We start from the raw sequence: 144,179 nt of genomic DNA, 5'->3' as shown, positions 1-144,179 counted from the left end.
AGATACAATTGGCAATCCTAATGTGAAAAAAAATATAATTCTTATTTTTATATTGGCATTCCTATGCCTGCTTACATTCTAATGTAATTGTGTGTATAAGTATGTATGTATTTCATTTGATGGGCATTAAGTGTTTAATTTGTTGTTCGTATTTTTTCTCTATAGGATTTTTTTTTTTCAATTTCTTAAATTATCTTCTAGGATATATCAATTTTACTCACGATAAACAATTTTATTTACTGACTTCTCTATTTTTTATTTTATATTTTTCTTCTTGTTTCTGGTTTTGTTGTGTTACATTATTAATCCCTAAAAGCCACTTAGTTGATTCCTAATAAATCCATATGGATCATTTTGATTGTTAAGAACACGCACATATCAGAAAAACATAAAGAAATAAAAAATATGTTGGTTAATATAAATTATATGGAAGATAATGTGAGAAGGAGATGATGGTATATTTATGTACTAAAGTAAAAGTCCGGACAGGTCCAGGGTTTATTAAGAAATTTTTTTTTTATTATTTGTTCCTATTTACTATATATTCATGGTAGCGGTACCATGAGTGTGTGTACTCAAATTTTATATAAATTCATTATTTCTAGATATTTTATGTTTTGTAGGAAAATTCGGTTCAATCTTGATTAACGCAGTTATCAAATATTAAGCTTTTGATATCCCCATAATTATATTGTTATATTAAGTATTTATTTTTAAATTTTTGTAGACATAACAGCTCTAAAAATACCTAATAATTTAATTAAAATTGGAATAATGTTTGAAGAAAATTTATATTATTAATTTAATGAAATTATTAACGATGGCATTAAAATATATGAGATGAAATTTATGTAGCTAAAATTTTTAAGAATTCAAGATGTAGTAATTTCATATTGTCTTATATTTTGACGATTAAAATCCATTATATATTGGATTATTACAAAATTTTAAGGAGAATTCTCACAATTTCTCGTCTCTATGCAAGAATTCTAAAGACACGTGGCATGTTTCTGGTCGATAATAATTTAAAATTTAATTATATTTTATTCTATTCTAGCAATGAATTCTCATACTTAAAATTAGCTAAAATTCATATTAATCTTGGAATTATGCAAAAATTCCATATTAGTGATTATATTAAAGAACATCTCTTAAATTGACTCAAACCATTCAACATTTCATATTGTCAGAATTCAAAATATTTTATAAAAGAGCCGAATATGTGCTATCATTTTAGAATTTATACCACAACTATTTGAAAATTTTTAAAGAATATCTAAGACAATTACCACAATTTTTTTTAAAACTTGATATTTTTTTTTTGTTAAAACTTTTAAATCGCCACGAGCTAAGAATTTTGAAAATCTTTTATTAAACTTTAGTTTTTATAAATTAAATAATATGTTTTTAGATTAAGTTAGTAAAATATTTTGAGTTTTTTTAGGAAAAAAAAAACTTTAAACTTTAACAATAACAATAGCAATGTATTGGGTTTCGGAATATAGAAAAATTCAAAATGATGGTTACACAAAACATGCAAAATAATACAAAACTAAGTACATAAATAATATGAAAAGGAAATGTGTCAGATATGTAAGGGTTTCTTGTTTACATTTAAGTTTACAATGCGTTGAAATTTTTGAATAGTTGAATGTATTCTTTAGTACACAAGAATAACAATAGAAAAAATTTTTCATTGTGTTAAAAATTTATGAATTCTTGTACATTTCCTTAACTTTTAACTTTCTTCAACAAATAACATACTTGTTCTTTTTATGTTTGACATATTTAACAGATCTTAGCAGAATTTGTATAACATAATTTTGAAAAAAAAGAACTCTAAAAATGTGATTATTTGCCCCGTATGCTCAATTTTTTGATAAAATTGCCGTTTTGCTTCTTTAACAATAATTAATCATACAAAACTGCGTAAGATTTCCGAGAAGGCAAAGTATTTCACTCAATTAGTGATACTAGTCATACCTGGGAAGCATTATAAGCTTAGATGGGGGAGCAAATGCTGATATAGAAGACAAGCTCAGAAAAGCTAGGGCGACATTCGCTAGACTATGGAATACCGGAAATCCACAAAACTTTCAAGGAATATCAAGCTGAGGGTCTTCGACGCCTGCGTCAAGTCAGTAATGTTGTACGGCAGTGAAACCTGGTTAATGAACAAGAAAGATATTAATAAAATGCAGGTCTTCACAAATAAATGCCGCCGCATCATATTCCGAATATTCTGGCCCAGCAGAATAAGAAACAGTGACCTATGGGACCTATGCAAACAGGACCCGATAGAAAACCAAATAAGAAAGAAAAAATATAGATGGGTAGGTCACATACTTAGGACGCCAGAACAATCCATAGCAAAGCAGGCTTTGGAATGGAATCCCCAGGGTAGGAGAAACATCGGCAGGCCTAGAAATACATGGCGAAGAACAATAGAAAAAGAAATAACAGCTGCAGGCAAGACTTGGGCGCAAATAAGATCTATCACCCAATATAGAGAGAGATGGAGAGGTTTAATCGAAGCCCTATACTCCTCAATAGGAGTTTGAAAGGAAAAAAAAAAAGAAGTGATACTAGTATTTTCCACCATAATATACTGAATTTCAATTTGAAGCAAATTGAGTTACCAAATATTGCAGGGGTTTGCTTGGCATTTTGTTTTTGAAGTGAAAAATTTTTCTAAATTTAATTTCTTTGAATGAATAATATTAATTAGCAAATTACACATATATTTTATATGAAAAGCTGGAAAATTAAATGAGCGTTTTTCAAAAGAAATACCACTAAGAACCTATTCAATACTTGCATACAAATTGAATCTTTGCACACAACACTTGGTAAGAAATCAAGTGAATTGTGATAATTTTTTAGAAATTCTAATATTTTATCATTTTTCCACTTGGCAAAATTTTCGATTAATTGCATAAAAATTTGCAAATTTTTGCAAGGATTCATTACAAGAGATAGATTTTTGATGCCAGCTAAAGATAAAAATTGCTTGAGTAAATTATAAAAATTTTGAAAATTTCTAAATTTATGTGATTCTTTACACTTGTTAGTATAAAATTAAGAATATTTTGTATGAAAAAATAATTTTATTTTACTCTAGGAGTGTGAAATTTTTGATATTATGCAGTCAAAAATATTTAATATGAATGCTTTAACTGAGTTTTATTAATTGCAAACTGAGGTGTGAAACTTTATTCTAGAGTTTATTGAATATGCCATAACAAATTCATTTTCAAAATGAAGCTTAAGAAAATGAATTCCGAGTTTATTGAATTTTAGAATATATTATCCAAAATTTTGATATTGAAGAGTTTTTAGAAATAAAATTGTGCTGAAATTAGATTCTTGTTTAAAATCTTTGTAGTTAATTTAGTATTAGTAGTTGATAGAATTAAAATGGTCGAACTTGAGCTCAAAAGAGCTCTTACTCGTCACTTGAAATCCTTAAATTTTGAAAGAAAAAATTACAAAGTATCACGTTATTAAATGTCTATTAAAGCCTGCAATGATATGAAAAACTATTTTAATTGCAGAGGTAACAGCTGTAGTTGTTTCATGCATGTACTATGCATCATCATTTTGCTAGTAGCAACTGTATTACAAAAAATTGATTTTTTTCAAAGCGTATATCAATAAAATCTCCTTTAAAATCCCTATTCTCTGCACTTAAATTGAAGTACAAGAAGTTCTTTAATTATATTCTATACAAGTTATCCAACGTAATAACATTACAGTGATTTTAACTTGATAATAAACGTTAATTCAATAATCCTATTTAGAATTAGATGTCTACAATATAATTTCCAATTCAAAATGATCCATTTCACTTTTTTTTTTACACACTTAATATTAAGATAACAATTTGTGAAACATTAAAACCAAGTTTTTTTCATATCCATTTTATTATCTTTATCCTTTTTCTGCAATATTAGCAAAATTTCTGATTTTCTTCTTCTTCTGTATTTTTTTAAATCCTATTTGGATTATAGGAATGAGAATAAAATTTTTTACGAGTAAAGAAATAAGAAAACTAAGTTAATAGAAGAGAATTGAATGTTTTCGGAACGGAGCGGAAGAAATAGTATAAAAATACACTAGTAAGCTATTTGAGTTAAAGAATATTAAAAAACAAAAATATTCGCATTAAAGAAATTAAATGGGAGACATGTGGCCAAAATAAATGAGAGACCATTAAAGTAATTTCTATATTAATAAAATCGATTATCGTTTTTCTTGCTTAAATGTTGACGATGCAGTGATTTAAAAATATTAAATGAAATTATATTTATTGGTAAAGTACTTTCAATTACAGACTTTAAGGGCATTATTAGCAAAATTTCCGCATAAATTTCATTAACATAGGAGCAAAAGGAAATATAACGCATATCTTGAACTAGGAGGTTTGATTAGTCAGATTCTGCCTTTAAAGCTATATAATACAGCTGATGTTGGTTAGGAGAAATGAAACGGCGAAAATGGCATTTAAACATTATTAGGAATATAGCTTCGCTAATACCGTGTCTCGATAGAACTCTGTCTGTTTTGGAAAGCAAATGCAAAAAGTTTACATGTAAAAATATAAACACAAACGCAGTCCGGAGAGCAATACAATTTTTAGGTTTTTGGATTTAATTTAGGGATGCCACCAATAAGAAAGGAATGGTTAACAGGAAGGTCATTTTAAATTAGTATGTATAGAAAGAGAGCAAATTATCGAAATGTTCAATGTGGCTAATTCCTTTGTTTCTTAATAACAGTGTTAGTGTTTCCTTCCAAAATATTTTAATATTTAATTTATTCAAATCTCACATGAATCCTTTTCACCTACAACACTGTGTCGAAATAAGCACCTGCAATAAATTCGGGTAATTTGAAAGTTTTGACGGATGGCAAATCTGAAACCGTAAATATGTTTCTCTCTGGCATTTTCGTTCTCTTATGGATTTAAACACCATAGTCTTCCATAATAGAAGACGTACGAAAGTACGTCTCTTATTTCTATAACCTTTGATTTGTATTTTTATTTCCTGATAAAGTAACCTAAAAACTGTATAAAATTCTGAACCAAATCAACACTTATCATTGCACAGAATATTTTGAGGTTACCGGTCTGATATTTTTGACCATAGATGACTAAATTTTTGATTATTTCACATAATCAAGCGTCTTGGGAAACAAAAAATCTTACGTATATATTTCAATAATTTAATTGGTGAGTGTAATGCTCTTCCGATGTTATGTTGTAAATATTAAAAATCTATATTAACTAAAATGATATCCTTTACATTATGCGAGTTGAATTTTCCAAAAAAGGAAGTAAATCTAAAAAAATGAAAAATAAGTGAAATTGAATACATTTTTTTTTTAAAATCATTCTCTACATTTTTTTTTACTAAATAAAATCAAAAAGTGGAAAATTTTGAGGAAATTAAATCGACTGAACACACAGTTTTCTTTTTTTTTCATGTAAACATCCACATACACATTGTTATAGCACTCAATATATGAAAATATTTTATAAAAATACAAAAAAAGACAAAACTATTTCTCGAAAAAATTCACCATTTGGAGCAACAAAACATAAATATGTGGTGTAATAATAGAAAACAAAAAAAAAAAACAACAATTTTGCAAGCTTTGAGCCTCTTTGATGTTTTCCTTTATGTGTTCATACACTACTCTAGAAATTTTGTTTGTGTAGACTCAGAAAATAAAAAATGCAAAAACAAAAGAAAAGAAATGAAAAATGCATTCATGTGAAAGAAAAATTTATCGTTGCAACAAAGCACTTTTTCGAAAATAATATTCAAGTGAGAGAATTTTACAATTATTATTATTATTACACTTTTTATATTGACTCCATTAAAAATTTTAAGGAGGGTATTGTTTTCATAATAAATTTCGTAGAATTAATCCAATCCAAAAGGTACAAGCAATTTTCGATATGTTCAAATTGTACTAAGCATTTTTTCTCAGAAATTTCCTTATGCAGAAACTTTTAAGCAAATATATCGCATTTCAAAAACTTTTCTGGGATTTCCATTAGAAATCTTTTCCTTTGTATGTTCGATCCAAAAATCCATCATCAGTTTGGTATAAAAACTTTCCAAGATATTCCACGATGCACGAAAAATTTTGTAATGGAATCCAATTGGGAAATGAATAATTCACTTGAAAAATAGTCGTCCTTCAATAAGTTTTTTATATAAAATATTGGAGTATAATTAGAACGGTGTGAAAAAAAGAGAAAACCTAAGTTTTTGGATCAGTAAATTTGTTGCGATAAAGGTTTGAATGAAATTCATCAGAAGTCAATGGTGTATTTTAAGTCAATTTATTTTTTTATAATAGATAGCTTGGGTAGGGGCTGATTACATGAGTTTTAATGGATATAGTTCAGTAGTTTTAGAAAAAATGTCGATTACCTCTGAACAAACGTTTGACAAATACAAATTATTTCAGTGGCATTCTCTCGAATACATTCATATTCAATTTAAACAATACAATACAATTTCAATAGGAATAGAAATTTCATATACAATTTCAATAGGAATTAAAGTAAAATTGTGCCTAATCTCATATGTACATATATGCAATTAATATTCTAAAAATTAAATTTATTAATCGAAAATTAACTAAGAAAAGATTACAATTTGTATGAGAGTTGTCTGTTGTCTTTAGCAATAAACTAAAGTTAACACTTCACAGCTAATTTTGTATACGTAAATAAATTTTCTTTCAATAAAAATCTTAATTACATACAGTGATTTAGTGCATTGCCTTAGTTGAATGTAATATCAGTGTATGAGCTAAAAGTTTTCATTCAAATTTTCAAAAATGTTCAATTAAATTTTAAACAAAAACATTTTTATAGCATCTAGTGATAATTGTATTGAAAAATTTTCGGTATTATTGCAAACGAATAATTTCCTAGATTTTATATAAAAATTAAAACAAATGTGAAAGAGAATTTTATTACTTCTATTGCTATGTTTGTCAGCAAAATCCTGGTTAATTTCATTTACGCCTTTAAAATAGAATGTAAAATAATTATTTAAAAAAAAATTGCATATTTTTAGGGGTCTTCGGTATAATATTATAAAATTGTTTTGGAGTTTTTTGGAGAAATTTCATACATTATTGATCATGACTGAAGTACGGTGAAGCTTATACTGCCAATTGTATTAATTTCCAAAATATACTTATTTTTGAGTAGATATGAGCTGCAAATGTATGAAAGATTAAAAAATGAAATAATTTACCTACAAACATTTTGAGATTATTAAAATCAAAATCCAAGTAACTTTATCATGATGAAATTTATAATATTTATTTCTGGTCTAAGTTCAGAATCGGGTGCTACAACATTGTGCTGTAGTAGTTTTGTTTATATATCGTATGCTTTTAATAGGGGAACACTATAAATAATATGAGTTTTGTTTTAGAAAATAGTTCTCTAATTTATGCTCCGAATACAATGCTGAAGCGTTTTGCTTTGTTATTAATTGGACGCTCAATTTTTAAATTATTAAAAAATTTAAGAGAAGCCTTCCTAGATCTAAGACGATAAAGAACTAAAAATTAATTTACGTAATTATTTTAAATTTTTTTGAATTTGAAAAATGGCACAGACAAGAATGGGTTAAAAACATTGAAGAAATTTTGTTTAACACTTTAATTTTGTAAAAAAAAAAACAAGTTTGATTTAACAATTTCAAGTGGTGATTTTATTTTACGATATTGCTATCCTACCTTAAATTTAAATGTAAAATATTTTTTCATGTATCGCATACTGTTACGGGAGAATCCTAAAAGTTATATGAATATTTATTATGATTTTCAAAGCATTTTCGGTATACTTTGTACGTGCTGACCATCACGAAATGCTATAAATTTGGTTCTTCATTCCACGATACCTTCACGATGGAACACACAACTATATTTTACATAAACAACTATAAAATTTGCTATCATTTGAAGGATGCATTTGAAGTGTTAGTGAAATTATTCAGTTATATATAAATGCTTTAAGAATAATTTGAGCCTTTGATTATTTTTTTGATTTACATTAAAATTCAAGATAAACGTGTCTACTTTATACACGTATGCATAATATACACAATCACTCATTCTAACCATATGATATGGTAAATTTGTTGTGACAACATACAAATTTTAGTTTATGGTTATTATATGAGAGAAAATAAAGAGCAGAAACGATTAAATCAAATAAATTCTATACTAAAAATTGAATATTTAATTTTTTGGTGAAAATTTTTATTATTCTTATATTTTTCTGCAAGAAGGATTTATGCAAAATCAAAAAATGACAAAAATCATTTTTGTTTCAAGTAAATTTTGGAATACCATACAGAAAAAGTTTTATTAATTTTGTGCATAATTATTATATACAAAGTGTTTATATACAAACATATGTACATTTATATTTGATAATCTACATGAGTCTTAGTAGTCATTGAATTAAATTAGAATTTCAGAAAGTTAATTAATTTTTAATTAAGTCGAATAATATTCAACATTTTTAATGAGTTTATTATAAAGCAAGTAAAAATACTTGTTTGATACAAAAGGAAAGTTTTTTTTTGTTTGTTTTTTAATGCTTAAAGAGTTTAGAACAGAATTTATTAGGAATAATTTGAAAAGTTGGAAAAATTTTTTGTGATTTGAATTTAGAATTTTATTTTCTCTATAATATTGAATAAATTTTTCTTATGAAATTTTAGAAATCAATTTAAAACTATTATGTATGCATTTTTTTTTTCTGAATAAATGAAAAATAGGTTAAAATTACCGTTTGGATGAAAAAATGTGGTAGTAAATTAAAAATCATAAATTAAATTTTTGTGTTTGCGATTGTGTTTATTAATTATCTCAAATCGTATTAATCGTTTATATGATTAAATTCAGGAGTTTTTCAAAGAATTATTTGAAAATTTTGCACATTTAATTATAATTTTCTCATTAAAAGTGGTTGTTATAAGCTTTATGTAGCTTATGGTTGTAATAAATAGCATTTAAAGTTAAATTTTGAGAATTTATAATTTGAAAATGATTAGACAGATACGGCCTGCAAATTTATTATAGTATAAAAGAGAAACACCGTCCAAGTCCATTGGAAATAATAGAAAAATTACCGAATCGTATGACCTTAAGGTTATTTAACAATTATCTATTCTAATGACAAGACAATTTATCATATCGTACTTAACGCCTTCATCGTCAAACAAATATCATTGAACAAAAAAAGCTGCTGATCATGATACGATAACAATATTTAATATAAGCGTATAATGGGAAATTAGCCTAAAAAATTTTTTTTAAAAAAATAAATTGTAATGATGCCCAGCAAAAATTTAGCACCAGCAAGTGCCCTGGAATCAGTAATAAAACTTTATTTGTGAATAATATTGTAGTATAGGAATTTGCGATTTAAAATCCAATGAAAGCGTTATGTATGGGGTGGCTTTATAATAGAGTAAAAGTCTGTCTTCAAACCTCAGTGCAAGCTCTAAATAAATCTTTTTAAAATAAAATTCAATTAAAATAGCGATAGGGTATATTTTTAAATTGAATTAAAGTTTGCGGTAAATAATATATTTATTGGTATTATACAAAAAAAGACACCTGGTGGCGAAAGCTTCCATAATTCAAATGTCACTGTTTTCAGTTTTAAATATTTTCGAATAAGGTTAATATTTTTTTTAAATTTTTAGACAATGCTTGAAATCTAGATTCCGATATTAACAATAGTATATGCGTTGCTCCAAATTGTTAAAGCTAACAGACGCCTATATATTCCTTGTCTTATGCACCTTTTGTTAAACATTAAATTGCTTTTTTTTTAGTGTAATACATATTGTAATAATTAGCCCGCATGTAACTTATATTGTATATTTAAATTAAATATTTAAAAAATGAAAACGTAATCTAGAGAATCACCATTATTATGTGAAACACTAATTGAAATACAAGACACTAAATTCTATATACTGCACCAATAACCCCTATAAAAACATTTATATAAAAAAATTTTTAAATGTAAATATTTTACATCTTAAGTTCATTGTTCTTTTTGTTTTTTTCTTTCTTAAATTCATTTAAAAACAAAATGCGCTTCAATAAGGCAAAATACACAGAAATGTAACCCTTTTTTCTCTCTAAACAAATTTTTCTTTATTATTTCATTGTTAACATTATAAAATTTTAACATAATGTAAATAAATTCTATACACACTGAAAACAAGTGGGTCTGAATACAAAAGCATTATAGAATCCCTCATAGATTTCTTCCTTTGTAATACGGGCTGTACCACACTAAAAACCTATACCTATATAAATTTTTTTTACAAAACTTTTTCCAACACACATAAATTTTAGCGATGAGCGAAAAAAAAAAACAAAGATGTCACGAATTTCTTATTACTGTCATCTTCATACCATATGTGTTTTATATTACCTACTACAACTTCTCTCTCTTTCTTTCCCTCTCTCTCTTTCTGCATTTTTTCATTTATTATAATTTTAAATACGCGATAAAAGTGAGTTAACTTTCTTCGTTATTGTTTTAAGTACCAACATATTTTCCACTTCAAACAACTTCAAAAAAAAAAAAAATGGGAAAAATGAAAAATGAGAAGAAACGGAGCGAAAAAAAAATGCATATTAAAAACTTTATGTTCAAAACAGTGTTTCCCCTTAAAAAAAAAAATAAGTTGATTTCGCTTGTAAACCTACATAAATATTATTCTGCCTTTATTTCTCGACAATATTTTATGATTAAGAGTGCATATTATGAAGATGACTGCACATCTATGACTCGAGAAACAGAAAATTAAAATTTTCTAATTTAATTTTACTATAATTTTTTCTCAGTATGTTTACATAGAAATACTCAGGATAAAACTTTACTGTACTGCATTCGCTTTGTTTGTTCTTGGTTTAGATTTTGATTGTTATTGAAGGGATTGATTGGCTCGGATCAGGTTAAAATAGAAAAATTAATATGGTAAATCAAATGATGAGGGTTAAAATATGAAAATTATTTACGTCTTAATTTTTTTTTGTGATTGTAGGAAAATATTCGCCTCTTACAACCCTCGAAATTTTTAGCGCCCTGTAATGACCGTTAAATAAAATTGATGGCAAAAAGAAATGCATTAAATCCCAAAAATTACGTTAGCACTTTAAATTGAAAAATTTGTAATTTTTTTTTTTAGAAATAATTGAAGTAAAGTGGGGAATTTGAAAATTATTGTACGAAAATATTTTCTCATTTTTCTACAGCAATTTCGAAGGCTTCCGCTCAAATACAGCAAAATAATAAAATTTTTTAAAAAAATTTTAATTTTAATTGTGAATATCCTATAGTTGCTTATGAATGAATCTTTTCTACATCTTTTCATAACAATATTTTTCTACCTTTCTGCTCCCATTATTGTTAATTTTTTTGTTTCTTTCTTTCCTGCTTGTGTAAATCTTCAAACAGATTTCACTTTTCAATTTAATTTTCATTTTATATAAATTTTTCTTTTCCACATACAAACGTACATACGTTCATGCATTGTACAATCACATACAGGATAATATGACATTAATGACTTTTTGCTGTCATCATAACCATTAAAAAGGCACATTGTTGAAGAACAAAAATAAAATCGAATAAAAGTTTATCTTATTAGAGTGCTCTTAAAGGGCTTAGACGATTTTTTTTTTCTATTTGTTTTTTTTATTTTTGAAAAAAAAAGAAATAAATTTTATTATTGTTTTAAGTTTTTAGTTTATAAAAATTTATTTGAAAAACTTTACACTAAAAAAAAATTACATTGGTGAAATTCTTACGAATTTGAATGCATCAATAAATTGAAAGAAATATCAAAAATTACTTTAATTACTTTTAATTTCTAATAATGAGATTTCAATTATTTCAAATGTGGCTGATAAATTGTTTTGGAATTAATTGAAATTATTCTTGTATTACTGAAATTATTTTGAAAATTACCCTTTATACTACTTAAAAAAAAGCAGATGGGTTGCGAATTTAAAAGAACGAGTCAATGCAGAAAAATTGAAAAATTTTGCTCCTGAGAATGAAGAATGACTTCTGCTCTTTAGGTAGAACAAATGAGCTACAGATGTGTGAAAAATTAGCCGTGGGTTAGCGTACAAGACAACGTTTGCGTTCCACACCAAAAAAATCTATATTTTTTACGCTCGATCTCATAGATCGTTATAAAAACACATAGCTACGATAACACTTTATTATATTAAGAAAATCTCGAGTTTTTTAGGGAGTTTTGCCCAAAGATTCTGTGGTGTATAACATTATTGTTATGACAATAATTAGAGTTACCGTTATTAGTATATTTTAACCACAACTCAATTAGAATTTTGAGAATTCAATAAACGTAACTTTATTTCTCTCTATGGTGTACCTTAAAAATTTGTTCTGAAATCATGCAAATTCCAGTTTATTGCATTCAAAATTTGTAATTTCTGAGTAAATTAAATGTTCAATCTGGTGCTGCACTAAGAAAGCATTACCTTAATTTTACTTAATAAACAAGAATTATTTATATAGATTTTTTACGCTTAAACTTTATAATCAAAAAATTACCAACACTTTTGACTAACAAGCGAAACCAATGAATATAATTAAGAAAATTCTAATATTTTTCAAGAAATTATCTAAGGAAATCTTATTTTTTTTTTCCATTCCACATATAACTAACAAATTTTTCCCATAAATAACATTGTAAAACTTAATTTAAACAAATTTAAATTTAGTAACATATCTAACCGCATCATATAACCTCACATTAACCTTAAATTGTCCCATATATGCTATACAACGAAAAAAAAAAGAAAAACACAAACTAAAAATCCTTAAAAAAATAAAAACCCTCGATATAAAAATGAAAAGAACAGAAAATGAAACAAAAAACACACAACCGAATATCCTTACCGCAGGCTATAACACAAAAAAAAAGGATCTTAACAATAATAATAATATCTTTATACTGTGGGAAAAAAAAAGAAGAAGGAAGAACAAGGAATATTTTCTTTCTTTTATAATAACCAAGTATAGTTGATGATTTCGTTATTCCTTTCTATTACACAAAAATATGTAGAATATTTTTTAACAAAAAAACGGAAAAAAAAATATGAAAATAATGTCATGTTATCATGTGAACGTTTTTGTGTGCGTTTGTACTCATATTTTGTATCTTGTCGCTTGCGTTTTTCATCAAAATTTCTTCATATTACATACAGATCCGGAATTAAGTTTTTAAAAATATAGTATAAAAAATTACCCGAAAAAAAACAACAAAACAAAAAAAAAAGGTTAAACCGCTTGAGTTTGAAAATCTTAAGATCCTTTTCTATGCGGTTAAGAAAATTTAATTCCCTTAAGCAGAACCATAGCTTTCATAATATAGAACACGAAAATTCCTAAATTCTTATACATTTTGTTATTATAATAACAATAAATGAATCCTTGTTTTTCCTCTATCTTTTTCACTATATTATTACATTATAAGGATAACTTTAAGGCAAATACTATCTCTTATATGTTACGTATATGTGCTCGTTATTTGTGATTGGGGAGCAACACAAAATAGGCAAAAAAAAGCCAAAGAGTTTAGCGAAAATATAAAACAAAAATCAGAAAAAAATTTTAAATTTTTTTGTAAAGGATATTCATTATACGCTCTAAGGATTCAATTTATATAAAATTTTTGTATTATTTTATATATGCACACTACCATATTATTTAGTTTTAATACGGGAATTTCACGGTTTTTTTTTTCGTTTTAGATAAAATTCCTAATGAATTTGAAAAAAAAAAAACAAAAAACCTTATTAAGATCGTCATTAAATATTCAAAAAATTTATAATAGAAAAAATTATTGAAGTGAAAATTAAATTTTATTCATTTCTCTTGTTCTTTTCTTTTTTTGTTTTTCTCCAGGAATAAATAACAATTTCCAGGAATAAATAACAATTAAAATAAATTCAAAGAGTCCTTTAAGCAATTCATTTTAATGACCTTGAATAATTAATAAAAAATTAATTTTTCAATTATTATTTTAATTCTTATTAGCTATTTTTAATAATTGTTTTGTTTGTTTAAGAAAAATATTATTGAAACCGGATTTTCGATTAAAAATTTCTAATTATTTTAACGGAAAACATAAGAGGAAAAGAGCTCAGATCAAACTAATTGTTTGTAGAGTAGGGTTTTTTTTTATAACAAGTGAAACGTCTACTTAAAATATTCCTATTAGTAGTAATAGCTATGCAATAAATCAAAATTACATGGAAATCAAAAAAAATTGCATACCGCAAGGATGAAAGAAATAATAGAAAATTAAGAAAAAGGTTAATTTCAATGGCCATTTTGTGATTGTAATGCCCACTTATGTTGTTTCTAAGTTCAGAGGAGGCAGAAAGAAATAATCTACGTCTTCAAAATTTCAAAAATATTTGTAGTTCCCATACAATGAATTATCAAAATATTTGATATTTTTAAGACTATAAAAGTGGTACTCTTACGGGTTTTTACTAGATGAGAAACAATAAAATTATTTAATAATTTTGTATTAAAAATACTACAAGTCTTGTTAAATTAAATGAGGTTTATAGGCGCTTTTAATAACTGGTCGGTCTCAATGGTAAATGAAGCAGTTGAATCAACGAATTCGAATATGAATTCACGACATTGCAAATGTTAGTGATGAAAATTGAAAAATAATAAAAAATTAAGAAATAAAATTAAAAGAGTGATTTTGGATGCTCAGTTTATTAAGTTCCAAACCAAAATCTAACATGAGACTCTTCTTGGCGAGACTATAATCCCTAAATATTTATAAAACCAACAGAATTGAATTAAATTCTAATGCGAGTAGTAGATTTTCTGAACTGTATAAGCAAGATTCACTTTCATTTACACATATTTTGCTGGAAATCAATTAACTTTGTACTTATGTGCTTTAATAATTTAATAAAATTCCGTTCATAACAGCATAATAAATAGGTACTTCCAACAAACATTGTTACCTCTTATATATGTAAATCAGGTTGTATTTTCTAGAGTACAAAGGATTTCCCTCTAAAAACTAAAAATAACCTTAATTTTTTTCCTTATTTCGAAACCAAAAATATTTCATCATTTTCTTTGTTTTTTCCGCAATTTTTTTTTTTTTTTATAAAATTTTTGTATTTGTTCCAAATACTTTTACATTTAATTTAAAGGCAAAAAAAAAAAAATATCATTGTTTTGTGAGCCTGAATCGCATGTGTATGTAGATATGAACATTATGTAAGCATTGTTGTGCATGGTAAAAATGATTACCAAAAGTATTTTAAGTTCTGTTCTTTGTAATGGCTTTTACATTATCACCATTTATGTATAAGGTTCCTTAAGTTAGAAAATGTGTACGCAAAAAAAATTAAAAGAGCAAAAATTTTCTATAGGAAAACCACAAAAAAACTATGAAAAAAGAAAAATTCGGACATTGTTCTTTTTTTAGTAAAAAACATAAAGTTTAAAAATAGTTTTTAGAAGGTTTGAAATATTTTTTTATTAAATATAAATCACACACATTCACACATAATTCTATACATACATATTGTTTATTATATTTTAGAATAGTTGTAAGTTACAAGGATAACATAAAATTGAATGTATGAAAATATTTTGTTGTTTATTTGAAAGAAAATGTGTATACTCCGTTTTTTCTACATATTTCTATGTTAAATGCAGTCGTTCAACCTATGATTTGTAAATAATAGCACATTTCGTTTTAAGAACTTAAATCTATAGCTCGTACTTACCTAGACCTCATTTGAGATGTATGGAATGAAAGCGATTCATTGAAATAATAACCAGAATAACCATAATATAATATTGCATAAATATAGGAGAAATTTTGAAACAAAATCTGCAATGATTTTTGAGCATTTCCTACAAAGCTTGAATTTTAATTAATTTAGTTAAGTTCAATAGATCTCGAAAATAGAATGTCACATGATGGGTATAATACTTCGGAAGAGGTAGTAGTTGCTGAGTATAGTTATTGAGAAATTTTGTTCCTTAGATCACATAACTGTTGAAATTTGAGTTATATTTGAATAGTTGTGTTTGATGAAGATCGCTGCGAAAATTAGCAACAAATTGGTTTAAAGTAATAGTTAATTTTGAAAATTAATTCAATGGTCCGATATTTCCCGATTATCGAGAGTTCATAATGTGGAAAAATTCTATTCTAGAAAAATATTGCCTAAATATTTTCGAAAAAATTTTTTATAATGTAACATTTTTTCATGTTCTATACACTATGGTGGGTTTAATTAATCTTTTAAAAAATTTATGCATAGAAATCCTTGTAAAGTTTGAATATATTTTGAGTAAATTTATTGACTTCTTGTATTTTTATTAAAATTAAAGGATATTTTGTTGCATTAAGTACAGAAAGAGTTCTATAGAGGCTCTTTAGGCTAAATTAAAAAATATTTATAAACTATTAATAATATTTTTAGTTGATAAAAAATATTTTACTATAAAAGAAGGCATTATCCTTGATAATCCTTTAAGGCGTAAATTCTTTATGTAGAATAGCCATGAGTGAGTTTCTTTTTGTATAAATTCATTTGTTTTATCAAAAATTTTTAAAATATTTTTAAAATTCGCATATTTTATTTTCTATATAGAATTTCGTAAGTTTTTAATGTTGCCAAGAAGTTTGGCAATATCAAAATCTATTGTATACTAGTTCTGCAAATTTCTCAATTTTGTTTAAAATATTCAAAATTTATTATTTTATTATTTCAAATGTGAAACATTTTGCTGATTTGTTTAGAGAATATCTCTCCTATGATTGAAAGTTTGTCAAAAATCAAAGCCGATTCTATGATCTAAATCAGACATTTGTTATTAAATGTGTCTCAGTTTCGGGTAATATCAGCAAATATAGGTTATTCTGATGATCAGTATTATTATTTAATTTCGAAATTTTACTAATTGTTATTCTCAGATTTAGTTAACTCAGTTAATTTACTGTAAAACCTGTACCACACACATTCCATATGGAATTTTCAAATAGAATAATATTTTGTTCGCAGCAAATTTATTCAAATTGAATAGAGCACACTGATAAACATTGAGAACTATGTACAGTTTCACTGATTGCGAAAACCCCATTCCCATGTCAGCCTATATAGGGCTATAAATATCGTAAAATAATACTATATTTAGTATAGAAAATCTAAATAATCCTGCAAATATTTATTCTGTATGACAGAAAATTCATCGTCTTTTTCGTACACTCAATAACTTTTAATATTTTACTTAATTTTCTAAATTTACAATAAATTTAAATTCAATATTCATTCATACATTTTGAATAATTTAATAAAAAATTTATATACCAAAAATATCTTACAATGAAATTTATATCTGTATGACATTGTTTATATTTACAAGTAGGATTAAACAGAATATCGATTATCTTATAAAGAGGAAGTATAAAGAACATACACACAAAAAAAGCTAAGAGAGTACGAGGAAAAAGAAGAGTTTTAGTTTTTCTTTTTCTTATTTTATGGAAGGAAAACCAATATAAACCTCCTTCCGTAACGCCTTTCAACATCAAATCAATTTCATTTTGGGAATAACATTTTTCCTAACTTTATGAGTTTATTCTCCTACCCCATAGGAACGTCATTATTATTACATAACAGAAATCAACCCCTAATATATGTGTTTTTTTGTAAATTTTTCTCTATTTATTTGTAATTTATGTTAGTTAATAAAAAAAAAAAAAGAAAATCTCGCGTTTATTTTCCTTGAAATTATTTCTTTCAAGTATATGTTCGCTATTTACACGGAATACAATTTTTTTTTTCTATAAATAAGCAGGATAATAAATAATCTTTTTAAGCAAATAACAAAATACTTGAATTTTATAAGTTAAAGTGTATATTCATATTCATATATTTTATGTATAGGGTGTAGTCTTATATAGAATTAAAAATGTAGTAAATTTGCTAAATTTGTATAACGCAAGTCGAAATTAGGGCTTTTGAGTTCCTTTAGGTAATAATTTTACTTTCAAAAAATTGTAACACTTGCCTGGGTATAAAAGTAAACAGTGATTTATTATATTAATATTTTTGCATATGTCTTCGATCACAAAAAAAGGTGTAATATATGGTTTGTCTGGTGACGCAGTTGTGATTAGTTTAGAAATAGTATAACAATTGAAAACTGGTGAATGCTGTTTAAATTAACTATGAAGGAGATAAGAGAATTATAGGCTTTAGACCAGGCATGGGGAACCTGCGGCCTTAAGGCCGCATGCGGCCTTTTAACTGTTTTTTAGTGGCCTTTGTCCTTAAAAAAATTTATTTCTTATATTTCTTAAAAGTTAAAATTTTGCTGCCAAACGAGGCTGGAACCAAATATAAAATTGTTGTCGAGCAACAAACAATCACAGAAAAGTCATTGAAATAATGAACCATATTATTTTATTAATAATGTACATACTTACTTATTTATTTTTATTTATGAAATAAACTGTTTTATGTTATTTTTTATATTCTGACATAATTTTGTTTTCATCAACCTACACAAAGCAAAAATTTATAACCTTTGGACTTTTTTTAAACTTTGCGGCCTGATTGACTTTGCATTGACTAAAATTTGGCCTTATATAGAGAAAAGGTTCCCCATCCCTGCTTTAGACTATTTATTCTTTATCTCAGTAAGAGAGAGACAACTAACAAGAACCCTCGTAAGAGAATATCCTGACATCTCTAACAGATATCCGTGGCCCTATTTCTTCCAGCAATTTCTCCAAGTTCTCTTTGCCAAGAGACAATTCCCCGGCAGTACCCCGATGAACATATTCTGATATCCGCCCTGCAAGGTTAAATCGATCTCTCCATTTTTCTCGTGGGCGCTCCCGTTCGCAAAACCCTTGCTCCTCTATAATTATCTGAATTTCTTCAACATCAGACGGATTAAGTGATAGTAAATTGTTGTGGAATTTATGAATTGATTAATATTTACATTTTATTGTGTTAGATGCGTACGTTTTTCTTGTCTTCTATTGCTTATTGCATTACTTTGTTTTGTAATTTGACACCATGTAAGTATTTCCTCCCCCTTCTCCCACCGTTTAATTTGTTTTCTCTCTTCAATTTATAAGTATAAACTCGCACTTATATATATGTATTATATATTTTTATATCTTTATTATGAAACAAAAAATTGGCCTATTAAAAAACTATTTTATTCCTTTAAGAAAAAACAAAACAAGAAAAACCAACGAAAATATAAAAAATAAAATATATATTGGGAAATTATTTCCGAAGATATCCTTTAACTAAAATAATCCTTATCACCATTATCATATTAATATTTCTTGTAATTTTTATACATACTCTAGCTTTATAATGAAAATATAATATGACTATACACATACCTCTACATATTAAATACGAGAATGTATAGAAAAATAATATATAAAGGATAAGATTAAAAATCTCAGTAAAAATTACAGCAAATAACATTAAAATTAAATGCTATATAAATGGATTCTTATAATATGTATATATATATATATACAAAATGTATATTCTATAAAAGTAATATCCGGAAAGGATATTATTATGATTATTATTATTATCATTATTATTATTATATTGATAATAATAAGCGGCATTATTGAAAGGGAAAATAATCAGAATTTTTTTTATATATTTATTATAAAACCTGTAAATTGTTCTCATATACATTACAAAAAGGATAATAATCATTGAAAATATATAGAAGTTGTTGTATATATAGAAACAACATTCTACTATTGTAGATTTATGTATTAATTTGGTGAACAATGCGGAAGTATATGAATTTTGTTATTCCACTGATAACATACAAATTTTTTTCTTAGTGATTTTTGTATAAAACAACAAATCAGGTAGCGCATAATTTATGTAAAATTTGGACATCATATGAGAACAAATCATATGAGGAACTAAATTTTGCATAATATTGATAAACTGCTTCTCTAATTCGACCACGAATTCCGGTATAGTGAATTTCGAATTTTTGGAATGCATTCTCCAACAGAGTAAGCGTAAAAATACGACAAATTATATAAAAAATACTCAATAGTTTATCCTTACAACACCGGTAAGATTTGCGGGTCACAATCAAAGATATTGTAAATCTACATAAAAGTTTATGTAAAAAAATATATAAAAATTAGAATTTGCAATTTAGCTCTTTTGCATTTTTAACAAGGATCATAATAATCTAAATATAAAACGAGAGAACTGCTGACGCTGAGTGGGGGCAATCTCAATATTACGGTAATCATTTTGACGAGACACTGCTTATTGGAAAAGATGGCTGATAGGCTGGATGTTTCCTTATCGGATATCTGCCGGGAATGTGTGGTTGAGAGATGCCGATGGGCCTTGTATTGGCCTAGTGCTGGGTTGCAGCGTTGAGGCTGCTATCTCCCCTCTCTAATTAACTAACCAAATTTAAAAGGAATACAATTTTAAAAAATTCTGACAACAGAATATTTAGTTTTTTGAAATTTTTAATTAAAATTGACCGAAATTTCGAAAGCAATAATTGATATTTGAATTTTTTGGAAAATTTCTATATAATATTGGTAAACAGCTATTCAAAAAAATAAATATTGACTTATACATTTTATATAAATAAGGTTGCCACTAACAAAAATATAAATAAAAACTGACCAAATTTTAATCAAAAGAATCAGTTGGAATAGAAATACATCTAATGAGTCTAAATATTCCAAATTTAACATTATAAAATCTACATCACACCGTCTATACTGTCGAAAAATGTCAAAATTATGACACGATAACCACAATAAAACTGGATATTAAATTCAAAGTCTGAATTGTTGGAACTAAAAATTGCTTTTAACAAAATTATATTGTAGTGTTTGTTAATTTCTGGAAACCGGAACGGTAATACAGAATTTTTAAGGACCGCATGCCGTATACGGCTTCAATTTATATAAATAGCTCTTATATTATTTAGAATCTTATGATTGTAATGACACACATTTAAACAAATTCATTGATTTTACCGTCTTCATCTTTTTTCTGGCTTTAAGTTAAAAGAAATTTCAATGAAAAAAATCGTCGTCACTCACATTTTTGTAAATTCTTTTCATATAAAATTATGTTGTATGGCTTAAGGGTGAAAAAATGTTCATAAATTTCTTTTTTGTTTTAAATATTTTTGTCTGTTCTTTTTGTTCTTTTTATTTTTATTAAGCCTAAATTTATCAGAAACATAAAAATGTTAAAGATTTTGTTTTTTTATATGTGTACATAAATATAAAATGTAATAAATATTAGAAACATTATTTTTGGAACAGGAAATAGGAAAGGAAATCATTTTATTTTTTTCTTATTTTTGTTTTTTTTTTATTATTACACTTTGACTTTAATACTCAGTCACAAAATAATAATATAAAATCAAAGTTACTTTTTGAACAATTCAATTTTTTTTTGTAAAAAAAAATTTTATTGATTTCTTTATATTTCGCATATAAGAGTTAAGAACGCACGTTTGACTTTTACACATCACATTTTAAGGACGAATTTTATATACAAGTGTGTGTAAGAAAATCATTCATATGTCTAATTTTTATTAGGTCGATGACAATTTTTCTATAAAATTTAATGATTGTTAATAAAAATAAATTTTGTCTTATTTTTTTTTATGAATAATAAAATATTGAACGCTGCTGCAATTTACCACAAATACTTGTAAATTTTGTGACAGAAAATTAATAAAAAAACAATTTCGAATGATTTTGCTGTTGATTTAAGGATTTTTTTTTTATTGGCATGTGAGATTTGATTGATTGCATTTATATTATAGGGAATTTTTTTGATTTTATGAATGAAATTAAAGATTTTCTTATATAAAAAGTGAAAGTTGTGAGAAATTTGAACTAAGCATTGTATGAATTAGTTTTTAAGACTTAATTTATAAAGAATGCGTGGTGTATTCAGTAGGAATTTCATGATAATTTCATTATACTTGATTATTAAATTGGAAAAAGGTAAAATTTGAGTGTTAAATTAATAAAACAAAATTTAATTTTCACTCACTTTTTTTTTTCTTAAAAATTTATTGTAATTTTTAGGAAATTTTAAAAATTAATTAAGACTTTAGGGTGAATTTTTTTTTTCATGCAAATTTTTTGTGAATTTTTTCTATTAAAATATTTGATATTGGAAATTGAGAATTGTACTTGTTCTTATTATACACTATACAACAAAAGGATTTCATTTTTTAAGTACTATTAAATATAGTCGAACAAAATCGAAATCAAGTTGATGGACAGTTAAAAATTATGAGTAAAAATTTGGGAGGAAATTGAAGCTGCAAGAATCCTATGCAGAAAAAAAAATATTATTTAATTTTAAAAACCAAGCAATTATAAAATTTATGCAGTCAAACTTGAATAAGAGAAAATTTTAAATAATCTAGAAATTTCTTTTATTTTAAAGTTTTGTATCTCACTTACTTGATTTCAGAGTCAAGGATTGCTTTATATCTGTTTCTCTGTTGAGATTTTTCATGTCAATTGTTTTCAATAAAATAGAACCCACACGAGCCTGACAGGAGAGTAAAAACATTTGTGCGAATGAAAAATAGGGAATTTATTTCTCAAATTCGTAATTGTCGTTAAAATGTTACAATAATTTCTAAATATACTAATAGAGGACAAACAAAACCTTTACTGTCAAATAATATTATTATTAACGACTTACAGTTCAAGTCTCGTGGAATAATAATTAAATAATCTGGAATGATCTTATCTTTTGAAAATCTTAATCTATATTAATTATATTGAGATCTTTTTTGAATACCTTATTAATAATTAAGAAGTACCCCAAATGAATTACCCCAAAGAACATGTACTCGTATATTACAAGAGCTACCCTGATTTTCAATTACTTCTTGTAATTTTTAAATATAACTCTCTAAAATCAATAAAATATAACTTTCAATTCACTTATATATGACAAATAATTTGCTCTCTATTAATGACCGTATGAATTTAGTATTCACGAAAAATCGATTTGTTCAAAAATAAATTGAAGTACTCGTAGGAGTCAAAATCTTTAGAATTTAATAATAATTGTAAATAAACCATAAAGTTATTTAAAATTAAACAAAAAAAAAATTCCTTAATTTTCTTAAATTCAAAACAGAATTTCAAATCAAAAATTTAATATTTTTTTTTTGCGTCATTAAAGCCGAAAATTCTTGAAAGTTTATTAAAATTTTTATTAATCAAAAGTAAATTTTGTCCTAAACTTTATTAATGTAGGCCTATATGTATAAAAATATAATTGTAATGTCTGTATATAATTTATTCTGAATAAGACGCTTCCTACCAAAATAATTTTGCTTAAACAAAAATATAAAAATAAAATGAAAAGAAGAAAAGCCTAAATCAACCGCATTTCCATTCCCAATAAATTAAGGAATAATAAAAATTGATTGAAACGTGCCGCGCCTAAATTTATACAATCCCTTCCAAAATCAAAATATTAAAAATTAAAAAAAAAAATATTTTTGTGTTTCCCTTTTGTCACCTCTTTAATTTTTTTTTTTTTTATTAATTTCTTTAACAAAATTTTTTGATGTTTTATTCATAAAATATTTAATCCTTGTTTTTATTACTGTATATATGTATGTATGAAAAGGCAGGATATTCACAATTCATTTTGTATAACATAAAATTGTATAACATGAAATTTATGAATTATTTATTAGAATAAAATTGACCTTTTAATGGTCTTTTCTTTGAAAAGAAATCAAAACGAATCGGTCTAATATTAAATTAAATAACAAGGGAATAATATAAAATCAATTTTTCTTATTTTTTAATTTTTTTTTCTTCTAAATTTAGGTGAGAAGTTCAACACCAATTTAGTTTTTTTTTTTTTTTTTTTTGTGATCCTTTTTCATATTATTATTGTAAATTTTTTTTTATTTTATTTATTTTTTTATTTCGAAATTTGTATAAGTGTTCTTAATTTAAAAATTAGTTTGTCAGACAATATTTTAGTGTTTGTGAGAAATTTCATAATACCAAAGCATCATCCATTATTACAGGCAATTAATGAAGTAGTTCAAATCAAAGTGGATGACATTGTTTTGCTTAATTGCTAGCATAAATTGTTGCAAAATATTAATTTTTTTTAAATGTTAAATCAGAGAAAAATTGCATAAATTTAGGGGCAGAACGAAATTTCATATAATATTTTGGGTAAATAAAAAGTTTAATTTAATAGACGGGAATGTAAAAGGTAATTTGATTTATTCTTCGCTTGTATTTTATGTATAAAGCTGTAATAAGGCTGAAATGTACCATGTGTTTGAAATTAAAAGACTTTTGACGTATTATGAATTTTACTAATACAACATCATAGTTGTTTGAATTAATAAGAATGTGCTTATTACATTAATAATTTAACTTAATGGAAATTTCTTCATGCAACTGCAGAACAGATGGATGACGTAATCAAAGGAATGAGTTAAAGGCAGAAAAATTCATTAAAAAATTTTTCTCCTCGAACTGGACTCGAACTTTTGACGTATTTACTATTGGAAAAAGAGCGAAATTTTTGAGAAATTTTAAACAAATATTTATTTAATTGTTATACAAACTGAATTTAGGGTATTTAAATAAATGCAGTTTGAGCTTGAAAACGATGAAAACCTTGAAATATTGCAACAAAATGAATATTGTAGTTTTTAATTCCTTGACTAAGCAGTGCATCTTCATAAGTGAAACTCTTTTCATAATTACTTTCAATGGTTTCAATTAAGAACGTTGGTGCGATTAATATTCTCTCCAGAATTTCAGCATTCTAAAATTTTAATAAACAACATTGTCATCTATCACCACAATCTTTCGATTCTTATGAAATTTCCTAACTCAAAATATATTAAATACCAACTCTTCTTCAAAAATATCCCAAAGATTACATGCCCAATACTTTGTATAGCATTTTAATCGTGTTTAAGGAGTTTTAAGAAATGAAAAATCAAAAAACCAAAAAAAAAATATTATTTTCTTCCTTCTTGGTTTTATTACCATTCATTTTCTTTCTCTTTCCTTTCTTTTCTTCTATGTTTTTTTTTTTTGATAATCATTGTTTAGTCAACACAAATATCTAGACTATGGACTTAAAAAAATAAAAAGAAAATAAAGAGAAGTCTTAGTAAATTACACACATCTATATAAAAGTCATAATATTATTAATAAAAAAATTGAAAATATAAATGAGAATAAAAAAATAAAAAAAAATTGGAAAAAAAAAAATTGAAATCCTTTTTAGAACTTTGGAAATTCTATTTGCATGGAAATTACAGTAATTTTCAAGGAAAATTTCATATTTTCTTTTTACTGATTTTTTTCATATTTTGTGATATTTATTTTTTTTTTTTTTTTGTAAAATAAAATTATAATCACGACAATGTAAGCATAAGAGTACAAAAAACTCTGATTGCATGTTTTCGTGTGTTTTTTTTTTTATATACATTTTTTACGTACAGGTGTACAATAATAGAATGCAGGTAAAAAAAGAAACAGCAAAAAAAAAATTCAATTTTGAAAAAAATAAAACAGGATTGAATAGAATAGACGGAAAAAGGTGATACCAAAAAAAGATTATAACTTACTTTGGTAATAAGAAAAATCAAGAATGTATAAAAATAATAAAAAAAACTGTAGTTGACTGGACCAACTATAAGTAATATTTAATATGATTATAGTTATAATTTTAAGTTTCAAGAGTGTAGAAAGTACTATGAAGTTTGTTATGTATTTGATAAATTGTCTGACACAACCAAAGTTCTTATCAACTGCTTTCTATAGAGACAGTAAAAATAAAATTCTACCATTTAAGAATCGCTATACCCTAACCCTGTTGAAATACACGCCTACTGTGAAAGATTTTTTTTTTCTAACAATCGAAGAAATTTGTTGTTGTTCTTGTTTTCTAATAGAGTTAAAATCTTGATTTACATCATCTTCATTCTTACTACCCAGTAAAGATATATCAAGTCGTTTTTGATTTGTCTGCTTACTGTTTAACATGACATGACATAAACTCTATTTTCTCGCTCAATCCATAAAATGTAGTTCATTTCGTGACCGGGGGTGCACCACCAGGAGGCTACTTAACACCCCATCAAACAAATGTAAACTGATCAATACGTAACATCCTGCATATTGTAATTCTCATATATGCAACATTACAAATGAAATTGGAAGCTTTGTAATCTCAAATATTTTAAAAACGAAAAATTTATTTTTTTCTCTTTCCAATATTATAAAACATGGATTTTGTGTAAGTTTTGTGAATTAGATTTGTATTGGGAAAACAACATATCTGTAATTGCAAAGTACAAAAATCTTACAAGGATTTTTATGTCCTGATTTTTTATTTTTTCTTCTTTCTTGAAATTTTTTCTTTATAGTTTTGGTTTATTTTATTCTTTAAGCCACTTATTACTTCTATACTAGTATTTCTTTTATAAATATAATGGAGAAAGTAAAGAAAAAATAATAACAGAAAAAACAAACAAAAAAACAAAAAACAAATATTGTTTTAAAAATAACTTTAAGTTTTATTTATAAAAAAGAAAAAAATTATAAATTGAACGAAACTTTAAAAACGAAGAAAAAAAAAATTGGTAAAATGTTGCGGTAAAATTTTTATTATAATAACGGTTTGTTTTATTGTAAACGTACATGACATTCACATACACTCAATTTCTAATACACACACTCACCCACCTTCTTTATTTAATTTTAGTTTTAAAGTACTTTAAGTAAAATATTTCAAAATATCAACTATGCACACACAACACATACACGAATATTATTGTATAAAATTTCAAGTGTTTTATGGTCATACATTCATACGTACAAGTAAATACATGCAAGATCGCTTTAATTATATTTTTTAAAGAATTTTTTTCATGACAAATGGTTATGAAAAGTGTGAAATTTTAGAAAATTTTCTAAGAATTTTTTATTTTATGATTTAAATTTTAGAATAAATGTTGAATACAAAGTAAATCTTCTTTGGAAATAACAATAGAAATTGTGTATGAATCATACAATTTGTATGAACATAATTGTTTGAACATTTTACATTGTCATTTTTCTAAAATTAAATTTGTGTGAAATTTACGATTAGATAATAAAAGATTTGTAGTGTTCGAAATTGTAAAGTTATTTTAGCCAAAATTGAGCCTAATCCAAAATAATAAATAGTTTCAGAAATACCTGGAACCAAACATGTTTACGTTTAATGAATAAAATTTGATTCTTTAATAGCAAAGTTCGAAAGTCATAAAATCGTTAGCATTCAATACATATTTATGTACACAACTTGTTTTCTTTGAAAGTGCCCAGAAATTGAAAGCTACATGCACTTCCAATTGTTTCACATATCTGATTTCAGGCAGGCTTTTCATAAACAGAAGCTTTTCGAATCGCTCATACACATTAATTTTATTTGTGATTCCTTTTCCTCATTAAATTGTTCGCCTCTTGAGGATTCTGGATTTACTGTTTAAATCTTCCAACCAAGATTTTAATCAGTAAATTTGAATGTAAACTTAATATTCTTCATAATATGATTAAAATTTTAAACCTTCAATTTCAAACTAACCTTAAAATTTTATGAAAGCAACTTCAATTGATTGTCATTTCGTTTGACATTTTTTTCACACCACATTTTATCAATTTACTTTGCGTCAATTCATCAAACTATTTTAAACTAAATGACTGTACTTTGAATTTTATCTTGTCTTTTGCATTATAGAATTTACATAAATGCATTTCTAAAGTATTATATGGTTAGAATAATTTTCAAAATTTTAAAATTATAATGTATTTTCTATGTAGTACACAATTAGAACTTATATTCAATAATGACAATACATTATTGTGGTATAATAACCCTATAGTCAATGCAATAAATCAACAATTATCAAATTTTGTATTTTTAAACTCTTACATTATAAAAACTATATACATATACATACACACACACATCATATACTTTTAACTTTTCCTGTACTCATTTATCAATAATAGAAAAATGAATATTTTCACAAAATTATCCTTAACATAAAACAGTTATTAAAAGTAATTAATATTTAAAACTTTAATATTGTACGTGTGTACGTATGTGTGTACATAGATAATTTATTTCTACATAATGCATACGTTAAAAGTGACAATTATTTTTTCATTTACTTTATTTTAAATTAAAAAAATTATTTTCATTTGCTTTTTTTTTTCCAAATTAATATTTTTAATAGCGCATTCACACTGTGTCATCGCTCAGGTATGCCATTGTTTTATCGTATTTTCAATTTCCTTTCCGTTCATATTCCATCCAGTGCTATTAACATACACGTTTGTATGATTGTAAATGGGTTTGTATTGAAGTTAACAAAATTTGAATTCAATGAGCACCGTATCGTCTCTTGTATTTTTGTATGTAAGCATTTTGGATAAAATAATATTTTGCATTCGAATAGAAATTCATTATCATTTCATTACTTTTCAAAACTACTCTCTCGGTTTAGTACCTTTCCAATTAAATTGAGAAAAAAAAAACGATAATTAATTAAACACTGTCTGTCCGCTCATTCAGGAAACTATGCTTACAAAACTAAACTTCTAAAATGTTTAAAATAGAAAACTAAATTTTTGGGCATATGTAGAACTTTTGAGGGGACCATATCTACTTAGAAGAAAATTTTACGCTTTCTTAAGGTTTATAGTCTATCAAATCCTAAAAAATATAATTTTTTTTTAAATATTGAAGAAACCACAACATTTTTTTTCAACTTTTCTACCTTCTCCTTTACGGCTCTCAAATTCACAATAATTTGAATTTCCCGTTCCTTTTTTTTCTTGATTTGTAACCCTTTCCGAAAATTAAAAGCTTATAGTAAATGCAGTTTCTTCGAAAAATTGGATGTTAATTCACCTAATAAAAAACATCTCCGAATTAATTTTGCTCCTTCCCCAAAAAGTATGCAATTTTTTATTTTATTTTTCAAAAAGTAATTTTTACTTACTGAAGGAAAATGTGCTACTTTACAAATCATTTATTGTGTTTTGCATTTATTGTGTTTTATTTTCAATTAAAATGAATTTGTAATGAAAAAATGATAATAATTGCTTACCAATTTTATGAATTATTTAAAAATCGAACTGTGAAACCTCAATTTTAATAATAATAACAATAATAATAGTAATAATAGCAACATTTGTGTAATATAATGCTATTATAAATGCCCATTAAAAAGGATTTCATGGTATTTTAATAATATTGAAAAAAAAATTGTTGGAATATAGAAAAGAAATGATAAAATATTGGTTGCTCTATAGCAATTCTAGGATAATTTATTTATAAAATTACTTTGAAAGTGGTTAAAATTTATTCTGATATAGTTATTATTGCATTGTGAATTTAAAATTGTGAATAAATTGAATTTAAATATTAGTTTCAACAAAAGCTTCAAAAAGAGAGAGAGAATACTGTTAAATAACTTGTATTAAATTGTTATAATAATGAGAATATTTTGTAAGAAGCTTAGGATTGGAGGATAGAAGATTGGAATATTGCCCTTGTCCATTAATAAGTAAATTTACATAATTGAAAGTAAACGCAGATAAATATAATTCTCATTTGATATTTTAAAGCTGCTCATTGAACTCGCTAAATCATATTAATTTGAGACTCTTATTAACATTATGAACGTGTTGAGTATAACATGTTAGCTCTTCTGCAAAATCAATATGTAAAAATTTAAAAACGTAAAGGAAACATTCTAAAACAACAACGAAATAGATTCTCATTTTCCCGTTACTTTTGGTTTTGATTGTACATATTTTCATTAAAAAATTATTGTAAAATTTTCAAATAAATTTATTGTTTATTAAATTGTTCTATATATTTAAAACAATAAGCTATAATTATATTGCGGACGATTAGTGAAGGAGCTTTTGGTTTATAATGTTACGAATAGTTCTTTCAAATATTGTACTGCTGTTAAAGAATATTGTAGCAATGTCAATGACAATAACAGGATAAAACTAACCAAAATTCTCTTTGAGTTTCAAAAAAAATTATGGCGATAATATATGTCTTTCGGTAGATGACATGGTATATAATTTTAGATTTACAAAAAAAACCGTGGGGGATTAAACCAATCTTAGCTACAAGTCTATATCTAAGGTAGATAAAACCATAGACCATACAATTTGCATTCTAGTTATTTCGTGCTGCTCTTTCGGTCCCTCGGCTTTTATAATTTGTTATAATGCCATCTACGGAATGACAAATTCTATTATTATACATTCCACGGTTGGTTAGACTAACTCTAAAGTATCAATACACATAAAATTCATTTTACAAATTTAATTTTATTAAAATTATAACTTGGTTTTTTTCATTATTTTATCGTTTCACTCACGTTAAATTTTTAATATTAATTGAAATAAATATCAATTATGGGAAAATTTCATGCAAAAATACAAAAATATTGAAGTAAAATTTTGTATCAGAACAAATTTGTTAACAGTTTTACATTGTTCATGTTATCCAATATTGAATTGTAAATACACATGGGTACAAACACTCAATATAGAAATATTGTGGCGTATTTGTAAAATTTTAAAGTTTTAAAGCCCAAAATTGAAATTTTCGATTGAAAGGAAATTTTATTAAAGTTCTTTGTAAATTAAGTATAATATTGAGTATTTTAAAAAATAAAGTCTTTTGACTTGGAATATAGTATGGAAGAGTTTTTGAATTAAAATTAAAATTTTTATATTTCAATTCAAGAATAATTTAATAAATATTAAGCAAAGATCAATATAAAGGTGTGGAAAATAATAACACTCAATAACACATAAAAATAAATATTAAGCCCTTCCAACATGTATTTAATTTTCCGAGACATTCGAAATCGGCGAGAGCATTAAATTTACTCTTTCAGCTGATAACTGTTTAAAATTTGACATTAAGCGATAATAGAGAGGGTGATTGTCACTTGTTATTAATGGAGTTTAATCAAAATATGTAAGGACTCAGGTACAAAAGGAATTTTTAGTTTTTCAATCACAGCTTGGTTGTAAAACCGTTGCGCGCACATCCAAGCAATTAAACTGTTGCTTCAATTCAAATCGATTGCGTTAACTAAAAGTTGCTGTCAGTTCGTAAAAAATTACGCTTAAATATTAATCTACGGAATACAAATAACTTGCCTGAGCCTTTGAAGGCGTGGTAATTATTTTTTGTTTCTTAAGTTCTCTTGGATTTCATAATAATTTTCAATATATTGTCCAAAGTTGATCTCCGATCACTCATGACTGTAATGAAAATTGCTTCGGTTAAAATTGTTTTACTTATAAATCTCAATTATTTTAGCAATTAAATTTTTGGAACACACAAAATTTCTGTTCAAACAAAATAATTTATTTAAATTTTGGAGGATCTTCATTAGAAACTACTACAAAACTACTACAAACCAATAATATTCGTCATATATAAAATTTGACTGCTTAAAAAATGATGAGATAATACCCTTCACAAGTGGGAGCTTATATCTGGATTTTAATAAAAATTTATGAACCATTTGGTTTCATTATAAAATAGAAAAAAAAATCAACTACTTTTCCCTTACAAGAAAAAAAAAAACAATCAAAAACTAAAAATTTTCAAGAATTTTTTTATTTTACTATTTTTTTTCTCTTGGTTACATTAAAATACACACACCATTACAAATATATTTTCCTTTTTAGAAAATTACTATGTAGAAGAAAAATTTTGTTTCAATTTATTCTCCCAACTCCTTTTGAAGACTTTATTTGTGTTTTTGATTTTTGTTTTTTTTTTTTGGGTTTTTCTATGAAATTTTTATAGTAAGTTGTTTTTTAAGGAGTTGGCAGTCGATAAAATTGTTAAACTACTCTTAGAGTAGACTATAAAAAAAAAGTATTTCTGTTTTCTATATTTTTTTTTTGGAAATAAGATAAATACAGTCATTATTTTTATAGTCGCGCACAAAGCAGATGAATGAAATTCAATAATGAAGCATAAATATTAAAAAATTGATTTTTCATACATAATGACATTAGTTAGTTTATTTAGAATTGAAAAATTTTTATATTCAGATATGTGAGGTCCAATATTAAATTACAGTAATTTAGAATTAACGTACTTCAATTGGTAGTACAGAAACTCGAATTTTTTTGAGAGAATTGGTTCAAAATTTTCGCAGTACAACACGAAACATTGCCGATACTGAAAACTCGCAATACATATCGAAAATTCCCGAATCACTGAAAATTAATCCTGGCAAAGTAATTAATTTTTTTTCACTAATTTCAGAATAAAAGTGATTCAGTCTGCAAAAATCGTGTAACTGATAAAAATTATGTTAAGAAAATTCATGATTTTCCATAGTAAAACAAGATTAAGACAGTTGCTCGAAAATCGACTTTTAAAATTTTATGAAATAACTGTGCAGATCTAATATTTTCTGACTTATGTTAATATCTAGATCTAAATCTTAAGTTGCAGTAATTTGAAGTTTCTAATCGCAATTTATTAATCACCATAAAAACCAATAAAAATTTTAAACAGGCAAAATTTTCCATGAAATCCTTAATAATCTCTAATATATTGAAATATGGAAAAACCCACTATTATAGTTGAATTCTTACTCTCATCGTTTTCTGAAAAACCTGATATTGTAACCATTTAGTTTTAAGCTCGAACATATAATATTAAATATATTGAAAACAAATGAGAATTTTTTTCATGTTTATTATTCAAAACAGAATTTCTGGTTGAAAGTAAGAAGGGAAAGAATCCTAAGATTGACAAAATTAGGCATAATTTTTTTTTTGTTTGCATTTATTTAGCTATTTTTTTTTTCGTTTTTAGTTTTCAAATATAAAATTGGAAAATGAGATTTGAGAAAAAAAAAACATATCTAAAGATATCTAAAAAGAAACCAAAACATGGGATCACAACCAAACCCGAACAAAAAAAAAACCCAAACGAGATAAAAATGAAATTACCATGTCAGCATATTTAGCAACTCTCTGCTTGCTTTTTTTTTCATATTTTTCTCATTTTTTAGTTTCCTTCAGTTTATATAAGGGTTTTAGAGAGAGACAAACAAAAAAAAAATATTAAAGATAAAAAAAATACAACAGCTATATTTCTGTTTTATTTGACATTACGCTTAAAGGGATATTTTTCGGTTTATTCGTTGGAAATAAAAAGCAAAAAAAAAAAATCCCTCTTTATGCTAACATTTTGACATTTTTTTTTTTTAGTATTCGAAAAAAATATAAAATATACACATACAAAGCACACATATTCGCTTTGATATTGAAAAATGTCATAAAATTAGTATGAAGAAAGAAAAAATAAGAAAATGTGTTTAAGTTATAAAAAAGAGTCAAATAGAACGGAGAAAAAAATTGTTCCACAGAAAACAAATTTTTAACATAACTATGATTTTACACACATTCCTAACCACATATTTTCAAAATAATACTCGTAAATGCGTTTGTATGTATACGTAATATGTATATGAATGTATGAAGTTAAATGTAAATGTAAGTATGATGGTTTTTACCATTCACCGTTTAAGTTTCCGGTTCTCCTTTTTAAAATTTATATTCTTCAATTTCAAGGATTCAAAATTATATTGCGAATAAACAAAAATAATATTGTATATAAGCTCATTGTGTTTTTCTAGTAGAAGAATATTGTAAAAATATTGAGTTAGGCAAGCATTTTTTATTTTCAAGTATTTTCAATTCATAATAAACACAACTATGAAAAAAAGTAGAGGAATAACGCAAAAATAACATAAATTTTTTCTTAAAAAAAAAAAGCAAACCATTAGATAAAAAACGAAAAATATCGAAATAGAGAATGGCAATCATGTAAAAATTTTTAAATTTTGGGTTGGAATAAAATAATAAAAATTAAATTAAATTTTCATTTTTATAAAAAACAATTTTCGAAATTCTGTTGGCAACCGCCTTTTTAACAAAATATTTTTACAAATTTTTTTTTTTTTTAATTTTCATATCGCAATGAAAAGGCTCTCATTTTTTTGTGAGATATGTTTTAGAAATTTTTTTTACGTTGTTGTCATTTTTAATTGCGAGGCGTAGTTGTGGATTTTTTTTATTTTTTTGACATTTCACAAATTTTGTTAAATATTGCATATATTTAGGCTGAATTGTTTATTTTATTCTTTCAATGATACACTACATAAATATTGTACTATAAATGTAGTACAAATAACTTAAATATCGCTTAAGTCTTTTGACTTGTTTCAGGTGACTAAGTAAAAATTTTTATTATTATAAAAATAATCTTATAATGCAAATCAATCCGCTTTACGTTACATATCAAAAAAGAAAATTTAAAAATGAGTTCCCCAAGTCTCAAATGTCACCCGTCCTGTCAACAGTCAAATATCTCCTGTCATCTTTCACCTATCAACTGTCACCTGTAAACTATCTCATGTCGACTGTCACCTGTTAACTATCATCTGTCAACTGCCAATTGTAAATTGTCAAATGTCAAAGTCAAAGCTAAGAAAAATAATATTCAAATTATTCCACGATATTTAAAGCAATTTTTTCACCAATTGCATTTTTATTGAAAATACAAGGTGTTTCGCATAAGGTGGCAAATAATTTCAGGGATGATTCTTTGATTAATTTCCAGCAAAAAATTGTATGGATGAGAGGGGGAGGAGGGGTGCAGATAAACACGTTTACGAGCTACAGCCTATTGAAAAAAAAATCAAACTTTTCCTGCATATAAATAAATGCTTAAAATTTCAAAACCATGTAACATAGAGTTATCACTATGAGCGTGTCTTACAGATGATAGGCTGTTCACCCCTCCTCATCCATGCAATTTTTTGTTGGAAATTGATCAAAGCATTATCAATTAAATTATTTGCCACCTTATGCGAAACACCATGTATACTTATAATTTTGAAAATATTTTTGAATTTTCTAACAGAACTGGAGAAGAGGTACTTTGTAAGCATCAAAGAATCTTCTATTTCAGTAGATATCATTAAAATTCCACTTTGTTTTTATCCATAATTATATTCCAATTCCTTCACTCCAACTAATTCCATTATAATTCGCCTTTAGCTATATTACACAATTCAAAATCAAGTGCTAAAATTTACACTATTTGCTGCTTATTTAACTTTCTTTATGTTATACTTATGTTATTGTTTATATCGAAGAATATTATGTGTGTTATGTAAACTTGTTGTTAAAATATTTCATATATTTTAAAAATATTTTAAATATTTTCATAAGAACATTGAAAATAATAAAAATGTCCTTTTTTTCTGTTTTCTCTCATTTTTTTTTTGCATTTTCCTCTTTTATTCTAAATTTATATATGTAGAACGTAGGTCAACTAGACCCTTTTTTTTATGATGGTATATTATTCAAGAAAGAGACCCGAAACTCTTTATAAGTTGTAAAATAAAGGACACAAAAGGAGGAAAAAAAAAACAAAGTACAAAAAAATATTTAAGTAAATATTCATCCTTCTTCATAAAGAAGGAAAATATGCTTTTTAAAAGGAGAACAGAATTTTTTTTAAAAATAAAAGAACGAAAAACTAAAAAACATCTTTTAATAATAACAAGGACTAAAGAACTACCTAAGTCATAAGTAGAAGTAAAGTGACAAGCTAGGAAAAAACAAAACAAGAAAAAAAAGGTTGTTAAATTTTTTTTTGCATTAGATTTTCACTTGATTTTTGTGTGTTTTTTTATCCCGTCTATAGTGAGGAGACAAAGTTAAAAAAATGTGAAAAGAATTTTTTGTTTACTCTTGTTAACATTGAAAAGCCTTCTCTTTTGAAAACGTCATAAATTACTGAGTAGTACTGTGTCTTATGGAATGACTTATATTTAATCGTGGAGCTGGTGGAAGGGGCTCTTCAACTCCTTCAGATTCATTCTATTGTAAACCTTTTAAAAGATGAGTAAATTATTGTTAGTACCCTTATTTAAAGAATTTGTTCTCAAGTTTTGTATTTTGCATTATTTAAGGGAAAGAAAAGGTTGAGTGTATAGGAAGACAAAATTAATATGTCCTTTCACTTATTTTTAGTTAACTAGATTAAAGTGTAAGATTTTCTATTTAGGGAAATTTTATGATGGGTTAATTTTATTATGATCACCCTTCGTTCTATTTTATTGTATACAGCGTTGAACTATTACTACATAATGAATAGCCGTTTCGAAACGTAATCAATTCTACATAATATTTTTTAAATGATTTCCCCTGTAATATTTGTAATATAAAAATTCTTTATCTATATATAAAAATATAAATAGACAAAAGATTTACAAATGGGGAGATATAAAGAAAAAAATAAAGTGAAATGTTGACGAAAAGTTAAATTCATTTTTCTGGGTTCAATTGTTTGCCAAATAATGGGGTTTTTAAATGCTTCCGAATGTCTTTTATGGTCATTTTTTTGTTATGTAAGATGAATTTGTGATGATAATACTAAAAGAACTGCTTATTGTTAATGTGTATGTGTGTATTGAAAAATATGAAAAAAATTTTTTTTTTCTTATTAAGAATACGAGTAAAAGCAAAAATTAGGGCTATTTAAGTGTTAAAGGAAATTTATAATTTAATTTTTGTTGAAAACAATTTGTAAACAAATTGTTTATTTAAAAACAAAAAAAATAATTTTGAGACTTCAGTACTTGCTGTTAGAAAAAAAATAAAATGGAAAAGAAAATTTTAAAAGTCCTACGTCACCCAACAATTGCTTTTTAATTTAGGAAAAAGGCGGTTGGTCAAAAATATGTAAAATTTTTCATTAATGTTAGTTGCAACTTAATTAACATTTGATTAGGGGTACAGCTAATTTTTGGAAGTAATATTCATACAAAACTATTAATAAATTATAATTCATTCCTTAAATCTTTAAATTATTATGCAAGATTCAAATTATATTAGAGACCTCATGCTCACAGAAACTTGATAAATTTTTCCGATTAAAAAATTTAAAACAATTTAAACCATGTACTTTTGATCGAGTTTCGAACCATTTTTGACAATATACTTGACATGTAACATATGACACCATAGTGTAACATTATGTGAAAGAACAAAAATTGTTTTCGAAAAAAATCATTTTTAAATAAATTTGAAAACTCTAAAAATTTATAAGAATTAGATTAGAAGTTTTGCTAGCACTTATAGAACTAGGTTTGCAGTATTTGTAGGTTTTTTAAAAGAGTTTGTAGAATTTAGGCTAAAAATTTTGTTAGCAGTTCACTTGACACCAAAAAAATTACCCGGATGGAAGGAAATTTTTCAAGGTTACACATTTTTATACGAAAAATATTTTTATATTTTAATTTAAGCAAACGCTCATTGAGTCAGTTTTCTTATTATTGCGATTGATTCTTATACATTACCATTTTATTGAGTTTTGCTTACAAATCTTAATCAAAAATAAATTTCAATTCAATATAATTTCAAATCACAATCATTCATTTTACTGAGTTTCCATTCATTTTCCAAAAAAATCCAAATAATTTCATTTTAACGCCTTTTTATATGCAATTATACTTAAAATAAGAAGAGAAATCAAAAAAAATTATTTTAAAAAATAACATTTTGAATATTTTGATTTAATATCATTTTTTTGAGCTTTAAAATAAATTTATTCCATAAATTTGAATTAAATTTAATATATTTTTTAAAATTAAATTTAATATAATAATAATAATAAAATAAAATAATAATACTTACATATAAAAGTTATGTAGAAAATTTATGAAGAAGAAAATCTATTTGGAAGAAGAAAAATTCATCATTTTATATTGAATAGAAAGGCAATATTTAAATAAGTAAATTGAATATAAGGAGATCGAGGATAAAGATATAATATGTATATAGGAAATCAATTGAAATATGATTTAATAAAATAGCAAAGCCATATACTAACTTAATATCCAATTCAATCTTGATCAATATAACAATCATCACTGGTATACCATTTTAAGTTTTGAAATTGATATAAAGACTTTTTATATAATATTTTTTTTTTATTATTTTCGAAGAAGGATATCAAATATCCTTTTATTTTAGTTGAAATTTTCAATTGAAAATAAAATAGAAAACATCAAAAAGAAAGAAACAAAAAGGCGAATATTGTTAAATCGAGCCAATATTTCCTTAAATTTTTGTTCACATATCATGCAATATATAAATTGGTTAAAAGCTAGAAAAAAAAAATAAAATAAAATAGAATCAACGAAACTCTCATATTACAAAGAGATTTCAGAGCAAAATATATATAAAAGAAATTATACAAGAATTCGGGAGAGTTGGCCCTGTCAATTATGTGATACCCGTATGAATTAATAAGGCTTATTCAGATTATTGTTATATTGCTTCATTCCCATACATTGGTTTTTATATTTCTAAAATTGTTTTGTAAATAGGTAGCAGTTATGGTGATTATAAAATTTTAATGACTTCTAACCAAAATAATTACTCTATTATACCATAACCGTGTGTCCGAGATTGCAGTACACTAAATTCAATAATTTCTGAGATTTCATAAAATAATTTTTTCCAAAATATGAAAATTAATTATCAGGGCCTGATAAAATCCAAAAGGGTTATAAAGGCCAATAAAAAATCCTTTAAATAATTATAATTTTATGGAAGTGACAATGCGACGAATCTGAAATGCAGTCTCAACGAATTTTACCGAAAATACCATCCCAATAGTATAACATACACCTATTCTTCAGAAGGTTCAGCCCAATAGCTTTAACAGTTTTTGGGATATTATGAAGAAATAATTATAAAAGTTGTATGGCAACTACCACAATAATTTGATTAGGACCAGTATAAAAACCATTATGGGATTTGCTATCTTGCATCAAACATTATTCAATGCCGATCAAGAATGTTATATTAATTTCTAAATCTCAAACAATTATTTTTCACTGTTACAAACGTAACAGTCAATTTTTAATACCCTACGAGCATACGTTCATAATAAAAATCATAGAAAAAAAAAATTGGAACGTGGGAAATTTCTTAATAAAAAGCACATGAAAGTCTTCTATTTCTTCCCTAAATATTTTTCGGTTTTCCTTAGAAAATAATATCAAATATACTTTTCAAACAATTTAACATTTTATACGGTATACGTATAACATGTATGTTTGAGTAAAATTCACACTTCTTTTGACCTAACTTATATAAATTTTTGTTTTTACGCATACGCACATGTTTATTGAGCTTAAGGCTAATTCTTAAAATTTATAATATTTTTTGTTTTGTGGCAAAAGTTTCAATTTAATGCACGTCGTTTATTAAATACACGATTCAAGAATTTTTTTCCCCTATTTTTCATATGTCAGGTTGTTTTTAAGTGAAATGGTACCCAAAAGAGGATATTAAATTTACCCTTAAAAATATCTACGAGCACAAAATTTCAACGTATGTGTGTATGGTATTTTTTCTTTTGATAAAGGATACTTTATTAAATTTTTTCTAATATCACTTTGATGTGGGTGAATTTTTTTTTTGTTTTGTTTTGCATCTGAAATATTTTTTTTGCACATTTGTTTTTTTTTTCCAGTTCCTAGCCATTCCTGTGAAGAGTTTTTTCTATATTTGAATTGATAATGCTAATTTTTTTTTTCGGTTACGAATGTTCAAAATAGGAATGGCTAGTTTTGTGGAAGAAACTATAAAGAATTTTTTTAATTTTTCTTAGCTTTATTCTTATTCTGCAACAAGAAATGATGAAGTAATCAATTATCTGATTGATGGAGCGCCATCTATATTCATATAGGCTAAAGTTTGGTGCTCTATTGAAATTATTTTTTATACAATGAATTAGTTTAAAAATTTTTTTCACTTTAATTAAAATCTTTTACATTAAAATATTATGGTAGCCTTTGATTGCTTATACTTCTACGCGAAATTTAACATAAATAAATTTATGCTTAAAATTTGATAAAGAAAGAGAGGCAGAGAGCGCAATACAAGAAAGAATTATGGTAAGAAACTAGCATTTCGAAGCAATTATAAAACTGCTCAAATCTAGCCTCTCATCGAGAAGTGTGAAGTTGAGATTATACAAAACTTTAATAAGACCCGTACTGAGTTTTGGTTGCAAAGTTTGGACTTTATAAACGAATGAAGTCAATCAACTCGTAACCTTCGAGAGAAAAATTAAAAAAAATTGTATCGGCCTTACAGGAAAATGATGACAAGATTTACCCGCTTACTTGGTCTACTAATCCATGGCTAGGTTACGTCATAAGGATGCCAGATGAGGTAGTCGTGAAAAAGATCTTCAAAGGCAACCCATTTGGTGCAAGAAATCGTGGACACACAAGAAAAAAATAGTTAAACTTCATGTAGGAAAACTTAGCAAAAATGGGAGTGGCTCAATACACAACCGCCAACTACCCACTTATAACAGATCCGATTGGAATCGTATTGCAGAAGATGCACTGGCTGTAAAGCAAAGAAGAAGAAGAAATTTATGATACAATTATTTTCAAGTATGTGAGTAATAATGAAATCGGCAATTGTTCTTACTCGATCTTTTTCATATTTTTATAATTTTGATCAAAAATTACACTAGAAGAAGACTCGTTGAAAAGGTCTCTGTCTCAATCCTCTTGGCTGCAGTTGTATTGACATAGACGGTATAAAACTCGATCATTCAAACATTTCGGACCAGAATTCAAATCTGATTTCTTAGAATCTTGCTTTATTTTTTATTGAAAAATTTAAAAATTTAAAAAAAAAAAATCATAAATTCTTATTTTTTTTTGCTTTTTTTATCATCATTGTTGCCTTCATAATTTTATTGACATCCCCATTTATTAAATTGACATCTTTTTACCTTATCAAATTATTATCAAAGCATATTCAGTGACTCCAGATAACCAAAAAAAAAAAAAAAACAAAAAAAAAATCATGAAAAAAATTAAGTGTTCTTCATGCCACAAATTGAATTTTTGTCTCCTTCTTCTTCTTCTTCTTTTTCTGACAAGAATTTTCACACCCTGTTAACATGTAAAACTGTTTTAGAATAAAAAAGAGAACATTTTTGTTTCCTTAAAGAATGTGATTTTGTTTTAATGTGTAAAAACAAACCGGAAAAACAATTACCTTTTTGACTTTAAGTCTTTCGATTAAAATTTTCCCACCTGTCTCTTTGTAACTGCTTGAAAGAAGGAAAAAAAAAAGGTGTGAAGAAAATTGTCAATTCCTCAGGCATTCAATTCAACTCATATTTCTTTGGTAATATAGGAAAACACACACAAGTACGTACGTACACATGCACATAAAGTATTTCATGGTGTGGAGTGAGATGTAATGACAGCGTTGGTAGTGTAAGCACGGGAGAGAGAGAGAGGAGTTTCTTTTTGTTTTTCGTTTTTTACTTTTTTTGTTATTTTGTTTTAAAGGTAGGAATGAAAAATTACTTTTTAAACGTCTGTAAAGGGAAAAAAATAATATTGAGAGAGCGAGAGAGAGAGGAAAGTGTAATTTGTACTTACACACGTTGAGGAAATTTTTCAACAATCTATATCTAAGGAATCAAGGGTATTAATTTTTACCATTGAAAATTGCTTTTACTTTCTTTGTTGTTTTTTTTTTCTTGTAAAATAAACAGTTTTGTGGATTTTAAGCGGATTTATTATCCCCATTATCTATTATTTTTTTTTATACTGTTTTTTTATATAATCGAGTTAAAATGTAATTGTTTTTTTAGTCTAATTGACCTGTCATAATGGACAGGTAAATTACTCAATGAACAATGATATAGCAATTATTTACTCAAGTAGGTAAGCATAGGAAGATCCTTTCAACATCTTATAATAATTTAGAATATATGGACGTTGTATCAAGGACCATTGGGAACAGTTCAAGTATATACAGTCAGCCTTGGTTTTGCTTTAATTTAGAGTATTTAGACTGAAGATTTTGAAATATAGAATTGCTTGTTGAGAAACTAAATTGCTCTTCCAAGTGTTGAATTTATTTTGGGCATGTATCAGAAGAGTTTGTTAATATTATGTAAATTAATTTTGTATTTAAAAATTTTAATAATGTGTTTCAATATTTAGCATGAGAAGGCGGAAGAAAAGTAATATATGTATTTTTCGTTTAAATTATATAAAAAAATTTATTGAAATAAAATGTAAAAATTTATTTTTCATTATTAACAATTTTAAAGGGAAAATTATTAGAGCAGTTTAAAAGAATTATGGTAGAAATGAGAAAAGAAGGTGGGAGTTAATTTCTTAAATTGCAGTAGAATATTTTTGCAATTTTTCTTAAAGTAGAAAGTCGTAGAATAAGGATACAATGTACTAGACATATAAAAATTACTTCATGTTGTTGTGTTCATTCGTGGTGTTGTGTCTGTGGTTTATGTTACGAATATTTTATTAAAATCACCAAAGTATTCAAAGTGGATTAAACGCAATTTTTATTAAACGAGATGTTGAAACGTTACCATTTTATTTTTTTATATCAGTTCCTGCTTCTGACTCAAAAAGGTTTTTAAGTTTATAAAAAAGAAAGTGACAAGTTCTTAACTGCAATCAGTTTAATGATTTGAGAGGAATTAATTGTTTTAATTATTAATACCCAAGAATTACGAGAATTAACTGGTTAGTTAGATGGCACACGATCTGATTTTCTTGGAAAACCGATTGAATATCAGACAAATATTCTAAGATCGGTAGTACTTAGTTCGACCGAATATGAAATTTTTTCAGAAACTGTGAATTAATTTTCATATAAATGGAAATGCTTTAGCCACACTTTTGCCTTTCAACTTGCTAAATTATTTCCCTTAATGATAATGATGAAATATTCCTTTAAATAATTTAAATAATAATTTATTTCCCACTTACTTTCATAGTCGTTTTTCAACCCCAACTATGAAGTACTCTGAGAGTGGGATGAAAGTAAATAAAATTTAAATTTATAAGTAATTGTTCCAAAAAAAATTACGGTGGGATGAAAGTAAATAAATTTTCTTGGAAATAAAGACATAAAACTCTTGCTTTTCTTTCTGTAATTTTTGGTGTACCCCAAAATTCCTATAATGGAATTTAAAGCACGCTTTCGTTTTTTCTATATTTAAATTATTAAATACACTTTATTATTTCTTAAATAGATAAAAATAATCGAATCCTGAATTTTCTCTAATAAAAAAAGGGTGAAAAATAAAAGTGTAAATTTTAAATGTCTGTTGAAAAAAAATGTACAAAAATACGGAAAGCCCGCAACAAAAATTATTTTTATGGTTTTTATTGCATATTAACTGAATTTTATTCATATTTTTTAATAGAAGCGAAAAACAGAGAAAGCAACTACAATGAAAAATAAAAAAAAAGAAATGTGAGGGTGTACAAAGGGCTTTTACCAGATTTTTAATTTTTTGTTTTTGCCCTTTGCAAGATTGCTATAAAATTTTTTTGTTGGCTTTATGCTAAGTGGAAATGTGTTTTATGCAATATAAGAACAGTGCCTTGACATTTTAAAGACCGCATTTTTGAAGTTCCCAGTTTAAAACATCCATTTTGCTTATTTGCAAAACGGTCAGAATTAAGCACCTTCTGGAAGGTTTTTTGAGACGAATCGGAATTCTGGAATGCTTTTATTCTCGTACAAATCCTTTAAAAATTTATAATCCTCATAGGTATTAAAAATTTGTAAACGATCTGCATAAGACAATGGATCCTATACATTGTTAAATTGTTGATGTATGGGCAACATCTTGTCGCTATATCTGTTAGTGCATATTTTAGCGAAGCCAGAATACTTTCGAGAAGAAAAGGAATACGCTGGGAAGAAAGAGAGGAAATTGTCAGCTCTGGAAAATAAAACCTGGGTGGCTTAATAACGAGCTGGTGATGACCAAGTAGTGGTAGCAAAACGAAATATTTGAGTTAATTGCAGTAAACAATAGACCTGCTGCACCGACCGCGTCAGTCAATCAACTAAACTGAAATTGATGTATGTAGCAATTTGCATAATGACAGATAATAAAATATATAGGGCTGCTTGAGATATGCGACTCATTATAAACACAAGATGAATCATCGAAATCATAATTAAAATGCAGTTTATTATAATATGGTTGGAAACTGTAATTTTTGTAGCTTTTCAAAAATAAATAATAAATAAATTTAATTTGAAACAATTAAAAATTGCGAAAAATTGTAAGAGAAAAGTTAGTCGCTTAATACTTTAAACTGTTGAAGCTAATTTAAGCGATGCAATAAATTTCTTTATTATTTTTGTTTTTTAACTTAACGTAAAGCATTACGAACATTTCACACTATTCTTTCGTATTGTTATACAGTGATTATCAGAAATATTGAGCCAAGAAAATTATAATGAAACTTACAATTTTTAAGAACTTTATAATGAAATTTACAATTTTCGCTTAGTTTTTTCAATTAAAGTGACGTTGATGACTAAGTTGTAGTGAAATAGAAGGAAAATTCAATTAACTGTTGTTATTATAAAAAATGTCAAAATATTTAAAATGAAATCGTCTTAACATATTTTTTTTTAACTATAATATGCTTAGAAAGGAACTCGTCTCTCCCCCCTTCCTCCTCCCCCTGAAAACTGTTTTTTAAGTCTTGAAATATTTGACTTTGGTTTACATGCAGCACTCATTTAAAATCACTTAATAACAATATTTTTATTGTTATACACAAGTTGCACTTAAATTTAGGCAACGTTTTATGTATTAGACGTTCTCATTTTTTAGACGTCGTGTAAAAATAAATTTTAAAATTAAAAAAAATTTCGTGTTCCAATATTTCTCAAGCGAACTGTTCATAAGTTTTGGTCTTTTGTTAAACAAAAATTTCTTTTTTTTTTTGCACTATTATATGGAGAAAGAGTAAGCCTAATGAGGTGCTGATACAAAATAATTAAAAATGTGCAATTTATATCGTTAACGATTACATTAAATGCGCATTCATTTCTGAAATTGGTTTTTTATTTTACTGTTATACACGCATATATACATATATGTATAACACATTGCTATATAAAGGATTTCCCATATGTAACATTGAATAAAAGAGAAAATAAAAAAAAAAAATTTATTTTCTCTTTTTGTGGTTCTCCTTTGTCTCTCTTATGTGATTATTTTAATACAATAAAAATTCACTAGGGGAGTCCTTATAAATTTTCCCATATAAAAAATTGCAATATTATGTCAACCATAAAAGCTATACCCTTTGCTCAAAATAAACTTTTAAAAATTTTTTTTTTTGTTTTTTATTCGAACGAATGAAAGAATCTTAAATTAATAGTAAAGGAAATTATTTTAATTGTTATTTTTTTAATTAGTAAATAAAACTTTGTATAACAATATTTTCATACAGAATGTTTCCGAATTCTTTAAGAAATTTTTAATTCGTTAATTATATTAAACACTCGTGCATTTACAAACATAGTAATACAAGGATTTGGTTATATGCAGAGAGAGGAAAATTTCATATAAACGGTATAAGAAATAGTAATTTTATGCCAAAAACTAGAAAATATGAGAGAAATAGTTATAATTCTGTTCGTAACTGATTGAAAGTTGGTAAAGATCAAGTTTGAATTTCGATTTGTTGATAAAATTTTAGAATTTTTATTAATTTTTTAATATCAATCCTTCGATTTTATTGAAGTCGATCGTCCTAGTTAATTTTAGCTGATAGAGAATAATTTATTACAAACAATTGACCAGTAAAAGGAGAAGTATGGCCCGTAAAAGTTTTCATTTGCAATAAATTTGGAATGTAATTGTTCTTTAAAACAGTTAAAAATATTTTGTGAAAAATTGAAAAATTCATTTTGTTCTCTTTGTTTCATCATTCGGTAATGTTTTCCCCGAAGAAATTTAAGATTTATATTTCAAAATTACCTCCAAATTTAATACTTTACCCGCTTGTATGAGAATAATAAAGCTGCTTGTCATTCACTGTGGTATGACGGTATTTCATTTAAATTTAACTAGAAAACAATAAAATTATTCACTGTATAAACGTGCATAAAATGACACTTACTTTCTCCGTATTCTTAAATAATTGTGGAATATTTTCATTTCCTCAATTATTACCAGACATGCTTCATTTAGAATTCAACAACATTTGTACTCTTAAATATTATTAACCTTATTTTCAATACTAATAAAATAATAATCTACTCAAAAAATTGTGAATACGTGTCAACACTTCTTTTGAGTAATTTTTCATCAACATTTAAATTAATTTATGTTAAGGGTAAATTCTAAATAACAGCACACGTTGCCAGTTTTTTAAATTATGAATTCACTGGTGATACGTTCAATAAACATTTTTGCAGTAAATTTAAAATATTTTCTTCCAATATTATATTCCGAACTAATAAATTTTCTTTAAAAATGTTAACCTATATATTAAAATAAGAAAATATGCTCAAGAAAACCATATACAAGTTAAAACCTACCATTTCTATTGGAACATTAATATATTCTTGAGAAATTTACTTGAAAATAAGTTTAAATATTTTCAACTTACATTTGTTCTATATAAAGTATGTAAACTTAATATTCACGTATATACAATTGAATGTCATAATAATGTGAACACCTATATGTAATTTGCCGTGTAAAGTTATATGTTAAATGTACAAATATAAAAGTAATAAATATTGAAAACCAGACATTATTTACATCATCCCATAAGATTTCGACATTTCATTCATCTTTAACCTCGGGTAAGAAAATATCTTAAACTAAACTAACACCATATAATTTTTCTTTTTCAACTCTTTTCCATTCTTAAGACAAGACACAAACTAATAAACTTTAAGAAGAAATTATCCTTTTCAAGTGCAATTTTCTTAATACACGTGTATGTTCCTATATATATATATATATATACAAACATAATTTAAATAAATACATAGGTATATTTAATGTAAACGTGAAAATGTATATTATATTGTTGATAAGGCGCCCTCTATATTAGAATATCCTTTTAAACCGGTCTCTTTATTAATAATGCATAAATACTATCATTCCCTTATATTTTTATGTAATACTACTATGTTTTACTCGTATCCTAAGAAATAAGCAAATATTACTTTGGGTGCTTTATTTTGGTAATATTTTAGGGTTTACCTGAAGGATTATTTAGCTTGTTATATTTCTTTCAATATACAAATATGGGCTATATAATAATATGTTACATAAATAATTGCTAGAGGGGTAGAAAACCTTAAAATTAATTTCTGTACTAGAACTGTTTAAATTTCTGGTTATTATGATTTTCTTCGAAATGCAATATTTTAGCTTTTAATAAACTTTCTTTTGGTTATTTTTTAAGAAAGTCTTTGGGTGGCATCGCTTTAATTTTGGATTTCAATACTTAATTTTGCTTCATCTTTTGTATAAATTTTTGTAGTCTACTAGTGAAGAAACACCTTCGTATTAGCAATTAAAAGCCAAATTGTGTAGCTTCTGCAGTTCGAAGGACGAAACATTATCGCTTTGCTGTTTGCGCACTTGTAACACGCTGGGGGAAAAGCTTCTATATATTTTAGACGCGATTGTCTAGATCCTTCGGATGTTTGGTCCAACAAATTGGGAAGAGTCTATTTAGATTCCTTTAGAAAATAACTACAGCATAGATTATGCTTGGGATAATTACAATAGATAATAATTTCATCAACTTATTAAATAAGTGAAGTGTGTTGGAGAATTTTCGTTTAACAAACTCAGATTTAGGTCTTACAAAGATTGTAGATAAAAGAATGAAATTTTAAGGAATTTAAATTAGAAATTTAATTCAGAATTAACAAAACTAGTCTTATGCAAATGTTACAAGAGTTTTGTAAATTTTTGGTCAAAATGATCAAGTTTGCCAACATTTTTAAAGTGTGAATTCAATAAATTCTCACTTGTTTTAAATTTACACAACTAATTCTAACTTTCTCCTCCTTTGCGGGCCAATTCTTTTATAAATGCATGAATCTCTTATACCATGATTTATCTACTAAATTCATATTTCCCTTTGGATATGTTTTCTTTAGTATATTATTCTTTCAGGCGAACATTATTCCCTCTTGAATATATGAAATTCCAAAAAAAATATTCCAAAGCTAGTAGTATGAATGAAAGCGCAGAAGAAACAAAATGAATAAAGTAAAAAAAAATAATACAAGTTGTATTTAAGCATTTTATATAGCTATAAAAGCAAGTCTGCTGCTAATGTAGACAGTTAACAGGTAAAAAATCAACTAAAATGAATATTTAATGAACATTGAACAGGAAGTTTTTTTTTTTATTCTTTTCTTTCATTCTCCTATCTATTTTCTTTCTCTTTCTCTCTTTCTCTATATTTATCTGTGTTTCGTTCTTTATATTTGTTTGAAAAATATTCTTGTATCATAAAACACTAATTTGTTGATTCAAGGAATGAAGCAGTTACACAATATTGAAAAGAAGGTTTAATGTAGGGTAAGTAGGTTTAGTGGGGGCAAAAAATGAATGAGAACAAAAAATAAAAGTATATATGAAAGGAAAAATATTAATTTTGCATGGTTGTTTTTTTTTGGATACATAATATTCTTAATCTTCACAGAAATGAGAATGAGAAAAAAAAATTAATCAAAATTATCAGAAGAGAAAAACAGAAAGTATGAAAGATTTTCTTTTCGTCTGCGAGATCAAAATTTGAAAATATTGAAAGTAATCACCATTGAACTTTCGGAATTGAATAGGCTGCACCTTCCCACTCTCTGCTCTTTGTTGTGTTTAATGTAATCATTTTTCTTTTGATTGTTATTTCTTTTTTTTTCATTTATCTAAAAATTAATATACTTCAGAGAACTTAAAGGATTAAATTGGGGTCAAAAAAATTACCTTAAATTGAACTTGACTTCAATTTTTTTTATGATGAAAATATTTTTGTTTTTTCCTTATTTTAGTAAAACAATATGAGAAATGAGCAAAAAGGCGTTTCAGTATTAAAGGTATACTTTATAAATAAGGTGCTAATTATATTTGAGAACATTGGGCCGCCGTTTATTCATTTAAAAAGTAATCAAAAATAGCAATATAATTGGATTACAAGGATATTTTTAAATTTTCACAAGGAAAATTTTTATTTTATATGGAAAATTTTATAATTAAAGAAAATTTGTTTTTCATTATTTGGAAAGAAGAAAATTGGTTCAATAAAATTACAGAGAAAAATAATTTTTTTTAATTATCAGTTTTACCAGTTTTACCAGGAGGACGTCATTACTTTAATGTGAAGTCGAACAAAAATTTTGTTTTCTGTGTAATTGCAGTTGAAGTTTAATCTTATTGCTTTCCTTTTTATTTCTCAAAATATTCTTAAATTTGGTAGAATGCAGCATTATTTAGGAATGTCTGTAATATGTAAGATTTACTACTTACTGCAAGATTTATTACTTACTTAGTGCAATGCTTATCACAATATATACAAATTTAAAAAAAAATTAATTTTTTAGATTTAGAAAATTACTTCTCTTTCCTGGCATATTTCCTGGCTCTATTTTAGAAATTTATAAAATTTCTACGGCCACCTATTCCGTTACTTTAAACCCAGTTTTCTTTAATATTTGTGTTCTCCCCAATGAAACTTGGGTTTTGAATTAAATTTTAATAATTGAATTAATTTAATAATTTTAATTTAATAGATAATTTGCATATGTTTTTTATTAAAACAAAATTATCCCCAAAGCCTCCCCAACATTGCGATTTGTAATTTCGGGAAATTTTATAAATACCCAATTTTATTATTTCATCTATTTTTTACTACACTACGAGCTTCATCAAACATTTAAAGCAGAATTCTAACATAAAATTTGTTCCTAAAAATATGTTGTGTTCTGTTCTGTTCTAACCTAATTAGCTAACCTAAGAGCCTCTTTTCAAATTTATTGCTTTAAAATTCCTCCTAAATGTATGCAACATTTTCTGATAATGAAAGAATTATGATAAACGATCTTAGTATATGTCTTAGACCAAAAGCCGTACTGCAATGTACTGTTTATTCTTAATGAGAAATTTTTTTTTTTAACTAAAAAATAGTGTTGTACTTTAAATACGAGCTTGACCATTATTAAATAACAGAAATTCATTAATTATAACAACAAAATAAATAAATTAATGAAAAATTTAGAAATAGATTCTGCTAAAAAGACGACCAAATTCTTCAATATTTTTTTGATAACTGAAAACAAAAATCGTATGCTGCAAAATATTTATCATTTATACAAACCTTAATGGTACCAATAATAAATTTTCGTGTTAGAATAATATTGTAAGAAATCCTCGTGCTAACTTAACGAAACTGGAAAACGTACAATAAGAGAACTAGAGAGAAAGAATTGTTCTTTTTGTAAACAAAAATTAAACTGGAAACCGAAACTGGAAATTAAAGTAGCAAAAAAACAGCTGATTGTGTTGCTTTTTTTTTCTATTGTTCTATTGTTCTTATAGCAATTTTTGTGTATCAAGGACGTTGGCAATATTAACACTTATTTTTAATTAATTATCTTCACCTACACAAACCACAAATTGTACATATATTTTCAAATTGTTGAACAATTCGAATCTTTTGTTTTTATATGATTCCCATAGCACATAACATTCGAAATGTTAAAAAATCGGTACAACATTTTTTTTCTTGGCTCTAAAATCTCCTCCTTACACTTACTTTACCTAAATAAAATTGAAATTTTATGAATAAATAAAAAATTTAATACTGCCGATAATTTACTGAGAATGAATTTTTGTGATTTTTATACCCGTACGAACGTATGTTCGAAGGGTATACTAAATTTGCCTTACCGTTTGTAACGCTAAGAAATAACGGTCTTAGATATAGACTCAAGTGTATGTTTTTGATCAGCGTCAAATTCTGAGTTGATTTAGCTTTGTCTGTCCGTCCGTCCGTCCGTCCGTCCGTCCAAATTTTCACAAATGATTTATTGTACTAAGTGCCAGAACCCTATTTAAATTGGACATGATCGGGGTACCGGTTCGGGTAGCTGCCATACAACTTCAAAATTTATTTGGCTATATCTCAGAAACTATAAAAGCTATGGTATTGAAATTTCACACAAACGAATATATTAGTAGGGCCAATGCGTCTGATAAAAGTCGTTGAAATTACTTGGCTCCTTCTGGTACCTGCCATACAACTTCAAAAGTTATTTGGCTATATCTCAGAAACTATAAAAGCTATGGTATTAAAATTTCACACAAACGAATATATTAGTAGGGCCGATGTGCTTGATAAAATTCGTTAAAATTTCTTGGCTCTTTCTGGTACCTGCCATACAACTTCGAAAGCTATTTGGCTATATCTCAGAAACTATAAAAGTTATGGTATTGAAATTTCACACAAATGAATATATTAGTAGGGCCAATGCGTCTGATAAAAGTCGTTAAAATTACTTGGCTCCTTCTGGTACCTGCCATACAACTTCAAAAGTTATTTGGCTATATCTCAGAAACTATAAAAGCTATGGTAATAAAATTTCACACAAACGATTATATTAGTAGGGCCGATGTGCTTGATAAAATTCGTTAAAATTTCTTGGCTCTTTCTGGTAGCTGCCATACAACTTCAACAGTAGTTTGGCACGCACTGTATTTTGAAAAACACATTGTACTGAAATTTTGCATAAATTAATATACGGCAACTCCATAGTCAGTTATGGCATCTTTATTCGCACATAGGATAACAAATTCGTACGGGTATCACAGAGTTGACAAGGTCAACTCTATTTTTTTCTCGTTTTTAAATGAAATTAAAATAAATTCATGATTATTTTTGTTGTGATAAGCGATTTCTTATGAATATTAAAAACAACAAAAATAAATATGCGATGGGATCAGCCCATAATAATTATAATATTATAACTAAATTGTTGCCAAAGATTAAAACACTAATTTAAATGAAATTTTTCTATAAAAGGCAGTAAATATTGACTTTTAGTCAATAAGCCTGGAAAAATGTTGGTGTAATTGATTGTTAATGAAATGAAAATATCCAATTATAGTTCCAGAGACATATCCTGACATTCCCAATAATTAATCAAACTGTTCTGTTACTAAAATAAACTCAGATATAAATTTTTATAAAAATCGATTCAGCCGAACTCAAGATAGAGGAGTACACAAATAGATTAATAAACAGACAGACTTTCGTAGCACGGAGAAAAGTATTTCCAACGAAACCTCGACATACAAATTTTGGTGACATCATACCACCTCCCTTATGCAATGCGATCGGTATCAAGGTTAAATTGATAATAATTAAGATCAGCTTAAATTGTTAGAATGAACTAATAATTTTTATTTTGAAATTTTTATCACTCAAAATTTCTATAATTTCAGAAAACAAAATTAAAATTTCTTTCTTAAGTCGTTGTAATTGTTAATCGTTTTTAACGAGCTTCAAGCTTCTAAGTACCAGCTACTTTAAGTTTAAATTTAAAATTCGTAAAGAATATTGCAAAATTTACTATGATTAAATTTATGTTAATAGTTCAATAACAGACTCATTAGTAACGATGAATTAATTGGGAAATTTCGAAAATCTAAAAAACAATTATAAACGATTGTTTATTCGAATTAATTTTACGGAGATTAAAACTAAACTTTAAAACGATTTTCAAATATTTCAATATAAATATTAAAGGTTTACCAACCGTAATTTTAACAGTAATTTTAACATTGTAATTATACCCGTACGAACGTATGTTCGAAGGGTATACTAAATTTGCCTTACCGTTTGTAACGCTAAGAAATAACGGTGTTAGATATAGACTCAAGTGTATGTTTTTGATCAGCGTCAAATTCTGAGTTGATTTAGCTTTGTCTGTCCGTCCGTCCGTCCGTCCGTCCGTCCGTCCCAACGATAACTCAAAAACTAATTGAGCTAAGTTCACCAAATTTTCACAAATGATTTATTGTAATAAGTGCCAGAACCCTATTTAAATTGGACATGATCAGGGTACCGGTTCGGGTAGCTGCCATACAACTTCAAAATTTATTTAGCTATATCTCAAAAACTATAAAAGTTGTGGTATTGAAATTTCACACAAACGAATATATTATTAGGGCCAATGTGTCTCATAAAAGTCGTTGAAATTACTTGGCTCCTTCTGGTACCTGCCATACAACTTCAAAAGTTATTTGACTATAGCTCAGAAACTATTAAAGCTATGGTTTTAAAATTTCACACAAACGAATATATTAGTAGGGCCAATGTGTGCCATAAAAATCGTTGGAATTGCTTGGCTCCTTCTGGTACCTGCCATACAACTTCAAAAGTTATTTGACTATATTTTAGAAACTATTAAAGCTATGATATTGAAATTTCACACAAACGAATATATTAGTAGGGCCAATGTGTGTCATAAAAGTCGTTGGAATTGATTGAGTCCTTCTGGTACCTGCCATACAACTTCAAAAGTTATTTGACTATATATTTCAGAAACTATAAAAGCTGTGATATTGAGATTTCACACAAATGAATATATTAGTAGGGCCGATGTGCTTGACAAAATTCGCTAAAATTTCTTAGCTCTTTCTCGTAGCTGCCATACAACTTCAATAGTAGTTTGGCACAACCGGAATTTGGAAAAACAGATAGCACTGAAATTTTGCATAAATTAATATGGTAATACGGCAACTTAAAGTCATAGTCTGCCCCAGAGTTAGTTATGGCACATTAGTTATTCGCACATAGGATAACAAATTCGTACGGGTATCACAGAGTTGACAAGGTCAACTCTATTTTTTTTCTCGTTTTAACATTGTTTCAACATTTTTAGCCTTATAGGCAGTTAATGCGTTTTATACAAAATAAAATTTTTTGCTAATTTAATAAAATTAGTATGGTAAATTATAAAACTAAAAATACGAGTACAATAACATTAAAAAAATTTTTGTGAGAAATTTGACTTTTTTCTTTTTCCAAATTTGAGTACACAAGTACAAAACATGCGCTCTCAATTTTATTCTAAATAAATTTTTATTTTTGAGAAAAATTTCCCATATTTGTTCTACTCAATAGTCTCAGTAGTAGTACAGTACATATTTTATTTGCTTACAAATTATTTTTTAACGTTATATCGTAGTATAGTACTGAAATTTACCGAAAGAATTTTTTTTATACTATTAACGTATATGAAAAGAAAGCCGCAAATATACAAAATGAAATTAAATGAATGTAGGTTAGGTATATTTGTGTATGTATTTTGAAAGAAATGGGAAATTTTCATTTTTTTGATACCAAATTTTTGGGGTATTTAATTTTGCAAAAAAAAAAGAATTTTGTTAAAATAAAAACTTTTAAATTGAATGCACTTTCAGTCAGTTAATATTTGCAAGTCGGTTTGTTACGGTGGTCTTGTATAAACGTTGAAAAAAAAATTATTTGTTTTGCGTTATGTTTGAAGCTATAGTGAACTTTTGAATAAAAAAACAAAAAAAAAAAATAAAAAAATGAACAAATGAGATCAGTTTTTTCTTTTCATTTCTTTTTTTAATATTTTATAAATTAATTGAAAAAATATTGAAAAAGTGAGAAGAAATATGAATTTGTGTAAGGTGTAAAGAAATATGAATTTGATTTCAATAGCGGACTCAAAGTAACGGTAATGAATTTAAAGAAAAAGCTACCAACAATTTTAGAACGGTGACATTTTTTTTGCTTTTTAATAGAATTTAAAATTATTGAAATTAAAATTAATTTCAGGAAATTGAATATGTACTCGTATAATAAAAATTTTAAATTGTTCCTAATTTTAAACGTTTCTAAATTTAACACGGTTAGACTAGCTGTTAAACTCAGATACTCAAATGACTTAGCCAAGAAAGAAATTCTATTGTAGTTTTCAGTAGTTTCTCTTGTAATACCGGACAATTATTTGTTTTTTCATTAATTGTAGTGAATAAATATAGGTACTAGTAAAAATTTTTTGATTTAAACGATCGTATGTTCCGATCTTGTATTAAATTTGTAATACTCGTATTATGTAGAAATCGTAATGTGTTGGAATATTTTATAAATTTTTAAAAGTAAAAAATTTGAATTTGTCGCACATTAGAATTTGTTTTTGGAGTGTTATGTTCAAAGAAAACTTCTTGTATTAAGTGGCTTTTTTAATATTAATTAATAGGAATTGTTGATAACAGAAGAATTGAAACTAAATAATTATTGATGATATATTTCTTGAAGACTGTTAATGAAATATATCAAATTCTTATACTGAGTTTAAAAATATATGCTGGAATCGAAAATAGATACGTTTAAATTGAAATTCAAAGCAGACATTTTCCTTTACATATTTTTGAAATAATAAATATAAGGACATGTTTGACTTTGCCTCTACCGCGCACTGTTGATTTGTAATTATCACACAATTCATAATGAAGGAACTAGAGGAAACCGAACTTTATTGCAATTCTTCTTTCTGAGGTATGACAAAGCAATAAAGAGATGTCACATTGAAGTCTAAATTTAATTCATTTAAATTTGATGTGTTTGGTTAAGTTTCTTTGATTTGATTGGAACTGCATGCTGTTCCTTGTGCTGTTTTTAATTTCTGATTAAAGCTATAAAGAATGTTGAGTTTGAATAAACCATATAAAATATATATTCCGCACACAAAAGGTGTATATTTAGTCAATTTTATTAGCCATATGTAAGTCGCAAGTTGGCATCTAAATTTTGTAAATCTAGCAGATGAAAAAAATGTTGAGTGAAATAAGCAGAAAATTTAACTAAAATTTATATTAAGGTTTATTTGGCTTGTATTGCATGTGAGTAATGAATAACTTATCAGCTAGTAATAAGATAAACTAGGATATTAGTAGAGTTCTGTAATTTATTACTGAATTTTAAAATAAAATCGAATTTCAAATATGAATGATTAACAATTTTTGAAATTAAATGAGCTGAATTAGACCAAACTATTCTGTGATGGCTGTAGTCACTTATGATCCGGTTTCGATAATAGAACCAAAGGGTCTTTCTATATAATTTATATATGAGGAACACATTTCATAAAATCTTGTGGTAAAATGATGATATTTATTAAATTTCACAATAATATTTAATTAATTATTAAAACGTATAGCCGATGTCATAACAATTTGCTTATTCAGTCATTAATAACTGTATTTTATATAATCTTATGCGATCATTATATAATATTGTTAATTTATAAATTTGCTAATCTGCAAATCAATTAATAAACCTATCAACATTCTACTCATATATGTACATATGACATATGGAATAATTAATTTATTTCTCTGGTAATTTTACAAATTAAAATTCATTACAAATTTTAAAACCAATTAAAAGAATTCGAAAATAATATAGATATATCCACATTATATATTCATATGTTTAAATAATTACCATACCTATAATATTATTCATATATATATATGTATATTAACATATATTCACAACCATTACTAAAATTTACAAAATTTATTTAAATATTTGCATTCTTAATTAATATATAACACATTCCAATATCCAATGTTATAATTTTCCAATTTCATTAAATTATATTTATTTTCTGAATTCCTAAAGTACCTCATAAATTTAAATAAGGAGCTATTTAAATTTAATTTAAAATTAATCGACAATAAAATAAGGCAATTTACAGAATTTAAAATTCCAACCGCGAAAGTAATACCAAGATAAACTGTTCAAATAATCCAAACACTTTTCCCTTTCATTTGTAAAATGGTTCATTCTCACAACACAGTAACAAAAAAATTAAGACCAACAACGAAACTTCCTTCTATATTTTATGTAAATTGACATTGCCTGAAAAAAAATTACAATGTTTTATGAAATAAAAGGAATACAACGTCATTGTTATCAAAGGTTAAAATAAATCAATTAAAATTGTAAGTTTTACGAAATTGTACTCAAGAAATTTGAGTCATAGCTTTTATTAAACCAATCATTGTTTTTCCGTTACGAAAATCAAATGGGAATTCAATAAGTGCATTTAAATGTAGAAGAAAGTTCGGTCTTGGAAACACGTTTTTTGGTAATACAAAGGACATTCACTTCTCCAGTCCAGATTATAACCATTAGTCCACTCACATAATATTCTCAGTAATTTTTTCGCACATTTCGACAGAAATTTTACGAATAATGCCTAATTCAATATAATTTTTGAAAGCTGCAATTGGTGTTGCGTGGTAAATTAAATACGAACTTTACAGGTTATTTCAAGGAGGTAACAGATCATACAATCTTCGTGACGAAAATCTGAAATTGATTGCTTATATAATGGTCAAATAGAATTGCTCATAAAATTTTGAGTACAAATAAATAAAGATTAAAATATCCGTTCGGGCATCCCTCAATGGTGAAATGGTAATCTAAACGAGGTCGATTTGTTTTGCAATATTTTGTGGAGCTACATTTGAAATTTTTTGCGCATACGAAATCTATTTTTAAAAAAATGTTTGTACTTTGCTGCGAGTTGGTTGCAGGTCCTTCTGTAACAAATTTAATTCTATTGATTCCATTTGCATATTTTCTTACAGTACTGTTCATATAATAATTTAAAATAAATTTTACATAAAATGATATTACTCAAATATGTACGTTGGTTTCATATGGATTTACAGTAGGTATATTGAGATAAAAGTTTTATAATATTGTTACAGAATTATTAACTGCGATCTACCAGGAAAAAAAAAACCGACCAGCAATCCTGACCTCGTTTAATAAAATTTTATTTGTCCTATTATTTTTTTCTCCCTCTCTTCATCCATAGACTTCATTCTCAATTTTTTTTTTTTTCTTTACACATCTCTTGACCAGAGAGCGTAGCGTACATTGCACCTTGAAAAGAACAAAAAAAAAAAAAAATAAAAAAAAAATTGAACATAGCACTCGACATAAAATTCATTCAGTTTTTTCGGAAGGTTAGAGAAAATTGGCGGCAAAGGGAGGTTATATGGAGTTAGATGTATTGAAATTTTCGAGATTTTTTTTTCTCTTTACATTTTTATAAATTTTTTTTTTTTTGATTTTTTTTTCCTTTTTTCCTTCAATTTTAATCCGGTTTTCATTCCTGTTATCCTTTTTATGCGGTAAATTTTTGATAACTTGTGAAACGGATTAGAGAATCTATTCAATAACGTACAGGTCGAATAAGTGGACAGAGAATGTGGTTGTATTTTTTTCTCAGAATCATATTATAACGGTATTTTTTAACCTTAGGTTAATTCTATTTAAAATTATAAAAAAAAGAGAGCAAAAAAAAAGATTTTTTTAACTGTTGGATTTTTTATTCCTTTTTATTTTATCTTTCTTTTTCTATTTTTTGTATTGTACAGTATGGTAGTCCGTTTTGAAGAGAGTCCTTAAAAATTTTTAAATTTAACAATAAATATATATATATGCTCGTATATGTATGTATATATATGAAAAGTAATCTATCAATTTTATGGTGCAAAAAAATTCAGTTGAAAATAAAAGAGTTGAAAAAATAAAAAATAAAAAAAAAATTGTGAAAGTTTTTGTTAATTTGTTGAAAAAAGCGAAAACAGTGAAAATTGAATAAAAAAAAACAAAGTAGAAAAAAAATGCACACAATAATTAAACAAAAAAATTGGCGCTGTTCTTTTGTCGATGACAGCAGCAACTACTGTACAAATCACAGTGTGATGCTAACGGTACAATAATTTTCATTTTCGATTTTAACTTTAATTTTTCCGGATTTTCACTTTTTGTTTTTTTTTTTGTTTAATTTCTTTTCTGAATTTTCATTTTTTCGTTAGTTCTACTTATTTTTGTATTCTTATATATTAATTTTAAAGTCCTTGGTAGAAAATAATAAAAAAATGTAAGGAGGAAACACAGTAGCAGGGTCATTAAATATGTGCAAAAAAGAAAGTTAATGAAAATTTAACACAAAAAAAAAAATAATTAAGAAAGAAGGAAAATAAGTAAAAATTTAAATGTTTAAATTTTGATTAATAGACTAAAAGTAAAAAATAAAAAAATAGCAAATTTAAAATAAAATAATTAAAAAAATAAAAATAATAAGGTGCTTGTAAAAGAAAATTCATTCAAATTAATACGAAAACGGAGAACAAAATTAGATTTTGAAACAGCTGAGATGACATCAATGTCATCATCATCTGGAATGATTTCAAAGGCGGCAACATCAAATTCTGCATCATTCTCGTCAATACATTTAATAGCTATCATACTAATTTTATGCTGTGACGGTAAGTCTATAATTTTTATTTTTACATTTATTATTTAATTGCCAAATTAAAATATTTAAATGTACTCAAAGAAAAAATCTTAAAATTCTCAAAATTTTTTAAAGAAATCATTTTGTTCCAATTTGTTTTCTAAAAATTGACTTAAATATTTATGGTAACTCGAAAAAGGAATGATTTATGTAGGTACCAAGAAGGCGACATTTTAAACACTTAGGTTTTGGCAAGTGACCCAGTCGTGCCAAGTTAGTTGATGGGTGCTCTTGGATCAATTCCGCTTCAGAATCTGTAGAACTGCCCTTGAATGTACACTTCTTGATTTTGGGGGAGAGCGTGCTCCGACTAGTCATTTTTGTGAATTTGTGTGGGGGCGGTGGTCTCTGAGATCCATTCAAGTTGATCCATTCCTGACGACATTGTTCCGGCAGAAGTACAATACGCTGCGGAGGTTATCCTTCCTTGGCTTAAGATTATCTATGAGTACTGTATAGACTTTAGACTTAACCTACATTCCAAAAACATGGAATGTTGCTAGGATGGCATTTATGAGATTTGGAATAATGAAAAGATTTCGAATGCATAAATTCTACAATACCATATCTCATGCTACAACCTATTGTCTCATAAAGTATAGCAAATCATGTTTGAACAGATGGAAAAAGAAAAGATGTAGTGACAATTTTGAGAATTTCAAATCCAGTAGCTTTATTAATACATTGCATACGTCCTCTATAAAATCCGATTTTATGGATATTTTCCCTTTGATATGGCTAAAAGCGCAAAATCTATAAGTAAGCTGTTTTTTTTATAAGTAAATTTAGGTAAAAAATAATATTTTTTTCAAAGAAATATCAATGCCAACCAATAGCAGCTCCGTTTTTACATTTTAATAATTCTTAGTTTTGCATTGAGGCAAATTTTTTTTAGAAAATGCCATACAAACATCCAAAGATTGACTTGTTTAGATTTATTTTGCAATAATAATTTATTAAATTTAGGAAGAATTTTATGTCCAGTACTTACTTATTTGTAACTATGTCAGCAATCATTTATTATAAAAAATTATATTTGACTTCTGCCTTAATTCGTTACGAATTCAATTTATTTAATTAAAAATACGATTTAAGATAATCCGATTTAATATTTAATATATTTAAATAATTATTACGTCTACAATTTAATCTCATTTTGCACATATTCATGTTTTTAAATTGATGAAAATTTATTTATTAAGAATTAATCAATGAGTCAAATGAGTATTTTAAAAGAAATATGACTCATGAATTCTTATTGAATCAATTAAATACCAAATTTTTATGCTATATACTATTATATTTTATATATTAAGGATTAATTTACAGAGTGTTTACTTTTGGATAACTGATATATGAAAATCGACAGCGAAATCTTTAATTTCAATGTTACAAGAAATTTATTCTTATATAACACAAAGTTAGCACCGAATTCTTGATTTTGCCTATTTATCGCTTGGAAAAAAACATCAAATAATTTGAAATAACCCTGTTTATTATGTAAATTGTGTAAATTATTATTCATGCACTTTTAACAAAAATTTTTTCAAAGCAAAGCTCAATATGAAAATTTTTAAATTCGCTATAATAACAATGACTTACGAATATTAAACAGTTTTAAACTTCAACCTTAAATGAATATGTCGAAGAGCGTATGGCTCATACGTATTACACATAAATACTGTTATATAATATTATATTTCACATAATAAGCGTATGTATATGTTATGTAAGTTCCTTTTGTCATATTAAGTATCAAATAGCATTACAGTTTTTCATTGATTCAGTTTTTTTTTTTTAATTCTTGCTATCTTTCTACAGATTTTTCCTTTGATTCGAATACATTTTTATTATGGAAATAAAATCTCTTTAACTATTTTATGTCACCTACAAATTTTATTAACATATTATGTACATATATGAAAAGGAATGAAATTAACAAATTTTTGTTTACTTTTTATGTACAAAAGAATTTTAAATTAATTATATAAAAAGATTTTATTTTCAAAATAGATCTTTCAATCTTTTGTATTCTTTATAGGAATGAGAATTTATTCAATGTATACTGGGTGATTTAATTAAATCAAATGTATTATTAAAATAATAAAGTTATTAAAGAAAAGCAAAAATCAAGAGAGTTGATCATGTAAATTCTCTGATATACTCGTAGATACAAATGAGGATAGATACAATGAATTATTTTAACACTTTCTAGATGACTGGCGCAAGATTCATACAATGACGAATTTCTTTTCAAATAATGGGCTTGTTATTAAAAACCTTTCTGTAAAAGTTGACTTCTATAGTTTTAATTTTATTAGAATATATATGTACATATATATATAACTATCATTATTTGTATGGCAGCTGCCATGATTATACTTATATACAATTTGGGATAAAAGAATAATTTCATTTAAATTCTAAAAGAAGCTTCATTATATATTTAATTTGTTGGTAATTGCAGCATTATAGTCTGAATAGCTTCGAGATCAAATAAAACTAAATTTGTAATATTTTATGGCATTATTTATTATAAGAACTCGTGTAAACTTCACTGTTCGTTCGTGTAAACGATTATAAAGGGTGTATTATTATAATCGGTTTTTTTCGTCTCATCACTAAAGCCTTAAAACTTTTTGATAGGGTCAATTGCTCTAAAGTTGAATGAAATGTACTGAAAATATTAGTTTCAATTGTAAACTAGTTAAAAGGAGCTCTGCATCATTATATTATTATGATGTTTGGTTAATTTATAATTGGGACAAACTAAAGTGAATTAGATAATGGTGGGCAAACGGCGTCTTATAACCCTACTGACACCAAATTCGATATTATAAATATTATTTCCCAATAAATGATAAATGGAACGGTAAATTCATAATGCCATATTATTCTAATTTACATTAATTTCTAAAATTTCATAAAACAAACAAACATTTAAATACTAAAAGAATATTTCGGAACACTGTCTTATTTTTAGCGCATATTCACAATATTGGAGCCAATGAATCATAATATGAAGTAAAAACAAATTTAAGACGAAACTTTTACAAAATAATGGAGTGAAACTGTGTTGAAGACAGTCATCGAGAAACAGTTTGCTAGAAACGTGCGATAAGAGCTAATCAATTAATTCCTTTCATTTGAGTGATACTCAATCACATTTTGCTGCCTAGAATATGCAGTGATTATAAAACGTGATAATTTTTATTGGCATAAAACTACAGTTTTTATGGATTATCGAGCTTTCAAAAATATTTTCTTTTTTTAATTTTACTTGTTTAACAAAATTACGGAACAATTGTTTCGACTTTGTTTTTTTTTTGTCCTCCTTTTATGCGAATATTTAAATCACATTTTCACAATTCATTTTGTAATTAATACAGGTTATTTCATCATATTATCCTTTTTATTATATAAGGTTCATAAAGAAAATATAAAAGGTTTAAAATGTAAAAAGTTAAAAAAATATCTTTTGTTTTTTTAAAAGCTTTTCAGCTATTTTGATAAAAATTATAACATAAAAATAAAAAAAAAACTCATTAATTGAATATTTCATTCATGATTAAGAATTTTTAATAATTGATTGAATATTTTCATCACCATTTTATTAAAAATTTCCATACATAATGCTCAAATGCGATATAGAAACGTGAATGAAAGTTTTTCATATTTTTTAACCTGGTGGATGAAATGAGATTTAATTAATTTTTTTTATTTGTTAAAATAATTTCTTTTCCTTGTATCCAATTGAATCGAAATTAAATTAAAAATTCAAAGCATTGGATGAGTAAATATCAAAAATAAATTTAAGAAGATTTAATGAAGTCGAAATAATCGGGAAATTTTCCGCGGTTACAACTAAAATTGTCTATTTTATAATATTGATTTGAATCGAATGCTATCAATAGTGTGTGTTATTATCATGGGGGATTCAATGAACCACACAGCACTTGGTATCTCTTTGCTCTTTGGGAAATTAAATGTGAACTACAAAGTTTTCATTCACAACTCAAAAGAAATCAATAATTACAATGATAGTTTTTTAAATGTCATACAATTTAACCTTTTAAATGCTTTTATAAAGTATACTAATTTAGTTTCATAAAAAAAATTTCCATTATTATTCATAATAGCATAAGGCCATCAGAAATGCTTATAATTCGAATGAATGTGTGTAAGAGTATTGTAAGTTTTTCTATAAGTGTATTTTTATTGTTTGGCGTGTCTTTTGACATTCAATTATTATTAATGAATTAAATTTTTATTTTAAAATGGAATTATTTTAATGAATTATTTCTTACCCTTTGAAGTTTTATACATGAGGACGAATAGCATATAAAGCTGACTTAAATCGTGGAACAATGAAATATTTTGCACCTTATTTTAGTTGGGATTAATATGCCTTGAATTAAAGAAATTTTTTCGGTCTGTTTATTAGTGCTATAAGATTTTATTGTTAACGGTGTTTACAGGGGATTATGAAAATGTCAACGCATTTCTTTTCGATTTTTAGGACGTAAGTAACCTTTTTGTAAAAATACCTTGAAAAATGTAAACTTAAATCTTAATAGAGTTTCGTTTTGCGGCATCTGAATTCTTTGAAAATCTTTCAAAAAAAATTCATAGGTCCGTTGTTTTCACATTTTAATTTTAGATTATAAATTTCAAGAAAATTGTTAGATTTCTTTGAATTAAAATCGGCTCGTAAAGGTCAAGTTCTCGACCTCTGGTATATTCTAAAAGTTGATCAATCCGTGCTTTAGCCGAAATAGCATATAAAATTTCACTTACGAAAGCTCGATATGCAAAATTTGGTGCCATCACATGACCTCTCTTATTGTATACAATGCGCCGTGTAAATATTTAATGTACATCACATTCTTCTTTGTACAGAAATCTAAATATATTTATGTACGTAACTATGTAAGTACATATATACGATATATTATATCTTATGTGTGTTAGAATTCAATGTAAAATGTAGGAATTTTAAATGAAAATATTTTGAGAGTGAGAAATTTCTCACATTTCCAAATAAATTTTTAATTTTTCATTACACCTTCAATTTCAATTGTTTTTTTATTTTCATTTTTTGGTAAAGAATTTTCTTTTCATTTTGTATATCAGTTAGATTTTGTATACATAAATGTATTTATAAAGAATATTTGCATTTTTCCACACAAACATACAAACATTTTATTACACAAATTTGCAAGGTTATAGGCATTTTTTATATTAGTAATAGATTTTGCATAACTCAAACGCATTTAAATAAGGTTATTTTTCACATACATATAAGTCTCGTAAATGTACGTATACAATTATGTAACATATTTTTGTTTCAAATTTGTAATACACATAATTGCATATACACAGAATGCTCCGGAAAACAATTAAATTATTTTTTGGTTTTATGTGCATATTTGTTGCTATTATGTAACAAGTTTTATTTGAGAATCAAAAATTTCATTTCATGAATACTAAATGGAAAGTTTAAAATTGAAAAACATGTACGTAATATTGGAATCAAAATTGAAATTTCCTTAAATTGGGTCAATTATTTTGTATTTTAGGTTGAACGCATGCAAATGAGTTTAAATGAATAGGCAATTCGTCGATGTAAGTTCACTTAATAGACTAACCATAAAATATACTTGTATGTATGTACACAGTTGAGTTCTATATTAGATTCTGTAATCTTTAATGAAGTTCTTCGAGTTGAGCTTCCTCTATGTTATATGTAAATAGAAAATGTTAATGATAAACTCTTACGTAGTATTGAGTAAGTAACAAAATTCTTTAATATTTTTTACTTTCGTCATTTTGTAATTAACCAAATAAAAGCCAAGCAGATGATTCAAAGTATTTTAATTGTAAATATTCATACGAATATTGTTACATATATAGATTTGTAAATCTGTGAGCAAGAAATTTGTTATTAAATTAAAATGGCACATGCTCGGAATTTCCTAATCAGGATATTTTGACCCTAAAATTATATCATCAAATTTATGTAATGTCAAATCTGAATTAATTTTGTTTTAGAAATAATTATATTCTTCAATTTGAAAGCCAGCCTCAACATATTTCTTTACAGAATTGTATGCATGTGCCATGATTTGGTATGAATTTGTAAGGCTGGGTGCACTAAAATTGGAAAACATCAACTATATAGATTTGACAGTTCTTTGATTAAAGACTTACCAGAGTTTTTTAAAAATGAAATCGGGATTTAAAAATTGAAATGAACCAAATAAAGTAAATATGGGATTGAAGTACACATATTTATTTTCATTACAACCCTTTAAACTCTCATCAATAATCAGGTGTGTATGCACTCTAATATGCATTCTAATATTTTTAACAATTGAACTCACGACTTATGACAGAACTCAGTTTAATTTCAAGGTTGTAGTTCTCGAATTGTGAAAACGACTTAATTTCTTTCCGTATTGATTTTTTACGTAATTTTTAATTCCTTTTAAACATATAAATGTTGTAGAAATGAATTTGACAATAGTATAAATAAATATCATAAGGATTGCTTTTTGCATAATTTTGGGGTACTCTTCCATAAAATTGTTAAAAACCATAAAGGTCACAATTATTATTAATTTTTTTATTGTTAAAAGTTTTGTAATTTAAAAAAAAAAACTAATAGTTTAAAAATTAGAAAACTTTTGTTTAGTTAACTTATGGGGTTATCAAATACAGTAAAACTTCTCTAATTCGTAAAACCTATATAACGCGAATTTTCTAGAATTCGAACAATTTTGAGTGCATAACTGTTATCCTCCTAGAATAATTTGTAATTGGTGACAGAAAGTTTTAATTAAAATTTTAAATTTTAATCGTAAAATAATGGTAATGTTGAATTTGACCTTGATTTTTTCCTGTATCGGATCTCTTTTTCTCAGTTTTGTTTATTTTTCCAAAGTGCAATTGTGCAGTGAAATTTAAAATTAAAATTTTCTACCGCCAATTATTTTTTCATTTATTTCTCTCTTTTCAGAATATATTGCACAAATTTTTGCAATATAACTTTAACTTGAACCCTGCATATTTCTAACATTTAGACAGTTCGATTTATAGGAGTTCCACTGTATTTTATTTCTAATACAAGGGTTATAAAAATTTCAAAAAAAAAAAAGTTTTTTAATATTTTCATTTCATTTTCTATTGTTATACAAATAACCTTGAAACATTTTTTGTATTTTAAATTGATTACAAAATTTCATGTTAGAATTTAATAATAAAAAAAAAAATTTCAATTTTTCATTTTTATTTTGAATTTTAATTTTATTTTTTTTCTTAACTCGTTGACAGTTTATTAAACTGTCAAAAACAATAAGAGACCTTTATTGTATAATATAAAAATTGTCTAGACATAATGCCCATTCATTAACGTAAATTTAACATTTATTTTTATATACATACCTGCGTACGTATATATATATATATATATATATAGGTTGTTGGTACATATTTCCATTATTAAGCCATATAGGATATTTATGAAAGGAGTAAGGGGGACCCAGAAAATTTTAAATGAAATATTTAAGAATTTTTATGTTGTAAAGTAATGTAAACATAACCAAAATGTTACCATAATAGTACAAAAAATTATGTGTATAAAGTAGATTTGTAATATTTTAAATAATTATTACAAAAATAATGAAATAAATTGAGTAATGTAAAAGCGAAAAACAATTTTTAAATAAGTAAAATCAAAAAATTATTATTGTTGTACATGCACAGAAATTAACATAATTTTAATTAGTATGCTTGGTTTATTAACTTGTATACGTACCTTTTTATCGCAATAATACCATCATACATGTGTTCCTATTTTCATTATGATTATTATTATTAAAATTGAAAATTTTTTTTATATTTTAATTACCTGTTACCTGATAAAATTTTCGCGCAAATACAACATAATATAGACCTAATAATTACTATACAATTATGTAAATTCATATTATATTCATAATATGTAGGTTTGTAAATGTATGTCTATAAGTATCGTGTAATTATAGACTACTAAAACGTGTCATCGTATGAAAATTATGCAAAACTTACAAAAAGAGGTGTAACGAAAATAATAGGATTTTGTTTTTTTTTTTTTTGTTCAAAATTAATAAGGATTTTATTCTGTAATATTTTTGGTGTACGAGAAGTGATTATTGAATAATTTTTTATTTTTATAATTTAACATTAATTATGTTGTATATATGTAAACGTATGTGTACCAAAAAGTGTAGAAATTTAGAAAACTTATTATCGTAATCGAGTGGGAGTGTATAATAAATTTTAAAGGAAATATTTTGTATAATAACTCTTATTACAATATGTGTGGTTATTATAATAAAATTCATTTAATTAAATCTTTTGCAGGTAATTTAATATTTACGAATAGTTGCACTTAATATTACAGTTATTATTAGTAATTACTCCATTATTACTGTAATTATTAAATGTAATTATGGTAATAATTTTTGATTTTCATATTTATATACATATATTCATATATATGATATAAAACTTGATACCTATTCCAATAATCAAATGAATTTTTTAAAATTGCATACTTATTTTTTTCATTCTACATGAAATAAAGTAAAAATTTAATAAAAAAATAAATTTTTATATGTAATAAAGTGGTTTTAAATTTTAAAAATAGAAGTAAGGATTAGGTTAGGGGATTATATGTAGGTTAGATGATTTTAAAACAATTTTTGATTTTCAATTCTAAATTTTAAAAGATTAATTTGAATATATGTAATGTAAAATTATGTAAAAGTTTTATTAGGTATTTTAGATTTTTTTTAGTGGTAATTTATTTTAAATATTTTACAATTTTAAATTTGTACCAGATTATTATATAATTGCCATTTTTAATTATTTTACTCATAAAACTAGATCTTTAACATGTACAGTAGTTTGAAATAATAATATTTTATTAAATAATCCTGTATAAATTTTATTAGGGTTTCCAATCGTTTGTTTCTCAATAAGCTTATATATATTTAAAGCAAAATATTTGAGCCAATAATTTATTGAGAGAAGCTAAGAATTTTAAGTGCAAATATAACGTTACAAGAGTAATAATTATGATGGAACATTTGTCTTTCAATGTTAGATTGAATGCAAAATATTAGACTGTAAAAAGAATAAAAACGTATTCTTGCTGCCATTAGTTTTGCTCAGGCCGTAACAACTGCTTGAAGATTTATAAATTTATTTAATAAGTATAACGCATTTGTAAATTATTGAAAAATATATGGAACCCAGTTTAATCAAAAATTTGATCAATTCATTGTATTGGCAGAGAAAACTTCAATATAAATTTTCCATTAAAATTGTTTGAGACGAATTGAGAAGTACAAACTAAATTAGACAAAATAAATCAACATTTTGCTACAACAATTTGCTTTGTGTTTCTCTAACATGAACAAGTGCATCCAATTGAAAGTTCGACTCATGCGTGTTGTAGTCTGATAAAAAAAAAAATCTAGAATATTGTAATATGCGTCCAATACGGTCGGCAATTATTAAATTAATAAGGAAAATTTCATTGAAATTTTAATTTATATAAATGAATAAATTCATGTCAAATTTCTAAGAAAATCCCCTATTTAAGTTTTCAATTAAAAATTGCATATAAAATGCAAAATAAACATTTTAGAGCTTAAAAATATTAAAGTACAAAACGTAACAAGAATTTCAATAAAAAATTACATTTTGTAACATTAAATTGTTAACTTTATTTTTGTAACACACACAATATTTATCGACTCCAAAAATTTTGAAGCATTTTTCTATAAAAAATATCTGTAATTTCCTTCAGTATGAATTCGAGTAAATTGAAATTTCTAAATATAGAATCAAACTTGCATACTTACATTTGATTGTAATTTTTTTATCCAACAAATCTTTAGTATAAGTGATTTTAAAGTATTTATTTTAGAGCTATACCATACACAATATACATAAACATAGTTATAAAAAGTTGAAATAAATAAAAATCTTTAAAATTTATAATCCTTACGCGTTCAATTTTAAAATATGTTCACATAATATTGTATGTACGTGTACGTACACATAAAACTAAATACTTGTAACAAAATCCTTAAAAACATACTAAACGTAAATCTCTATGAATCACTATATTTAATGGTATAATCCAAAAACCACACACGTCTGAGGGAACACCATATAGCATTGGTATAAGAATTAAAAAAAAAACAAAAAATCAGAATAAAAACGATTTAAATTGATAAATTGAAAATAAAAGTTGATTTTGTAATAAATTTCGAATAAAAATAAAAATTATTATTTTTACTTTTATTAAATTCGATAAAATTCGATTCAACCTTTTTGATAATTTTTCCTTTTTTGTTTTTTTCTTCTTTGTTGTGTCCGAATGTAAAATTTCACTTTTTATTTAATTTTAAGAAATAAAAAAATGTAAATAAAATTTAGTCTGGTTATTTTACGAACTTATCACAAACCGCACATAAAAAATGCAAAAAAAAAATTTATAATAAATTTTCCCACAGAGACATTTAAAATTCAAAGGATATATGGGGTGATAAGGTGTACATATGAGAAATATTAAAAATATATAGGGTAAAATAAAATTCTTTAAAAAGTAAATAAAATTTTTTAAGTGTTTTGATTAAATAAAATTTATTGGAATTTTAAATTTAGAGCATAAAGATCTTAAAATAAATATTTTGTTTAAATTAGAGTAAATGGTCATTAAATGGTCATATAATAGAATTTATAATTTCCAATCAATCACATAGCTAGGTTAGCTCATACTTTCATTCTTACGTGCATAATAACTGCATCTACAATACATGTATGGGTACTAAATTCGAAAGAGGGGTTTTTTTTATTAAATTTTAAATTATTAAATTTTTACTAAAATAAATCTCAGTGAGTTTCTTTAATAAAATTGTTATAGAATAATTGAAAACTATTATAGTGGCTATTAATTATAAAACAAATATTTTTTTTTTTTAAATTATGTTTGAATTAATTAGCTTTGTAATAACTTTATTTGTACGATTAATAAAAAAAAATTTAATATTTACTATAAGAAAACTTCTATATGCACTGCAAACTATAGACTCTGATTCAATATTGTGTAATATACGAGAAAAGTTGGAAAGAATATGGTTAAAATTTTCCGCCAGGTCATCTAAAGTATGCAAATGTGGACTTATAAAGTAATTGAATTGTGAATATATATTTTTTCAGTAGAAAGTTTTTAACTGTCTCATTATCCCACAAAAGCTCTTTCTCCGTATCAATCAGAAAAATCTGACAATGACAAACAATTTTAATAACTGTTATTTTAAATTGAAAATTCTTTCTCTAATTGTTATTTACTGCGCCTAACCCACAACCCCTCCTTCCCACTTAGGCTCTCTAAATATAGGTAAAATGTAAATTTTTGACAATATATTTCTTTTAAACTATTTGTAAACTTTATATAAAAAGGAAAAACTGCGGGGGTAAATATAGTTCGGCCTATAATTTGCCTTTCTAGTTTTAAAGTTGACCGAATTAGCCGTCAATTCAAATCACTATGTTTTAACGCACCATAATTACGCACCAAATAACTCGCGCTCTACCCCTAAAAATATGCAATAACTGAATTTCGGGAGACAATATTATTATGTATGTAGATGAACAGAACAATGTAAATTTAGAGAATTTTTACATTATTCCTTTTTAAGAGAAAACCAACTTCTTTAATTATTCGAAATTAAATTTTCAATTCTAATATTGTGTTTCCATATTAGAGTTATAATCCTAAAGTAAAACAAAATTTAACTTTTTAAATTCTTAGAAAAAAATTTTTTTTTTGTATTATTTTTTAGTTGTCATTTTCCAAATATTAGTCGGCTACTTAAATACTTTTTGTAACATAAGACGCCCAAAAAAAAGAGCGAGAACAAATAAACAAAAATAAAAAAAATTTCCGTTTAACATTTTCACTAACTTTAAAGACTGTTTAAAAAAAAATATCAATTTAAAAATAAAATAATAAAAGTCAAAAAGTAACAAGGAAAACTCAAAAGTAAGAATAAAATTGAAAGTAAAAACAGCAACAAGATGTATAAAAATGCCCTCCTGGGAAAGTAATAAATTAAGATTAGGGAGATCGATAGGGGTGAAATATTTTCAGGATAACACAGTACAGGCTGTTAAACAGCTGAAGAAATTGTTAAAGTCAAAGAAGAATTATTGAAAAACGGCAAAAAGGAGAGAAAACGTGTGGAAGAAAGAGAATTAAAAAAACACAAAAATATTTGCAACAACAAATTTAATCAGACAATTGAGAGAAAACTTTGTTGACTTTTCAATTTTCTTATAAGTTTTTTAATGTCTTTTTTTCTGTTTTTTTCTGATTTCTTCCTCTTTCCGTTTTAAATTTTAAGTGTTTTTTTTGTAATCGTTATTCTCACTTCCTGTATGAGTATTTTTTATTGTAAAATATTTTTTGATTTATTGATTAACAGGGGCGTGAAAATTTAAATTAATTGTTATAGCAGAAAGTTGACTATTTCCACAAGGTCGTACTGCCATTTTAATTGTTATTATTGTTGAAAGTAATACCAGAATAACGTTGGTTATTCAAAGGAAGAACCTTGTATGATTCTATGAAATCCATTAAAACTACAGTTAACATTCATTTTACTTTATAGAAGCCATTTTGAAATTTTTTATGAATTTTATTTATAAACGAAATTTCAATTTCATATTTCAATTTCCTACCAATTCTCCCATAAAATTAAATTTTCTTTTGCTAATATTCTTGATTTAATCAGAAGAAAGAATTTTATAAAAAAAAAAATTTTTAATTCAATCTGGAAACTGAAAAGTTTAACTGTAAAAGTTTTTAACTTTCTTTTCTTTAAATTTGTTTATTGATATAGGATATCAATTAGTGTAATTGGATTGTCCTTGAATTAAAAAAAAAAGTTTAGATTTTTTCTTCATTTTTATTAAATATTTTTAACGCTAAAGATTTTACTATTGTTGACTTTTCGATTAACAACTGTAAATTGTTATATTTTTATAAAGCATACCGTTTATAGGAGATTCTTAGAAGAAAAGTTTTTGCTAAAGTGATTCGAATAGAATTTTTTTATCGATTAAAATTAAATGGGAAACAAGAAAAATCATTGAAAAAATAGGGAATATTGAAAGAGAAAGAAAGTTGTAGAAATTTGAATACGGTCTAATGACGATAAACTTTAAAATTATTTAAGCACACAGGTGAATTGTAAAATCTTGTGTTATAATTAATATTTTTAATATGATTAAATATTAAATAGGTCTAAAATATGCAGTAAAATGTTAAGACATTTTAATTAAATTTTTATTATAAGTCATTAATTAATCTTTAATAATATTAAAGGAATCAATTTTGCTTACCATGAAAATTAACTTTACTGACTTATAGTCCAGTTTTAGAATAATAAAAGCCTTGTCTTTCAAAGGTTTATTGGCATAAAATAAAATGCTAAATGGCACGGTAAACCTCTTGCTAGGAGTGCTGTGGTCTACCGATTAAATGTAATAGGTTTTCTTACGTTACGATTTTGAAAGAATATATGTATTTTAGATGTCCATGGTCTACGAACAGGTTACTCGCTTCCGGTAACCATTGCTCCTTTGAACAACCATACATCTTAATTTCGAAGAGAAAGGATTGAAAAAAAGACCCTGATAGTTTTAACGCATCCAGTGGGACCAGGCCAGGAGTATTATTTGAAGCAATTGGTTAGTATCTGTTGTTCAGGCCGTCAAAATACCAACCGTAATACAAGTTTTCGATGATGTCAAGGTGATGAAGTTCTATTATCCTCATTTGTCGAACTCCTTTAGGGGACTTAGATGAATCCAGTATGGAGTGATATTATTCTCAATAAAAAAATTTTCCAAGAGAAACGCTATAAAATTTCTCCATAGCAGATGCTATAAAATTTAATTATGTCAGTTTAATTTTCTAATTTTCTTAAAGAGCAATAAAATTACTAAGAAATAACTGGAAGTTTGTCATAAATTCTTTTGCTATTTTCTCTCTAGCAATTCTTTTATCCATAGCCTCGTCGTATTTTTGATGAAACTATTTTTCTTTTTTGAGTTTAGCACATTTTTTTAATCATAAATACGGTATAGGAAAACTTTTTGTTACTTCATTATTTATGCAACATATTAATTTTTTTATTCATCCCTTCTACTCTCCTTTTACTCTGACAAATTCATGTGAAAACCTAAATGAAATATTTTATGATGCTCGTAAAACTTTTTAATATAATCACGAAATCATAACTAAATTCTTTCTTTTTTTATTTAAATAACACCTAGGATTTCAAATTCAAGTTTTTATACTTGTATAAACCTACTGATATTATAAATTCTTTAAAGTGTATTTGTGTGAAAGGGCAATGGGAATGCTACTGTGGCAGATTTTATTGTGGATACTTGTGAAACTTTGAGACTTTTTTAATAGCTTCGCTGTTTACAAACTTTACACTTTCTCAATTAAAAGCTAAGAAGCACATTGAGGAATCATTTACAAGTAAATTGTATGTTTACTTTAGTTTAAATTAAATAAATGCCAGAACAAAAATTCGAATATTTTTCATAATCTTAAATATGGCTCTGGACCTAAACTTCCTTTATTTAATTCCCAAGTTACATAAACCTAGTTTGCCAGTTTCCATTGCTAGTTTATTTTAAAATTGATTTTATAATACTTAAATGCTAAGTTTAAGTATTATAAATGTGTTTTACTGCTAGAAGTGTAAATTCTTGATTTTTACTAGTACTACGGATTATGTTAAGAACGAATGCAATGGAAATTCATGTCTATAACTGTCTACGCCTAAACCCTAAAGTTGCCTAGATTGAGTTTAACTATTTGTATTTTTGCATACTGAAGTAAATGATTTTTTTTTCAACTTTTTGGTTCTAAAGGGGAAAAAGTATATTCAAAACTTTTAAATTACCTCATCTTAAATTAAGGACATCAACATAAGTTAAACTTACGATCATTTCATTTTATTTTATATACGATTTTTTTTTTCTTTAACTTAATTTTTTCGTATATATCTCTGTAGTGCCATTATAAAAATAAATTTTTATTCATTTCTTATACTTATGATGCTATTTAATTTTTATGTTCATTTTTTATGACACTAAAAAAACTGTAACATAAAATATTGTTCAGTGATAGTGTTACAAATTTAAAATGACGATTCTAATGTAGAATAAATTTATTTACAAATTAAAGCTAAGTAATATGCATTTGAATTTCCAATTAAAAGTTCAGACACACCTTAACATCTATCAACAAGAAAAGGAGAATTTCCTTCCAATATTGCGCCATTACCTCTGCGCTAACTTGGTTTTTTCGTACAGGAATTAAATAATTAAATACCTTCCATAAGGAGATTAGTATTTTGTGTTAAATCAAAAGATTTTGTTCCTTTAAGTCTTTCTGTCATAACACCATTGTCTCGCAACCGAGCTGCTTCTATAATTACATGCTGTTCTGACGAGCCCTATGCCTTCTAGCACAACTCCTAATTTTATCTACAACCAAAGGAATCAGTAAGTGCCTGTGGATGTCACTGAATGTTCTTGGCACAACCCCACACTTGAATACTATATAGCCATGTTGTTTTAATGATTTGGCTATAAATCAATACCTTATTATCAGTTGCCAAATCGAGCTTACAACTTAGGAGCCAATAATTTTCTCTATATTTATTTTATAATTCTATGTATTTCTTTATTGTATGTTCTTTCCAGCTTAGCTTCACATCTTAAGTCATTCTTATAGTTTTTTGCTGAGTTATGGATTGCTGCTTTCGTTCCATTAAAGAATTCGATAACTTTTATGCAGAAAAGTGTTTTACAGAGGATTGCAGTTGTTTTAATTCAAAATAATTTTCTATATTCTTAACTTTTTTTGAAAATTAATTTACGAAATTTTATCCAAATTATATCCTCTAGTTTACTGGTTCAACTGTACATTTTTATTATATCTTTTATGTTTATATTTTCATCGTTTCTTAAGGAAATCTTTTTTCTCTTTCTTTCATTTTTTTATTGTGTTATTAAAGGATAAAAACAATTTTACTTCTAAGTCATGTAGTGGTTACACAAAAATGTTAAATAAAAAAAAAATAAAACAAATGAAAAGCAAATAAAATTATATTTTAATCTTGTCTAGACTTCCAAGAACTTCTCTTTTTGAATTTTTGACTAAAAACGTATGTGAAAAATTCTTATTTTTTTTATATAAACTTTTTAACAACATTAAAAATGGTCAAAAAATTTGAACTGATTTTTGAACTGACTTTTTGTACATGACTGCATTTGTTACATTTCTCTTTTTGTCTTGTTAAAAATTTTTAAGGATTAAGTTAAAATTTTTTTTTTTTTGTTTTTAAAAAAAATGTTCAACTCAAGGCAATATGTGTGACTATAGGTACTCTTGTAGCAGTAATTGAATCGGGTATTATGCCTGTAACAAAAATTAAATTTTATAATATGTAAATTACGTTCCCATAATTATTAGTTGTAAAGGTTAATTGAAATATTTAAACGAAATTCAGCCAGCTCTTTTATTTGGTTTAAATTTTCCCAAATAAAAGTAATTGTACTGAAGTATCAAATTGAGTAAACTTCAGGTTGAGATGTAAATTATTCTAGAAGTGACTTAAATTGTTCGTGTTGATCTTTTGCTTACTCCTGGAAATTGCGTATGGAGAGCGGTAGCACCGTTATCTTAGAACAGAAGAGAAAAGAAAACTTCACTGAACCTGTTGTGCTAGAACCAAAATATTAGAGAGTCTCTTCGTCGCCTAGTCTTGGTAATAGAATAGCTGCATCACCTATAAGGTGCTCGAATTTATTTAGAAAACAGGGTTCGGGGAGCACTTTAGACATTTGATTCCTAATCGGCGATTTACCATTGATCTTTAATCGAGACGCATATTGCAGTAATGTCGCAAATCTACGATTCTCCAGATTACTGATAGCAGTAATTAGGCGTGACTAAAACTGTTAAATAGACTGCCCGATTCTGTAGAGTTATTAAGGACAAACTAAATCGTCATTTCAGAGGATTCAGACCGCAAATACATTACAGAATTGCTTTTAATGAATTAACAAATTTCTGAAGAATTTGAAAAGGAACTTAATTGTGTTTACCTAAGTTCGCTTAGAAAAATTTCTTTTCGACTTCCAGATATTAGCTTAATTGGAAAATGTATGTGCAACATTAAAAAAATAACGAATAGAGTGGCGAACTATATCTTCTCCTATAAACTTGTATAAGACTAAAATTTTGTTAAGTATAGAAGTACTGGAATTTCTTAAATTTAAGACACGATCATTTATAAAATCCTTTATTAAGTTGTACAAGTTTAAAACTTGAAAATGAAAAAAAAAATATCCTTAATTTTTATTAATTTAGTTTAGACGTTCGTTGTCCCATTTTTTAAGTCACTTTTTTTGTTTTTTTGAAATTGGGTTAAAAATTTTTTTCATAACATAAAAAATTTGAAACGTGTTCAAGTATTTTTAATGTACTTTCTTACGTGTCTTTATTTTAATAGGTTAAAGAAATAAATTTTATATTCTTAAGTTTAAGTTTTATTTAAAATGTGATATAAGAACACTGTAATATATTAATTGGTTACAGTTATAGGATAAATATTTAAATATTTCAAAAATATGATTTTTAACATGGAAAAGAAATTTTCTTAGAAATCGAATCAGGTTTTTTAATAATTCGTGAGGAATTTTGCTGAATTGGCATTATTAGAAGAATTAAACGTGAGATATTAGGGTTCGAAATCGTTTGTCGTTGCGTAAATAAATCAGTTCATCTGTGTTCCATATATGCATATCATTCCAAATTTGTCATTTCATAAAACAATTTTTATATTTTAAACTTAAATCAACTTACATTATATTAAAATTTAAATAAAACTATAAGGAAGACGATAGAATAAAATGTTCTGAATTTAAGAGCAATCTTATGTAAATCTTGTCCAACAAAAATAAAAAAATCAAATAGAAACAACAAGCAAATTATTCTATTTATTTATCCTTATTTTCTATAACATGCTCAGTTATTTTAATAGACTCCTTATAGCACATTAAAATAAAACCAAAAAAAAAAAATAGCATAAAAATAGAAAAAAAATGGCAAAATAAGAATTTAAAGAGTTAAGGAGTCAAAAGGTTGGTGGTTTCTTTTTCTATTTCTCTCAATCATCCTTTTCAGCATCTTTTTTTTCTACTCTTTCCTCTCTGACTTTCTCTTCTTCTGCATTGATTCTCTTCTTTAGCATTTTTCTCTTCTTCTTCTTAATTGCGTTTTGGTTTAAATATTTTCGCCCTTGTTTTTTTTTTTTTGAATGTTTTCATATTATTGCACATTTTTTTCATTCTAGTGAAAGTCCTGTTTTTCTTGAACAAACATTAAACATAAGAAAATTGGAAAAAAAAAAACAACAACAAATATTATGGAATTTTATTCAGAGTCAGTGTATTTGACGACTGTAGCCCTTTTTACTCTAATTATTTTTTTTTTTTGTTTTCTATTTGTTTGTTTTTTTTTGTATCCTTTTAAAGATTTATATATATATATATAATTTTTTTTTGTATTTCAATTAAAAAGTGACTATATAAAAAAAATTGTACCATGGACAGTTTTTGTCATCGCTATTAAACGGAAAGCAAAAAAATGCAGAACAAGGAAAAGCCAGTAATATAGTTAGAAAAAAAAGTATTAAGTAAATGTAGAATAAAGAGTGAGTTACATCATCCAGCTATAAAAATGCAAATCGGGGATGTGAGTTTGGTTGAGTCAAGCATAATCAAGCGTAATTTTTATTCAAAGCTATACATTTTATTTGTTGTAAAGTAAATGAAATATGAACAACCTTCTGTTTTATAACACTGAAGTAGTCGAAATCACTTTACTTTATTTCGATTGAGTTTTTTTGAAAATTTGGTAAATCCTCATTCCTAGTTCATTTGAGACTTAGCAAATTGAAAATTTTTTTAACAAAGTTCTGAGTATTCAATAAACGTTTTTAATTTTGCTTTTCTTATTGAAAATTTTCAAGCCAGTCTTTAATATGAGTAATTTGGTAAAAATTTTTGATATAGCGATTTTAAGGGCAAAATATATTCGATATTTTGCCCTTAAATTTTGCTTAAAAAATTTTGTATAAGCAAAATTTAAGGGTAAAATTAAGAGTAATTGTAACAAAATAGAAGTTCATAACTTTAAATTATGCGAACATTATTAATTAGGCTTTGCCCCTTAGAATCGCCTTTAACTGCATTAGTCGTCCATTATCATGTTTACATGATGCAATTGTACTACCCGCTTTATTCAAATAGTTATGTTTATAAAAACAAATTCTAATAATTGGTGTTAATGAGAAAATCATGGTATTATTTTAGTGTTTTTATGTAAGAAATTTTATTTGTATATAAAATGATCTATACATAACGGTTTTTTAATTTATACCATCACTATACATACAAACATTTTTATATTGTGTTTGTATACATATTTGTATTAAGTAACAAATTAGTTTTTGAATTTTATTTTCATAGACACAAAAAACAAGAAAAAAAAGTGTTGATGAAAGAAAAATTGTGTTGGGTGAGAAGTAGGAAAAAGAGAAAAAACAAATTATGCTTTTCTTATTTTTTCTTTTAGCTGTAATTTTTCATCTTTTACAACAAAGTTGCTTTCCCGCCTTAGGGAATTACATATCTCAATGTTAATCAATACGATCCCGCAATTGGTTTACATAGAGATATGTAATTAGACTTGACATTAGCTATGTGTTCGGCCCCTTTTTATAAATATGCATTTTGTCATGATTTTGCAGGTCTTATTAGTTATAGTTAAAAATAGAATCTTGAGAAGCTAAACAACATTCTCCGTTTAAAATACGTTTAATTTAGTTTTGAAAATTAGTCCTACAAAGTAATAAAGAATAGGTTCCAAGACAATTCAACAATATTATTTATAGTCAGCGTCAAACAGAATTATTCGGCAAATCATTAAAAAGATAAACCAACAAAAAATAACTTCGACTTTTTTTTAGGGTGCTCATATTTCAGCAGCTTCGTAACAGGTCTTTAATTATGGCAGAGTAAAACCCGATTATTTCACTAAATTGTTACTACTTAATTATAATTTTAAAACAAGCACGAAATAGACGAGAAAGTTACGTGAAATACCCATTTTTTTTCAGAATAAGTAAAAACATTTTTTTTTTATTTTAATTTTTATTTTCTAGTTGTTTACTGTCACTTGAATTTGTTAAAAAGCACATTATGAGCTTCAGGATTTCAGCTAAATAAAGATGTTTTTTTTTTGTTTTTTACAATTTTTTCTTATTTTTAATTCTCTTGTTGTTTATTTGTGCTAATTTTTTTTTATTTTCGTTAATTAAACCATGACTTTGTGGTAAGTTGATTTTGAAATTTATTTATTCTTATTTTAATTTTTTTTTACAGCTTTTACATACTTTACTATATAAAAAGGAATCCCCATTTTATTTTCTATTTTGAAAAGGATTTAATGAAACAAGGATGCTAATAAAAAATATTGTAAGAGGATTTAATTATAGTGTAAAAGATTTTTTTTTTATAAAAAAAAATAGAAAAAAGATTTAAAATTATTGTAGCGATAAATGATATTTTTAAAGTATAAATTCGTCAATTGTAATCCAAAAATGTTAGGAAATATGAAATTTTTATAAAATTTAATTAGTATTGGATAATGAAGAATTTAATGTTAATTTTAAATTCTATGCCAAATCAGAAATTTTAAATGATTTGTATCAAATTTATTTTAAATGATTATTTATTCATCTTGAATATTTTCCAATTAAGTGTGGCAGTAGATTTCGGAAAATCGAATATCAATTCATAAATATGAAAGAAATTTGTTAAAAAAATTTGACAAGTTTCACAGGTGACACATGGCTAAAATTGACGTTCATTAAAATTATATGGATAGAATTTTGAAGACCATCTATTGGTATGATTTGGACAAACCCATGTATTTGTAATATTCGAAAAAAAGTAATTGGAAGATTGCTGGATTCCGTGTATATTGAAATAAGTGAAATCCAAAAAATCTTTTTCAATTGACAATTATGTTTCTATAATACAGGGTTATTGATATTTTTGATTATCTGGTCGTGAAACATTTTACCACCAATGAGTTTTCTAAGTTTACTCTAATGCTAATTCAAGTAACTTTTATTCAGTCAAAATTTTTAACCGTGCATGCCAATATGTTATATTCTATGTATCGCAAAATGGTTTAGATTCATTTAAAAAATATTAAATTTAATGCAAAAGCTAATTTTTAATTTCAAATAAATTTTTCACACAACTTTCACCACTAACTTGTCACAAATTTCTCAAATAATTTTCAAAATTTCAACATATTGTGCTATAGCCTTCCATCAAAATATTTATTCAAAAAAATTTGTATTATAAAGTGCACTTTAATTTTATCTTCTTTTTAACTTCATAAAAGTATTTAAGTACAATTAAAATTTAATTTAATTCAATTATATTATAAAAAGAATAAAATTCCTATATATAAGATGAAAACCACTTTGTCTAAACCAAAAGAATTTTATACATACACTTGCAAACATAAAAAACATTATTATTATTTTAAAATAAAATCTTCTTCCGAAATGTGATATGAATTCGTAAAGGATATATTATCCTTATTATCTCTAAAATAATATTTTATTTTCTTCGCGTTCAAGTGTCCATTATTTATACACATATCACTTACAACAGATCCTTTGTCCCATTTATATCCTTTTTTTTTTTCTTCACTTATTCCTCTACAATCACATATTATACTCTTAGTTCTTGGCTTTCTATATAAAATTCTACGCTCTACATACAAATACACATATGTGAATGATTCGAGACAAAAAGCTTAAAAAACAAAACAGAAATGAAAAAAAAATAGTCAACATTTTAAGAAAATTGAAAACACAATTTCCTGTGTAGTCAGAAGTGATCAATCAAAATTCAATTTTCTTCTCAGATTTCTATCTCTATTTTTGTCTTACGTTCTATTCTCAAGGTTTCTATTCTTTTTGCTATTAACAAAGAAATCACAAAAGAATTAATACTAGTTTTAACGACTAGTTTGTTTGATAACTTAATTATTATCAAAGCTACAAATCAACTATTTGAGCCGCTATCTCAACTGCCTCACAAAGAAAAATCCTTTGTGAGAATTGGTTGAGGTTAATTTATTTTACTAATGGAACAAATCAACTCAGAATTCGACATTGGGCAAGAATAAGAAACATAATTACGGTGCAGCGTCGAAAACGGTGCGATTGACAAAGCTCTATGAATGCAAACTGTGGAAGTATATAAACAATTTAATTGAAAATAAATTCCTAGGATTCCCAAAGCTAAGCCCTGTATTGACTTGACATATAGAATGTGGATTCATCTTAATTGTTATAATCTACTCAATAAAATTCCTAAGTGAATAATAAATTCTCTATAAAATTGTTGGAACAAATACCTAAATATTTATTTCTAGGTCTATATTACAAATATTTCTGGATAATATTAAAATGAATTCGAATTCATTTAAGATAAAAGTTTAACTACAAATATTTGTCCTGGGACAGTCTTTTTTCCGAACCATAATGTCTGGTTACCTAACCCTATCAACTTAAAAAACTTTCCATTACTATTCGCATTATGTAGAGTGTCTTGAATTCATTCATACAATCACATATGGCAACGTTAATCTAAATATAAAAGGCACAAAGGCAAAATATTCTAGAATTATTCATTTGCAACCTACACACAATGTACTCGTATAAAAATATATTAAGGCACTTCTATTGTAGCTAATATCATGGATTTGATGTATTTCAACAATATTAAGATATTCTCTTTATATTTTCTATATCATTTTATGTTCTTAAGCCAATATCAACAAAGCTACTTAAATATATAAATATTCTATAAAATATAGAATGAGTGGAAAAATTTCTAAAATAAATAATGACAGTAATGATAAAGTGGTAAATTTTATTTATTTTGTTTGTTTTTTTATCTATTAAAGAAGAGAGTGAATTAAACAACCATATAAGTGACCAGAAGGTTATCAAGTCATTCAAAATTGAAAAACATACACATAAACAATTATGTTTAAATCATTCATCTATACCCTATGATCTTAATATGTTTTTATAAGCTTAGAATCATGAGGGAACAAAATATTTTTACAGGTTGTTTAATTTAAAGTTTTGTTAAAATAAAGCAAAACCGAGCTCTAACTGTCGAATCAAATTTGGCCCTTTCAAAGGTTTTACTAATGGCAATAATTTTCTTGCTAGGCTTTGATAAAACACATCTCAAGCAATTGCTGACAATTTCATTGAAGTCACTAAAGTTAAGTTCAACCTCGATATAAGTTTGGCGAAATTTTAGTTGTAGAAATTAGTTGAGAAAATAAAACACAACAGAGAACTGTAAATCTTTAAGCAAAACAAATTTTATGGTTCTAAAAAGTAAGATATTTCAATTGCCATTTTATTTGCTCATTAATGCACCCTGTATGTCACCCAATATATAAAACCAACAACACTATAATGTTATACAATATTTCTATTATGTGAAAGTGACCAAAAGATTTATACTTCAAATACAATACAAGAAAAAATATAAAAAAAATTTCAATTTAAAAATTGTTTTGATGGCTTCTCACTTGAAATCTCATTCCTCTCTCTAAAATTGATAATCTACTACAGAATAAGAGATGAAACTTAACAATTTAAACTATACAAATACAACCTACATACTCATGCACATATTATTTCCTAAGATTGATTGAGGTTAATATGAATACACACACGCACACTTTCATTATGCGTCTTTCGATTATTGTACAAAAAAAGAAGAGAGAAAGTGGTGAAATTTAAAATAATTTCAATAGCAAATCTTTTTTTTATTTTTATTTTTTTAAATCATTCCACCTTAATATAGGTTATAGAAATATTCCATTTTGTTTATGGCTTATAATGAAAACGAAATTATATCCTTTTGAATGTTCTCATATAAGTATAAATGGGGAACAATTCAATGAAGAGCTTTTGTTTGATTATTACCTTGATGACATTGATAATGATATTCTTTGAGATTAGATTCTCATTATGATTTCGGTTACACTAGAAGGGACATTCAATATATGTATGTAAAATATATATATGTGATTATGAATGGACAATACACCTATTTCTTTTGTGTTATAGCATATAAAAATAAATGTCGCAAGTGTATGTTTGTATTATATACTATGTGAACCCTTAAAAATGTAAACACATTTTAAAAATTATTGTCAAGTGGCTTAATGTCCATCCTCAATATTTTGTTAATGTGTTAGCCATTAAAAAGGATAAATAATATTATGTAGAAGAAAAGTATTGTAAATTTAAAGTCATTCAGAATTAATAAGAAAAACAAAAAATCACATTTTTCTCTTTAAATACTCAAACGATTTCAAAATATACAAAATGTACATAGAAGTGGATGTGTGTGTATGTAATCAAAATAGAAAAAAATGAAGAATAAAGGATTCAATTGATTCTTCAGGGTGCCAAGAACAGAGATATTTTATTTGTTAAATATAATGAAAAGGACATAGATCCTTTTTCTATAATAATTTTAGATTCATACAGAGAAGCTAATAGGATTAAAGAATAAAAAAAAATAAATGTAATTTTTTCTTTTATTTCTTGTATAAAAACTTATACACTTTATAAGAGCTTGTATAGAGATACTTACTCATACTCAACCATAATTATATAGTGTTTTTTTGTATAGATGTGTCACTTTAAGTGATTAGAAATATTTACATGAAAATAAAAATCCTTGTGTGTGATTAATATAATCAACATTAAAAATTTCGAATGAAAAGGAATTTTAAGGATCTTTTGATTTTATATAAGGATTTAGAATAAAAACAAGAACAGGAGAAAGAAAAAATATTGTTAATTTGCTTTCATTTCAGGATCTGAAATATTCATTTTAAAATTCTTTCCATATTATGTTCGTCAAAACATAGGAATTTCAATTATATTCGGGATTAAATGAAGTTTTTCAAATCTAACACCTACACACAGACATGCAATATAATTAAATTGATTCACTTAATTGATTTAAAATATCTTTTATATTTATGTAATGTAGTTACGACGGGAACAAGACAAAGAACAAATAATAAATTGTTATTGAAAGTGCTTAAAATATTAAGAGAAACACGAGTTTTCTTAGAGACTTGGTAATTAATATTTACGATGTCGTAATGAAACCTTTGTTTTATTTAATATTATTTTACAGAATAATTTAGAGCTTTTGGATTGCATTAGTGAGTAAAAGTTTAAAGCTTAAAATTTTCTATATTGGATTTGTTTTTTAGTGAAAATCTAATCGCGTTACAGAGTTTAGAATTACTAGTATGCCTGCAATTGTTTTTGTTTAATTTTACATTCAATCCTAGGTTTGACATCAAGTTAATATAAGATGGTGGTTACACACTACCTATATGTATGTATAACACTGTTATTAATGTTAATCAATTTTTAGTTAAATTCAATTATTAATTTAAGTTTTAATTTTATATTACAAATTTGTTTGTAATAAAATTAATTATTATAAGATCAATTATTATATTAGAATCACTATACCTAGTGGCACTTCACACTATTGCATTCAAATAATGAGAAGGAGAAAAATGAAGCATGTTGCTTTTGTAAGTAGAATTTAGCATAAATAACAGTATTAGTGTGGATGATGCGAGAATCTGATTTTACAATATTATTTTAGTTATAATAATGACCGCTACAAACCCACAAGTAGAAGTCCACTGTGATTTTAATAACCAATTTGTAACATTTTCGTAAGTGAACTATGTGATAAGGAACAAAATTGTCATTTTTTTCAGTATAGAGCTGCTTTAATAAAGTTCAACTTCTCGGCACAAGAAGATTCTATATTTTAAAATGAAAAAATTATTTAATCCAATTTAATGACAATGGACTGCGGCAAAATTCGGTTAACTGCCTAACTGGATATACGAGTATGAATAAATTTTTGCTGTGCAAAATAAATTTTGAGTAGAAAAAATTTTTCTTTTTTTTTATAACCCCAAATTTGTTAATATAATTTGTATAACAGATTTTTTGAATATTACAGATGAGTGTTATTTAATTTTAAAGGACAATTTTACACATAACAATTAGGAATTATTAAATTTCAATTAATAATTTAATTAATTTTTATTATTTTTTTGGTTAATGTAAATAATATTAAAATAGGAAAAAAAAATACAATAATAATATTTATATGCTTATTACTAAAGCCGAAATCAAATCAATTAAAATAAAATTAATTTATTGAAAAAAAAATAAAAATGAAAAATACAAAAAGTAATTAACAACTATTACAGTGATAATTTTAAACATGTTTTTTTTTCTATTGAATTTATAGAAAAATAAATCCTTATAAAACAAAATGTAAATGAAGTAAATTTAATAATAATAAATAAAATATTGGTATTTTTTGAATGCATCTAATAAAAAATAAAAAAAAAAACATAAGCTACAAAAAATATTGAAATCTCGACTAATTCTACATTTTACAACTAGAAATTGAGAATTGTCATTAATTATGTGTAAATATTATGTATACGTAAGGTTTAAATTCTGAGAATTGGTCAAAATATAAGTTATTTTACAAAATTTAGTGAAATACAAAACTTTGACCTGTGAAATTAGTTAGATATTTCATTTAGCTATAATGACAGGGGCTTCAAATTTTTTGGAATAGGAAAAATTCGAAGAATAAAACAAAAAAACAGAATCAAACCAACTCTTCATACTATTGATTAAAAATTTGATTGTTGTAACAATACTAACTTAAAGACAAAGTAAATTCGAAATCTAAATTTTCAATCTTCTATTTGCAAATGTCTAGATGAAAAATCTCGAACTTAATATAAAAGTCTCACCAAAACGGCAAATGTATTCTGTTTTCATTTGGAAAACATTTTTTAAATATACATATACGCAGCTTGGTCATTAAAATTTTTAAGTATTTGGAAAGACAACTGTCAAGTTGTCTAAAGTTAATTTCTGCAATATAAATGACTGATGACGCAATAGACAATTCACATTAATTACATGAAATATTCGTCTGTTAATCAACAGATGTCGCTGCACCTTCGTGAAGGGTATATATTAATTTTGTTATGGAGTTTGTAACCACGTGAAGGAGTCGTTCCCGGTACAGATATGTATGTATATATTTTTGCTCAGCGTAAGATTCTGTGTTGATTTAGAAATCCGTTCGTCCGTCCGTTCGTCCGATCGCATAATAATTCAAAAACGAATAACGCAATCGACACCAAACATTCACAAGTTGCTTCATTTCTGCCAAGACCGGCTACTATTGTAATTGAACCGGTTCGGCCAACGGGTTCGTGTAGCTGTCATACAACTCTAAATGGTAGTGCTATATATATTCGGAAAAATATTAAGACTAGATCCATGAAACTTGGCAGTCGTGTGACCAATTATAGCTAAGACATATCCGTGAATAGTTAGACAGGTTTGAATAATTGGTATACAATAATGAAAGCTAATTCTAGATATTTCAAAAGCAATTTCTTAAACTCAGATTCGCTTTATATCGATTGTTTTTACTTGCTTAATTTTAAAAATTTCCAATTTTTTTTTTTACTAACTTTATTCACTCTTCTATCATTTCATAACAAAAATACGGAAGTGCATTTTAATTGAACTTTATCAACACAAACAAATTATAAAAAACAAATCTCATTTATGTGAACTTTTTATAATGACATTTAAAATGTCCCATTTATTTTTCAAATATAGCATATTAATTAAGCTTATATAATAATATGTATATATTGGGTAAACTACCAATAATATCAATTTCCTCTCTAAAAAAAAAAAATCTGTTTTTTTTCGCAAATAATTTTATGCATTGAACATTATTAAATTTAAATAAAATAATCATCTAATAAAAAACATTCAGATCTGTTTATTTAATAACTATAAATTTTTTGTGTATTTGCATATATTTTGTACGTACGTACACATTATAATTAATATATAAACTAAAATGTTATATACATACATATATTTACATAAAATGTAAATTTTCATTATGTGGTCAATTAAATTTTAGATCATCAACCATTTAATCATATACCCGTACGACGTTCATACATATATTTACCGCATATAATAACAGATAAGCACTAGAGGTTAGAGATAGGCAAAAAAAAAAAAATTTTTTTCGTAATTTAATTCTATAATCTCTGTTACTTTTTTTCTTATCAATAATATAGTATGGTGTACATATAATTATACACTTATTTTAAACGGGATTTTTTGTGTACTATATAAAATAAATAGGTATTTTGTGTTTTTTCATCATTCTTTTTAGCACTTTTCCAAAAATTTTTTTGAAAAAAGTGCTTATTAGTTTCACTCTGTCCGTCCGTCCGTCCGTCCGTCCGTCCGTCCGTCCGTCCGTCCGTCCGTCCGTCCGTCCGTGGACACTTTTTTTGTTTACAAAACTTCTACACCCTTGAAGATAGAAAGCTGAAATTTTATATGTACATAGATCTTTACTAGAAACTTATTTTCGTAGAACAAAATTTTTACCTATCTCCCCCCCTCTAGAAGTTATACCCCCCCAAAACCCTAAAAATGGCCTTTTTTAAATATTTGTTGCAATGAAACCATAAGTATTTTTGAAATTTTGCAAACGCAGAAAGGCAGCGGCTTGCTTCCCCTAGCGCGGTATACTATAGTTAAACTTTAGAAAAACAAAATGGCCGTTGAAATTTACCGTTATCTAAAGTCCTTTTTTTCCAAATTTTTGATGTCGTTTTTCTTCTAGATCCTATATTCTAGAACTTTGAAATTTTAGGGGCTTTTAGACATTAACAAATAGTTCATTTCGTTAGAAGAAATTTTTTTTCCATCTCCACCCCCTCTCAAGTTATCACCTCTTGAAAATCGTAAAATTTGAATTTTTGACACCCTATATTTCCGAAACCGCAAGCTTTTCCAAATTTTTATAAACGCAAAAAGCTAACGGTAAATTTCGTGACACTAAAAAATATAATTATTTTTCTTAACACACACAATTAACCCTTAAAATCGAGCATAATGTTAACCCCTTTTTATGTTAATTTTTGCTTTATTTCAAAGACTGCATATATGCGTCATCCTAAATATATGCAATCCTAGTAATAGTTTTGTATATGAATGAAAATAATTTTTATAGTGTGATAGGTATACATAGACTGTATTTAAAAGCAGAATTTTCACTTGTTGAAGGGAAAAGTGCTACAATACAAACCATTGGTTTGACCCAACTTTATTTTCATTCGAATAAAATCCAATTAATTATATGATGTTATCGGATCATATTAGTTAAAATATAACATTTTGTTATATAAAAAATTAAAGTTGGGGCAAACTAATGGTTGGCAAAGTAGCATTTTTCCCTTCAACAAGTGAAAATACTACTTTTAGGAGCAGTACTACATTATTAAAATTAGTTTTAGTCATATACAAAAATGTAAAAATTGCATACCATTAGGATTAAGACAAAAAAAAGATCGAAAGAAGCGTTAAAATAATGCTTGAATTAAATGGTTAATTGCGTGATTTAGGAAAAATAATTATGTATATTTTTGGATGGCATGAGATTTACTTTTAGCTTTCTGCATTTATAGAAATTCGGAAACGCTTACAGTTTCGAAAATATAAGGTAGCGAAAATTCGAATTTAAAAAATTACAAAATAAACTATTTATTAGTATCTAAAAGATGCTACAATTTCAGAGTCTTTCAACTCACGGTCTAAAAGAAAAACGACATAATAAATTTGAAAAAACGGGTTTTAAATAACTGTTAATTTTAGCAGACACTGTTTTTTTAACATTCGTTATCTCTTTTCCATTTGCAAAATTTGAAAAGTATTTATGGTTTCTCTAAAATAAATAGTCAAGAAATGCAATTCTTAGGACTTGGGGGCAATACCTTTTAGCGGGGAAGAGATAGGGAAAAATTTTTTTCTACGGAAATAAGTTTCTGGCAAATTTTTGTATGAAATTTCATCTTTCTAACAAATTCCATCTTTACAAACATGATATATGAAATTTCATCTTTCTATCAAGGATGTAAAAAATTTGGAAGCATTCCCACTCTGCCCGTCCAACAGAGTGAAACTAATAAAAAGTAAATAAAAGGTTTCATTTATAAACCAAATCAATTTCGGAAATGAACTTCAAAATATACGAACAGTGTATTAACCGCAATTGGACAGCGCTATTAAGATGTCAGTTTTATAACATTGATAAGAGTTAAATCTTACAACGAGTCTAAATGTCTCTTAAAAGTCAGTTTGCAATTACAGAACTTAGTTTTCCTTTAGTTTTACCAATACAATTCTGTTATCAAAAAGGAGTTTCATCTACTCTACGATAGAGTTATTAAAATTTAACGGAGCGGGTTTGTTTAATAATGTAAAGAGAATTCATACCCAATTTTTAGGTATTTTTGAAAATTATATTCAAAAATCAAAATAAATATCAAAGCCCCTCAGTGTGAAGATTGCAATTTGGGTATTCCTAAAATTTAAATGGATTAGTATTAAAATTTAATTCCGTTTATTTACACACACACATACTTATAAATGTATAATTAATTATATTTTATTTATTTAAAAGCGAAATTTTTAAATTTTGTTTTAAAATGAAATTAAATTAAAAAAAAAACTAAAATAATATTTGCTTTGTATAGTTTTCTACAAACCTATAGTGTATAACAGAAATTAAACAATAATTACTAATTACCAAATTATGAAAGTGTTTGATTGCTAAAAAAAAAAAATTTAAATTAAAATATTTTATAAAATGATTATTTAAAATAATTATTTTAGTTGAAAAATAATTAGTCATATCTAAAATATTATCAACATTATTTTCATTTTTAAAAGTTATTTCCCATCGGTTATTATGAAAAACATAGAACTTTTAAGTGGGTTTTTTTAATCAAGTACTCAGATAAAATTTAGATTTCACTTAATTTAGATTAAATTAAGTTTTAATATTGTATATGACATAGCTCTGGCATATTAAAATTTATGGTTTATAACTGAGACTATTGGAAATTCAGAACATCTTGTTTTCCTTACTTCATTTGAGTGGTGTGAAAATACTAAATGCTGCTTTTTCATTACCTTTTTCTAATCTCTTCTTACTGTCAGGCGTCATCAAGTCTAATGATGTTTCCCAAATACTACAAGTAGCTGAAGAATTCGTGCTCTCCTTTTATATCCCATATTCATCGGCTTGATATTGTGGATGTCATGTCATTGATTTTTGGGGACAAATCACGTAGCTGATGAAACAGATTCCAAATCGTTCCGCTTTTTATGCGAGCAGAAGATTTGTTAAATTTTTCCTAGCATGATTATAAAGAGCAGCGATAAAAGTGAACAATCTTGATTTATGAGGTGGTAGAGGATGGTTTGTTTATTTTGTACTACATTGACTTTAATGTACTTCTGGGACATGCGAATTGTTATTACTTAATTATTTTTAATTTCCATTTCTCTTAGTATTTTTCATATTGCATCGCATTTGATTCTATTTAAAGCCTTTTTACGGACGATGATGAACATGTCTAGTTGTTTACTTGAAGTACTCTAATGAGTGTTTTACTAAAACTCTTCGGTTCTTCAGTAATTCTATTTCATATTTTTTGTGTTAAACGATTTTTGAATAATTTGTAAATTTACAAACTCTGAATTTCTTCCTAATCTTTTCTGTTTTTTTTCCAGTTTCGTAAAAATTGACTGAATTAAATCGTAGTTTTCAATCATAATGCTTACCAAAAAAAAAAAATTTAAAAATAAAATTTATTTTAATAATGCCACAATATGATAGAACACTATGCTTCAACAGATTTATCGTCACTATAAAATTAATCTTTTATTACACTAATAATATTTAATGAAAATATTATTTTTGCTTTTAATATTTTCCAATTTCTTAGTTATTTTCCAATTTTTTCATTCTGAAACTTTGTTCTCCTAAATTTTTGTGACTAAGTAGTCAGGTATTTAGAGTATCGATTCATATAAATTTTATTTATTACAAGTGAAATCAAAATAAATAATCGATGATGAGATTTCGTTTATTTTTCACTTTACTTTCTTATAATACAATATAAATAACAATTTAAGACACCATGAATTAAAACTAAAAATAATTTTGCTTTTTCATTCTTAATAAATTGTTTTCTAAATTATATTTTAACATAGTAAATAATATTATTTATATTTTTATACAATATCTAAGTCATATAATCCTAGAACACATTGCATGTCTATTTATAAAAAAAAATCATTCAAAATTAGAATTAAATTACAATTTAATAAATATGTGATCAATATTCAATAAAAATTTATATCGTATATATTGTGGTTAATAAATAGATAGAAATTTTTACGATAGTTTATTATTCATCAATGATAAATAAATATTATATAACACTAGGTAATAAGCAATGTAAATTAATTTCATATAAAATTGAGTTTATTTTTAAGCAAGAAATGTCGCAATAATGTTAAATGATCAGACGGGAAATCAAACTCAACATTGATTGATCAAACCAAAGAACAATGTTGAAATATGGAAGCTTAACGGAATTTCCGATCAAAATAATAATTTGATTAAAACTTATTAATTTAATATAAAATTATTTTTTTAACATGCAATTGGCAAGTACAGTACGAAACACAATGCTGAACTAATTAGCTGGCTAATCGATTCAAAAAAATTATTGCATTTCCTTCCATTTCGATTTTTTATTGAAATTCATGTTGACAAATTTACACACACCAAAAAAATGTAAAATATTGCAGCTTAAAAAGGGCAAATTGTTGCCAATCTATAATAATTATGTTTCACTGGTTTAAAAATTGGAAAAATTGTGCAAGTGCCTGTCTTATAAAAAACAAAGAAGCACGTCTTTTTTTGGTGATATAGAAACTTTTAAACACCTTGATGGCATTTAACCACAAATCATGTTCAATAATAGGTCACGCTATTCAATTATCAGTTCACATGCAAAAATCATTTAAAAAATAAATCGAATTATTTTTTTTTTTGATTTTTATAGAATTTTATTTACGGTGATAGTTGTAGATAGAATGTCTTTTTGATTTCAATTTTTTTGGCATAATTCTATGACTGAACTATCGTTTTGCAATAAATAAAATTAAGTAAATTAGGTGTAATGGACACTTTTATTTGCTTAGTTGCCTACCCTATATAGGTAACTTATGGAACCTAAATTTAATTTTCACAATATTTATTTTTTAAGTTTATATAAATTTTTTAAATAATTTAATATTTTTTTTTGACTTTAAAACAAAATCAAATACTTATTCTGTTATTGATTGTTACTGTTTATTTATAGTGTTTGTTATTGAATGTTGCGCTGTCTAAACGTTCAGTATCGATAAAAAAATATAAGGCTTTATAGATACAGTGGTGCAAAAATTGTAGTTACAGTTAAGAATTGTGTTCGGTATAATGAAATTTCAGTACCTTTAGTAATTTTATAATAACTTCAATATTGTCCTAATAACAGGTGCATTGTTTTTATCTCAAACGGTAACTTAATGCACACAATGTTTGTAGTAATGTTATTTAAAAAAATTTGCTATTACTAATAGTTTAAAAATGTTAAAAGGAATTGTGTTTAACGTTGTTAATAAATTTGATTAATTTGCTTAGTTATAACCTGCCGAAGCAATTACACTCACCTCAACAGTCGCCTAATCTAAACCTGATAGAAAATTTGTGTGATTTATTGGCACGCCATATTATAGAACATTAAATTACATCAGCAGCATCGCTTAAAGAAGTTTCTTTCAAAGAATGGATAAATATAACACCTCAGGAGACTTCCAAATTGGTTGGTAGCATGAATTTAAAGAATTAAATTTTAAATTATCTTTGTTATAACTAAGTATGAAAAACATCTGTAAACTGGATATCTTTAAAAGTTTAAGATTTAGAGCTAAAAATATATTGATTCGTATCAAAAATTTTTTGACGCACTGTAAATATACGTTAAACCCAGGAAGTAAATAATCAAAACTACTGCTAAGTTAAAGTTGGTAAGACAATTAAACAAAGCTTAGCCTTCCGTATACATACGTACAGTGTGGGCCAGAAATATCCTTTTATTATATTATTCACATCATAAACCGAGAAATTTATTTTATTATCACGTAAGATTCGGATGCTATAGTTTCATACACCCCATATCCTGTACTAATACCAGAAACATTTCAAAGAAAATCTGTAATTGGAGAGGTTTTTTCAAAATAAGTCAGAGCTATAATTACCAACAACACTTCGAGTAAATAATTTTTTTAATTTTTCCAATCCTCACAAATGGGCATCGATTTTTATAACAAGTTTTCAATCAAAAAAATTTAATTAAGCGTCTTTCATATTTAAACCAAAAATTTGACAACATGAAAATTAATTTGAAATATTTTTTATTGATCTGCACAAAAATTAAACGAATAAGTCATCCCCTTTATATTGTAATCAACTAAAAATGTATTTTGACAACAAACTTATATTTGTCACACACACAAATATTTATACAATACATAATAACAATGTAACCTTTTTTCTGTTCCTTTGACATCTCAAAAATCCACAAAAATTTAAACAAAAAATTATCCATACACTTTATTTAATATGTTGTCCTTTTTGTCCTTTTTGTAAATTCAGTTTGAATAATCAACACAAAAATTTTTGCTTAAAGCACTACACAATATAAATAGAGAAGTTCTATAATATTTTTAGAAAACTAAACAAAAATAATAAACATGATTTTAATTACTGTTGAGTGCCTAAGTTTAAACGAAAATAAAAGGAGAAAAGAAAAACAATGTTCCCAGGATTATTATGACACTAAAATAAATGATAATTTAATTATTTTATGTTTATATATCAAAATACCTACATATACATATGTATATACATATGATAAAATTGTATCAACTAATAAAGTGAGGGCATATTTTTCTAACCTACACAAATAAAATTTCAATGCATTTTTTGAATTAAGAATAAAAGAAAAATTTATAAATGAAAGTCCTGTGAAGGTTTTCTTCCAACGGAAAGCGTTTCTAATACCTTTTGATTTTGAAATATAAGCATTAGACATTATTGAGAGTGCAAGCAAGTCCTGTGAATAAATCCAGAGATAATATTTTAAGGAAAACGTTGCTAACTCAACCCATAATAGTTTTGTGTTAAATATTGAACAAAAGGTGACTAATGTAGATTTGAAAATTTTCTAATTTGAAAGTAAGGGTCAAAATCAAAAATCGATTACTTTTTGTTAACATTTTACAGAAATTAGTCTTAGATTGGCCTTATTCACAGAAAGAGGAATTACTCTCGGGAGAAAATTACTCTCAGATTTGCTTCAGACCACAGAAATTTTGTACGGAATATAGACATTATAGTTGTTTAAATTTTATTTGGCAAACTCTCAAATAGTCATGACATTTTGTGAGATCACTTTTTATAATTCATTTGTCTGTTAATTATATTACATTTCAATGGAAAAGTTGAAAAATATGCTTACGTCTTTTATGAAAGAGTTTTAAGCAAAACGACACGTCTGTTAGAAATTAGGTTAGTCACTTGTTAATGGTTAAGAAAGGCAATCGCATATTCACATTGCGTAAAATATGAATGTTATTCTAGTGAGTTTGTGACAGTGTGTTGTATTACCCAAAAAATTCTTCAAATTCGTTACACATTAATCTGCATTAAATTTGTTTTTGAAATATCTTATTAAAAATCTGAAAACTACAATTATTATTGCCATTATGAGAAGGAAAAATTGAAATAATATTGCTGGAAATTATGTAATATGCTCATACCACATAACTCATAACCTTTTAACTTAAATATTTCACATGTTATTCTTAATTTTTTTCAATTATTTTATTCTATAATTTTTCCGTTATTATTCTTTAATTTAAATTAACTCTTTTGTATCTTATTACCTCTTAAAAGTAACAATCCATATAATAGGTATATAAAAATATAATAATGTGATAGTAAAACACAACGGGAAGTTTATTAAAATGTCAAATAAAATAAACAATAAAGCAGTTTGTCATTTTCTTTTCTTTTCAATTTTTTCTATACTTTTATAAATATTATTTTTTCCTTTACATGTAATTTTTTTTATTTTACTTATTCCTTTACATTCTCGTTATTTAACTTAGGCATATGAAAACATTTATACACACAGTCACACAGTTAGTACAATATTGCAATAATAACCTAGGTTCAAACCTATATATATCATATGTTGTTATTCGTGCACATACCGATGTACATAAGTATGGCACGGAAAATTGTTTTTAATGTGGCCATGTATGGAATTGCCATAATAGTTTAATTGTTTGTTTACATGTTTCATAATTTTACTCTTATATTTCTAAGCGTATAGAGCAAGTACATGAGACGTAGACATAGCTTGGTAAACGTATCAGGCAAGTGAGAGACTGAATGAAATTTGAAATCATAAAATTTTTCGTGTAAAAAAAATCTGGAAGCCACTTGTAAAAGTGAGGGGAAAATCTCAAAATTTTATAATACACATTTTTTTACCGGAAATCAAACTATGCTTAAGGCTTCAGTTAGTGATATAAGGTTCAGAGATCCTTCAAACAAAAAATAAGGTTGCTTCTTTCAAGCTATCCTAGTACAAATTGTTCGCTAAATAAAAATATTTGTTGCAGGAAGTGGTGGAGTTAATAAGACTCCATTTTGACTCTCGATTAGCCTAAATAAATTAAATTTTAAATAAAATACAAAAGGTTCAGAAAATTCAAAACATTTCCACTTTTAATCACTCTTGCGGGTCAAAGCTATTAAAATTTAGAAAAACAAACACAATTGTTTGGCAACTCTTATTCTTCATTTTTTTTTGTTATATGCTATACCCGTTCATTGCTGTTATTCACAGAAACAACGATTATAATTTTAACTTTTCATAAATCTCTTTTAAAAGCCATCACAGTAACAAACATACTTGCATACAAATACAAACTTTCCACATTTTTGTATTAAAATATCCTTATAAATGTTTCATAAAATAATAATAAACGTTTCATGTTTTCTCCTGATTTTTTTTTTTTGCCAAATAAGAAAAACTAAAAAGAAGAAAAAAAAAAAATCTCATTTTTTTTATCCTAGTACAAAAGCACTTTAAGCTGTTTTACATGTGTGAATAAACTTAAAACGCAAATACGAGCAAACACAATGCAACAGAATGGAAAAAAAAACAGAATAACAAAAGGAGTAAAAATAAATAAAATAAAAAAAAATTTTTTTTTCAAATGTGTTCTACTGATGTGATCTGTGCCTCTACTCAATGGAAACGAGAAATGCAACATACGAGAAAAATTCAAATAAAAACAAAAAAAAATTTGAATAATAAAATGATTGAAGCACTTAAAAGGATATAAGAAAAAAAAATGGATAATATAGAAAATCCTATCATTGTCACGATTGTACATTTTAAAAATTAAAAAAACAAAAAAAAAACAATTTGTGACAAATATTTTTTAGTAAGTCAAAGCAACTCTGAGGTATCAATACGAAAATTGTAACTAAAAATAGCATTTCTAGTAGATTTCTCTTGAGGGAATGCATTTTGAACATTAGCTTCCGAGCCAATTTTTCAAACACTTTCCGCAGTAATTATTTCGCCAACAACATAACACCAATGTTTGCCTACCAACAGATAAGAGCGTTGGTTAAATATAATCATCGATAATAACTTCATATTGCCTCGCATGAAATAATTTGTACGAAGCCAGCCTCACTATCGCTGTATAACACACCACCATTATTCCAATTCTCTCAAAATCACAACTCATTTATGCCAACAAGTACTTTCTGCGAAAAATTCTATATAAATTGATCTATAATTCCATTATTTTTACAATTGATTTTAAAGTTTTATGAATAAACTATCCGAAGAGAGAAAATGAAATGCACTTTCACTAAACAACTCTGAATTTTGCGATTTTGAAAGTTTTTAAAATGTGAATTACGTCATTTGTCAAAATAAAGATAACCTCCGCAACGTCAAACTAAAATCCAATATAACAGTACATAATTTAAAACACATTTTATCCGCATTATAACAATGATAATTTTATTATTATTGTAAATAACATTAAATAGAAAGTCAATCACCTATTCCAAAATAGAATCTTAAAATAGAAAATTTTATAGCCAAAATTATAAAATAAATATAGCTGCTGCACACTTAAAAAAATTCTTATATTTAGATAAAGAAAAACTTTAATATTTGTATTTGATTTGAGTATATTGAACTTCTTCCGTATAGTTAAACTTTCTTATAGAAATTTCTGAGTTTACACGCTTTCCTTGTAAATAAAATTTTTTACTGTCAATATTTGATTTTATTTCATTCTCTATATTTAATTTTATTATTTGTTATTCAATATTAGTTTAGAAATTATAATTTTTCAAAATTTATTCGCAATATATTTTCACACCAAAAAGCGAAGCATAAAAAATTTATTTTATCGACGGCCCCATAAAAAGGCGCCAGTAATATTGTCACAAATGAAATTTTATTTTAAAAATATGTAAGGATTCAAGAAAAAAAAACTGTTTTTATAATAACAAAAATATTAAAATTTCCTAATAATAATTTTATCACAGTCCATTTACCCTTCTGCAATATTCGAAAAATACTAAAACACTACAGTTTAAACAATAAAAGAGACAAATAGATAACCTCCTTTAAAATATCTTCTTTGTTTTCATTTTAAATTGAAAAATTTCTTAAAAAATTTTTCCCAGTTTTCCTTGGCAAACACAATATTCATATTTTATTTATTTAAGTGCCTCCCATTTTTGCGAATCTTCTTTTGTTTGAAAATTTTTCGCCTTTCTCAAGATTTTCAAGATTTTGGTTTGCTTTTTATTTAAGAAATAAAATTTATATCTAGTGGAAGAAATTTGTTTTTGCATTATTTTTAGAATAACTTTACATTATTTCTGAATAGGGAAATGAAAAAATATAAAATTTATAAAAAAAAAAATGAAAAAATAATATTACCATACAACAAAAAGGCCTCCTCTCTGACAGAATTTTGTCTACTCAAAATTTATAGCATAGAAAAAAAACAAACATTGTACTCTCGTACATTCAAAAATAAATTTGCCTTAACTGTATACCCTACATTCAAAGTACATACAATAAAAATAAAGCATAATATAAATTTGGTTGCCAGCCAGACTCATACATCAGACATAATGAATACATAACAATAAACAGTATCGTAAAAGTATAACAATATATTAAATGTGGACTCAAACCATATAGGAATGAAAATGAATCTAAAATCGGGAAAACCCCCCATTACTAGGATTAAAATGATAATAACGCACAAAGAAACAAACCGGTTAAAATTTTTATTGTTAAAAAATTGTGCAACATATAAAATTTTCCAAATATACAAACATATTACACATAGACTCATCTAGCTTATCAAAAATAACATATAAAAATGTTAAAATAAATAAATAAAAAATAAACTGACAAATAGAATAAAAAAGAAAAAACAAAAAAAAATAGTTTGGATCAAATCCAGAGAGAAAATGCGAGTCCTTGGACCACCTATATAATATGTACATAGTACGTTGTACTTTTTATTATTGAAGAAAAGAGCAAAACTGAGAGCGCAAAAATATAGGAAGGAAGGAAAGACAGAAGAAAAAATCACAAAAAAATAAGAATAAAATTAGAAATTTTTTGTTCATTTTTTTTTCGTTGTTGTTCATTTATTCATGACTTCCAATATTATTATTTTTTTTTAAATGTTTAAAAACACATTATAAATTTGTATACATCTCCTATATACTGGCATACACATACTCAAATTTATTGTTATTGTAATTTATGATTAAATGTTTGTACATATGCGTACATATTAAAATTTTATGTCATCAAAAGAAAGAATAATGTTACAACAGAGATTATCAACACTATGTAAAAGATGTTTAACATAGGCACATTATTATAACATTACTTGCTTATACAATCTACTCTAATTACAAATCTGTAATTATATTCTGAGTATTATACTATAATTTGCCTGACTGTCAACTAATAAGAGTGGGTTATAGATTTTATAATTTCAAGTCTCTTATACTATATTAAGGCATAGAAAATTTTAAACGCACCAGTAGTTTCCATGAAAATAACAGACCGCTCTGCTTATTGCTAAAATCAACATCTTAATAGTCAACCAAGTACGCTCATTTTAATCATTCGATGAACTCACCCAATTTTACTGTTTAAAGTTAACATTCACGTAAATTTCAATTATTTTTCTCATTGTATTATGCATAGGCTTAAAGTTAAACCTTCTTCTTTAATAAGTTTTAGAACATTTTTTAATACACTGAATTTTACTGGTCATATCGATGTGATAATTGCGCCGCTAGTGACAGTTAATTTAAACTTATTTTTCTATTTTTTTAAGGTTTTACTTCTACATCGCAACTGCTCTTACTTTGTTTATTGTGTTATTTTTAGGCCAATCATTTTTTGTATCCTATGGTTAATATCCTATAGCTAGTATCCTATATACCCCAAAATTTCCACAATTAATTCATCATGTATTTCAAATGACATTGTAGTCACATACATATAGGCAACCATAGTTCCAATATTCAAAAAATTCGAATTTTACTACTTATTTTGAATTTTTTTTTTCTATTCTTTTTTCTTTAACTATTTTTCAAATATTATGTTTGTATACAATGCACAATGTATGTTATACTATGCACTCAATATACTTATTTGGGCATAAATAATTGTATGTATTTAGTTATATAAATATTTCCCGTCCAAATACATTCACATTCATTCTTCTGTACAACATATACACGTATACATATATATATTTATGTAGGTTGTGTAAATGTTTTATATTTGCTGCAAGAGTTGACATCACATGTGATCATCACAAATAACAAACGATTATGTTATTTTCATTTTTATTTTCGCTCTTTTAAGGACGACATGCTTTCCATGTTACATATTTACATATATGTATATAAATATATATACAAGGGAATATACAAGGAAAATTTTGAACTCTACGAATAAATATTAAAATAAAAAAAGAAATTATTGTATAGCTATGAAGAGAGAAGGAAAATGAGGGAGGAAAAATACCGAAAAATTGAAAATAAAAATTGGGTTTTTCATTTAATTTCATGTACGTGTGTAGATGTATATGTTTGCATGTATTTAGGTGTATATTGAAATCAATAATTTGTATACAAATGAAAAATTTATTATACTGACGTCGTACATTGTAGGTATGTCATGCATATATAAAGGAGCACAAGCGATTATCTCCACATATATGTATGTACCTACTTTCATACATTTATATGAAAAAAAAAATTTAGTCTTTGTAGAATGAGAGAAAAATTAAGAGAAAAATAGGAAAATAGAAAAATAATTGAATTTTTTTTTTTTCATTCTCCTATTTATTTATTTTTGTTTTTTCATCTCTTATATGAATTTATTATTGAATGTTATAACAGTTTACTCTTTTTTTATGTGATTATTATAAGGAGATGCTTCTGCATTATAACTATGAAATCATCATCTTTTCTGTATATTTGTAAAAATTCTGTCATTTATTATACGGGTTATAGAATTTATTTAGAGAGATTGTTAATATAAAAAAATGTTATGTAATATAATATTGTGTCTTGTTAGTTTGTATATTTGTTTGAAAATTAGTATAGGAAAATGAATTTATGAGAATGTTACCAATTATGTTAATTTTTAAGTTGTGAATCATTTTCCAATGAAAAACAAATTTCGTAAATTCGAACTTCTATTCCAATTGATATTGGATTGAATCAGAAATTCAATAATCGAATTTAATATCAAATTTATGATTTGAATATATTTCTTAAATGTATGATTAAAATGTATGATTATACAACGTATGATCCAACTCAATACACAGTTACAATAAAACGTTACCTAAAAGAATTCGGCTCATTATAAGATAATTTCCGGAGTATATAATTTTATTGTTACTCAAAACCATGTGGACTAAAAAAATTTAGTTTCCTTTCAAACTCTTCTGTCTTAAAAAGTTAATGAAATTGTCTTATAATTTGTTTTTTATGGCATTATTGAAAAAAATTAGAAAATTAGGAAATGCTGCATGGAAATCATGCCGAGTTTTTCGAACACATTTCGTGAAAAATTTCTCAATTTTTTAAATATTATTAAATAATTAGATATTTGTACGCTAAATTCCTCCGTACTCATCTCCTATAATCTTTCTCATCTTATGCTATAGGAATTCCTCCGCACCTTATCTCACATTGTTCTGCAAATAACTTCAATTTGGCTGATATTTTAGTAATACTATAAGCCAAATTAAATAAATGACATTATTTTTGAAATTTTTTATATTAATCAAATATTATTTTCTTAAATCTATATCATTTTCTATTTATATTAATTACTTTTTTATGACAATAAATTGAAATCAATAACTTTTTGCAATTATAAATTATTTTACCTCAATCAAAATGTTAGGGAAGTACAAACTAAATATGGAATTATTAACGAAATCATATTATATATCATATAATAAAATATTTAAATGGGGGTAAAAAAATTACATTACAAATAATATAAAATAATTGCATACTTAATGGTGTCATCTTGTATAAACTCAATAAAATTTTAAAAATCACTTGAAAAAATTGTAAAATTTAAAAATAAAATAGAATAAAGGATAATTGTTATCTTGGTAACCTTGAATTTTCAATTGCTTTTCTATACTAAATACATTCATATATGCTAATAAAACATTTGTAATACGTGCAAATATGTGCAAATATAATATTCAAAAGTTGTTATTTAAAAAAAGAGGAGAAGAAAAAAAAAAAGGATTTTAAGGATATGAAAAAGATGAAAAGGAAAATTTTTTTAATTTCAATTTGAATTTTTGTTTTTTTATTTTTTATTATTCTTTTATAGTCGAAATTTGTGCTTCCACTTTGTTTTTATTAAAGCAATGAAATAAAATTTTATTAAATGAAAAAAAAAAAACAAATTATAAAATGTTGCAAAACAATTCAAAATTATGACAAAATTATGAAAATTAAAGATTAAAATTGAAATGCTCTTAAATAATTTTTTAATTTTATGGCTAAATTAAATATTCAAAATCATAAAATGCAAAAATTTCATGCCAAAAATTAAAAAATAGCAATAATTTCCTAAAAAGGGCTAAATAAAATTTATATGTGATAGTTAGTCGGAATGTAATTAAGAAAATGTGACGAATTTTAAGTGTTATTAATATTTTAATAAAAATTACTGCCAGAAAACACAAAATTACCCATAACTTACTCGTAAAATCAACCGAAAGCATTACTTCGCATGCTTAATAATCTTTGAGCCCCATATTCTCGTTACACACGATTTTTGATTTAGCTTAAACAAAATTGACCGGATTAAATTAATAATCATAAATTTCTTAAATGGAATTAAAAAATCCTATAACTGCAGAATGAAATTGAAACAAATTCTCAATAATTCAATAATTTAAATGACATTTCCAAAGAAAAATTCTTAAATTTCCGTTGAGTTTTCATTTCATATCGTAGCCATATACAAATACTTTAAAATATGAACCCTGGAATCGTACAAATAAAAACTAAAAAAGAAGAAGTCTGTAATAAACGATAAATTTTAGTATACAATTTACCCATACTCTCATAACCAGATATTACATACATTTATGCGTATAAAATATTAAAATCCATTTTTGTAATGTTATTATAAGTTTGGCATACAACAAAAAAATAAAAATATTAACAACAATTTCACCAGCAAAATGTAACTATTAAACTGTTATAATATTTTCAAAAAAAGTATAAAGGACACTTTATTTCAATTATAATGAACTTTTTTTTTTTTGGATGACATACAAAACATAAAATATTTTTCCAGAAAATTGAAAAAAACAAAAAAATCACAAATATTTTGCATTATCCTAATGAAAAAAAAGAAAATATTTAAGTATGTTATGATTTTCATAAATCGTTTCGAATTGTAACCAGAAAATGGTAAAAATTATGAGAAATGATAATTCTGATTATGGTTGGATTTAGATTATTGAATAATCAATCGAAATCTTAAAGATATTTTTGAAAAACAATGTAGTTGTAACATTATGTACTTCAAGAGCAATTACCATGGAATCCGATACCCCATAATTCGAATAATGTGAACTTAGTGAATATTTTTTAATATTCACTGAGATTTTCAAGTCCTCGTACTTTTTGCACTGAAATAATATTTGTGGGATATTAGCAACATTTCCGTGTCATAAAATTACTGCAATTACTATTACAAACATTTGTGGTGAAGCAAAGTATGGAGAAACTATACGAATATAACCAGGATGTTCATCTGCTATTTTTAGATTTTAAACAAGCATTCGATAGTATCAAAAGGAATACAATTATAACGGCTCTGTCGAGTCTTGGTATTCCATCAAAATTGATTAGACTAGTCATGATGACACTAGATGGAACCAAAGCCCGAGTAATGGTGCAGAATGAAGTTTCAGAGGTTTTTACGTTTGGCGCTGGCGTCAAACAAGGTGATACTCTTTCACCGACTATTTTTAATTTGGTACTACACTATGCGATTCGACATTTGTACAGAAATGGAAATATAATATATAGATCAACTCAAATAGGCGCATATGCAGATGATATAATTATAATGGCGAAGCGATTACAGGACCTAAAAGAAATCTTCACGGAGTTGGAAGAATCTTGTTTAAATATTGGTCTAACAATAAACGAAAATAAAACAAAATATCTTAAAGTATCGCGATCGAATAGTAGAAGAACCGTAGAAAATATTGTTATTGGGAGATATAATTTTGAAGGCGTAAGCGAGTTTTCGTATCTGGGTGCTCAAATAAATAATATGAACGACACAAATAGATGCATCCAAAATAGAATATTAGCAGGAAATAAATGTTACTACGCTTATGAGAAATTGTTCAAATCCAAACTACTTACCAGAACCTGCAAATGTACAAAACATTGATTAGGTCGGTCGTAACTTATGGTGGTGAGGTATGGACGCTCACCGTGGCAGATGAGAATATGTTACGTATATTTGAAAGAAAAATTCTAAGAAAAATTTATGGACCCAAGCAGGATGATACTGGAAACTACTACATGAGATCAAACGCAGCACTACTTAATCTAATTAGGGGTGAAGATATTGTACGCTTCGTCAAAAGTCAAAGAATCAAGTGGGCCGGGCATGTGTATAGAATGCCGGAAGAAAGACTGCCAAAATCAATAATGAGGGCTACACCAATGAATACGCGCAGCAGAGGCAGACCTAGGCTCAGATGGAAAGATAATATAGAACAGGACTTGAGAAAAGTTGGCGTTACCAACTGGAGAAGCTGTGCAGCCGACAGAAATCTTTGGAGGATGATTGTACAACAGGTCAAGGCCCACCCCGGGCTGTAGCACCATATGATGATGATGATGACTATTACAAACATCCTAAATCAATGATGAAATACCGGGAAATTATATAGTAGGAAAACTTTTATGATTTCTGGTACCAATCAGATCAGAAACAATATTGTTAAGAGATATTCAAATATATTATTGATTTCACAATGAAAATTTACTCTGTATCTGTATGGCATTATCTCTGGCGAAGAATCGCAGCATCGATTGCATTATGAAATGAATTGTGCAATAAACAACGAACAGAAGCTTAGAATTTCTTCGGGAAAACTACAAATATGGTAATTTTGAAGCAATAAATTTATAAAATATCTACGATTTGTGACATGAAAAAACCTTATACCCAACGTTACAGTAACAACACTATTTTCATACCCAACAACCTTAAAGCTATCATAATAATAAGACTATTACCAGGTTAAATTACTTAACCTTAAATATTAACTTCTACCCAATTCTAACAAAAATATAACTGCCCTCCCCCCTCCTCATTTGAAATGAAATCAAATACCGTAAAAACCAAAAAATAATATTTTTAACGTCAACTCTTTAATACTTAGTAAAATTTTTGTTTTTTTAATTTAGATAATGGATTTTGTTTTGGCTTTAACATTTTAACAAATTTTTTTATGTTCATATACGTGAATCAATACTTAAAATGTGTTTGAAATCTTCCTAAACCACAAAGACAAATTCTAATCTACACCGGGCCCCCGCTCCCCTCCCCCTTCAATAAAATTATAACAAAATCGATGAACTAGCATTTTCGAAAATCTTTAATTCAGAAAAAAAATGAGAGGAGGAAAAAAATGATGCCATAAGTTAGAGAGTAAAGAAAATCATGATTTTCAAAAATAGAAAAATTTATTTTTCATTGAAAAAATCATAACGGCCCCGTCATTTTGCTAATGTACAAAATTACATAAATTGAAATTTGAGATCACATAAAAAGGATATGAAAAACAAAATTCTATATGATGCTGTAAATTTTCCCTGACTACTTTTTTTTTTGTTATTTTTTGTTTTCGTTTGAGTCTTAAATTTGTTTTGAGGCAAAGAAACTTTACAATTCTATTTTTAACAGACAATTTTTGTTATTGGTATACTAATACCAATAAATACTTTGTAACTGTACCGATTACAATATTAAACGAAAAATTTTATTCTCAAAGTCAAAGAAAATGACGCCGTCTAGTCTGGGCGCCAATAATGCATTAAACTTTTGCAAAAAAAAAAAAAAACTAGTTATAGTCAGAAGAAACAACAATAATACAAATATGAATAACTAGAACAAGAATATTATTTTAAGGAAGAAGAAAAGAAGAAGAAGAGAATAAAATTAAAATCAATGATTTTTCCGAATAACTTCCACATAAAATAAATTTTATCAATTTATTTAAGAAAAACAAAAATTTAAGAAAAAAATTAGAGTAACAAACAAGGATCTCAGTAAAGTTAAACAAAAATATTTATTAGTTTACAAAGTACAGCCATCATCATTAAATACTACTTACTATATACTTACTATAAAAAGAGTAGAGAGAATAACTTTAGAATAGTTCAACGTTAATATTAACATTGTACTTATATACATATGTATAACAATATAAAAAACGAATACCCAATATATGTAGGTAAAATTAATATTTAAAGATTGTAAGCAGTTGTTGTAATGGGAAAACAATGACAATTGTTACCATAATGACCAATAGTGTTGCCGTTTTAAAAGAAAAAATCGATTTTTTGTTTAATATAAAGATTTGGATTTGAGATGCTCGACTTATAAGAAAACTGTTATATAATTTAATATAAATCTTCTTAGTATTGCTAAGATCAAAACGGAATCAGCGTTTCAGTTTCACAAGATTTAATTCTTAGATCGCTTAAAAAAAATTTTTTTCCTCGGTCAAAGTTGTCCAAAACTTTGTAGTTTTAATTAAGTGATGTTAGTGGAATGGAGTCGCACGAGGTATTTATTACTTTACAAAATGTTTAGGAAACCAACATTTTTAAAAATATTTTTACAACTTTATATTTAACTGCTTTTGTAATTAAAAGTAAAATTTATTAAAACTAATTACGCTTTTTAATTAAATAACAAACTCTTTTCATTCTGATCTCTACTGTGATGCTGGATATGATGCAAAAATATCATATATAGCATATTTATGAAATCTAGGTTCGGATTACTAAAGAATAACTTTGAAATCAGCTCTAATCACCTCCAACTGCTATAATTTCTGTATCTTAAGGAAAAATGTGAAAATAAGGCGGCTTTCTGGCATTATATAAAAATTATAACACCGCTGTAGAAATAATAATAGAGCACCACAATTTATTTTCAAATCAGCTTTAAAAATATTTCTGTTTCTTCCATCAATATCTAGTTTTATCATAATAATGCTCTACTAAAACACCTTCTTTATTCAAACCGAAAATTCAAATTAAAATAATCATTTTGAACGGCAAAAATATTTATCGTATACAATATTTTAATATTTCAAGAAAAAGATTATTTTTAACTCAATATTCAAAACCATCGGAAAACTCTGAACCAAAAAATCTATACAAAATTTTTGAATATTTATACAAACTGATTTTATAACACATTTATGTATAAAATTTATGTTCTACAATTAGAAGACTATTTAATCAACAAAATAGTTATACTCGATCTAAATCAAATCTAATTATGCTTACATAACGTACGTACCAGTACTTTATATTTAAATTTATATTCTTCCCCGAATTCTCATACCAAATAAATATTTTATTTTAATTATACATTTATCGTTTCTAATTAAATAACCAGAATAATCACTTGAATAATTTTAACTTTATAATTAAGTCTAGATGATGAATTTTGTATGTACATTGGAAATCTTCATTAAAAATTTTGAATGAAAGCAACTGACTTGGTACAAGAAAATAAATTAGTATTGGTTTCCAAAATATTTTTTGAATATTTTACATTGTTTTTTTTCAAATCAAATAATGTAGGAATAAAATTTTTGTATAACAAAATTTAATAAACTTAACACGATACGTGACAAATGGAAGAGGAGCGATAAAAGCTTTGAAGCCTTAAACCTATCTTAAAAGAGGTTATGAGCAAAAATATTTCAAAAAGAAATTATTGGGATAGAGAAAAATCAGATGAAAATCAACAAATATGCTAACATAGTACCTACAACGACTGCATATTTTTTGTTGAGGTAATGAAAACCTTAGCACAAGTTCCTTTGCGAAAATGTTATCTTCAAACGAAGGGTAACGCTGGGTAAATATGCGCTCATACTGCGTATATTTACCCAGCATCCTTACAAATTTCGAATTTGCCAAAGTAGCTAATGAGGTATCTCAGGGGAGTACCGTCGCCTAAACGAGGGCGCGATATATTCTTGTGAAATGCTTTTCATTCATTTCAATAAATTCGTTCAATGTAAATTTAAATTTCTGTTGATATTGTTACCCATGAAAAATATCGAAAAACATAACAATTCGACTAGGTTCTTTCTATAATACTTGAAAAGTCCAACATAAATTTTCGACTTTCATCTCTTATTTTTTTATTTTTATTCTATATGAATCCAAAAAAGTTACGTAATTCATCGATTATACCATACACAATAGATATATTCCACTACATGGCAACAATATAGAGGCACACATAAATTTTGATTTTCACTGAGCAGGCCAAAGTTAAAATATGTAACGTAAATTTCCAAAAATTTATTGAAAATTATAACGAAAATCTAATAAAAATATTTTGTTAACTCTGAATTTTCAATTATTTTTTTAAAATATTTTCAAAAATAATTTATTCATTTCTGATAACAACAAATCCATTTTAAGAAATTTAATTTTAATTCAAAAAGAAGTGTACATTTCAAATTGCATAGTTTTGTATATACTTGCATTTATATACATACACATAATATGCCATTTATCTGTACTATGTAGTACAACATATAATTTAAGTAAAGAACAAAATTTTTAACAAATTCTGCGGAACTAACCTCAATATATACGAGTAAGTTTAAGCAGTTTTATTTTAACATTATAAATTATAATAATTGCAAATAATCTAAAACGTATCTGCGTAAAATTCACAGTTAAATCTAAGAAAATTTTTATATGAATAGCACATAATCGACCAAAAAATTAAAGTGTTGCATAAAATCCTGAGACAGACAGTAAAAGTTTATTTTTGGTGATGAAATTTTCTTACCAAATTTGCAAATTAATTTTCTTGATAATTGGAACTTAAATATTAAATTTCCCTCAATCAAGAAATTTCGCAATATCAAGAAATTGCCTCAATTAATTTCTGAGATATGAACAAAAACGTAAATTGAGCCCATAGTGAGCACTTGGTCGAATATGATTTTCACGAAAAATTAATTGGCTTTTGTAAGAAATGCATTTTCGCTAAAAATGTAATATGCGGAATTTGGTGTGATCACATAATGCAGTCGGTAATAAAGGTTCTACACTGAACTCTTATCGATTTTCATTTCGGGTATTGCATACGTTTGGGATGCTTTAAGTAAAACTGGGATATTCAACTAGGATAAAACAGTGACACATCTGTTATAGGATTCTGGATGATCCTCCTAACCCGTGTTAAAATAAAGCTCGTTTATTTTCTTTGTTTCATAAACCTGTAATGCGATCCTTTTAAACACAACTTAATTAGAATTTGCTTTAATATTTAAAATTTTCAAATAAAAATTATTTACATTTAACATAAAAGTTTCCATCTTTAATAAAAACTTTTAACGCAATTTTATTTTTTAATTACAAGCAGTGCACATAATATACGCAATAGGAAAATGAATTAAAAAAGGATAATAACTTTTCACTTGATCAAATAAAATTTTTTTCCTTTCTTATTCGTGATATAGTTTTATACTTGTATAATCACAGTGAAAAATTATTACAACAACAATTTTGTACTCAGAACGAACAAAAAATCAATGATTAAATTGTGGGGAAAAACAAAAAACAAAACAAACAAATAAATTTTAATTTCCTTTAGAATTTAAAATTTTATTTTTCTGAAAAATGGACAGCACAACAACATATAGCAAAAAAAAAGTCCTTAAATACACAAGCACTAAATAAAAAAAAACTATTGAATTTCGTAGAACAAAAGACGAATTTATTATCCTTTTTTCCCCCTCTATTTTTGTTTTACAACCCAAAAAGCTGGTAAAACTGTAAGAACAACAATCAAAATTACTTACATTGTTAAACTTCTCAATATTTGGAGTAAACATTTTTTTTTTGTTTCGAAACCAATAAAATTTTTGTTCAGCAAGTAAAACAAATATCGCGCCATTATTATTGAAATTTTAGACTACACAAAATATTGAAATTATTAATAATTTTAAAACTGAATTTTGCAATAAATATGGGCTAAAATTAAATACAATGTAATAATAGTTTCGACCCAGAAAAAAAACAATCCAATACTTACATAAACACATAACAATAAATGTGAAATATTAAGGTTATAAAGCATGTTTTTTTCATACCGTTGACATTTCGTAATAAAAAGTGAGTAAAAAATTATTAGAATCAAGTGAATGCTTCTTGGAGAAATCATGAAACATAAAATTTTCTTTTGTATTTTAGTAGAATTAATTAAACAAATTAAAAAAATTAAGGTTGTGTCATTTTGGGTTAAAAGTCGATTCAAGGATCGATTTCCATTTATTGGCATTTGTCTACCGAAATAAGCCTTGATTCGCTAGTATGAGTTTTCCGAAATTAATTCAAAGCTTAAAAAGTAGTTTGAGTAAAAAATATAGTTAAATTGCAGATGTGCTCAGTTAATATAGAAACTAAAGCATTTGAAATACGCTTGAAGTTTCATCAAACGGAATTGTAATTTTTCACCACAATCAAAATCCAAAAAATACCGAAAAAATTGTCTGAAAACTTCTAATAAAATCAGTTCTATACTCACCACTACAAGTATTTTTAATACCTTTATTTTGCCTGTACCCGTTGAAAATCAATAATTTTCTTAATTTTCTTACAGAACCACCGTACATTGCAAAATGTTATGCAAAAAATTTCAAAAAAAGAAAAAATTACTTTGAAATAAAAAAAAAATTATAAAATAGAATTCATAACGATATTTAAATAAAATAGAACTTGTCAAATTAATGGGGCTGTCAACATTTATCATTTTGTAACAAGAAGTAAACATTTCTTTTTAAAAACTTATTTGCATACATAACCACACTTATTCGTATGCTTAAAATAATTTATAAAAGTACAAGTCCGTGTAAGAACTCAAAATAAATTTAAATATTTTAATGTGCTTGAGGGTTCGAGATTTGTGTGTATATAACGCAGCTGTACATAAGTACATACATATATAAGTATGCATGGGCAATGGGCAGATAAAAATATTTTTCAATTAAAATAAAACTATTTTGAATAAAACAATTTTTGCTCAAGAACGATACATACTTGACTGTATGAGGTGGTGAGATGGTATATGAGAGGTGGGATATTGAAATGAAATTTTAAAATTGAACATTTACAGAAATAAAACAACGGAAATTAAAAAAGGTAAAGGTCAAATGAAAAGGTAAAGGTGAAATAAACAATGATTTACATTTTGGAAATTTACAAAATGTAAATTACATTTCTTATATGTGTATTTATGCTTTATTGCATAATGTTACTTTTAGAAAATAACAATTCACAATTGATTTGAATAAATTTTCTGAATTTAGAAAAAATAATAATATAAAATTTGTTCCTTTTAAAATGAAAAATTATATTTTCAATTAAAATTTTTTACTATGCAGCCATACCCATATTCATTATTCGATGAGTTCTGCAAAAAACAACTCGATTCCAAGCAGAAATATTACCGTTTCCCTCACAGTTTCCCTTTACTCAGTTGTTTCTTCATATTTTCGCAATTTTTTTTTTTAAACACACGCATAGGTTTTATATATATGTATGATATATTACGTATGCCATACCACACAATTAGTGAACAGTATAATAGAATTGTGAAGTCAAAATTCAATAGCTGTATACAATTCTTGTATCTTTAAATTATTGTAAGAAGAAAATTAACAATATCACTCCTTCATAGTTTGCTAAAAATTTTGTTCTACACCTGTATATTACAAAATTCATAATAATTTCAAAAATAAGCCCCGTGAGACGTTTTAATTGAACATAAGTACAAATTTTACTTCAAAAACACAAGCAAATTTCAGTTCATGAATTACCAGCTTTCAAGTTAATTAAATTACTAGTGTTCCAAATTACAAGAGTGTCATCTTAACTACAGTACACTTCCACTATGAGTACAAACCCAAAATCATTTTCAAGTACATAGTAAAATAGTAGACTGAAAATTTTGAAACTTAACTGATATAAGCTGTTAATGAATTCCAATATTTGCATAAAAGATTTCCAATTAAATCATTTACAATACATTCTAACTCTTTCAATATTCAAACTTTGGTTCTGATGAACTACTTTTTGAATATATTGAACGTGGCCATAAAGCAGTGATATGATAAGTTTACTTAAAGTTCAAAAACATGCACATTGACGAACAATAAATAAAAATAAACAGACATACTTATGTACAAATGAGCATTATGTGTATGTATTTGTATATGTATAACATTAATAAAATCATATAAAACTAAAAATTTGTCTGTGATATCAAATATGGGTAATGTTAATTTTCCACTTTGAAGGATAAACAAAAATTGACCGCATAAATTGCACCCATTCCCCATACAATTTAACCTTTCTGAAACTGAAAATAGTTTAATTTTTTTGTTTTCGTTTCTTTATAGAAAATCCTGAAAAACTTCTACACGTACATGTGTCCATTATTTTCCAGTCTGTTCCCTTTTTTTTTCATTTTTTACACATTTCATTTATGATATTCATCATTTTCCAGTCTAGTTGGTTTTATGTCGCAATTCAACAAAAATAGCTGTTAAATAAAAAAATGTTTTAAATATTTTGAAGTTCTCTGCAAATAATTTTATGTATCTCTTTGAGTGTATGCAGATGGCATTCTAAGAAATATATTTTATTTATAATGCTAAATTTCATTGCAATAAATTTGAAATCGAGTAATTACTCGTAACATGTGATGTTAAATCAACTGTTATACTGTCAATTTTAGTTTATTTCAAAAACAGCCAAATTTAAATAATATAGCTGACGTAACAAACAACATTCAGGCCATTGATTCAACTATATCTTTAACGTATTAGCAGAGTAAATTTACTGCACATCGAATTACATAGAACACTTGATCATTTTCTTGTATTAACAGCTGACTCCATCGAAGAATAGGATAAAAACAATGAAAATATTTTAATTTTATTCGCTTTATACACGTTATTAACTTCACGCTCTAAGTATATACGTTATTAACTTCAATTGGCCAAATGTGCAGGTTTATCGAATTCTTTCAAAACTTTACAGAACCATAAGGAACCTTTTATAAGTTTTTCTCTTTAGGAAGAAATTCAATGCTTTTAATTATAAAATTATGTTGAGCTTCAACTTATTAAAACACTAAATTAAGAAAATTTTTATTAAAAAATTTGCGAAAGTTTTTTACAAGAAATTTTTTGTTGTATGTGTGCAAATATTGTTCGAACTTCTAATGATTCTGAAATGATTTCGTAAATTTTTTCAGTACAAAAATATTAAATTACCTAACATTTTTTCGGTTTCCTATAATAAAAAGGAAATAATTTTGAAATACTTTAAAAAAGCAAAAATTGCATAATATTTCTTTGTACTTTGTATCCAATCCTGAATTCATGGAATAAAAATAAAATTACAAATTGAAATTCAGTTGGTCTACAAAATAAAAGGCAATAAAAATTTTTTGTTGCAGCAAAATCAGCAGTGAATCAGAAATTGCAGTGAGGTGATCAGCACATAATCGACCGCAATGTGTATTGTCTAGTTTAGGGGGGGTTGTTACAAAAGATCATGAAAATGCGTTTTAAACACTTCTTTCTAATTTTAAGGAAATAAGTAACCTTTTATTTAACATACCTAGCAAAACGTAAATTTGACTCTTCTTGAACAGTTCGGCAGTTAGTTTTGATACAGCCAAACTAAACTCATATTTAAAATTTCAACAAAATCTATTGAATTGTACTTAAATTATACGCCTGCATTCAAATAAGCAGACCGACACAACAGACAGAACTGCAGACCGACATCTCACCAAAAATAATTTATTTGCGCTTTTCTACCATGGAGAAGTGCGTTTCCACCGAAAAATTCGGTAAGTATACAAAAGTTTATGTCACCACATAACCTCCCTTTTTGTATACAATGCGCAATACTGTTACTGAAATTTTCTTAAAAACATTCAGAATTTAATTTTCAATTCCTAAAATTTTTAACAAAAAAAAATTAATTTTTTCAATACATGAAAATGACAGTACAATTTTAATATGTCATTTGTCTAAAAATATGTTTTTTGTGGCCAAGATAATCATTTTCTACTAACGTTTCTAATAAGCACAAAATGGACATTCAATCAAAAGCAGATTTAAAGTAAACTTGATTTATTCAGCAGAAAAATTGCAATTGCTGAATAAAACGGTCTTCGGATTATCCTGCATTTAGTTCGAATATACAAAAGCACTCCCATCTAAATTTAAACATTACGAATGAAAAAGCAAATCAATAAACTAACTTTAATATTCTGTTATCGATTGAGTGTTGCCATTGTTGCATTTTTTTTTCATAATTCCTTTTTTGTGTTACATCTACAACAATTATTAATGCATTTATTTCCCAATATTCTAAATAAATCATGAGCAAACATTTTTTGTTTTCGCTTGTAGTTTAATTCCGTTTCCCTCGTTAGATCCATAAAAATGAATTTTTAACTGTCAACTATTTGTAGTTTATTTTTTCTAGTACATAAAAATACAAGAAGCAAAAAAATATTTTGCGTTTTTTATTATTTTTATGTTTTAGTTTCCGATTATCAAAAAAAAAATGACAACAAGAAAGTTCCCATTGTTCTCATTATAGAAAAGATAAATGTAGGCAGTTTAACAAAAACCGAAGTAAAAAAAAAACGAAAAATTTTATGACCTGAATTCCAAAAAATTTACTGAATAACATCTGAAACGTGCAGGAAATTCTTTATAATTGAAAGATATTATTTTCTTTTGTTCCATTTTAGGAATTCTGTTTTAAAAAATATAAAAAAAATAAAATACAAAATATTAATTGCCCTATAAAGCAGTAATTTCGAATGAAATTCAATCGGATGTTCTCGCAGTGTATTTGAGAGAAAAATTGCATTTTTATTAGAATTACAAAACAACTTTGTTGTTTTTTTTTTGTTTTTCTTAATTTATTTTTCAAGTAACATGTTAAGATTAAAGTTGATTTGCTTACCATGTACAGTAAAACACGGTTAAGTGGAAATCCATCAGCCAAAAAAATTTTGTCCACTAAAGCATGTTTTCCACTTATACGAATTCGACTTAAAAAATTACCTCCGATGTTAAAGAATTGAATTTATTAAGTTTCTAAACTTTAATTTTTCAACACTCAAAATTTGACAATGACAGAAACTAAAATATTTTGTGTAGCTACATAGTGTTGCTTTTCTTATTTTGTACTTGAGAGTGTAGTTTTTCATTTTTGACATTTATGCTAAATAAAAACAGGGATGTGCAGTTAACCGAATAAATTTACATATTAAGTATTACATGAGGGAAAAAATATATGTGCAGATAAGCGTGTTGTGCACTTATCCGAATTCCACTTAAACGAATTTTTTTATATGAAAAAATCGAAAAAAGTACAAGCCACGAAAATTTGATGCAATTAAGCGTGAAATCCACTTAAGCGTGATCCACTTAACCGTGTTTTACTGTAAATGATTTTAATAAACAGTACGATATCGCCCCCAGTACTTCGTATATTATAATGCTTATGTAACGAAAGCTTTGTAATCACATTGAATAAAGCAGTACTATTAGATTGTGTATAACAGTTATTTTAAAAGTAAGTCACTAAACTATTCTGGAGTTGAACATTAAAAAAGTCTATTAAAAATTTTAATATTCATGGAATGCATTTCTTAATTTGATGGCACAGATTTTTATAATGAAAATAATATGAATTTTAAATGGTTTTTGTATTCTTTATTATAAAGATTGTTGACAACTTAAAATTAGATTTTTAAATTGAAAATTTGTTTTTCTTCTCAAGTTATTAAAACATTATTTGAGTATACGTTAGTAAATTTTTGAAGCAAAATCTCTTCTGGCAACTGCAAGATTTGGATATTTTGTGATTATGGTAGTAATGTTTCTGTTATATAAAAACTTGCCAAAAAGTAGTACTGGAGCTAAGCAAAATGGAAAACGACTTCTCTGCCTTAAGCACGACTGTATCTTATTAGAAGATTGCCAGATTGTACCTAAAATATGTCGCCTTATAGGAAAAAAAACTTTTATTTTTAATTAATTTCAAAAAACATTCGAAATCGTGACCCTTTTACACCCACAACAAAAAATCATATTAAAGTAATTGAAGCGAAATTAAAGTATTTTGGTGTCATTGAAAAAAAAAAAATAAATTATTTTGTGCGGTGACATTTTATACTATTGAATTTCATTTGTTAAATTTAATGTAAAATTTTACATTCAGAATTGCAAAAAAAATAGTAGGAAAAAGTGAACTTTGAATACAAATTGTGCATATATACGAGTACTTATGTACATTTATATAAAATATTTAAAAAAGGGGTAAAAAAAAATAATTTTTTTTTTATTTTAAATCTGAAAAGTGTTCACCCATCAAATTTGTGACATTTATGACATTTAACTTAACAATAAAAAATAATTTTAATTTTTCATTGCTGCTTTTTTCAAATGTGTGTTTTTGCAATACTTTTTGTACTTGCACATTTTTTACTCACATAATATTATTTTGTATAAGCTGTAAGTGTATATAAACAGGGCAAGTAATTCATTGTCCTTAACATAATTGGTATAAAAATTGAATTAAATTTGGTGTACAGTTAAAGTTTAAAAATTCCCCAAAAAAATGTTGTAATTTATGATTAATAATGTTTTATGGAAAATGAGGATTTGTTGCTCATCTAAACACCAATTTAATTTTGATTTTTATTAACATGCAGTTTTTGGCAAATATTTTTGGATTATTTAAGAATATTTCACATCACTTTCATTGACACGATACAGCATCTCACAAAAAATTAAATTATAAATAAAGTAAATTTAGATTTCAATTACTTAAAGTATGGTCAGAGTTATGCGTTCAATTTTTTTTATTGCCGCATTAAGCATACGGAAGCAGTGATTTTTTTGTTTCCTGTCCGTATTACGTATGAAGTAGAGGTAGTATTATTTTTCATGTCAAATTTGCATTTGGAAATTTTTATGAAAATCAGACCCCATGTCCTTTAGTCTGTCTCGTAATGAATTTTAGTTTTGGATGGTATTCATCACAATTCGGAATGTTAGCTTCGGCTAATTTGTATTGAATTTGAATTTTGTTAAATAAAATTAGTTTTTTAAATTTAACGAATTGCTCTTCACAACATTTTTGAAGTATATTCTGTAATAAAAAGGATAATTCATTTCTCAGCAAAACTAATGATTAACGAAATTGAATAATTCTATTAAAGGTTAACTAATTCTGTAGTTTTTCTTTGAGTAGGCATATATGTACAACAAATTACGAGTTTTTTTGAAACTTGAAATAAAATTTTTCCGTCCGTCTAATTAAAATTCCCTGGGCTGCTATGAGCAAATTTATTGGGTAGCACTAGATGGCAATTGAATTCCTTTATTTAAAAACATCATTTTGAAAACACATGGCGTGCAGTGAGTCACTGGCTTTTATAAAGTAATTTGCTTTGGAATTATGAACTTAAACTTCAAAAAATTACAATATAAATTAATGAATTACGAATGAAAAGAGTTTAGAATAACAAACTCGCGGTAATCAAACGAAATTTCCTACATTTTCTAAATTAGCTATTAAATTGCTTAAAAAAATAATTTTTGAAAATTTTTTTACCACAGAATCAGTAAATTTAATAAAAAATTTACAAAAGAATTTAAAAACAAAAAAATTATTTTTTTTTGCTCTGCATCCCACAATCCTTTTTTTTTCATATATTTAAAATAAAACTAAATTTGAATTATACTTTTTTAAATATTTTATTATTCTACTAAACACAAAAAGTGTTATACATTCAAAACATATTTTGTATATAAAAATAAAAAATACTTTTAAATAATTTTATAAATTTTTTTCTTTGTTTTTTATATTTATCAGGAATTAAAGCCAGTTGGGAGGAATGGTGGACATATGATGGAATTTCCGGTGAGTGCATATGAGCATATGAGCAAAATAGTTATAAAATTTATTAATTTATTTAATATTTACATATTCATATATCCAAATTGTATTAGATAATTGAATTAAATTGAAAAACATAGTTATCCTTAAAATTATTCAAGCGTAATTAATACCACATATTATTTTTGTGGGTAATAAAAATTCAGTCATAGCTATTAAAGAGAAATTCAAGTTGAAAAAAAATTTAATTTTTTTTAAGAATTTATGCAGAGTTTATTTAATTTGCAATATTATTTTAAATATTTGTACAAGATGTTTAAAGTAAACTTTTAATATACATACTGGGTATTTTATAATTAAAAATTCCCTCACGGCTGTGATCTTTATTGTATTCTGTATGTCATGAACAGGCAGCTCAATACACAACGGTTAGGAAATTAAACATTAATGAAGCTTAATTGATTTTTTAACATAAATTAAATTAAAACTAATTAATTCCGCCAAAATAATTTTCGTTTACTCTTTAGCAGTTTCAGTTTTAATGAGTAGATTGAACATGAATTTTCTGCTTATATTCGAACTATTGATATAGTCTATGGTACGTCTTTGCGCAGCCAGCAATGGGCAAATATTTCCCAATTTCGTTAAAAGTTAAAAATTTCATTGCACAAATGATGTTCCTATAGCAAATAAACTCCAACTAGATCTTAACCTTAGCAATATAATTTCAAGGTAAATTTTTTGCAAATGATACGTATTTAATGTCAAAATTAATTATTGCAATTTATTTTGACTCAAATGTTCACAGCAATTCTTTTAACAGGATTTTTCTTGAACCAATTCTCAAAAATATAGAAATTCTTATATTCAATACAGTTTTTCTTACAGAAACAAATTTATTCCTTTTGAACATTTTTTCTCATTAGGATTTTTTAAAATAAAATGCACACGATTTTAATACCTTAAACATTTTCTAAATAGTTTCATTACTTAGCACACAGGGTACGAAATGCAATTAAAATAAAAAAAATAACTTTCCCTAAAAACAAAAAGACCTTGAATTTCTGAAAATAATAAAATTAAAATTATAGCTATTATAATTTTCATTTCCATACGGTAAAATTTTTCATTTATTTTACACCAATTAAATTGATTTTTACAACTTTCGTAATTTGCTAAAATTTTCTTATTTTAAACGTTCTTATTGTAAATTGCACTGCAAATAAATTATTTACCATATGTTCAAAAGTAACTATTGCATAACAATTAGGCGTAATTTTCTAAAAATTTCCCTATTAGAATTTTTTTAATAATTCGTTTTAGTGCGATAATTTAAAAGCAATAATTATTAATTTACTTTGAAAATTATTCAGAAATAGCTTTATAATTTAGTTATAAATATTCATACAGTATAGGTCATAAATGTACAAAGCTTAATTACTTGATATTACGATTAAAACTTTTAGACCTATAACTTGTAATCTCATATATATATGAATTTAATTGCCTAAAATGCTTTTATTTTTTTAATTAATTGAGTAAATTGAATTCGAATTCATTGGAAAATTAACAAATAAAATAAATTATTTCAATTTTCGCTACAATTGAAAAGATACTAATTCCTGTTGAAATTATTGGTGATTATTAAAAGTTCCTCAAACAGTCAACCTTTAAAAGAGCAACTAAATAGCAATCATAGAATTTTATACTATATATCAACTTATATACGAAATTTCTACAAAAAAAAACTAATATGGAATTAAAACCCAAAATACCGCGAATAAAATTTGTAAATAAAAATTAATTTAGTAAATTATATTAAAAATCAATTTTATTTTTCTGTTATTTTCTTTAATTATTATTTTATCATTATTTTTATAATTTTTCAACTAAATACCTAATTATTAAATTTAATTTTTAGTATTTAGTTTTTAATTTGAAAAAAAAAGATTATACTTAGCAATAATAGAAATTTTAGTAATAATTTAATATTAAATTGAATTTTTTTTCTTCTATATCACAATCAATCAAACCAGCAAGTTAACCATATAGGATTATGGTCTACTTACCAAAAAAAAAAAAATTATAATTTGCTGAAAATAAAAAAAATTTCAAATATTTCATTTTAAATTAAATTTTATTCATACGAGTATAACTATCACCTGTCGTAATTCATTAAATTTGTGCACGGTAGAAGAGATGATGTGGTGCACAAAAGTAATCGCTTTAAAATTACTATTCTATAGGTTGTTGACAGTAACTCTATATCCTTAATGGAAGAAACTTTCAATCATGCACACAATTGGATTTTTTACAATTTTTTGTCATATAAAGAATATACACTAATTCACCCTCAAATCTACAGCGTCCCAAAATCCAATAAATTTATTTGTTATTGAAAATTAATTGTGCCAAAATCAGAAACGCTTCCTATGTTCCGTTAAGGTTCAAAATTCGATTCTACTTCTTTACCGCAAAATTTCATATACAATAATTGTTTTTTTTTTTTTTAAAAGAAAAGGTCGAACCTTTACTTTAACTACAAATTATGGAAATTTGAAATTTTAAACAGTTTTCTACAATAAAACGTAAGCCATTTAAATAAAAGGCCATTTTCTTATATTTTTTTCACAGAAAAATTTTTAATTTACACAGAGAAATTATTTTTTCAAAACTATAAATTTCATTAAATGTTAATTGCAACAAATATACAATACGAGTATTTATGACGGTCAAATATCCTCTACATTGGGATGCATCTTTATCTATCATATGTAAGGCATATTTTCAAGTACGCGTGTCAGGTTTGGACGTCTTACCGTTCTATTGATATTTCTAGAATCGAGTAAATTCATAAAAGATTTCTTCCTTAGATCCCCTCAAGTTGCCGCCCCATGAAGATAGACTATTATTGTTAGACTTCATATTAATCATTAACTTCTTTCGGGGAACGTTGTTTCGTTTCTTTTTGTTGGAGCAGATGTCTTTTAGGAAGAATTTGAGCAAATCGAAGTCGGTCTAGTTTTCGATGTTCGTTATTTTAGCACGGATTATAGTATTATGGTAAGGATTATGTTGTGGGCCGCCAATTCTAACTCTGATTATTTTAATCTTGGTATTGGCTTTGATAACTGAGGGTTAGATATCAGTAGTATTGTAACTGTACTTTTTTTTGTTTTTTCCATTTGGTTTTTATTTTAAGTTTTACTCGACTTAATTCAAAATATTTTTCTTTGTGTCTCTCATACTAATAAACTCCAACCCTTACTAGCTCTCCACCATTTTCTTTCCTTTTCCGTCCTCATCAAATGATCAGGATTTGACTAGGCAATTTGATATCTACATTTTTGTGCGTCTAAATAAGGATTGCTTTAGCTCTTTCGAACAATATTAATTTCCATGATAATTAATGCTTGTCCTAAGCAATTTTTCTGATTAAATTTCGTTAGTTCTTTTAAGTATTACAAACACCAAAATAGAACTATTTTATTCGTTCCTATATCTCCAATACTGTGATTATTGAATTTCCAATTTAAACAATTACTTTTCAATCAGATCAATTTAAAAAAATGGCGGCTAAAAAACTTTTATTATTCGACTCTTGCTATTCTTACACAAAAATATTACCGAATACTTGTTATTATAAACCTAAAATCCAATATTCTCTACGACCAGACTAAATTCTAAGCACAAAATTTTAATTTAATTTTTTTTTTTCATAATTATTTTCGAAAATATTATCAGTAATGTGTAATATTGATCAATACTATAATATTTATAAATAAAATATTATAATTCAAAATAAAATTTCTAAAATATCAATTAAAATATTGTGATGAATTGTTTTTTTTCAAAATTAAAATATAAAATCAATCATAATTTATCAATATAACGAGTACATAAAATAAATTGATTTAAAACCATTTAAAATGAAATTTATGCACATATAAGCATCGTACTTGAAAAAAAACCCATCTACTTTTAATAATTCTAAAAAGGTTATTATAATTTTTTTTTTGTTCATTATTATATAAATTGAAAATTATTTTCATATATTTATATACATATTTACTTAGCTCTAGCTATATATTTTGTTAACCAAAATATTTTAAAATTCAAATATGAGAGAGAAGAAAAAAAAATTATTTTAAATTTGAATGCAATATTGATTTTTATTATTGTGAATAAATTTCGTAATTTCTTATTTATCTTTTTTGAAATTTAAATTGAAAAAAACAAAATACTACAGGACCAGGATTTTGGGGCCTTATAAATCCACAATGGAATATGTGCAATAAAGGTAGACGACAGTCACCAATAGATGTAGAACCAGATAAATTATTATTTGATCCTTATTTAAGATCATTGCATATAGATAAACATAAGGTGAGTTTTATTTTTAATATTTTTTTTTTAAATTCCAAAATGTGGTTATTGTTGAATTTAATTAAGTAATTTTGAATTTAAATTAGTGTTGAATTTAATAACAATTGATATGTTGGAAATATTTTATTTAAAATCCTAATGAAATTTATTTATGAATATTAATGACTAGATTTCCAGATATTAAATATTTTTGTGATATTTAAATTATATAATATAATAGATTTCAACTGTTATATCTGTTAGAGATTGAAATTTTTCCAAAATTCTTCTTAAAAATATTTATTTTTAATATTAAATTGTTTTAATTACTAAAGGACTTCAATTACATATTTAAGTTCTCAAGAGTAAAATCCAATGCTTATACGACGAAATTTATTGAGGAAATCGACAAAACTAGAGCATCTTTTAGATAACTAGAATTCTTTTATATTTAATTCCAAATACTCTAATTTTATTCCCATAGAATGCCAAAACAGGAATTCAAAACCAGATTATTAAGTTCACTCGATCTTTCTTTTACTTTTAAGCAATAAATCTATGCAATAATTATTAAAATAATCCCTAAATGTATGCAATAAATTTCTACTAATAGATCTTAATATGAAAATTATTTTTCTACACTGAAATTCAAATGGATCTCATCTCTCCTTTTATACTAATAAAAAAACTTTAATCTTAAAGATATGTGTAAAATCAGGGTTTTCGCAAAGATATAGGCCATTTGAAAAACTCATTGGCAAATATCAAAATGTTTACTCAGCCCTTCAAATTAACCTGTCCATTAAACTGGTTACTCGCATACAAGAGTCTAATTCTATGAATTAATGCATAGACAAATCTTTTATTCCAAATTCCTCCTCCTTTGTTAATTATCTTATAAAAATCTTACAAAATTTCAATTTTTGGCCATCCTATATTGTTAGGTTCTCGCTTCATCAAAATTCAGCAAAACCAAAAATGTAGAGGGCTTCTTATTCACAATTATACTCTTACGTTTTAGCTAAATCAGTTCATTATTTACCTAAATAAATTATTAATATTAATAAACTTTAGCACTTTTCCTTGAATTACAACATTAAACATATCCCTAAAAGTATGCAATGAATATTATATAATTATCATTATCTCTATAATTATCATTATTGAGACCTTTATAAATCAAACGGCCTAAAATATAACCTAAATTATGAAAAAAGTCATGGACTCATTTACAAAACCTTCAAGATATTCCAAAACAAACGTTTTCATCTATATTTTATTTTGACCATTTATATTCGGTTTTGCAATTTCGTTTCTGAAAATTTACTCAATTAATTGAAAAATATCTCTACAAATTTGTTCACCTTCTAACTTTGGAAAATATTATTCAATTAAAGCATTAAACTTACTGAAAAATTTATTGATTCGAAAATTTTGTAGAAATTTTAAAATATTTTGGGGTTAAAATTATTTAATTTGCTCTGAACGTGTGTTTAATTATAATATTATAATTAATGTTTAATTATAATAGTTATAATAAATAAGGTTCACTTCAGTAACAGTTACACGAACATTTATATTATACGTCAAATTCAAATAAAAGAATTTTTGTCCCAGACCTGATATGACGACAATAAAAATGGGTTTTATTTGATTTTAAATTGCTATTGTTTTAAAATTCTTTTCAAATTTTTTTTAAAATACTTTTAAAAAGGAAACTGTAAACCTGTATTACTATAAAGACTCAATCTTTTTTCACAAAATAAATTCGATTACAATTACAAATAATAAAAATTTTCTTATACAATATAACAAAAAACCTACATAATATGCACACATACATTTCATATAAAAGTTATCAACAGAATAAAATCAAAATTTTAGTAAAAAAAAAAATCCTTTTTATACCCATGTCCTTACAAAAAAGATTAATACCTTTCCATATATAGCAGGCGATATGTATAAAAAAAAAATATAACAGTTTTATTATTTACGATAATAAACATGGTACATATAAGAGAGATTACGATAATTATTATACACACATTTATTTTATTTACTGTTTATTTAACATATGTACTTTAATTATTTGAGTATGACATACTGTTCACACATATAATCATGTAAAATGATAAAATAAACGATCAAATATTATAAATGATCCTTTCATAAACATCTCATCATTATTTCAAGGATTCCTTTTATACTCCTTTTATTCGTATATTAAAGAAAAAAAAGAAAAATAGAAAATCCAAACAAAAATCTTTATTTATTCTCACACTTTAAAATTCTTAACATTTTATATTTAACAAAATCTGTTATACATATGCATGAGTAATTATTATTATATGATATACTATATATCAGAAATTGGCGACCTTTTTCAGTCGTAGACCAAAATCAACTATGATTATTGGAAATGTTAGTTTCAGTTTAAAGATTTAGGGCAGAAACCTTTCCGTATTTAGACAGTCTTCTAGGAAATAGTAGCATACTCGTATATATAAATAATTTAATTGCAAATTTAATTATATATAATACTTATAAACAAATTGTTATGTCACCACAAAAATTTAGCCAATTTTATTTATAAACAATATCAATAAGTCAAAGTGGCAAAGTCTGACTTACAAAATGTCATTTACAGCGGGATGTCGTATTACAGAGGAATTGGTTTTGAGATAATGCAAACTTCTTTATTACAAAACAAAAAATCTTTTAGTATAATACTAGTATAATTCTTCGATACTTCTTCATCAATTCCACACAAACTCTAAATATCTCAGAAAGACAAATGACGCGATTGCAATACAAACAATATGACTTGAATGGGTTCAACATTCATTGAACTAAACCAGCTAAAGCATTTTTTTCATAGTCATCCTTTATTTGAGCCCGTGTGCCATAGGTTCCCGTCCCCTGCTATACATAATAGTATTAAAGGATATTAATTCTTTATATTCATAAAGTATATTTTAAAAACATAAGTACTTGTATATAAGATTCTCTTTTCCTTTCGGTATTATTAAAAATATTTTCTTTTTTTTTGTGTGTAATGCTGGGAATTACAGTCTTTATTATACACTTATAATGTGTATATATGCACAGACACACACAATGCATGTCGTACATATGTATATATTGATAATCATTAAGTCATTATTTAACTTATCACCCAATCAAATATGACTGACAATAAAGTTAATCGTTCCATTCACAAAGCCAGTAGAAAAATGGGAATGAAAAATAGTAAAAAAAAAATAAATTTTTTCTTTCTTGTTTTTTTCTTTGTATATGGGTTAAACATTAAAACAGATGAGAAAAATAATGATTTTACACACATATATAAGGTAGCAGAAAGTACCTATGAATGTGTATGGGTGGGTTGAAAGCGAATGTCAAATATTTATAAAAGATTTTTAGGATTTGTTTTAACACTTAACTACTTATATTGTGTATTTTATGTAGAATTATATACATAAGTGGAATTTGAGGATTTTGGCTGACATAGATATAAAGACTGTACCTTAAACTTCGTGTATGTATAAATATAATTACCTATAACTAATGTGAGACTATTTAATTAGGGTTAAAAAGACTTTAATGTGTAAAATATGCCATACACTTAATTACGTATACGTATATGTACAAAATATTGATTACAAGTTTGGGTCATTCAAAAAATAGAATTAAAATAAAAAAAACGGTGAAAAGGCTACCAAAATATGGTCCTCTATTTCATTAAACTTGGACCGCAATTATACTCCTAATTATATCAAAATCTATGAGCCTGTATCAACCTTACTTTCCGAAAACGATTAATATTGTTTATATACATACATTTTGATAAAAATGTAGAGTTTCCTTAACCGAAATTACTCCAAAAATCGGAAATAAATTTGAATTTTGATGAGTAACAGTAAGTTTAAAACTTCGTACCAAAAGAGAGAGAACCTCCATGCGTAAGCGTAATTGAAATTATAAAATTTATTAAATTTAGGTTAGCAATATAAATCTCAGACATTAAACTTATCCGTAATATTCAAATAATATAAGAGAAATAATAAATTAAAATCGCCACCCATTGTCTACAAACCCTATGACTACGTTTCTTGTTGATTTCAATCGCATTTCCAATATTCATGAAAAACCTTCATTCAAATTCTGAAAAAAAAATTCAGAATCAAAGGAAATTAATTAAAATTATCTAATTGTCTCCTAAATCAGTTTATTTTAAAATTTAAACACTGAACTATTGCAATTCTTATTTAAGGACTAAACAATCTGAGGCAGCCTAACTTAATCTTCATACACAACGCATTACGAAATGTATTTTGAAGTTTTTAATCAAAATTTTTACACTATAAAAAAAATATAAATTAGACAAAAAACATTTTGTATGAACCTAAAAGTTCAAATTTGGTAAATTGCTTCTTCAAATTACAAAATTTGAAATTTAAACTTTAAATTCAAATTTGACAAGCAAGTTTAAATTTACATAGATGAATTTAGAGTTCAAATTTGGCAATAAACTGCAAATAATATCGTCCAACTTCCAATTAAGACCAAATTTTTAAATATTAAATATTTCATCAAGTTGTCCTACTCGTATAAGCGCCGCATAGCGAATAGAAAACTAAAAATATATTTAAAATTTTAAGTAGTATCGAATCCCGAATTGCTGTTCGGTAAACTCTTAACGTAATAATCGAATCATTTAAGTAATTTCTACCGATTTAGTTTTATTTTAAATAAATTTCCAACATATTTCTGAAATCCACACTTACTTAAATACAAAATATTAACTAAATTTAAGAACAAAATTAATTAAAGGTACTTAAAATTGAACTTGTACTAATATTGAACTATCTTATTTTCTTTTCTTATATCTTTCTCTTTCTCTCATCAATATATTAATTTTGGCAACATTTGATTCAAATTCATCTCCTGATTATTGATGGTTGGTTTGTTTTCGGAAAATTTAATGCAACATTCGACAAAAAAAAAAAAATCGTTTTTATATTTACCAATGTATGTGTGTGTGTGTGTATGTTAACTGAATTCATTCGGTTACTATATCATCAATAAAACCGCACGTACGAAAATTTGTATGATAATTTGGCATACTTATTAAAAATCGACAATCTGTATATACATAAATAAAAATATTTACATATACATATATGTAAATACTATCTTTAATTTTACGATTTCAATTGATATTGATAATAATAATGATGACACAATGGTGGTTATATGTGGTTTGTGGTTTATCAAATAAATATGTGCATGTACGTATATAATAAACACATTATATACAACATACTTATATATTTTCGAGTAAATATCAATATTGTGAATTTGGAAATAAAAAAACACAAAACAAAAAAAAAAGGTCTCAGGCAACCTTCATAATACAGGTCAATCGTTGGTCTTCCGTGTCGATAAGGATACAAAACAACATGTTAATATCTCTGGAGGACCACTTGCCTATCGTTATCAATTCGAGGAAATTTACATTCATTATGGCACTGAAAATAGTCAAGGATCAGAACATAAAATTCATGGTTATAGTTTTCCAGGAGAGGTGAGTTTGAAATTTTATTATTTGCTTTATATACTTACTTATATACTTATAAACATACATATATAATCCATTATCATATAGGAATATAGACCAACAAATTATTATTGTATTGACTTTTGTATATTTTAAATTTTAAGAGATAAAGATATAAAAAGAGAAGGATAACGTAAAAAATATGTCATTGTTGTGTAAAGAATCCTTTTTTGTTTTTATTTTTATCAAAGGATATGTAATAATTTTGATTTAAAATTCTGATATTGAAATTTTTATGTCGATAAATGTTCTTTTTTCTGAGTGTAACAAATTATAAAAATATTTAATATGTATGTGTGTTAGTGCTTATGCAAATACTTTTAATATTTGATTTGAAAATTTTCGAAAAAATTTTTCTAAGATTTATGAAATTTCAAAACAAAATTGATTGGGTATGAAAAGTAATTTTAAGTATAGGGTGAATCTGTTATTTTTTTTTTCTTTTCAATGAAAATTTTATATTTGCTTAAGAAGATGTGAATATTAAGTAAGGCGAAATTATATTGCAATTTTTAGAAAATTTCAGTAACGGCCGATCAGAGTTATATTTATCATAAATAGTAATAGGTCGTAGAAAAAAACCTTTTGATTCTTAATACGCGGCAGTATCTTGTTAAATGTGTAACACAAAGCGGTAGTTTTTTAGATCTTACTGAATTTATTAGAAATTTACGATTCCCCGTCGAATGTTCAAATTTCGAACTCCAAACCCAACATTTTTTCCATAAAAGAAAACTGTATACTGTGTATGAGATCAGCAAATCCTATTCTAGATCCAAAAATCACAAAAAAAATATCCAAGTGTTGAATGGAATTAGAATTAACAAGGATTGAATTAACAAGAAACAATAACTGCAGAAGATTTTATTTGTAAGATCAAATAACTCAATAACTCAAATAACTCATCCGAATTTATACAATTTTAAATCAATTACTATAATTAAAAATTAATCTAAAACAAGAAATTCAGGTTGAATATTATCAAAATCCAAATCACAATTTTTATATTTGAATTTGATTAAAATCAAAATTCTTAGTCAGAATTACTGTGAATTTAATTTTCAATAAAGTATCTTTAATAAAATTCTAAAAAATAACCTAGATTTAAATGTGAAATTTAATTAAAATAATCAATTTGCCTGCAAACAATATTACGTACATATACATACATATATATATATATATATAAATTCACAACATTCTTAAATTTTATATAGAACCTTTGTCTTTGAAAAATTTTCTATTTAAAATTAAAGAGCTTTCACTTATATAATTTCAATATTAAAGTTCTATTTTACATAGAGAAATTTTATAATGAACTCAAAATGATAAATGATTAATTTTGATTATATTAAAAGTATTTTCTCATAATATCATCTATTCTTCTATTTTAATTTCATATTCTTAAAGTTGTAATATTTAAAAGTAAAAGGACATTTTTCGAAATAGAAAAAAAAAGGATATTAAATCTTGAAATTATTCCAAGTACAATATATATTTTATTTTATTCACATACTATAAATTGTAGTAAATAAGTAGGGTATGTATGGGTGAATGTAATGACTACATAATTGATTCTGAGAAACAACAAAAAAAATAAAAATCTATGTACATGTAATAAGAGTGGGTTTGGAGTGTTTGTCACTATAATTAATTTAAAATATAAATGAGTGTGTCGACAACTAAAGTAAAAACAAAAAAGAAAAAGAATATATTAAAATAAAAAGAGCATATTAAAAAGTTCTTTGACAATAGATTTTGTATTGTTACACTCTCAGTTCTCTTTGTTTATGTTTGTACATACACACATAATAAAGAAATATCTTTATATTCAACTTCAGAAGAATATTTTATTATAGTAGCTCTTGTCACTCTTCAATCTCTTTAAATTATTCTTATTCATTTTTGTAAAAAAAAAAAAAAACGTATGTAAAAATGACATTTATTCGAAAGCAATTTGAACAATAAGTGTGGAAAATATTAATATCTACACCAAAAATTCAACATTCAACTCTTAATCTAAATTGTGTACTACTGCAATTTTGATAATTGCAGTTTACAATTTTGATAATTGCTTTTTAATAATTGTGACACGATTATAAACTTTAAACGACACTAGCCCAATTTATATGTGAAATCCAGTTGCATTTTTTGTTATTTGTTATAAGTTGTACAAAAAATATTGTCTTTATCATGTTTGAAATTTGCCTGAAAATACCCAAAATCTGGCAGGCTATTTGACAAGTCAAAAATGTGAAACTAATTGCTCACGGAGAAAATTTTTAATTAACATTTTTTAATTATTAATAATTAAAAATTAATCGTTCAGTTATTTAATCGTAAAATTTCCATAGAAAAATGTCAAAGGTTAAATTTTGACAACTGTAACAAATCACACATGAAGTGTTAAAAATAATCACTCATTATCAAAGCCTTACAGAATTCTGCGCGAAATATTTGCATTTTAGTGCCAAATTAATTTTCAAAGCAAAAATGATTAATTCGCATTTTAGAAATTATCGTTCGACAAAATGTTCGCAATCTATAGTTTACGCTTTAACCCACAATTCAAATAAATGTGGATGATTACAACAATGACAACAATATTTATTACTTTCTCTCCTCTTAAAATTCTTAAATTTACTTGTAATATGGTTTGTTTTTGTATTTGTTTTAATATTAAATTCATTTTAAGTTCATTTAATTTACATTTTGACCTTTTAATTTACACAATATCTTTACGTCATTTTGTATGCTTATAACATATTATATAATACATTTATAGTTTGTATGTACAACCTTTCATATATTATAATTAATGCATAAATTTTATTTATTTTCAGATCCAATTGTATGGTTTTAATAAAGAATTATATCATAATATGTCTGAAGCCCAACATAAATCACAAGGAATTGTTGGTATATCATTAATGGTTCAAATTGGTGAAACACCAAATCCAGAACTTAGAATAATAACTAGTGCTTTTAATAAAGTTTTATTTAAAGGTAAGAAGAACATAAATGTAGTTTTTAAAAATATAAACCAAAAATATAACATTTAACTTAGACATTGTACTGAAGTTAAGTTTCTTATATACATACAAGTTTTACAAAGTGTGCGTTATATGTGCATTTTATACATTTTATATACATAGCAAGATACAAATTTTGTGTTTTACAATTTAATCAAATGTAAGCAAATGAAAAAAAATAGGGGTCCAATTTTTCTCAAATAGAAATGCCATATGCTCTGTCATTAATTTTTTAGTTAATTGGAAAAGAAACGAACTTGAAAAGCAAACGTAAACTCAACCTGACTATACAAGTAACATAATGGACCATTATCACTGCAAATGTGAGATTAATTCTCAAATCAACCAGTACATCTGTTACATGATGTACTGACTTGATTTGAGGCGAATAGAAAGATTAATAAGATTATTTGCAGCTAGTTTGTTCAAAACTATTATTTTGGCCACATTGCTTCTATTATAGAGCTATTTTAATCTATTGAGGGTAGAGATAATTTTTTTCCCCATAGACGAGAATACAAAAGCTTAGAATATAAAGCTGGAACCATGTATAACCGACTAAGGCAAAACTAACTTAACATAGGTACCTTGAATATTGATTTTATAAGTCTCATACTCTAAGAAATTCTTGTAATCTAAATGCCTGCAGGAATAGCAAAACCGACCTTACACTGAGTTGATATCCGTTAAAAAGAAATTTACGTTAAAAAGAAATTTACGAGAGACGAAGAATTAAATTCTGCTACTGATGTCAAGTTGCATGCTTGACCATATCATTGAAGTTAATAAAGGTCATTGGGGTGTTATATAAATCTAACTGCATTCTATTTGAAGAAAATGTCAACGCGTTATCTAACCTGGTCTACTTAAATTTTTACTCAATTTACTTAAGTATTTCTCACCCAAATAATTATTCTACTCAATTCAATCTAAAATACTCCTCACCTCACTTCATATTAACCCTGATAGCGTACAATTTGTAAGGCTTACTTTAAATTACTCTGAAACAGTTATTAAGTAGTGAAAACATTTTACTTTTCCTAGAAAATTTACAATAACCAAACAGAATAATTTTAAAGCAATATTTTATAAAGTCATTAACAAGAAACACAATTAAAATTTTCAATTTTATAAAATAAAAGAAATTAAGCGATTTCTCATATAATTTTAATAACCTTTAAGTCAAATTAAGTTTTCTGTAAAACTTTTTTTCTAAAATTCCATATAAAATTTCGAGGGTTTGCAAATTATATTTTTTCTACCCTACAACAAAAAAAAATACCTTAATGACTTGATAAATTCTTTTTGTTTTAATTATTATTTTATAAACTTACAAAAATTCTCACGAAATCCTTAAAATTTAAAAACAAAACTTTTTGTTTTCTTTTGTTTTTAATTTTCTATATATGTACACTTTTAAATCAGTTTGTTTAGTGATTTGAAGACAAGAAGGAACTTCCTTCTTGAAAATCGTGATGATTGCCGAAAAAAAGAATAACTTTCAAACACGAAACTTACTATAAACGGAGGAAATACAAAAAAAATTTGAGAGAAAATTGTTGATTGTTTTGCAATTTTCTATATTTTTAGCTTAACATACCGAGCGGCGTTTAAAAGGAAATAAAGGCTAACAGGCAAAAATATTGTGAGAATATAAACTTTCTTGATTATTTTCATTATAAAATTGTATAATATTTTTAAAATTTTTATTGGATTTATTTGTACAAGGAACAAGTTCAACATATGAAAAATATTTAAAGTGCCTATATAAGAATTTTGTTATCCATGACAAAACTAACTTTTTCATGGTGCAAGTGTACAATTGCAATAAATTCAAAAAAAGAAAACATTCTGAGGGAATGTATTGAAATTTTATATTTCCGGTTAATTTTCCGAATGCACAAAATTTTCAAAGCATTTTAATAAAGTTAAATTTTTTGATGAAAATTGAATCTAATGCAAACCGATATCAAAAAGTGCGAGTATTATTTAAGATAAGCTAGACAGGTAATAGAAAATGAATATGATATAAGGACGGATACTCGATAGACTCCTGAAAATTTTAAGAATTCCATTTTCTCATAATAGCCTTTCCTTTTACGTACTTTTCGGTAAATGTCCTGAAAACCATAGTATTGTCAATAATGTTGAAATTGTCTCGGAACGCCTTACATCTCTTCCATATGTCGCACGTTTCTAAACTGCTTTCGGATATTATAGAATAAATTCCCTATATTTGAATTACTTTATTCTAAGAATTGCTAATATTAGAAAATTTTGTTCTATCATTGGCCATTCTAATAAAACTTTTTGAAAAATTTTATCAAGGACAAAAATTTAACTCAACAATAATATTCGATCAATAAAATAATTTTCTAAAGAATAAATCTGTGGTCAAATTGTCTTTTCGGGCAGAAATTTTTGTATATTTGTTTATGCAACCATTATTCAATTAATTTTAACCTTATATATTTGCCATCTTATCATTAATTTGTAATAAATGTGGTAAGAAGGCTAACATATACATAAATATATGTGAAATTTACAATGACACTCCAATGTCATCCAGAATTTCTATTATTTATAGTTAATTTGTGAGTATACACTTTTAGTTATATAAGACTTGTATGTAAACACAAAATATGATGAATGTGCGAGCAATTTTTTTGCCGCATGAATGAATTAATCAAAAATTTTAATATTGCCACAGTGCTGCACATTTTGTACAATGAAATATTTGTGCACAAAATTTCATTTTATAATTAAGTTTTCGGTATGCTTTAAGAGAATTTTAAATAAATTTAAAATTTAAGAATTTAATTTTAATAACAAAAATTTTATGTTAAAAATTTAGAATTCTACTTTTAATTGTTAAGGGATGGAAAAATTATGAAACTCATTCTGAATGAATTTCGAATTCTTGATTATATTTTAAGAAAAATAATAAAAATTTCACTTCATCTTTATTCCGATAGTTTCCTTAATTTTGGTTTCCTTTTTGAATTTTTGCCTTCCTATACAACATTATGGGCTGACATTAAGAAAAACAACTTAAATAAAAGAAGTTGAGTATTTCCTCGCCATATTTTTTAAATTTTATTTTCTTCTTTAACTTTTTATAATTCGAAAATAGTTTCAATGCAATTGTTTTTTTCCCTCCAATTATTTTATTTTTATGTTTTGTTGCTTTCGCCTTCATGCCAGAATAAAACTATTTTTAAATTTTCAAAAAAAAGAAAGCGAAAAATATTTTTATTTCTAAATACAAAAATTTTATACAACCTTGGATTTTAACAATTTATACAATATTTTTAGTGCTAGATTAAGGAAAAGGAGTTTAAAAAGGATTACAATTGGTAGAAACTTAAGAAATATTGAATGACCAAAGAGTTGGAAAATAATATAATAAGCCATATGAAACCAGTTCGGACTAATTAGCTCCTGAAAAAAAAATATTTTTTATTACACAAGCGGAACGTTTTCAGTGTTTTGAATAAATTTTGAAACATTTAAATTTAAAGTCTTTTTTTTGAGGAACGACACCATTGCATAAGGCCAATAACGTGCTTAAGTATATATGTGAGGAGAGCAAATTTCTAATTCCTCACCTGCTTTGTACAAACAACATGGAAGATTAGATTTCAGGGGATTTTAAGGCCTCCCCCGTGATCACGAATATCCTGACAAATTTTTTCTTAAACATACCAAAATTTTTTAATGTACATATACTACTATAAATTTTAATGTTTTTTTCGGAATTTATATTTCGGGACTAGCGGCAGTATGATTTAAAGTACGTACTTTAAATCATACTGCTACGAATTAGAAAAGGCTTCAAAAATAAGGTTTCCCGCTATAACTTCCGAATGGACTAATTTAAAAAAAAAAAAATGTTTTGTTTTGGAAATCACGGCGAGGTTCTTCCAAACAAATTTCCATCTTTTTATGTTGATCAGATTAATAGTGCGGTAGACCATGTAGAACACACAGACTACATTCTTTTTCATAATTAAAGGTCGAACATTCTTTCATTTTTATAGGAACACATTCTGCGTAATTAACAAATTAATTGAAATTCTAAAGCTAAGTCAATGTAAACTGCTATATTACCAATTGTACTTTCTAAAATATCAACCATACTGCAATTTTGCAACATGTTGGCCAGATTTATCCTATTTAACGTTGGCAATATGGTGATTCCAGTTTTAAATCCTTTGTGATCTTATTTAACATTCTTTTTTTGTATGACTCAATTTGATTTTTGTTTTTCCTTTATTTTTCTACCAAAAAAAATTTATTTTTAGAAATTTATTTCTATAAAAAAAAAAAAAACTTGGACTTTGTTTTTACTTATAACTTGACAATGGTCACGAAATATAAATAAACAAAAATTGTAAAGTACCACCATAATATAGAAAAATTGCCAATAATAATAACTGCACATTCATGTACATAAACAATATATACATACACATATTTATACACACATACATGCGATTCATATCAAGGAGTAAAATATCAAGAAATCGCTATAAAAGCGCGCAAACAATTTTCTTCTCTTATTGTATGCAATATAGAGCAAATAAAACAAAAGCGGATATCATGATACTATCATCATCATCATCATCATCACCGTCATCATCATCACAATCATTACTATTATATTTTTTTAAACAATGCAATGAAATTTTGAACGTTCTAAAAGTATAAAAAATAAAAAATGGCAAAAAAAAGGCGGAAAAGTGTTAAGAATTTTTTCTTATTGTTTTTTTTTGTTATTTTTTTGGAATTTGTTATATTTTGTAGGTGGATTATAACTAGTGATAAAGTTCTTTACGAAAAATATACGATGAATACAGAAAATAAAGTTTTTGACCATAATTCTTTTAGACAGAAGTTGAACTTGTTGTTTAGATTTTGGAAAAATAAAAAAATAAAAATATAGGAAAAAAAATTTCTTTAAAATGAATAGAAAAAACATTAAAGACTTTTTATTTAAAGAAAAGAAAGAAATTTTTTTTACCATTTATGCTGTAAAACTTACAGGAATGGTGTAACTCTGCCATATATGTAAAAAAAGAACAAAAACTAACAAGAATAAGAATAGAACAGTCAAATGTAAAATTTTGTTTGTACAATTTCCCGCGAGAATTTATTTATAAAATTACATTTTGCTTCATCTGCAATGGTTGTTTTTTACATGCTGTTTTAGGTTTGTTTGTTGTTTTTCTAATTTACAATGAACAATTTCTGTGGGGGTTTTCCCCAGGAGTAAAGAGCGAATTGAAATAAAAAATCATAGTTGTTTTTCATAGACAAAATTTATAATTTTTTGTTATTGTTTTTGAAACAAACAAAGAAAGACAAAGAAATCTTTCTCGATATATTCTTAAAATCTCGCTAAAATTACAAAAATTTTGACACAAATTTATTTTAATATATGAAAATTATTACAAATGCACTCAATTTATGTGTTAAAATTCAGCTATTTTCTCCAAAAAATAAAAGATTTTTTTTGAATGAAAATATTCACGGTATTCGACAAACTTAATTTGCATACTTTTAGGCTAAAATTGTTTTATAACTATTGTAGTGAAGGAAAATTTGCGTACATTCGAAATTAAAATACTTTAAACTTTCACAGATATTTCAAAAATTTTGACGATTTTCCCTAATTGGCGGTGGGGGGTGGGAGGCATTTTGTAATAACATACTGGTGGCGAAGAATAGTTTTTCACACACTGCATTGCCTGATTAGGTTGGGTCATCATTATCTATTGCAAAATGTAACTGTTAATCCCGAACACTTTTACAGCAAAATTTTCGATATTTCATGCACTGCCTTTTTTACCCACACTGTAATGCAGGAAAGCCAACCACTCTATACACTGCATGTCTTAAAAAAGTTAACAATAATCATTTTTGCAGCTGTTTGGCACATAAAAGAGATTATATTTCGTTCACTATTTCCAAGATTTCCCGATTCTAGAATACTCAATAAGTTCTCATTGGAGTCTGTTAAATAAAGCTCGGGTATTGACAAGTTCGCAATAATAGTTTTTAAAAATTTATGAATTTTTCTTGCAAACCTTTAAACAACTTAATTTGTAATAGGCTCTTGAAATGTAAGTAGCCCTTCAAATTAAATTCTTACTTACAATAGAATTATGGCAGTCAGAAGAAGATCATTTGGCTGCATTTTAGTCCACTTTGCATCCATCGAAAAATTTAAAAGGAAAAAAAAATTTTTTTTTTTTTGTAAATTGACAACTGAAAATTATAATATTATTATTATTTTTTTTCTTTTGTGAAAATGAATAAATTTCATTTGAAAAAAATAAAGTTATTTCATGTTTAACAATAATTTTGATGTCAAATAAATGAAGAGGTCATATAAAAATGCCCTACATAACAACAAACTGTCTGTTTTTTCAATAAATTAATTAAATATAAATAAATCTGGCTTTGATTATTTTACAAAATGGCAATAAAAAAAAGCAAATAAAATTTTTTTAATTTTATAAAGCAAAAGTCAACTATGAACGCAACTCAGTCATTGAACTTTAAATTAAGTGAAAATATTATTATTAATTTTTTATACAATATTAAAATTATTTTTCATTTTATAAATTAAAAATTAAAAAATTCAAAAAAATTCACAAAAATTAGAAATAAATTTAATTTCCATTTTATCAAAATATTATTAATATTTGCATTTATAGAATATTAAGGGCGAATAAAATAATTAAATGCAAATAAGCAATGGTTCCACGAATTTTAAATTTTTTGATAGAAAAAAGAACAAAAAAAATGTTTTTTTTTTTTTTTTGCAAATTTCATGAATTTTAAAAACACTCTTTGTATTTTAATTTTCATTTTCAGGAATGTCTACACCAATTAGGCATATTTCAATACGTTCCTTATTGCCAAATACAGAGCATTATATGACATATGAAGGATCAACAACACATCCTGGATGTTGGGAGAGTACAGTATGGATAATAATTAATAAACCAATTTATATAACAAAACAAGAGGTGATTTTTTTATTATTGATTTGTTTATTACCGTTTCCCTGATTAAATTTTCCGTATCTGTATAACACTTTCAAAAAATCTCATTCTACTTGAGACTGTCTACTACAATGCCAAAGCATATTAATAATTTCACGAAAATCTAACTACTTGTGCTGTCTATAACATACTTTTGCCAAAAAAAAATTAATTTTTCCCGAACAAATTTCAAAATTATTTTAATAACTCTTTGATATCAAATTAAAATTGTTTCTTATATGCAAATTATCTTTAAAATTTAATAAAAATTATAACAGTTTTGTTGTTGTTTTTTTTTTTTGAGGTCTTTCTTTATTAAATGAATAATTAATTGATTAAAATAAAATTTTTTATATTCAATTTTTTTAAAACGTATAATAACTAAAAATTTAATTCGATTTATTATTATAAAAAGCTTTATCAATTAAGGCGATTAATGCAAGGATCAGAACAAACACCAAAAGCACCTTTAGGCAATAATGCAAGACCATTGCAACATTTGCATCATAGAACTATTAGAACCAATATAGATTTTAAGCCGCCAAAGGTAAGATTTAAAATTTTTCGATTTATATTATTAAATTCTTATACGTATTTTCTTTATTATTATTGTTATATTTTTGTCAATCACACAAATACCCAAAAAGAGATTTAATTATAATTATTTCGGTTCTATTCTTACAATTTTTTTTTAATTAATTAAATTTGAAATTATTATTGAAAAAAAATAATTTAATTTAAATTGGCAACACTTCTGTTATATAATATTTTCAAGTACACTTTGTATGAACATGTAAACTAAAACGGAACAATAATTTTTACCATAAAACTAAGTTAAAAATACTGTTATATAATTGCTCTCATTACATGTTAAGTAACAATATTAAAGCTCATAATTACCTAAGTAAAATTAAAAAATTCCTAAGAAATTTCATTTCACATAATTTTGAATTACGACAGTAGGCAATTTGTACAAAATTAAAATTTCAAATATGCTTCTAAAGTTCTTGATAATAAAAGTAATTTAGTTATGGAATTTTCCTTAGTTAAAAGTTTTTTAATTATATGCGATTACTTTAATTAATGTTAGTTAGAATTATAAAATAACTATAAATTTCCTAAGAAATTCACAAATTATAAACTTAATTACAATTATTATTTTACTTTGTTGTAGAAATCAAGAACTGGAACCTCCTTAATATTTTAATATTTTGTTAATATTATCCTTAAATTAAAATATAAAGTATTCTACAGTCAGTAACTTTGTTATATAAATATTTTAATTTATTAATTAAATAATTTCATTAAAGATTTGCATACAAATTGACTTCTAATTTTAAAATAGGTTTTACAACAACATTTCATGTTATATAAAATAGTTCATAGTAAAATAATATTTGAGAAGTGTATTGGCAAACAGTATTCTTGCAAATCACAACATTAACAAAATGAATAGCATTAATTTTACTAACTATAGTCTCTCTAGTTACTATTATTTTATTCTAATAATCCCGATTGAGAATTGTTAAAGAAACATTTATACGAGTACTATGGGAACTGCTGTACACCAATTTTTGAAAGATTTGGAACATAACTTTTTTTTACCGGTTCCTTTCTCTATTAAGAAGTTTATGAACAGTTTTGAAAAAATTTAATTCAAATATCGAAAATAAGCTTTATTAAAAATTTTTATATTGTCCAATTTGTTCTTCAAAATTAAATAATATATAATTCGGTATATAATAAATATATTGTGATATGTGAGATAATGCCTTTTTATATGTCAAACCCAAAACATCATTAAAATAAAATTTAATTAAAAAGAATTTCGCCTTCTGTTTGCAAATCTAAAATTCAAAAAATTGAATATAATTTTTAAAATGAGCAAAATAAATACGCATTTGCTTTAATCAAGCACATTGTTCAGATTTAGGCGCAGTACAAGTTAAAAACTAATATAGAAAATTTAGAAAGTTATTGCTTGTAGGCACAGAAATGTATCTTCAAATAAATAAATCCCGACTACTATTATTGAATATTTGAACAATTTGAAATTGAAATTTCAAAATTTTGTTACACAAATCTCATTTGAATTTCAAAACTTAATAAACTTTTATAATAATTTCAATTAAAAACATTAAATCTTAATACAAATTTTATTTTAATAAAAATAACAATTAATTAACAATAGGGCCAAACTACCAATTGTGCTACAATGTACAAAGATATGTTCTATAGAGCAAATAAATGGCAAACAGAAATTGGACCATCGATGCCTGGCAGTCGAGGAGGTAGAGATCGAGGTTTTGTAAATTCAGATTCAATTTTTCCATCAATACACTAAAAATTAAAAGAAAAACATTACACTTAATATAAAATTTATTTGTAAATAAAACATAAACTTATTTTTTAAGAAAAACTTAAAAAAAATTAAAAAAAAAAATTGGTTTATAAAAAATAATAAAAAAAAACTAGATCGCTTAAATTAAAAAAAAATTACAAAAACAAAAAAAAATTAGATAAAAATTATTTGAAAAAAAAAAAAATAATTAATTAAAATTATACGTTAAAAAAAAATTATTAATACTATAAGGATGTTGCATATAATGTTTTATACGGGAAGAAAAAAAAACTAAAAAAACAAAATAAAATTTAGATATAAAAAAAAATATTAAATATAAAAATAATGGTAATTTATCCGAAATTAGGCCGGAATTGTTCAATTATACGCTGTTAAATAATTGTTTAACTTGTAAAGCTTTTAGATGAAGAACTAAAAAAAAAAATTTTAATTTAAGAAAAAAGAAATTATTTTTATTTTGAGCTACATTCTATAAAAATTTCATTAAATTGGAAATTTTTTACATGAAATTTTAATGAAATTTGGAATGAAAATTTGGGAGAGATACCCGATGTTTCACTCTCTTTTGCATTACACAATATCATAATTCTAACAAGTTGGAAAGGTACTACTTCGCTCGAGTCCAGAATAGGCATTGTGCGGTCATTTAATAAATTCACATAAGAAAACTATTTATTTTTACACTTATTTTAATATAGAAAAATCTTTCATACATTTTTGCCGCGAGAAGTTTAAAGTTAATTGTCTCAATCCTCTTAATGTGAAATAACAGCTTTAAACTATGGTACACAAAAAATTATAGTCTATATGAATATCACACAACTTGGTATATATGCAATATATGAAAGAAGTTTTGCGTATTTTAAAAAATACTGACCCCTATACTCAGAAAAAATTTATCAAATTCTTGTAATTCATTCAAATATTACAAAATCTAAAATTCTTTGTTGAATTACAATCCGCAGTTTAACTATGTATTTTACCATAATTGAATTTTTGTAAATTTTCTTATTGAATTGTAAAATTGCTTCAAAAGAAGCGCACATTGTACAACTCAATTATTTAATATTTCCGACATAATCAATAAAAAACAAGAAATTCGATTTAATTAAATTGAAATTTTTGAAAATTTAAGGAAAAGGCAAAATAAATAAGATATCTTACCGCATTAATTAAACTTTTTATTAATAAAAATTATTAAACAACAAATTTTGCAATAAATTAAATAATTATAAAAAATTTTATTAATCCATTTTTAAAAACCAATGCGAAACCTTAAAATTTTCTCAAATTTTGATTCCATTTTTCAAAAAAAATTTTCAAAAAGAAAACCAAAAAAAAAACATAAGAGGAAAACTTTAGCCATAAAATTCACACTAAACGTATACAAAATAAAACAATAATACAATTACATTACCACACACAAAACAAATACAAATAACAAACAAACATTATAACAAAATAACACAAGAAACAATAAAATAAAAACAAAGTTATACTACTTATATAAATAAAAAAATTCAATTAATTAAAAACCAAAAAAAAAAACAAAAAACTTATTGTATATTATGTCAATTAAAATTAAATATAAATAAATTATAATTAGGTAAAATATAATATAAAAATAAATAATGTGGTACATGTATTAATAAATTAGAAATTTATGTAAATATTAATATAGAAAATTATTAAACATTCAATAAATAATAAAGAATAAAGTAATAACGAAAATTATTATTTACTTGCAAAATCAACTAAAAAAGTAATAATAATTTAAAAAATAAATAATAAAAGAAAACACAATATATTTAATTTAATTAAAAGAAGAAAATATCGAAAAAATCAATACCAAAACAAAAAAACAAAGCAAAAACAAAAATGTAATCAAATCAAAAATTATAATTTTATATTAAAAGAATTAGGCAATAAAAATTATAGGTTATGAAATATATATATAAAAAAAATAAAACAAATAATTATATAATAAACACAAAACAAAAACACACAACTATATATGAATAGTAAAATAAGGCAAAAAAAAAAACTAAGGGTGGACAATAAATAAATAAGAAAAACAACTGATAAAAATAAACAACTGTATTTATACATTACACTAAAAAATAACAAAAAAAAAATTTATAAAATTAAAATTGTAAAAAAAAAAAACAATTATTGTATATTGAAATTAAAAATATAAAATAATAATAAACGAAAGTGTTATACTTATGTAATTATCTAAAAAGATATTAAATAATTTTTATATTAATTATTGTAGACATTTTGTTTTATTTTTAGCAGTTCTTTACAAATAAATAATATTAAAAAATTAAATGGAAACTGTGTTAAAAGAAAAATTTCAATAAAAATTTCAAAAAATTATTTAAAATGAAAATTCTCCACAATTATTTCCAAAAAATAAAATATTTTCAATTTCTTTTTCTTAACCCTCGCTATTTAACTCTAACTAACTTTATAACTGAAGGGAATTTCCCGTATTTAATTGTCAACAAATAGTGTATATACTGTCAAAATTTAATTTAAAAATATGATCATACAGAGAGAACACAAATATGAATAATATGAGACAATTCTCTCTTCAAACATTTTTAAATATTTGAGTAATTTTTCTGAATAAAATTGTGTGAGAAAAATCACAGGAATAGAAAAAATAAATTTGCTTTCAATGAGAGCATTAAAATAAAAAAATTTTCTTAATATCTGGAAAATGTCCTTTCTTATTGCTTATATGTGCCGTAAAACAATTACATCTAATCGACTAATATGGCTTTCTATGATTGTCTAATATTATAGGCAGAACCTTATATTGTTTAAATTCCCCGACTGTAATTGTTTAAG

General features: G+C 25.3%; 1 protein-coding gene across 3 annotated transcripts; it reads left to right on the top strand.

Annotated features, from left to right (window-relative positions):
• Positions 1-54,701: 54,701 nt before the first annotated feature.
• On the top strand, positions 54,702-142,368 carry LOC129613173 (carbonic anhydrase-related protein 10). Of its 3 annotated transcripts, none has more exons than XM_055527134.1 (9): positions 54,702-54,898; positions 59,158-59,571; positions 118,869-118,916; positions 123,142-123,278; positions 128,653-128,844; positions 131,721-131,883; positions 138,792-138,946; positions 139,377-139,508; positions 141,153-142,368. In XM_055527134.1, exons 2-9 carry the CDS (start codon positions 59,460-59,462, stop codon positions 141,303-141,305), a joined length of 1,092 nt encoding a protein of 363 aa, XP_055383109.1. In that variant the 5' UTR covers positions 54,702-54,898; positions 59,158-59,459; the 3' UTR covers positions 141,306-142,368. The 3 variants fall into 3 exon arrangements, with proteins under 3 accessions (XP_055383109.1, XP_055383108.1, XP_055383107.1); XM_055527133.1 differs by having other exon boundaries at positions 54,702-54,950; positions 59,168-59,571; XM_055527132.1 differs by having other exon boundaries at positions 54,702-54,991; positions 59,168-59,571.
• The last annotated feature ends 1,811 nt before the right edge of the window (positions 142,369-144,179 follow it).

Source organism: Condylostylus longicornis, unplaced genomic scaffold (genome assembly GCF_029603195.1).
Source record: "Condylostylus longicornis isolate FDR11 unplaced genomic scaffold, ASM2960319v2 ptg000081l, whole genome shotgun sequence".
Lineage (NCBI taxonomy): Eukaryota > Metazoa > Arthropoda > Insecta > Diptera > Dolichopodidae > Condylostylus > Condylostylus longicornis.
Note: the sequence above shows the minus strand (reverse complement) of the source record. Positions and strands in the feature narration are given on the sequence as shown.

Excerpts from the sequence above, each read along its gene's own strand:
- LOC129613173 (XM_055527134.1), top strand. The coding sequence starts at position 59,460 with ATGACATCAATGTCATCATCATCTGGAATGATTTCAAAGGCGGCAACA. Across the intron at positions 123,279-128,652 it reads TGCATATAGATAAACATAAG|GTCTCAGGCAACCTTCATAA; the intron begins GTGAGTTTTATT and ends CAAAAAAAAAAG. Across the intron at positions 131,884-138,791 it reads TAATAAAGTTTTATTTAAAG|GAATGTCTACACCAATTAGG; the intron begins GTAAGAAGAACA and ends TTTCATTTTCAG.